The sequence below is a fragment of the Cibotium barometz genome, chromosome 3, assembly GCF_041138505.1.
Source record: "Cibotium barometz isolate CiBa-2024 chromosome 3, ASM4113850v1, whole genome shotgun sequence".
In the NCBI taxonomy this organism is placed as follows: domain Eukaryota; kingdom Viridiplantae; phylum Streptophyta; class Polypodiopsida; order Cyatheales; family Cibotiaceae; genus Cibotium; species Cibotium barometz.
The window spans coordinates 34,293,454-34,437,632 of NC_141048.1; the positions used below are offsets into that span (position 1 = coordinate 34,293,454).

At 43.2% G+C, this 144,179-nt stretch overlaps 3 protein-coding genes across 8 annotated transcripts; 1 reads left to right on the top strand and 2 right to left on the bottom strand.

The window, feature by feature from the left end:
* The first annotated feature begins 3,836 nt into the window (after positions 1-3,836).
* LOC147639987 (uncharacterized) lies at positions 3,837-16,902 on the top strand. Of its 4 annotated transcripts, XR_015262243.1 has the most exons (4): positions 3,842-4,215; positions 13,765-13,904; positions 14,125-14,473; positions 15,875-16,737. XR_015262243.1 is itself a non-coding variant. In XM_086775930.1 (3 exons), exons 1-3 carry the CDS (start codon positions 4,035-4,037, stop codon positions 16,885-16,887), a joined length of 372 nt encoding a protein of 123 aa, XP_086632056.1. In that variant the 5' UTR covers positions 3,837-4,034; the 3' UTR covers positions 16,888-16,902. The 4 variants fall into 4 exon arrangements, 3 of the variants coding, with proteins under 3 accessions (XP_086632056.1, XP_086632048.1, XP_086632041.1); XM_086775930.1 differs by lacking the exons at positions 14,125-14,473; positions 15,875-16,737 and adding an exon at positions 16,837-16,902 and having other exon boundaries at positions 3,837-4,215; XM_086775922.1 differs by lacking the exon at positions 14,125-14,473 and having other exon boundaries at positions 3,838-4,215.
* A 4,180-nt stretch (positions 16,903-21,082) lies between these two features.
* On the bottom strand, positions 21,083-72,924 carry LOC147639988 (nudix hydrolase 20, chloroplastic-like). Of its 3 annotated transcripts, XM_086775941.1 has the most exons (9): positions 72,650-72,923; positions 72,500-72,564; positions 66,348-66,564; positions 46,592-46,672; positions 37,940-38,068; positions 22,136-22,215; positions 21,943-22,058; positions 21,730-21,850; positions 21,083-21,274 (listed from the first exon to the last, which is right to left on the bottom strand). In XM_086775941.1, the coding sequence occupies exons 1-9, from the start codon at positions 72,806-72,808 to the stop codon at positions 21,205-21,207; spliced, it is 1,038 nt and encodes a 345-aa protein (XP_086632067.1). In that variant the 5' UTR covers positions 72,809-72,923; the 3' UTR covers positions 21,083-21,204. The 3 variants fall into 3 exon arrangements, with proteins under 3 accessions (XP_086632067.1, XP_086632073.1, XP_086632083.1); XM_086775947.1 differs by lacking the exon at positions 46,592-46,672 and having other exon boundaries at positions 72,650-72,924; XM_086775957.1 differs by lacking the exon at positions 37,940-38,068 and having other exon boundaries at positions 72,650-72,924.
* A 16,263-nt stretch (positions 72,925-89,187) lies between these two features.
* On the bottom strand, positions 89,188-118,921 carry LOC147639989 (26S proteasome regulatory subunit Rpn7). Its single transcript, XM_086775969.1, has 8 exons — positions 118,661-118,921; positions 118,365-118,479; positions 94,910-95,000; positions 94,566-94,711; positions 94,264-94,483; positions 94,047-94,155; positions 93,770-93,938; positions 89,188-89,619 (listed from the first exon to the last, which is right to left on the bottom strand). The coding sequence occupies exons 1-8, from the start codon at positions 118,794-118,796 to the stop codon at positions 89,445-89,447; spliced, it is 1,161 nt and encodes a 386-aa protein (XP_086632095.1). The 5' UTR covers positions 118,797-118,921; the 3' UTR covers positions 89,188-89,444.
* Positions 118,922-144,179: the final 25,258 nt, after the last annotated feature.

The following is a 144,179-nucleotide window of genomic DNA, read 5'->3' on the forward strand; positions in this document are numbered from 1 at the left end:
ATCTCCTCCCCACACATGGATTGATCCTATTGGTCCATAGGAACCTTAATTAGACCATAATCCAAAAATTTCTGAAAATCTAGACTCTTAGGCTAAGGTCCTTTATACCTAATTCCAATTAATTCCAATTGCACATTGGAAAGTTCTTTTTGAATTTTTGTTTCAGGGGAACCCATTTTAGACACTAGGAGGATTTTTATATAAAAAAAATATCTCAATTTTGGACTACCTCCCCCTAGACATTTTCTCTCTCTAGGTCAAAACAGGGTAAAACAGAATCTTTCTTTTATTTTAGAGAGAGGGGAATAATTATAAGATCAGAAAGGAAGGTTCTTACTCCTGTATACCTCAAAAGCTGGGGGGGAGGAATCTTACACCTAACATGCAAGGTACATTACATATATATATGCCTAAATAAAGTCTCGAAGAAAGCATAATGAAAAGTGTTAAAGAAAGCAGTGTGTTGGAGTTTTTCACCGAAAGAAGCTTAATGGGCCCACCCTTTGCTAATTGCACATGCACACTGCTCACAATATCTACATGGGCTCTGCATGTAATACACACATATGCATTGTTCTTTCACAAACCTGCATTGAGCCTCATCGCCCACAACTCTTTACGTACATTTATGGATAAGGGGACCATGATAGGCACAAGCGTGGCCCATGGTAAGACCCATCACCTAGAACTTTCTCAAAGCAACAAGACTTTCCGCGACCTCGTCCTCTTGAACCACACCACCCATTGCTCTACACTTCCTTTATCCCAAATTTTTGACAATGACAAATCCATCGAGCAACAAAGGCTGCCCAGGCCCATTATAGTTGGGGGGATTCACCACCGACTTGGGTGACAAGAGGGTGCAATCAACCATTAGGAAGGGTGGTATGTTAACCACTCCAAGGGTTAACATGGTCTCACTTGCTCGACCTACCGTAAGGTGCTTTGCCATCTCACCCACTCGAACATGCACTCATCTTTTGTAAGACGATGTTGGAATATATACATATAAAGCGGCCTTAGAAATAGGGAAATTCTATGGACTTTGTGTATATAGTTGCTTAAAACTAGTAATAGAGGCTATACCATTTTTTAGTTTGGCCAACCTAGTGTGAAAACTAGTTATTTGTATATAAGTCATTCTTTACAGCAGTAAGCTATATGCAATCATTCCCTTGTAATAGTTTACTGGTGGTGAGGTTTCATTTTCCCTCTTGTTGCTTGCTTGTATGCCATTGAATCTTGGTTTCTTGATGGTGGATGCATGCTAGACATAGGTTTTATTGTGGGTTGCCTTCTTACATTAACTTCCCCTTTATTCCCTGCCTTTTGTGAGAGAGAACCATCGTGAAGGACCACCTCTTGTTGCCTCCATCTAGGAAAAAAACTATCTCTTTACTCCTTTGGAAAAGGAGCATTCTAGTGTGCCAATGGAGTGAGGATGCGACACAGATGAGCTAGTGCACCCACATAGGGAAGTCCATTAAAACTACCTTTACGTTGTGAAAGAGACCTTTTCAACATGATTGGCCAAGATAAAGGCTAACGATTGGCTCCCACATAATTTTTCTCCCCTTTTCAGAGGCTACATGTTAGTACAAGGACATGGTATTATACATAGCCAATGAGGTGTGTTATAGTGACCCAATAGCTTTAAAGCATTCCGTCTTAGCCAACGAGTAATGTGATGCTCAGAGAGTAGGTGGACATAGTGTAGCTCTCAAATTTGAAGGTTTCAATAGCCTTAGGGGGGGGTTACCCTTAGATTGAGGGTGAATGACACCTATGAGAGGAAGGACCATTTTCCATTCTAGGCGTCCAAATTTGTATCCACATGATCTGTCACATGGGGAGCCTGTCTCGATGTCTAGGGTAGACGCTTAGCCTCATGGTGGGGCCATGCTAGGCATCCATGTGAACGGGTTGCATATGGAGGCCTCCTTGCTTTGCTAGCTTATGCTTGGTCTTCTCTTGGTGTTGCCCCACAATATGCAACAATCAACATGGCAAGGCTATGGTCTAGGTTTAAGCAGTGGGTGCGTCGCGAAGTTCACAAAGACTACTTAGATCATTCAAAGTTAGTACCTCCTTATACACTTAGCATTCCTCTAAGTGTGATCCAAGTTCGATCACACTTTGCATCCAGGTTTGATCACAATTTCAATAGTGCATTTCTCTAGCTAATAAAGGAATTGCCATTTGTCAAGAACCTCTTATTGTCATTGAATTGAATCCTCTTGTTTAAGCATGGGTTAAGAAACTTCTCAAGACCTCTTCTAATAGACTCCATTCCAAAAGTTATCAATATATACCGGGTTGAGAAACCTCTTGCTAAACCTCTTTTGATACACTCCCTTCTAAAATTCTCTCATCCATTAATTAATGCACTTGCTTAGATGGATGAAAGAGTCATAAAACTCACTAAAATAGATCTCATTAATGGACTTGCTTAGATGGATGAAAGTCATAAAGTCCTTATCCTATTTGGCCTTAACAATTCTTTCAAAAATCACCTTGCCCTTTAGATTTTGGTGTTGTGTCTATGGCTTAAGATCACCCCGATTCTCTATAGGCATACACTATCACTTAGAGGCATCAACAAATACCATCATGTGCATGAGTCACGTGAGGAAGAGAAGACCATCATCAGTTTGAGGAATGAGGAGCTATGTAAAATTGAGTGCACAATGGGTTGACAAAGAGTTTAATTATAGTCCACATCATTGAGGAAGCGATGAATTGTATGGTGAAAAAAGCTCCACCTCCTTCTCATCTCATCCATTTCTCATTGCAACCTTGGTCTAGCAAAGTGTGTCGTGTGGATTTGGGAGTGACACAGAATTTAGCCACTGTAAGCATTTGTGTTGATGCTTCAACATTTCTTTTAATGGGGGTTGAATAATTGTCATCCCTTGTGCGAAAATGTTGAAAAACCTAGCCACAATGACCTAGCTTAAATAAGGAGCGGGGTTTAAGATGGTTGCAAATCAGCCTAACATGGAGAAATGGAGGTAAGATCTTTGACATATTATGAAGAAGTTGTTTTGAGATCCAATAGTATGTACTCGTATAACATTGCTCAAGGCATTACTTGAAAATAGAGAGCCCACCTAAGTTACCTTTACGTTGTGAAAATAGAGAACCCACCTAAGTTACCTTTACATTGTGAACGAGACCTTTCATCAGGATTGGCCGAGATAAAGGCTAATGATTTGCTTCCACAAAACTTTTCTCCCCTTTTCAGAGGGCGCATGTTAGTATGAGGAGAAGGTAGAACACATTGGCGCATGCAAGCTTTTGAGGCTCCCTACTCATCGAATGGCTTCAAATGCATAGCCAATGAGGTGTGTTATAGTGACCCAACAGCTTTAAAGCGTTCCATCCTAGCCAATGAGCAACATGTAACTAGACTTATGTTTAGTATTGAAGCATCCCTCACCCAATGTGTGATGCTCCGAGAGTAGGTGGACGTAGTGTGGCTCTCAAATTTGAAGGTTGGAATAGCCTTAAAGGGGGGTTAATCTCACAAGAAGGGTGAATGAAACTCACACTTAGGCACCCAAATTTGTATTGCAACAAAGCTCTAAAAAAACAGCATTCTAATGTATTTGTGCTGGCCACAATTAAGAAAAACGGGCTGAGATATGAAGTAGCCCTTAATCTAAGGAATGATTTTTCATATATTTTAGTTATAAAACCCACATATATAGTAAAGATTTTGGAAACAAAAACAGGAGTTGTCCTTTTTTTGATTGGTGGGAAAATATGTTTTTTTTAATTGCAAATCCTCAGCTCAGCCTCGTGGTGGGGCCCGGTTCCATGTGAACGGGCTGCAGATGGAGGCCTCCTTGCTTGCCAGCTTGTGCTGTAGGGAAGACGGCTCAGCTCAGCCTGGTGGTGCGGGGTCCATGTGACCAGCCTGCAGATGGAGGCCTCCATGCTTGCCAGCTTGTGCTTGGCGTTCGTTCATCACGCAGTGTCGTCTTCTGCTGCTTCTTCTTCTCTTGGGGTCGCCACAGTTTGCAACCATCATCATGGCAGGGCTGTGGTTCAGGTTTAAGCGGTGGGTGCGGCTCCAAGTCCTCCGCCTGGTGTGGCGTATCGTCTCTTCCCGCCTCTACCGATCGCTCCGCTCTGTCGTCTCCGCTAGCCTGTTGCCTATCGCCAGCATCGGCGTAGGTGCCGCCGTGGGCGCCACCATCGCAGCCTGTGCAGGTACATACAGAAGAAACCACTATTTTTGGTTTTGTTCTTCGGTTAGTGCCAGGAGGTGGGGAGGGAAGCAGGATGTAATACCTGAGAGGAGTGAGTGAGCTTGGTGCAATTTGGACAAAAAGCTAGAGTGAATGACCTCCTTGCCTAGGACAGTCTTATCTTTTGGTACTGGGTTGTCGATTTGGAAGTAGATGCATGATCCTTCTTTGCGGCCTCCACCACAATTGGTTTGTACCTCTGAGAAAGAACCAAAGTTTTGTCAAACAAGGTCGGTTTAAGAATTCCATGTTGCATTTAGATTTTTGACAAAATTATGATGATGATTGGATCCAGATGGTTTTTTTCTGGTTACTGCAACTGAACTGCAAGCTTTTTTACATAGTGGGCAAACTCTTCCACCATCTTAATTCCCTTTTGATTAACCGGTGTGAACTTTGTCCTCAACCCCTTCAGATACATGGGCAGGAGGAAATGCTGCTTGTGCCTCTCCACAGATGTCTTCTAGGTGAAGTCCATTGCACCATGCACGTCTTTGTGCTTTGCTTCAAAGTGTTGTCACCATGTGACTGCATCCCCAGTCAAATAGATGGATGCCTGTAGGACCCTGGTCTTCTCTCAGTGTGCATTCCAACTTGTTCACTGATGTGTGCGGAATGTCACATTTCTGGGTGCCTCCAAATAAGATGGTTTGCCTGATGTGTTGGTGCCTTTAGTGGTTTTATTTTGGGTTTTGTGGGTCTTGCTGCTGGCTGACAGCCCCTAGTGTGGTCGACCAGCAGCCCCACTCACTATATATAGGAGAGCCTCATCATTCAGCATATTGTACCACTTCATAGACCATATCTGGTACCACACCTGCTGGTTGTTGCTGCTGCCGGAGCTTGCACTACATCTGCTGCATCATCATCGCCTCTCTGGCTCCGGCACGTCAGTGTTTTACATCAGTTCCTTGGGACAGTAGCCCTCTCTGCTACAGCAGAGCATACCATCGTTTTACATCAGCTCATGGGACAGCAGCCCTCTCTGTTACATACAGCACCTCAGCGTTTTTTATCCTCAGTTCATGGGACAGCAGCCCTCTCTGCTACACAGTACAGCACCTCAGCGTTTTATCTTCAGTACATATCTCGGGACAGCAGTCCACTCTCTGCTATAGTACTTTGTCGTTTTTCTTCTACAGTTTACCTTGGGACGGCAGCCCACCCTCTGCTACAGTTCATCAGTCCTTTTTCTTCTACCGTTCACCTGGGGGACAGCAGCCCTCTCTGCTCACCATCTCACATCATCGGGACGGCAACCCTCTCTGCTTATCTTCACCATTGACACCACTTGGGACTGCAGCCCTCTCTGCTCCTCTCCATCCCTCAGGTATTGTAGCACCCTTGTCACCAGAGCTTGCACCACTTCCACCACTCGGGACAGCAGCCCACTCTCTACTACAGTTCATTGGCGTTTTTTCTTCTACCGTTCACCTCGGGACAGTAGCCCTCTTTGCTCACCATCTCACATCATCGGGACGGCAGCCCTCTCTGCATATCTTCACCATCGACACCACTCCGGACTGCAGTCCTCTTTACTTCTCTCCATCCCTCAGGTATTGCAGCACCTTTGTCACTAGAGCTTGCACCACTTCCACCACTCGGGACAGCAGCCCTCTTCGCTCAGGTATTGCAGCACCCTCGTCACCAGAGCCTGCAACACTCGGTTCGGCAACCCTCTCTGCTCTTCATCACCCCCCTCAGGTACCGCAGCACCCTTGTCACCAGAGCCTGCACTACTTCACCTTCCGCTGCCCACTACCACCTCCGAGTGCCTCGGCATCCATTGACGTGAGCCTTTGACACCGACCACCTCTCGGAGTGCCTTTGCCTCACATCGACGTGAGCCTTCGTCTCATCGACCGTGCTTGAGCTCCGACATTGTTTTTGCTTTTGCACTAGTCTTCTAATAAGAGTATCCTCACATCAGAGGACCTCTTGTACATATTTTCACTCACCATCATATATACACTCACTCACCCTATGTAGGGGCTTTTGAGGATAGTTTCACTGGGAGGGACATCATCTTCTACTCTGAGACGCATCAGGCTACTGGACAGTCCATGCCACATTTTAGTGGATACCGATGGGAGACAGCTTGTAGACAGGAGACTCGTTCAGAGCATAGAGGACGGGGCTCAAGAGGAGTGGCAATATTGTTTAGAGAGGAGCTGTAGCCACTGATACATATAGTCCGCAGAGATGAGCAGGCTAGGTACACGTGGGTTAGACTGAGGGCAAAGACGGGCAGATATCTCTACATTGCTATATGCTATTTTGTTCCTAGTACATCAGTGTATGCATCACCTAGAGGGCAGTCCCCCTTTTCTATTTTGGATGATGACATTTGGGAGTTCTCCAGGGATGGTGACATCATTCTCCTGGGGGACTTCAATGCTAGGACCGCCCATAACCAGAGAGTATTTTATGATACCTCAGAGGAGATGTCGAGGGATATGGGCCTATCTAGATGGAGCCAGAGACAGTGTTACATTACATATGTCACTCTCCAGTATATTATGAGATACGAGGCCGTTTTCACTGCCTGTTCAGAGAGGGTTTCAGACACCTACAGAGGCAAATTACAGACTTCTTTCCAGAGTCATGAGATACCAGGATCAGAGATGCCTCGGATTATACTTGCTGGAGCTGCGTAGACATAGAGAGGGTCTCTTGACAGGAAGGGAATCAGAGAGGGAGAGACACCTACAGAGGCAGATTACAGACTTCTTTCGACCAGAGATTGAGCAGTCAGGCCAGCAGGCATTGCAGCTAGCCCCAGAATATAGCCGCACCAGAGGTACACTGATTGATTGGGCTATAGAGTTGGGGCGGTCTAGGCACCCCAAGATGAGAGGCCCATCTCGACACCGGCGGAGACTACAACAGAGGATCAGGACCATACTTGCACGGCATGGGAGACGTCCAGTCAGAGTACTCACCATGGAGGACATTGAGGATATCCGCCATCGACCGATGAGAGACATCTTTGGAGAGAGATGTATATGATGCTTACCTTTGTTGCTGGAGTTTTCCTTCCCAGATGTTATCCATTAGGAGCTCCTAGTGAAACCGGCCTGACGGGCGGTGAAACAAACACTCGCACATAAAACACTTCAACGACTTTGAGGACCTAGAAAAGGAAAACAAACAGGGGAAGCTAGAGTGCTCCTGCAAATAGTACACGGACACTGATTGGCCCCAAAACGCAGTGGCGCCCCTTGCGGTATTTCTCACTGATAAATTGTTCTATTATATGTCTTTTAACCTTGAACTTCTTTTCCTGCAACATTTCCTTTGCCAATGATGGCAGGGGCTCTTGTTAACCCTAGGAATGGGTTAACGTCCCCCCTTCTTGATGGCAATCACATCCTCGTGATCGTGTTGAAGATCTTTGTGTGGGGAGAATGGACAAGCTTTGTCGATGGCTTTGATATTGAGTGACCTTCAATGGTTTTAGTTCTTCTGAAAGGAATAAGAAAAGCTAGTTAGTGAATGAAAAGGTTAGTGGTTTGTGAGCATTTTTTTTGGGGTTTTTTACTCACTTTGTTTTTGGAAATAATAAGCAAGGTTACATGTGATTTGTGCTAGTGGGAAAACTAAGAGATGTTAATAATGGGAGAGAAGAGAGGGAAGAATCCGAAGGAACGTAGACATTATCATCATAACAAGATGGTGATTCTTAGTTCTTTATTTGATTCATTGAAGCGACATTCATCATTTGAAGAAATTAGCCTTCGATGATGTCTGGCTTCATATCCACTCGGCATCCACAAACAAGTCCAGCCATTGTTCACATCGAAAGACTCTCTCACATTGAGTTTGCATACAGAAGCTTTCTCCCATGATCAGGGCTTCCACAACCATCCATAGCCTCTCACACTATGAACAGCATCACACCCTGACACATCCAGTGCTTCTGCATCACAACACAGACTCCCAAACTATCTCTCAAAAGAGAACTCGTATCACAGCACAACATAACATACAGTCGACACACCTGTACCAACCCTCTCTACCTTTCAGGGGTACTATCCATCTCTGTCATGGATTCCCTGTCCCCTGCCCAATCAGTAGCAAGGCTGTACCAAACATGTATCCATTCCTGTACCTTCTGCCTGCATGTGACCTATCTCCTGGAGAATCCCAAATACATGTTTCCTCGAGAAACCTACGACCTGTTTCCACATGAAACCCTTAGGCCTGTTTCCCTTTGAAACATCTGTCCTGTTTCCATACAAAACAATTCATGGCACCATTCAACAACAGTGCCAACAACGGCATACATCTAGTTACCTGTTCCCTCATGAAACATCTGGAAACATAGAGATGCCCATAACTGTAGGTCCCTCTCTTCCTTTCTAGCAGGAAGAAAACAATCTGCTCCATGAGCACGCAGCCATGCGAGCTTGCATCACTCCCATGCCAAGAAACACTTTCAATTGACCTGTACTTGCAGCCGGAAACCCAAGTACATAGCTGAATTTGCTACCAAACAAAAACAGCCCATAAACAGTCCATAAACAGTCTCAAAACATTCCTGTTGTAAGGAGGATCAACACCTTGTGCACCTCTGTCCCAATAGCCACCTATGGGTGAGAGGAGCTGTACACTACAATGCCTTCAAAGAGCTGTGTGTACCTCTGTAGTCCTGGCCACCTGAGAGTCCAGGGAAACCAACCCCTCCTTTCTGCAAAAACACGCCGTCCTCCAAAAAGGCACACGCCTGGCCGCCTGTGAGATGCATTGCCGCCTATACGATGCGCTGCCTACACAGTACTCAACCTGCAGCCACCTGTACGATGCACCTGCACCACCTATCCGTACAGGTCAACACCTACAGCCAGCCGTACCAAATAGTGTGCAGCTGCCGCCTGTATCAGCTGTCGTACAACAGCTGCTGCATGTACCAGCTGTACGGGACTGCACCGTACTTGACTGTACCTGCTGTCCGTACAGGCCTGCAGTTATTGCCTGTACCAGCCGCCAGCCAACCTGCACATTAGGCGTCTGAACCTGCAGCACTTGCACCCTGGTCGTTAGCTCCGCTTGTACTACCAGCCGCCAGTAAACATGCAGCCGCCTGTTCCGTACAGCTTGCAGCCGCCTGTTCTGTACGACCTGCAGTTCTATACAGGTACTCTCCACGCAGGTGTGATTCCCTTCTCCTCCAAGCAGCACCACTCCTCCCCAAAAGCAAGCGAGAGAAAGAGGCGTGCCCCCTCCCAAAAGTAGAGTAGCCTCTATATTTTACTTAGGGGCCTCCCAAGGTTTTTAAACCTTTATAACATTAATTTTTGACCACCAAAGGTTATAAAACCTTTTTAAATCAAAATCTCTTTGTCCCCTTCACACTTGGGGTTGTCCACACATGGGTTTCTTTTTTAACTCCAATTTGATCCCATTCACACTGTCCACCATGTCCCTTCAATGGCACAATAAGGCATCTTATGAGCAAAGACTCCCCATATACGACAAAAGCAATGGCTCTCAAGTGCATCTGGGTGATGAAACAATCATCCTGCACAATAGGCCACACTGTCATGCCAAAGTGACAAACACCTCTTGCTTGTTCCTTCAGAACCTGCAGCAAAAGTCTAAAACCAAGTGGAAACACGTTAACTGTGTTAGCCAAAAACAAAACCATGCATCATTCTACATATGGCACACATATGCATGACACACATATATGCATTCGCAAACAATATGCTCCTCAAGTTGCTCTACCTACTCTAAAGTAACAGTCTAAGGGCTGCTCGCAAGCCTTACGTCCATGGACATCCCGCAGGACCCACGACTGATGGTACAACATGAGCATATGAAAGCACTCAATGCATCCAAACACTACATCCACTAAGTACTTCCCACATATGTCTCATGGCCATCCCGCAGGAGTCACACCCAGTGGTGCATCCATGACATAATAAAGCACTTGATGTATCATACCAACATACATGCATCACACCACACAGTCCAGAGTATTTCCCAATGTATTCTCAATGGTACCAGGATCCAATGGCACCAGAATACAAAAATACCTCTACCTCAAAAAGTGTATGCATACATGCACAAATAGAGTTCAATCCATATATGAACCAAACCAACTCTAGGACTGCTCGCAAGACTTATGTCCTCCATAGAGTTATCCATAGTTGCAGTTATAGTTCAAGGCACGGCCGACTATGAACCATACCCAACTTAAGCATCTCATGTGTCTAGAACACAAGATCATAGAAGTCCCATAAGCAGATGTATTGTCAGCTTCCAGTACCTTCGGGTGAATACAAAGATGTCACCAAGCGACTCCTAGATAACAACTGAGCCTGGCTGTAACAAGGGAGCGAGGTGCTACCCCCCTCTTGAGCATCGGGCAATGCTCCAGACCTATGCTCTGCTGAACCTGAATGAGCCGTAACAAGAGTCGACTCCAACTCAAAGGCATCAAGATAAAGCTGCAAATCCTGAGGTGAATCTGCTAAGTCACGCTCCTCCATCCACTTCGCATCCATCAGTGAACAGTTCTTGAGCTTCACAAGATAGCGACGGGAAGCTTTACTTGTACCTTTCTTTCCTTATGTGCCAGTATCTGCTCGGGAATAAGAAACTCGTGAAGTTCCTCCGCATCCGTCTGAGCCTTATCTGATACATCCTCAGGCACCCAAAACCTGCTTGCACTCCACCCAAGTGGTAAGCACAAGTCCTTGATGAAGCATAGTAGATCACCACTGCTAAACATAGAAAGAAACTGTCTTCCGAACCCATAAAGCCTCTATTAAGATACGACCGGTGACAAACTGTCGAATGTTTTGCACCATTCCTGGCCAACTACTTCTTGTCCTTGGTGTCTTTTCTCCTGAGCTTCATCTTCAGCTCTTGCTCTTCACCTCATATAGGCAAAGACACACAATCGTGCAGTGCCTCCTGCACTTCCCTTTCACTTTCCACATGTTGAAGCTTTTGATGTGACTCTCATGAGACAACCACGAGCTTGCCCCCTTAGGAAAGTTGGCGATTGTCCCGACCAAAGCAACCACGGACTCGCCACCTTGAGAAAGTCGACGATGTCTCGGCAAACGGAACCTTGAAACCGGCCTGACGGGCAGTGAAACAAACACTCGCACATAAAACACTTCAATGACTTTGAGGACCTAGAAAAGGAAAACAAACAGGGGGAGCTAGAGTGCTCCTGCAAACAGTACACGGACATCGATTGGCCCCAAAACGTAGTGGCGCCCCTTGCGGTATTTCTTTAATTGATTATAAGAGCTTTGATTACAATCAGGCTGGGAACTCAGCCGTCATAGTAGAACTCCTGAAGCCTGCAAATAGCCTGCATCATGGCTTCATATCCACTCGGCATCCACAAACAAGTCCAGCCATTGTTCACATTGAAAGACTCTCTCACATTGAGTCTGCATACAGAAGCTTTCTCCCATGATCATGGCTTCCACAACCATCCATAGCCTCTCACACTATGAACAGCATCACACCCTGACACATCCAATGCTTCTGCATCACAACACAGACTCCCAAACTATCTCTCAAAAGAGAACTCGTATCACAACACAACATAACATACAGTCGACACACCTGTACCAACCCTCTCTACCTTTCAAGGGTACTATCCATCTCTGTCATGGATTCCCTGTCCCCTGCCCAATCAGTAGCAAGGCTGTACCAAACATGTATCCATTCCTGTACCTTCTGCCTGCATGTGACCTATCTCTTGGAGAATCCCAAATACATGTTTCCTCGAGAAACCTACGACCTGTTTCCACATGAAACCCTTAGGCCTGTTTCCCTTTGAAACTTCTGTCCTGTTTCCATACAGAACCATTCATGGCACCATTCAACAACAGTGCCAACAACGGCATACATCTAGTTACCTGTTCCCTCATGAAACATCTGGAAACATAGAGATGCCCATAACTGTAGGTCCCTCTGTTCCTTTCTAGCAGGAAGAAAACAATCTGCTCCATGAGCACGCAGCCATGCGAGCTTGCATCACTCCCATGCCAAGAAACACTTTCAATTGACCTGTACTTGCAGCCGGAAACCCAAGTACATAGCTGAATTTGCTACCAAACAAAAACAGCCCATAAACAGTCCATAAACAGTCTCAAAACATTCCTGTTGCAAGGAGGATCAGCACCTTGTGCACCTCTGTCCCAATAGCCACCTATGGGTGAGAGGAGCTGTACACTACAATCCAAGTTTGCCTTCAAAGAGCTGTGTGTACCTCTGCAGTCCTGGCCACCTGAGAGTCCAGGGAAACCAGCCCCTCCTTTCTGCAAAAACACGCCGTCCTCCAAAAAGCACACGCTTGGCCGCCTGTGAGATGCACTGCCGCCTATACGATGCGCTGCCTGCACAGTACTCAACCTACAGCCACCTGTACAATGCACCTGCACCACCTATCCATACAGGTCAACAGCTACAGCCACCCGTACCAAATAGTGTGCAGCTGTTGCCTGTATCAGCTGTTGTACAGCAGCCGCTGCCTGTACCAGCTGTACGGGACTGCACCGTACTTGACTGTACCTGCTGTCCATACAGGCCTGCAATTACTGCGTGTACCAGCCGCCAGCCAACCTGCACATTAGGCGTCTGAACCTGCAGCACCTGTACCCTGGTCGTCAGCTCCGCCTGTACTACCAGCCGCCAGTAAACATGCAGCCGCCTGTTCCATACAGCTTGCAGCCGCCTGTTCTGTACGACCTGCAGTTCTATACAGGTACTCTCCACGCAGGTGTGATTCCCTTCTCCTCCACGCAGCACCACTCCTCCCCAAAAGCAAGCGAGAGAAAGAGGCGTGCCCCCTCCCAAAAGTAGAGTAGCCTCTATATTTTACTTAGGGGCCTCCCAAGGTTTTAAAACCTTTATAACATTAATTTTTGACCACCAAAGGTTATAAAACCTTTTTAAATCAAAATCTCTTTGCCCCCTTCACACTTGGGGTTGTCCACACATGGGTTTCCTTTTTAACTCCAATCTGATGCCATTCACACTATCCACCATGTCCCCGTGCACACCTGCATACTGTCCAGAGAAAAACACAGGGTCGTGACACCTAGTACCTTACTTTTCCTCATAGTTGTTGTTTCAGTTTCAGTTAGTTGTTTAGTTGTTTTAGCTTTTCTTACACAGACATTGTATTAGATCCACCAATTGTTGTAACCTTTTTGGTGTCATAGGTCATTTTGGCCTTTTGAAGACGCTAATATATCATCATTTCATTTCATTTCATTTCTCTTTTGCACTCTTATCTCCACTACATTGTGCTATCGTCAAGAACCAAGGTGCTGAATATTCATTATCAAAGTTACAAATATAATCTTGTTTGTAAGCTTCCGCATGTTACATAGGTATGATGCCAATACATTTTTAACCACTATAACACCACTGCCTTCTTCACTTCAGAATTTTTGGAGGGGATGGTTCAGCTTTTGATTTTTTGGCATTGCTGTTTTGTCATTTTGGCTAAATCGATTGTGTGCTGTTGACTGGCAAGCTTCCGCAATTGGTTATGGGGCCTTGATTGGAGCAGGGAGTGCAGTTGTTGCTTTGTTGGTGCTGAAGGTGGGGAAAAAAATTTCTGAGAAAATTGGAAGTTCAAACTCTGCACAGAGGCGGGTTACTTTTTGGAAGAAGGTAAATATGTTTTTTTCTGCATCATAAATCAGTACATGGGATCATAATTCCCTTGCGTTCAGTAAAATTAAATTTGATGGGTGTGTAGAATGGTGGTGAAGCGTTTAGCTAATAAGCATCTGTATCTTCAAAGAAAATGAAATAATGACCAGTTATGTTTTAAGACTTTTGGTATGAATATTTCAAACTTCCCCTCATTTTTAAAAGTGTTTCATTGCAGCAGGAGGAAATAACATATTTTGGTCAGTCATCACGAAGTAGACGCCATGCAAGATAACCCTACTAGTTCATTCATCTAGCGTCCATATCAGTGGACCAAACTTTTACAAAGAGCCCTGATATGTTTTTTGCGAGGACCCTGTGGCCATTGGTGGACATATGGGTAGATCTATCAACAAGCATGCATTAAAAACCATCACTAAGTTTTTGCCATAAAAGATTGTCTTCTCTCAGTTCAGTTTTTTCCTTTGTTTTTGTTAGCTGTGAAGATGCGTCGTCAAAGACAACAATGTCATGACCATTGAAAGTGGTTTAGACAAGAGCTCCAAAGCTCTTCCTTGGGAAAACAGGTAGTGATCTCCCCCTCAAGCCATCTCTTTACGAGGAGAAAGAAACCCATTGACTATCCTAACTTCCCCAAGAAACTAAAAGAGTATCCCAACCCATTGTCGGACAAGGACCGAGTGAAACAAGCCCACGAACTTGTAAGGAAAGTGCAAGCTGAACTAGAGCCTATCCTTGAGCAAGTGGACGAGTACGAACCATTGACCCCCCTGAGTAGAGGCTTCATCTTGGGGGGGATACTGCCAATGTAGAGGATAGGTCTTGATCATCAATGATAGTTGTTATAGAGGCTATACCCTTGGCAAAGCTGTGTGGGTCAGGCCATAACATCCCATTCTAGTTCCATGTGGCCATGTGAAGCACAGTTGTGGTCTCATCGACCCTGCTCTCTCATGCTTCATGCAGGTAATTATGACCTGACCGTCACAATACATGGCCCATTTGCCTGCCTTCCCTGCTTCCGTGACATGTAGCATTTCGATGTTCCTCTACTCCACCTGCAAGGGAGTGAGGCCACTCCTATGTAGATGTGTCCTGCTTTGGAGCCTCCCGCTTCCGTGTGAAATCCTCCGGAGCTCCCTACTCTGAGGTGAGATCCCTATAATACAAACATTCATGGACCTCCCCTGCAATACTTTAGCACCCTAGCTCGACACACACCATTCCCAGCCTATGCCCCAGCACCATATCCGTACCCATATCCTTATGCTTACCCACCTCAACCTGCATCTATCCTCACTCCACTGGCGGGAGGTTTATAAGGAGTAGGGTTCTTGCTTTCTTGTTTCTTATCTGAACTCAGTATCGTAATCTTTTGCAACAGTTTCTTCTTCCTCCATCATTAATCTTTTGCAACGTTTTCTTCTTCCACCCCTATTGCTACTTTTCTCCCATAGTTCCTTTCCACTTTTCCTAGCGCCCTGTCCAAGTCATGGCACCTGGTCATCCATCACTTTTCTTTCCACCAACCTTTCTTTCTAGTCTCTTTGCTTTACCGGGCTTTCTTCCCAGGATTCTCACATCTGGAGATCTTTGTTCTCATTCTTGCTTGAGCTTTTTATAGACCCATACTTGACCCTTTTATTAGTACGTGCTTTTACCAAGTAGCATAGCTTTCACTTATCAATGTTATGGTACCTTTGGTTTAGACTGCAACATCTCAGTCATTTTTGGCTAATTTTTTCTAAAATCTTGCAGATTGTTTGACTGTAATGATGTTGGAGTGGAGTCTTTGTCCTATTGAGTGTCTTATTTTAGTGTTATATTGAAGGCTCTCTGTACTGTATTGAATGACGGTGGAGGTGGCTATTTTTTTATGATTGTCAGATTTTCTTATTTTAGCTGTCAGATTTTCTTATTTTAGCTATAATGCTATTGTGAATTTATTGGACTGACTGTTGCAACAGAATAGTTCCGACTCCCAATGCCAGCAACGTAGCACGTGCCAGCTGAAATGAGTTAAGCATAGTTTAGATGCTCTGATTATTGCTGTGGTCTTTTACGAGGTGATTGTCAGGCGCTCTAGTCATTTTCACTTTCAAAGAGCTGGCCAATTCCTCCTCCTCCATCTTGTGCTTCTTTGTTGTCCTTATCTTCTTCCTCTTTCTTCTACAATTGGCAGTTACCATGCTACAAGCGTAGCCTCTATGAGCAATCTTCTATAGTTGAGAAGCTCAAAAGCAGCATGGCGGAGCTGCTAGTTATTATTCTCTCTGTTTTTTCTGGAGAGAGAGAGCTAAACAAATTTCAGTGGCCTCCTGCAAGGAAGGTGAGTCCACACTGTTGTATGGAGTAGGTGGGGCACAGTGTAGTGTTGTGTCACAGCTCCTATCCAATTTGCGGTACAAGACCTTCTGGATGAAGGCAAGCGGTGCTCTGAGAGACCTGGGGACCAGTGGCCACAATCCAGGGCCACCACCTCGCCGTACTGCAGATCATGGTGGTCGGTATCACAACTGCGGGCATGCTTTTTGTGCTTGCGATGACCGGGCTGCTGATGTGGGGAATTCAGCTCTCTCAAGGACTTTCGGTATTCCTTCGTGATGAAGAAGCCAAGATTAGGCTGTGGGGATGCTTTTTGTGCTTGGGATAAACCAGGCTGATGGTGTGGGGGATTCAGCTCTCTCAAGGGCTTTCGATATTCCTTCGGGATGAAGAAGCCGGATTTTGCAAAGGATAAGGCTGCAGGAGAGAGTGTTTAGGAGGATGAGGTCTTTAGGGTTTGAGAACTGCACAGGAAATTTTTAACTTGTTAACTTGTGTTTACTCATTTGACTAATTTGAGGGTTGTGTGCTAGTTAAACGTCCATATTCATTTTGCTTACTGATTCTTAACACCGTTCATAAACTAGGAGCATTGTGATTACAGAAAAGATGGGCGGTATTGATACTATTTCTGTGCCCTGGACTTAAGAGGTAGTGGAAAAAAATCAGCCACTTCTTCTTCATCCATTTTGCTTTAAACTGATCCACCTTTCAATTGCTTGGACATGCATTTTCGGGTCAATTCTCTTTTCTTTCGAGTAATATGGCTTATGATTTGTACTAAGACTTTTGGGCCTTCTACAACTAAATTGCTTATCCTGGTAGAAATCAGCTCCTTGGATACTTTTTCCTTTGTGCCTTCGGGAGGTGCTGGGTTGGCTAATGATTTTCAGCTCCGCTATTTTCTTTTTCTTGAGTTTGTCTAGGTAGTTCACTTGTTCGCCCTGCTGATGTTTCTCCCAGACCTCCTTATGATAAGTAAGTTTCTTTATCTGTACCCATCCCTCTTCTGCTCTAAGTTTCTTTATCTGTAGATCAGCTAGCTACGCGCTTAACAAGTAAGACACTACCTAGCATTACTGCCAACTCCAGTAAGTATACACTATAATCAAAGATAACAAAGTCATCAATACAAGTGTGTGCACGAATAGGAACCAAACATGAGATTCTTCCATTATAACATTAAACAATCATTGAAGCTTTAAATATTGTTAGCCTTCCATAACCTCTTGCAATTGATATATTTCATGAAGGTTTCAAGCTAAGAATCACTCATTATAACATAATAAGCAAGTGCCATCTCGGCCACAACGTATCGCTCTTGTTAAAGCCCACACAATATTAAAGTTTTAAATGCTGTCAAAGTTCTATAACGTCTTGCAATTGACACATAGCAAGCAGGAGCATTACAATTTTGACAGTTACGGTTCAAGAAGTTTTCAAGCTAAGAATCACTCTTCTAAATTCATTGAATTCTCTCCAAATCCTACAAAATGACAATCTCAATCCCACTTTTAGACTAATTTAGACACCTCACCAAAAGCTACATCCACATGCCCATAATCATTGGGACCTTATCACAATGAACTTGACACTTGACATGACTATATACTATAACGTCTGACATGCTTCTCTTTCTAGCACAACTTTATGGGTCTCAAGTGTGTAAATTTAATATTTTCTCAAATCTTCTCTACTATTCCCAACCTTCTAAGTTTTTTTCCTTAAAAGTAAGTTCAATCAATTAATATGACAAACATGGCTGTATGAATAAAAGTCCAATCAGTTAATATGACAAACATGGCTGTATGAATAATATACATGATATAACTTTTCTTACTAACCGCTTTCTCCTCATATTCTCTAACGAGATCTATGGATGGGATTTTAAATTTTTTTTTCATGGAGTCTTATTTCATTACGAGTCGCACATAGGAATTTCACCGGAGGACACATGCCATATTACTCACCACACATTCCCAAGTACCACAAAGAGGGTACCACCATTCCAAATATTGGCAACTTGTTGTTAAGCAATGAACAAGCCACAAGACAAACCCGACATTAGTCATTCGATTGATTGGAGTGAACATCTTGCACAGCTTTGGTAGAACTAGGCATCACAAGTTGAGTCAGGACGATCTTTGATGTCAAGGGCAACCAATCGGCCTTGATCTAGAGCATGAGCTTGAAAGGCAAGCGCATTGCATACTATTGTCACTACAAAATCGTCGAAGAAGAGGGTGGAAGCAAGCACCAAGATGATTGAACGATGACGGCCTAAAGTGTGCGGGTGGCAACCTATGTGCCTACTTGTAGGTGAGCACACAATTAGTATGAGGCGTCTCCAAGAGGATTTAAACCCAAGACCTCTTGTAGGATGTCCAAAGCCTTATCCACTAGGCTTTTGATTTGGGGACATGCATGGGCTTTTGATTTGGGGACATGCATGTGCTTTTCAATTTCCCTCCTATTTATATTGATAGACCATGATGATGTCTAGAATCTAGCTCGAAATGAGTATCTATAAATTTTGTAGCATATGCAAGCTTATGTCACTATCAATGTCACCATTAAGCAAAGCTAGTGTGTCGCCTATGTTTGTTCAAAGCAATTATGAGAATGAATAATCCACCAACTAGTGCACTTTATGCTTAGGCCTACATTATGTCCATATCGTTTCAATTAGTGTGTTCATTTTTGCATATAGCAATATAGACAATAAATGATTGACAAATCAAATGCTCCACATGGTTGGATTTGTGTAATGCCACAATTACACAATTCAACAAGGTGACTCGTCTCTTTAGAAGAGCTAGAGCAAAACAAAGAATTCTATCAATCAAGAAGGTTACTACTCAAACCTTCATCTTTGTCATGGTCAACCGTGAGCAAGTTTTACAATTAATGGGGTTTTGATTGTAATTTCATCTTTTGGATGCTTGGTATATACTCAAGATGCACTATTTTCATACAAAAACGTAGTCACTCAAACATCTCAAATTTCAGACCAATCAACGACACTCGCGTGATTTCCAAACATTATGTAATTAAACAACAAAGCCTTATATCTTTAATATGTTATTCAATCGACTACACTAGCCACATTATGCCTCATTGAACACGTTAACATACTCCCAAAACTCTACATCTCCCTTGTACTCTATATATGTCAAATGTACACAAGAAATCACACGCATAACTTTCCAAGCATTCTAGTTAGTACCATAGCTTATTCATAACCAATTTTGCAAGATGAAAGGCTAGGGTAACTTGTGGTTGTTACTTTTTTAGAATTATTAATGAATCAATACAAAGCTATGTAGGCCTATTTCCAATTATAAACATTGTATGTACATATGGAAACATGTATATTTAAAAAACTAACAAAATGAATTTGTTTATGGACATACAAATGGGAGTAGCTCGGAGACATTGAATAGAAGGTTAGACTTGCTATATTGAGGGTAGGAGCTTGAATTCACATTGTAGAGGCACTCCAATGACAAAAGCCTATATGCATCACAACACAAGTTTTCAAATAATGAAAGGTGCTCCTACCTTCAGTACCCTTGCTATCCACCCACTCCCCATGTTGCAAAACTCCCACTACTCCAAGAGCCTCTCTGCACACCTCACCATCACCCCCCATGGCTATGTATCTCAACTCATGGCTAGCTTACAACAATGTCTTCATCTTACTGTGGCTAAGAATTAACCACCTTTGGGTTAGATTGTTTACTAGAAGTTCATGAAGAGGGGTGTTGGGGAGGTTTGTCAATGAAAGCAACATGATGAAGAGCATCAACTCTTCACAATCGCGTGATCTTTTCAGATCAACCCAAGCCTTCACAAGCTGTGGTAATCCAACACAGTCCACAATAACATTACCAATAAGGACACCGATGGAGCCCCTCTTTGCGACGATGAAGAGAACATGTGCACTCAAGGGACATTGGATGGCAACCATGTCCTAAGTTAGGCACCAATATACTAGTGCTTTTTCGCGAAGAGTACCAGATCTACCTCAGGACAGTAATGATAATCCCATGCATGATCTACCATGAACATGACATTTTCTCTTTCAAAATGTTGTGCTTGTCATTTCATAAATATATGTAATGTTTTCATGCGTTGTGCATAGTGTTGTGAGGGGTTAAAATGGCCCAAGATTGTCAATAAAATAATTCCTCTTAGCTAGGCTTTTTGCAACTACTTTAATTAAAAAGTGCTTCACTTTCATCTTGTCGTGCCCTGTGTAGTCCTTTTCAGGCCAAATCCATGAGGGTTGAAATGGCCCAAGATTGAGTCAATAAAACCCTTGCTCTTGGCTAAGCTTTCATCTTTGGTTTTCTGTGTAGTTCTTCTTTTCAGGCCACATCTCGATGCATAGTGCTTCTCAAGGTGTCATCGAGGAGTTAATTATGGCAAATGATTAGTGACTTCATTAAGGATGTACTGAAGCTTCTTCGCCTAAGAGATATATAGGGCCAAACTCTAGAAGAAGATCAAGCCTACCCTGAAATGCTTTGTTCATTGCATGTGTCAAGCTGCTGCTTCAACAATAATGAGAAGCAAAAACACAATCTCACACGAGTGCAACAACATGGTTATCAAGATACCTTCCATGGTCTCTTTAACAAGGGTAACGAATGTCACATGGCCACCTACACAATATAATGTCATTAAGGCCAATGTGATTACATAGCAAAAATATTGTTGAATGTGACATTTTACTGAAAACAACTTGTTTCTTCAAAGAAACAATTCCTTCTATAAAACTTTGTTGAAAATACTTGAAAAAACATTAAAAGCTACCCCTCCATCAAAAAAGGTGTGACCGATGAGTGGTGCAGACAAGAATCATTTCACATATAAGATAAAATGATAATATAAAGCTACGTAGTAGACTTAGTGGAGTTTGATAAGGTCAAGTGTTCTCTTGCTTTGACTAGTTTATCCATGAGTTCTCCTAAAGGCATTCCCCTCTTTGAAGACTAAGCAAAAGATGAAGATAACCCTTCTGATCAGGGGTTATGTACCTGTAATAAAAAACACCACAAAGATGAGATACTTGTTCATCATACAATTCATGAATGCCAATCCACATGGCATGCCCATGATCTTTTTCTTGTAATGTGTGTGCCAGAGGGGGGGGGGGGGGGACACATGTGCGTGTGTATGTGTGCATACACGCGCACACACATACATACATGCATACATGATGTATGTATGTATGTGTGTATGCATACGTGCATGTATGTGTATGTGTATGTATATGTGCATGTATGTGTATGTGTGAATGTGTGTATATGTATGTACATAAGCACATCATGTCCATTGAGCCCTGGTTCCACGCCATGTAGCCGTCTCCTTTTGCCATTAGGCCATCCCTCCATGGGGATATGCACATACTCTATATCTTCAGATATGGGTACCTCTTCCACATTTTTAGGCTAGACAAGGATCACAAGCATGTTGACTCAAGCTACTATACCCGTGGCGGAAGAGAAAGTCGATGACTACAAGGGCACAATTGGGTTTATAAGCAGTGCTTGTTTGAAGGATCTTCTCCACTTCTTCAATAGGCAACAAAGTGAAGTCGTCTACTTCTCCATCTGCATTAGCTTTTATAAGTCAGAACTAGGCCTTCCATTCTATCAACAATTCATGAATTTCCTATAATGCCCAAAATATAAAGCCATCGGACCTTTGTTGTGAGGTTTGAAGTCTAGAGGGAGCTGCAAATCATAACAGAATAGAACATCCCTTTTGAGCCTATCACCCTCAATATCTTCGTAGCTAACAGCACTAACTGGCACTGCCCTGTAATAAAAGGAATAAAGAATGATTAAGACTTGATATTTTAATTTAAGTGCTTAACATCATATATGCATATCTACCTCTCTGCGATTGCCTGGGGAATGGCGGCTTCTTCATCACATTCCTTAATAACATTCTCCCTGCAACTCAGCCCCACTGGCTGTGTTCACACAAGGAATAAGCTTTAAAAACAAGCACTAGTGCAAAGTTACAAATACTTCAGTTTGGAATGATTGTTTGTGAAGCGAGCTGCAGTATAAGCATGAATAGTCTAGCAATAAAAATTAAACCAAGAATTTAATGATCGCAAACTTTACTAGAATTGCTTTACACAGCATTAATTAGCACACACATGAGAGTAGGATTGAGAAATTGTACACAGCACACCCTCATTGGAATTTGGGTCTCAATGGCCTGCCGCTGAGTGGCAATATCTCAACCCTTATTTAGACACATGTCCAATAGCATCCATGACCATCTTTAATGTCATTGATTTTCCAAAGGAGATTGTCAACTGACTATAGGATGAGATGTTGTTAGATAAGTAGTCAGTCTCAGTATGCACAATACATGACATACAAACAGGCTAACAAAAAAGGGAACAGTAGGATAATCAGGAACTGCCTTTGGCAGCTCTACCTCCATGCACATGGATACAACCAGATGCATTGCTCACTCTGGAAGAGCTTGTAAAGGAGGGGTTCACATCAAGGGCATCTAAGCACAAAGTTCTCGAAAGTTGCTTACAATTTTCTAAAAGGAAAAATTTAACAGCTACGCAATACCTCCAAATCTCACAATTTTCCAGGAAACAAGTCGCATGAGTGTGCATGCACCACAAAATTGAAGGGCATCAGCCTGTCATTAATAAAGACATGTCATACCTTAGGAATAATCTCACAACTCTTCAATCTATACTGTATATGCTACTTAATGTAAGATCTACAAGCAGTAAAAGTTCTACAACTTGAAGTACTGTTGCATGCATGGACCATGGAGACGGCAGGTACGGTAGGAGTAGGATGGCAAAGACCTAGCGATTTCAGTATTTCTTAATTCATCCTCAAGCGACCCACCATGCTAGGAGCTCACATTAGGAAAGCATTCCATAGGAAGATGATCAGCAGCCTAGCAGTTTGGCACTTTTGGTGGCCTACTATATGTAAGGCACCGAGGGGCGCCAATATCCTCCAAGCAGAGACATCAAGTGCTATACGATGTATCTTCTACACAGTTTCAAGCTGCCTGGAGTTTATTCAAGGTGATGCAATAGCTGTTCCATCCGTTTTCCATAGAGTGGCCTATGTGCCTTCAAAGTGCACTAGTTTTTTATGCCACGACTGTGGCAGTCCAACACAAATTGTCACCAACTGGACATAATCCCTGTGATTACTGGCTATGAGTGAACTCATCGAGAGTCTGACTCGATGGCACGTCGGGACTTGGTTCTCATGTCTGAGTTCACAAATTTCAAGTACAAGCTTTAGAAAATGGGAGCTTGTCCAAAACAACTTATGCATTGCATCTTTCTTGTTTGATTGATGCATGGAAATGAAAGTGTAAAATGTTTTTACTGCGTGCGATGTGTCCATTTCGGGTCCAAGGATACCTAGGATTGGTCAATAGACATGTGTGCATGGATTGCCCTGAATCTGACAAGCTTCTGTGCATGTGAACATGTGGTAAGCCTTGCTAGAAGCATTATTCAATGTTTGTCAGTTTTTGTACTTGCAGGTTCACACACGTGGGCAATTACATTATATATAGGGTGCCCTACTTGTTCACGAGTGTGGGCTGCCCATATCCATGAACACACAAGATTATGGGCAGCCATGCCAAGTGTAAGGTGCCACCCAACACTTGGCACATACCCACTTACAAGTGGAGGGTGGTTGCATGGACACACCACCTACTTAAAAAGGGCACCATAGCCATACCTTGGCCCCCTAGCTTGCTAGCTCTGCCCAAGTTTGCGAGGTGCTGCCCAGCCTCGTGCCGGCTGCTCCGCCAGGCTTCCCAGGTGGTGCCCACCTTTTGCCACCTTCTGCGGCATCCTATGAACCTCTCAGCGAGCCCATTACTGTTGAGCCCCGCCTGTGCACTGCCCTAGAGCCATCCGCCATCACATTTCCACCCTACACTTCCTAATGTGCCTGAATCCAAATATTGAAGTACAAGCTTTAGAGATTGGAAGATAGTGTGGGATGTCACCCAACACTGGTTGCATGGGGACACCACCTACTTAAAGGAAGGGCACATAGCTGCTTATTACCTAATGAAATGAATCATCAACAATAGTATACCCCTTTGTGTAGAAATTATAGTAGGGCTCCATAGACATAGCTTGGCCCCCATGGAGAAAGGCCTCATCACTCGTTGCTGCTGCCCATGTCCCAGCACGGCCTAGCAGCTCCACTCTGATCTGCCAGCTGCGCCCAAGTCTGTCAAGGGCCAATCTGCACAGTTCATTGAGCTTTCCTCCATGGTTTATGGCATCTGTTGCATGCGGAAGCCTTGCTACACTTGATCCAGCCCTGACCCTACTGATTGGTATTAGGATTTAACCACAAGTGGTTAACAAGAATGGTTAACACGAGAGCACAAGATGAGTTCAAAGACTACGCATACTCAATCATTATGATAATGGTCCTTTTATAGGAGAGACCCCCCTTTACAAGAAGCATACATATGCTGCAACCACATATGCCACATGTCAACAAACTATGATGCTGAGTGTCCCTAAGAGGTTTCACCTACATACATCATTGCTTACCTAAGATACTCTTAAGAGGTTGGTCCCACACACACTCACTACATTTTTTTTCCCGAGAAAAGGTCCTTTCATTAGTTATATAAAAAACGCCCGTTGGGCTACAAAAAACCCTCTCCTGCTCATAAGAAAGCAGAGCAGAGATCCAATCAAGGCAGCTAGGGAGGTGCAAAAAAGTACAAATATCAGTACAAAGAACTGAGAGGCTATATCATACAATAGGAGGGGGGAAAAGCCAAAAAGGTGGCCTGTAGTGCCAGCGGGGGGTACCCGCGTGTAGGGTATAGAAGGGGCCGCTGCGCCAAGTGGTGTGAAAGGCCTGGCGCCGCAAGATCACCTCATCCGAGTCGCCCCAGATGCGGTCATACTGTCCTCGCAGGGTGTGTAACAACTCCTGCCAAATCCCCCGAACAGTCTCTGCTGGTGGCTCCAGTCTCCCCTCAAAGGCCCTGAAACACCGGGCTCTCCAGGTGAACCAGATCGTGAGGCTGCTGAGGAGCTCCCATCATAGATCCCTCTCCTGTGTCCAGCCGGCGGACAAGAAATCCGGTGAAGGAACAAGGCAAGGCTGGCCCCTAATGAATCTGATGGCCTGGCTGTCCTGCTCCGTCTCATATCCCAGAGCAGGCCCTGACAAAGTCGACCAAGCAGCGGCACCCCACGTATACATGCCCTCTGGAGAGAGGGGGGCCAGAATGCGCAGCATCCGCAGCCAAATCTGCTGCGCCTGTGGACAGTCCCATAGGCAGTGTCTTTGTGTCTCCAAAGGGTGGCCGCATCGGACGCAGGCCGCCGGAAGACCACTGTAGACAAGCCAGGTGCCAATTGCAGAGCCCCTGTGGGCGACCAACCACCACTGGAAAGTCGAGATCCTGCGTGCCTGTCGACTAGCCCAGAGCCTGGTCCAAAAATCCTCCAGGAACTCCTGTGAGAGTCCCTGTAGCCGCCAATGCTCCGATGCAGCTAGAGAGACCATCCTCCTCGCAGTCAAAATATGTCTCCCCAACCGAACAGTGTACTGGAAAAAGGTGATCTCTGTGGCCTCGGAGGATGCATAAGGATCATGCCACTCGTACTCGCCAAGGTCCCACTAGAGCCCGACCAAGGGGCGCGCAGCATATGCCCATATGCGCCACTCAGAGTCCACATCTGCAGGGTTTGGATCAATATGCCACTTTTGGGAAGCGGCGGCCACTACCCGTATCCTCTGAAAGATGCACTCTGCAACCAAAGGCGACTCCGCCTCCACTCTCTGAAGTCTGCCCTCATCCTGGATCTCATAGTAGAGGCATCTACCATCCTCAGTGCAAGCTCTGACAGCAATCAGGATCTCCAACTGTGTAAAAGCTCCCATCCATCGTAGGGCCGCTGGCTCGAGAGGCGTGAACCACTCCTCTGTGAGTGCCTCCTGAATGTCATCCCTCATAATCAGCCCCCCTCTGCTGACTCAGCCTCTCCACCTGGATTTCCTCTGGGAGACTGCAGAAGGCCTACCAGTCTCTAAAACTACGTGCTGGGCCTGCCGCCAATGGTCCCCAGGCTGGACGAGGCCGAGAACCCAGCATATGACCCTGCTCTGTGCGTACCGCTGGGCTCCAGATGAGCGGCTGTCTGGCCCGCTCCTCATCACAAGTAGGAGGTCTCTGAGAAAGCCCCGGTCTCGGCAACTCCCAAGCTCGCAGGATGCTCAAGGCAAATCTGTCCTCCCATCCTCTACTGAGGCCTGTCCTTCTCATCTCTATGAAGATCCATCGTATCTCTGGTGCCCAAGTGCCCCCTGCTAGGGGAGCTCTAGCCTGCAGTCGCTGAAAAAGAAGCTCCTTCCAAGGCTCAGCGCCTGGAAGCAGCCCCCGAACAATAAGCTTCCCCAATAAGGCTCTACTCTGATCAACTGGATCTATAATGCCCAAGCCCCCCTGGGCCAGCGGAAGAGTAATAACTGCCCAAGCAACCTTAGCCCGGGCTGGCTGACCATCCCGCCCAGACCAAAGAAAGTTCCTGATCAGCCTCTGAACCTGGCTGATGCAAGAGCTCGAGACGATCCAGCAAGACGTGATGTATCACATGGTCGCTAAAAGCACCTGATTTGTCACCACCACCCTCCCAGCCAAGGATAGCCGAGCTGTACTCCAATACAAAAGCTTCTTCCGAATGCTCAAAAGAAGCGGGGCGATCTGCTGCTCAGGTGATAAATCTAGTCCAATCTGGCATCCCAAATACCGCGCTGCTGTGCCAGGAGGAATCCATCTAAAACCCGAGTCTGGGCTCCATGCCGGAGTGGGAGCACTACTGATCCAAAAGGCCACTGTCTTCCTTGCGCCAATTGATCAATGCTCCCGAAGCTGCACTAAAAACCTATAGCGATTGCTCTGCCCTCTGAAGATTGGCCTCCTGGCCATGCAAAAACAATCCCGTGTCATCAACAAACTCAGCATCGAGCAAGTCCTCACCCCGGACAGGGAGCTGGAGTCCTCTCAAACCAACCTCCTCTGCCGTCAGATACATGCTCATAGCCTCAACAAAGAAGAGAAAAAGAAACGGGGCGAGAGGACACCCCTGACGGACTGATCTGGTCAACTCAAAACTCGGCCCCCGTCCTCCTGCCATCAGCACCTGGCTACGAGCTGTGGAATATAGAGCCACCACTCCTCGAATCCAAACTGGCTCAAAGACCAGGTGAAGCATAGTGCCCTCTAAGAAACCCCAATCGACTCTATCGTATGCCTTCTCAAAATTGAGAAGCATCACGACCAGGTCCTCACTGAGAAATCTAGTCACCGAGAAATCTAGCTCGGGCCGTCGCCTCCCAGAAGGTGAAAATGTTGTCAAGGATACTGCGCTCCTTGACGAATCCTGTCTGGGTAGCATGAATCAACTCCCCAAGGAAGGGCTGGATCCTCAAACTCAAGGCCTTTGCTAAGACCTTGTAGATAGTATTGAGGATTGTAATAGGTCTCCAATGCCGAATATCATCTGACACTCCCTCCCCCTTGGGGATAAGAAAGATCAAGCCCTCTGAAAAGCTCTGTGGCATCACCCCAGTGTCCAAAACATACTGAAAGCCCCTGCGGAGGCCTGGCCCCAAAAGGTCCCAATAGCGCATAAAAAAGGCAAGCGTCAATCCGTCCTCCCCAGGGCAACTATGGCGCGGAAGGACCCTCAAAGCCTCAGCAAGCTCAACCTCTGAAAGAGGCTCACCCAGAACTGTTCAGTGACCCTCCTCTGCACATGGGCCCACACAGTCTGTCTGCAAGCATCCCATGCCTCTGTGGCTGGCTCCACTGAAAGCAGGTCTCTACAGAACTCAGTGGCAATGGCTCTGATCTCCCCGGGCTCAGTGGCTACCGATCCGTCCTGCCTCTTGAGCTGGCGTACTCCTGCTCGAGCACGGCGAGGTCCAGTAATCTCAAAGAACTCCCCAGTCACTCTATCACCAAGTTGCGTCCACTGAGAGGCCTGGCGATGATAGTAGAACTCATGTCTCTGCTCCTCTGCCTCTCTAACCTCCTGGCGTGCCTGGCTCAGCTGGGACGCCACCCACTCACATGTAGGCTGCTGCTCCTGAAGGCGTTGGAGCGAAGCAAGGCTACGTCTCAAACGACGCTCCCGCTCTCGTGTCTCTCCCAGCCGTGTCAAGGCTACAACATGCAAAAAAGAGCTGAGCTCGATGAGTCCCTGGGCACACTGGCCTGCTGCATCCTGGTCAGAGCTCTGGCTATCATGCCATATCCTCTCAATGTCCTCAGAAAGACTAGGATCTGTAAGTACCCTCTCTAGGATCCTCAACTGCCTTACCAAGGTTTAGAATCAGATGGCAACAAGGATGGGGGCCATGTCTTCACTCCCAATGTACCTAATCCCCACAAGGGACAGGGGACGGGGACGGGGACGGGGACGGGAACGGGACAGGGGACGACCGTATGTAGGGAATGGGGACGGGGGTAGCAACGGCACTTAAAAATCACTTTGTCGGCGCCACCCACTCGCCTACACGGGCAAAGCTTGCATTCCCAAGGCCGTGCACCGCCTCCATGAAAATTGAGGGAGAACTTGAGTGTGAGGGTGAGTGGGGGTGTGTGTGCACTCTCTGTGTGTGTGTGTGTGTGAAGCTTGAGAGAGTGTGTGAGTCTTGAGAGGCTAGAGCTTGCTTGTGCGAGAGCTTGAAACTTGAGACCTTGGCCCTTGAGGCTTGCTGCTTGAGGGAGAGAGAGAGTGTGTGTGTGTGAAGCTTAAGCTTGAAGTGTGAGAGGGAGTGTGTGTGTGTCTCTTCTTATAGGGAGGGAGGCAAGAGAGAGGCCAAGGCCCAAAGCCTCAAAGGCTCAAGGCCTATGGGCCAAGGCTAAAGGCCCACGAAAAGCCCTCCCCAAACAGCCCAAAAAAATGTGACTGTTGCCCAAACATCAACCTGGGGCGTTCCTATGCAGCCGTCCCTCACAACCGTCCCCTCTTGGATCCGTCCCCGGAATGCCGTCCCTTGTGAGGGACGCCCAGCTGGGGACGTCCGTCCATCCCCGTCCGTCCCCGTCCCAAAGTGTTCCCAGGACGGCGTCCCCCCGTTCCAAGGATCTTATGCTATATTTGCTTTTTCATTTGGTTGCTGCTTTTTGACGTCGTAGGTAGAAGTAGCAGAGTTTGCAGAGTCTTCATCAGCTTTCAACATTGCAAGTCATTTCCAACACTCTTCAATGGCTTGTGGCAGTAATGACACTTTCCTTTCTACTTCTTGGTGTCAATAGGTGATGAATGCACTTTACCTTTGTCCCTAAAGAAGAAGGCTTGGTTTTCTCTCCTTGCATTAACCCTCAGGTTGTCTAGCTCCCGCATCACGTATAGACTCGTGCTTCATTACGGGACTAGAACATGGTCTCGAGGACAACCCAAGCAGCCCTTTCCGAGTTGCAAGATTGGATGTGAGGAATAATGGATTGCTTGATTGAAAGAGCGATCATGGCCATTGCTTGGGAATCATAAACATCCCACTGTCTTTGATCTTTAGTGAGTGGAGGCAGTTGTGCTAGAGTACCTGTCACCACTTGAGCTATAGTTTGGGTCCCCCTTCCTATTGTGGTTGACGTTGCTGAAGAGATAGTGGTTCCTACTATTGTGGGACGAGGCTCTTACCCCGTAGCAATCTCCTAGAAACCCTTCGCTATCAAAAGACTCTAGTGAATAGTTGGAACTGTCAAGATGGTCTTCGGTTGTTGTCATGAATCCACTTAACCCAGAAAAGTTGGAAGCTCATGATACCAAGTGTCTCTAAGAGGTGTAAGCGTGAGCTGAGAGCCTCCCTACGGCCTGTGCCTGCCCGCCTTCGCCCTCCCCCTCCCCAGCCCGCCTTAGCCCTCCTTCCCCCTGTCGCCTCCCCTCTTCCCCTGCTTGCATTCACCCCTCCTCTCCCAGCTCGCTTCCGCCCCCTCCTCCCTGTTTCGCCCTCGCTCCCTCCTTCCTTGCCCGCCCTCCCATTGCACCTTCCCCCTTCGCCTTTGCCCCGTTATCTTCTTATCCGCCCGTCTGCACCCCTGTGTTCACTTTTTTTCTTTTTTCTTTTCCTCTTTTTTTTTTCTTTTTCCTTTTTTCTTTTCCCCCTCTTCATCTCTCTCTCTCTCTCTCTCTCTCTCTCTCTCTCTCTCTCTCTCTCTCTCTCTCTCTCTCTCTCTCTCTCTCTCTCTCTCTCTCTCTCTCTCTCTCTCTCTCTCTCTCTCTCTCTCTTTTCCCCTTCTTTTTTGTCTTTTTGCGCCCTTTGCCCCTTCCCTTTCTTCGCCACCTTCTCTAGCCCATCCTTGTTCCTCCGGCAACGCCCTCACGTTGTGGGCATTTCTTCATCATCTCAACAAGTTTCGGCCTTTTTTGGTCTTCGCCCACAAGAGGACTCCATGGCAGCCGCTCCGTCTCCCCTGATCGTGGCCGCCATTACCTGCCTTTCTTTTTCCGAAGCGGACCTGTAGCTTCTTGCTACAACTGTCGCATCCCTAGAGGCCTCCACTCTGGTATGCAAGATTGTCGGTGGCCACCCCGCACGTGGCCAACTCAGAGATCTTCTTCAGGCTAGCCTCCTAGGTGAGCCAGCGAAGATCGCAGATATTCATCCTTTGGGGCGTGGCTATTACCAGGTTGAGTTGTTCGACTCACCAGCGGCGTGTGATCTTGTCATGCAGCTAAGCCCCATTGCACTACGTACGGCCCAAGCTTTCTTTGCACGGTGGCAGCATGGCTTCGACCCGGCATTTGACCCATTAGCTAGAGTTTCAGGCTTTCCTGTGACAATTTGCTTTCCAGGCCTCAAGAAGGAATACCTTCCTCTTCTCCCGGTGATTGGTGGTGGAGCCAACATTACCTTCCACGGGCTGAAGACACCAACTTATATCCGCTGGACACACTTCACTGTCGTTCAGTTATTTTTATTTTGGTGGCGGCTTATGGCTGAGGGCCCATACCAGTTCAGCTATATCCAGGACACACCCTCTCTTGCACCTATGTCTTCTCCTGAGCCTGTACCTGCTGCTGCTCTATCATATTTCCATATCCAGATAGCCACACCCACATCCCGTCCTCGGGAATATGACGTGTGGATTTTCAAGGTGCATACCTCGCCACGAGACCTGCCACATTACAGTTTCCTCTTGAAGCAGCACCCTTATCTTGGCCTAACCATCCCAGAGGCATCTCTCATCTACCACGAGATCAGTACATACCTGGACCAGGGTTCTTTGGTTTACAATGTCCCACCTGCAACACTGACATATACTCCTCGCACTCCTTCACCACCGGCTGCTAGTCCCGGTCCCTTACTCTCTCCTCCTGGTCATCCCCACTACACCGGGTGGTCTATTCCTGCTCCCCCGTTGACCTCGCCTCGACCTTCCTCCATGGCACCCATTCGCTCTCTCGGCGATGGTTCTCACTAGGACACAACAGCACCAACAAGAGCTGCAACAAAGCAATCCAATTCCAACCCTTACCATGGCAGATGAGCCCATCATTGAAGACGAACCTGTTCTCACCCAATGGCAGCAAGAGATGCAGAACCAGATGGCAGCTATGCAAAGTCAATTCCAGAAGTCTTTGGAGATCCTCACATCGCAGATGCAGTCCCCATACTCTCAACCTGCAAGTTCAACGGCTTCAATCAACACACCAGTTCCAGACGTCGACATTTTACCCCCAGGGGTAGAAGCCGATGACTTAAAAGTTATTTATCGCTTATTACAAGCATCCAAAACTAAAAAATTGGACCTGAGTCCTTTTTTGCCCAACGCAATAAGCGTATATTTGACCAATGGCTGTACAAGCTCCGCTTGTACTTCGATTCTATGGACCTCACCGATGCAAGAAAGATTACCTTCGTCGCGTCTTTGCTAAAAGACAATGCATTCTTATGGTGGCAACAACGATTGTCTGATGGGAAGACCGTCAGCACGTGGGAAAAATTCGAGCGCGTCATTTGTAAGTAGTTCATACGTGCCAATGCAGATTTTCAAGCACGATCTCGCTTACGCCATTTGACCCAAACTGGATCATTGGCCTCTTATATCTCGCAATTTACAGTTGGTACTGGAGATTTCAACATTGTCCCCAGAAGACAAACTACATGCTTTTGTCGAGGAACTTACTCCCCCACATTGCGCACGGATCTTCACAAATATGACCCAGTCGACCTTGCAGCTGCTATTCGCTATGCTGAACGCATAGCCGATATTCCAATTACACAACGGGGATCTTTGTCACAAGGTCGCCCAGGCTCTTCTACTTTCGGCAACGGCAATAAATTTGTTCATGATGGTTCCAAATCTTTTAGCGGTTTTCAACCTTAACCCAATTCTTAGCAGCAGCAGTAGTCCTTCCAGAAGCCTCGACAACAAAGGGGTTCTTTTCTGACCAACCATGGCGCCAGCAGTCTTATCAACCACGAGGATCACACCGTGGTCGTGACTCCGGACGCGACCAATCCCGTAACCCGAAGTAGTTCCTTGCTACTGCAAGTCAACAGAAGACAGGTCTATGCACCATTTGTTCCGGAAACCACCGATGGTTCGAATGCCCTAAACGATCTAGTAATCGGCAGAACTCCAATGTAGAACCTTCCACCTCTAAAGACAAGTCTCAGGCTCAGCCTTCAGATAATTCTAAAGGCAAACGTGTTATGGTTACATCCCAGCACGCATAAGCTTGCGTAATTACTTCAATGGCAAAAACACAAGATGCCTCTAAAATTCCAGCCTCCGTCCACTCAGGTGTTGACACTGATTGGCTCAATTTTCAACTATTCTCATTGACAGCGGCTGTTCTTACAATTTTGGGGCTACAACGATGGTGCAACGACTGAAGATACGCACTATTCATAGTCCACACACTTACGAGATCGAGTTGGCAGACGGATCGGGTTTTAATTGCAATACTATGGCTCCTCGACTTTCCTTCCGCATTCACCAATATCGCGATAAGATGGATTTTGAGGTTATGCCTTTATCCCAATACAATATGATCTTAGGTCAGCAATGGTTACATCAGTATGATCCTCTCATCAGTTTTCACAGCCACACCTTATAGTTTGTCAAAGATGGTAGGGACATCAATCTCCAAGGTGTTCGCAATCAACCCTCCACACCAACCTTGTCCACACTACAAGCAAAGCGGTGGGTTCATAAGGCCAGTTGTTCTTCGACACCCTTAATGGTTTTCTCTGCAAAGGAGACGGAGCCTGACTAGAATTCCAAAGTGGCATATTTGGTTCAATCCTTCTTTGCCCATTATTAAGATCGCATTTGTGTGCCTCATAGCATAAGTATGTGTAAACTCTTGGTAAAGGAACATCATGAGGTTCCTTTTGCGGCTCATCCTGGTATCAACAAGACATATCGGCTGTTGGCAGCTTCTTATTATTGGCCTCAAATGAAGCAAGATGTTATAAAGGTTGTTACAGCATTTCTCTTGTCAACAAATGAAAGCAAATAGACAAGCTCCAACCGCTCTTCTTCAACCACTTCCAATACCAAATGAACGTTGGGAAAGTATCAGTATGGATTTCATTACATCTTTACCTCGTTCTTCAAAAGGTAATACACAGATAATGGTGGTGGTCGACAGATTATTCAAAATGGCACATTTTTTGGCACTATAACGTGAGCGGAGATATCTAACTCTATTAATATAGTCTCTAATGGTCTTGCCTTCCTTTTGCCTGACATTATGTAGCTACTCAACTGGGCTCCACTTGGTACCTTGGTGAGAATATCCTACCTTGAAAGCCTCTTTCAAGACTTTAAAAGTGGCCTTATCCTTAGTCTTCAAGGACCATAACCATTGGCCTACTTTGCCACCAAGGGTGAGGCCAAAGGCACTCACCTTAACTTGATATTCTACATAGCTAAAGGCATCACAAATTTGATTAAACATATCTAGATGTGGGATCAGATCTCTGGTCCCATCAAATTTTGTAATAAGTTTTGAGATTTTTGTAGGTTTATTCCGCTCTAACCTTGGTGCAAGTGCAGATTGTACTGGTGATGGAGGTGTGATACTTGCAACCACCCCCTCCCTATTTCCATGGCCAATCTCAGCATTTTTGACGTCAGCCCTGCCATGGCACAGCTGCTGTTTGAGGAAGGGTTGGTGGAGGAGTGGGGTCGAGAGGATAATATACCATAGGAGGCCCCTGTCTGATTGGTGGGTTTAGATGTACCCCTTGTGGTCCCATGTGGTACCCAGGGTAGACTCCTTGATGTGGGTACTGCTAATATACAGGTTGATCGGACTTATGTGAAGGGCCTGGGTAGACCCTTTCACCTTGATGCGACGTTCCTGGTCCCAGAGATGATGGATCTAGCCCTGGAGTTTGTGCCAGTCCTTGGGCCCTAAATTGATTTGTGAAAACTCGGATGAATCTTTTCTCATGACATTGGTAACTCCAACTTATAACTCAAAGGAGATTTCTTCTTAACAATCCGAAAAGGACCATAGTAACGTGGTCATAACTTTGAAAAAACTAATTTCATTGTTTTATATCAAGGAGAAGCCACGAACAAAAGAACCATATCACCTTCTTTGAATTCATCATGCCGAGGCGACGTCAGTTAGTTGCTTGTTGATATTGTTCCTGAACTCAAATCATCTGATCTCGAACTTGAAGAAGAACATCTTACATTTTCTTGAACTAATTGATCCACTAATGCCACCTTGTATTGAAGAATGAAGTTTGATGGCACAACTGGTGTATGACCATAAGCGGTTTGAAAAGGACTCATTCCAATTGCTGTGTGATGAGAATTGTTATTAAGCAAATTCCATCAATGGTAGATAATCTTCCCAAGATGCTAAGTGAGACTGATATAATGTCTGAGCATTTCTTCAAGAATTTGATTAACTCTTTCAGTTTGGCTATCTGTCTGTGGATGATACATTGAACTGAACAATAAATTTGTGCCAAGTGACTTGAAAAGTGAAGTCCAAAAATGTCTCGTAAACTTAGGATCTCAATCTGAAATAATGGGCTTTGGCAATCCATCTATCTTGAAAACATATTGAAGAAACATGTAAGTCTTCTTGCATGTACAAGGAGATTCTCCCAATCCAGACATTTCCGATTATGTTCCAAAGATTGAAGATGAGCATATAATCTTAATTCCAGAAAAGATTCTTAATGTACGACAGAAAGAAACTCGACAGAAGATTAGTACAGAATTCTTGGTACAATGGAAAGATTCGATGATTCACATTCAACTTGGCAAAGTAATGAAGATCTACAAACAGTACCCATAATTACTTCAAGAGCTCTTTCAACAACAACAATCGCTTATATAACCATGGATCTTATTTTAAGTGGGAGGGAATGTCACGATTGTGTCTTAATCTCTCTTAATTATCCCTAATTACTCTTAATCATTGAAGGGACACCAGTGAAAGGTCACACCCTGTCACATGGGTCATCATCAAAGGACACGTCTCTTCAAAAGGGACACATCTATTGATCAAAGGACACATCTCTACGTCCAAAGGACATAACTATTCATTCAAGAGTCACACCCTTTCATCAAGGATGTGCCTCTTCATTTGTACCTCTTGAGGCCCTATTTAACAAGGCCTCGTGTCTCAATGCAAAAACACTCAGCTTTCCGCTCTCTAATTATCTTTAGTTCTTGTATTCAATCTTAGTCATGTCTCTTAAAATATTAATAGACTAGGAAGTTCTCACAGGTTCACTAGCGGGCGTCCCCTTACCCTGAACTACACATTGGTTAAGCAAGTATGAAAACAACATGCAAATTCAATTTGCCGGCAAGCACATAAAGATGCTATGCGATGCAACATGGAAAATCCCCGTTTATAATACTATACCAAAATAGACATTCCAGGCAAGTACACGAGGTACTAGACCCAATGGAACAACAATCCTCTAGGCATTTCTGGGCGTGTACACGCAGTCACAACTCCCAACGGAAAGCCAAGTCCACAATATCACATGGGTGGTATCAATCCCTAGCATATGTAACTGGCATGGACGCCAATCCAATGTACATACATAATGAGAAAGCACGGGTGGATCAATTGGGTGGCCAAATGGTGACATTGATCCTACATTTATTGCCAAATCAAGAATTAGATAATGAGATTAGCCATGTCCACGTGTGTGCACGTAACATCCCCTCCTGCTAAACTTGAGAAGCCTGGCATCCTTCTACTCACCCTGTACTTCGATTGTTTGACTTCTAATACTTTGACTACTTGACTTTTGATACTTTGACTGTAAACCCTCTCACTGATTCCACTCTAAGTCTGGTTTGAGAACTATGCATTTGTTCCACCGTGTCCCCATGCATGCAATCTTTAAACAGCTATGGTCTCCTGCTGAGCATGATCATGCCTTATGCTCCACCTTTGGAATTGATACGAGAGCCAAAGGTATGCTCCTTTGAGCACACAACTCCCAGGGAATGCTTTCCTCTGGCTTACACCACCTCATTCTTCTATGGATATGTGCACCTTTCTTGGGACAGCTGAGTGCTTAGATGGTTGAGCCTGAATGCTATGATACCAATGTTGCATGTGGAAGCCTTGTACTTGATCCAGCCCTAAGCCTACTGATTAGGAACATTGATGATGCTTAACACAATGAATAGATAGAGAGAGAAGAGAGAGATGTACTCTGTTTTCAATGTATTGATATGATACAAAAAGATGTATATGGCTGTAAAACTTCCATGGCCTTTGGCCTTCCAAAAGGGATACCTAAGACCTCTATGGACTGACTATAATCTCCCCCAAGATTCAAGGATGGGGATCAGATGATTATAGACCAGACTAAGCCTTGCTATTTATAGTTCTTAGGCTGCCCCTGACTGCTGTCGGCCAGCAGAGGACAGCACAAATATCATTTGAATATCACTCAATGCTGCTCACTCCCCCGAATGGTTCTTATGATCTAGCTGGCTGGTGGGCTGACTTCTTTCCCTGTCAGAACCTGTTACATACCCTAAACTGATCCTACATTTACTGACAAATCAGGGATTAGCTATGAGATTAGCCATGTCCACATGTGTGCACGTGATAACATCCAAGCGGAGATAGTGGGGAGTCAGCCAACTCAGAGAGCAAAAACAGCCTCTCTGTGTGAACAGTGGTAAAGGAGCAGGAAAATGGAAGGAACACCTCATGAATTAGCTCATGCGGAAGATCTGGTAAATCAGCATGGCTTACTCTTGAGAGGTATTCATCAACAGAATCATTGTTGCACTTGTTTCACTTGAAAGGTGTCTTTAAAAATCTGGCAGCTCCACAAGGTCCCCTGAAAGGTTGTACATAAAATACTCCTTTGGATAATAAAGATTATCTCAAAGGGGGTCAACCTATTCTGTCCCAGCGCTTTGTCAGTTCTATTTCATGGTTATTGTGATCATGTGTTGTGGTTGTTTAGATCTAAATCATACTGATAGTTCAGAGGTTCTGAGATGTACTTTCTATGTTACACAAACTCCCCATCCCCTTGACCACCCTAGCCACCCCCGGTACATCAACCTGGCATAAAAATCACCACACATTTTATACCAATGTTTTAATGCATAAAAATGATGTCACTTATGTAAATGAAGATATTTAAAAAATTACAAAAATTCGCAAACACCTGTCCACCAGCAACCAAATGATCTAGCATGCCTGGATATGTTTGCTTGGTCATACTTCGCCTTGCAATCCAAAGGTGCTTTCTGCCATTAGAGTCTACTACAAAACCATTAACGTGTACCCCATATGCCTGCAAGAACAGTACAGAAAAAATGTTTTGTTTGTGTCGTTCTTTGGAGTTGGCATGTACAAATTTTCAAATTACTCCCCTGTAGCTTAAACTGCAAGGTGTATACACACACGCACACCATCACGAAGCATGAAGATTTGCCCTGAAGTCATGCAGCTCTTGTCTTGACACTCTTCTTTAATGGAAGCATAGAGGATGTAAAGCTTTTATAGCTTTATTAACATGATTAAGACTTAATTAATGAACATAAAACAAATGTTGCAGGAAAAGACTGAGTGACTGCATTGAGATGGGGGCCTTTCTTAAATAGAGGCCGAAAAGGTACAACTGAAGAGGCACATCCCTATGAAGGGGTGTGGCTCTTGAATCAATGGTTATGTCCTTAGGACTTAGGGGTGTGTCTTTAATGAATAGGCATGTCCTTTGATAGTGACCCATGTGCAAGGGTGTGACCCTTCACAGGTGTCTTTACAATTAATGAGAGATTAAGAAGAAATTAGGGAGAGATTAAGAGAGTTAGTCACAATCGTGCCATTCCCTCCCACTTAAAATAAGACTCCGGCTAAGAAGAGATGGTTTTCTTTGAAAGAATTCCTGAAGAAGTTCTGGATATTCCTGTAAGTCTTCATCACTTTGCCAAGTAGAGTCAGAATCATCAAGATCTCTACATTTAACCAAAAATTTTGTAGTGAGCTTATGTTGTGTTTCTTTCTGTCTGACATCAAGAATTGTCTCTGGAATTAAGAGTATGTGCTCATCTTTGATTTCTAGAACATAATCCAAAACATCTAAAACTGAAAAATCACCGTCCACAAACTTCTTAAGCAAGAAATATGGAAAGTTGGATGAATTCTACCCCAACAAGGCAGTAATTCCAACTTATAACTGAGAGATGAGTTCTTATTAATAATACGAAAGGGTCAATAATATCTTGGGCGAAGCTTTGGAAAGACTGATTTCACTGTCTTGTATCGATGAGGGGCAATATATAAAAATACCAAGTCTCCTTCTTGAAATTCAATGTGATGACGATGCTTATTAGCTGTGCGCTTATATTGCTCTTGTACGCTGACCATCTTATCGTTAATCTGTAATAACAAAATATCTTGCATTTCTTGAATGAGTTGGTCTGCTAAAGCCACTTTATGTTGGAGAACAAAGTTGGCAGGAACAAGGGGAGTATGGCCATAAGCTGCTTGAGAAGGTATCATTCCAATAGCTGAATGATAAGAATTATTATAAGCAAATTCCACCAAAGGTAAATATTCTTCCCATGAAGCTAATCGAGACTGAACATAATGACGCAGCATTTCTTCTAGAATCTGATTAACTCGTTCCGTTTGTCCATCTGTCTGTGGATGATAAGCAGAGCTAAAGAGTAAATTTGTACCAAGAGACCTGAATATCGAAGTCCAAAAATGTCCTGTAAATTTTGGATCTTGATCAGAAACTATAGATTTTGGCAACCCATGAAGTTTGAAGATATACTATATGAACAATATTGCAATATCCCAAGCCTGGGCTGCTTTCTTGCACAGAATGAAATGTGACATCTTAGAAAATCTGTCAACCACCACGAGAATCTGTGTATTGCCTTTAGAAGAACGTGGCAATGAAGTGATAAAATCCAGACTAATACTTTCCCAGCGTTCATTGGGAACTGGAAGTGGTTGAAGAAGACCAGCTAGAACTTGTCGCTAGCTTTCATACGTTGGTACGAAAGACATGCTGTGACAAACTTAATAACATCTTGCTTCATTTGAGGCCAATTGTATGTAACCATCAAAAGACGATATGTCTTGTTGATGCCTGGGTGTGCAGCGTAAGTGACCTTGTGATGTTCTTTCACCAAGACTCTTCGAACATAAGTATCATAAGGTACACAAATACGATCCTGATAATATAATAAACCATCCACTAATGTATATGCTCCATAAATCTTCAATTCGGAAGGAGTTGCATTCTGAGAATTAAGAATTCAAAATGCATTTTCAAAATCACGATCCTTTGAATAATAATCCTTGAAACTTTGAGGTATATCCATTTCAACTGTAGAAATAGCCAAGACCGAAGCTGGCAGCATACGACTGAGGCCATCCGCAACCACATTGGTAAGACCAGGAACATACTCAACTGTCATATGAAAATTGGCTAAGAATTCGACCCAACGCGCTTGCCTAGCATTCATAACTGGCTGCGTGAATATGTATTTCAAAGAATGATAATCTGTTTTCACCACTGAATTCACACCAAGGAAATAATGTTTCCATGCACGATAGGCATGAACAATAGCCAAAAATTCCTTGTCATATACTGGGTATCTGACTTGAATCGCAAAGTGCTTATGACTGTTAAATGCAATAGCACGTCCTTGTTACATCAAGACGGCACCAATGGCAATATCGAAAGCATCCGTATAAACATCAAAAGGGAGAGTAGGGTCAGGAATAGCCATGACAGGAGTTGTGGTCAAAGCTGTCTTTAATCTTTCAAAAGCTTGTGTTGTGGCTTCAGTCCACTGGAATGTAGGAGCGGACTTTAAAAGTTCTGTGAGAGAGGAGCAGCTATTTCTGAAAATCGATGAACCTTTGTGTGATAGAAGTTGGCAAGTCCTAAGAAAGAACGAACATCATGGATGTTTGTGGGAGTTAGCCAATTGACAATAACCTGTATTTTCTTCGGATCCACAGAAATACCGTCTGCTGAAACAACATGTCCGAGGTACTCCAAGGATGTTTTGAAGAATTCATTTTTGCCTAGATTAATATAAAGAGCATTGTCACGAAGCACCTGGAAGATGATCTTAAGATGTGCCTTGTGTTCTTCCATATTACGACTGAACACCAAGATGTCGTCAAGATAGATAATAACGAACTTGTCCAAAAAAAGGTCGAAAAAGATCATTCATCAAGCTCATAAATGTTGCATTGGTTAACCCGAATGGCATGACTAGGTACTCGTAATGACCATATTTTGTGCGAAAAGTTGTCTTATATTTATCACCTTCGCGAATGCGAATCAGATGATATCCAGACTTAAGATCAATTTTGGAGAAGACCTTTGCATGGAGCAATTGATCAAACAATTCATCAATGCACGGAAGAAGATACTTATTCTTGATAGTCAACTTATTAAGAGCATGATAGTCGATGTAAAGGTGCATAGACTTATCCTTCTTTTTCACCAAAAGTACTGGAGCTCCAAAAGGGCTTTTGCTTGGTCGAATATGTCCTTTCTCCAAAAGTTCAGTAAGTTGTCGCCATATCTCCGGAGATTCCGTAAAAGAAACTCAATATGGAGCACTACCACGAAGGAGATCAATAGCATAGTCGGCTAGTCGCCGAGGTGGGAGAACCGCAGGAAGCTCCTGAGGAAAAAGATCCAAGAAAGGTTGCTTGAGGTACATCATCTTCATATCCATGTCCTCGGGAGGATCATTGGCTGAATAAACCATTAAAAGTGCTGAGGAACAACCACTCTTGCGGACCCACCGTTTTTCTTGAAGAGCTGAAAGGGTTGGTCTCGGATGCCTTCGAGTGCCACAAGCGTATCAATGGTTCCGGAAGCTAATCAGGAGATCATATTGATACAACCATTCTTGACCAAGAATCATATCATAATGTGCCAAAGAAATGACTTGGAAATCCAATTTGTCACAATAGTGCTGAATTCGAAAGGAGAGGTGTTTGGCAACGGTGTTACACAAGGATGTGGAACCATCGGCAAACTCTACTTCATAAATAACAGCACTTTGAGAAGTCCGAATCTCACCCACTGTCAATGAGCACATGAATAGGGTGATTGGAAATAGAACCTTGAAGAACCAAAACCTGAGTAGACCGCTGGGGTAACAGTGAAGAGGCAGGTTGAGCTGTGGTAGTAGCGGTGATCACCAAAGCATGTGCAACAGTATGGTGATTAACCGCACGCTTTCCTTTGTCACTAACTGGGGGTTTCTCCTCGAAAGTGGAGGGTTCAACATTAGAATTATGTCGATGGGTTGGTCTTTTGGGACACTCAAACCAACGATGAGGTCCATTGCAAATTGTGCACAATCCTGTCTTTTGTTGATCCCGCCAAGAAGGGACAGTGGAAGGACAAGGATTGCAAGATTGGTCACGTCCTTAGTCCCGTCCACGATCCAAACTGCGTGGTTGGAAGGACTGAGGACGTCGTGACTGAAAAGAAGACGATCCTTCGGATCGGCGAGGGTGTTGAGAATTATTCCATTGGGGATTAGGCCGGGAGGTAGAAGTGCCAGAAGATTCTCTTCGACTATCTCAGTTCATACGAGACCCATTGGCTTTCTGAAAGGCATTAGCTCGACCGGAAGAGGCCAAATTTCGAGAATAAATGTCTGCAACACGCTCAGCATAATGTATGGCATCGGCAAGATCGACAGGATTATATTTATGAACATCGGCACGCAGTGTGGGGTTAAGACCTTCAATCAAGGCATGGAGTTTGTCCGCTGGGAACAAGGAGTCAATCTCCAGTATCAAGTTGGTGAACTGGGAGATATAAGAGGCCAAGGAACCATTTTGGTCCAAATAGTGTAAGCAAGTACGGGCTTGGAAATCCGCATTGGCAGGTATGAACTGCTTACGGCGAACCCGCTTGAATATTTCCCACGTTGTAACCGATTTTCTGGCGTGCTGTCGTCGTTGCCACCACAATAAAGCAGTGTCTTTGAGGAGAGATACCGCAAAAATCACCTTTTTGAAATCAAAAAGGGTCATGGTTTCAAAGTATAGCCGTAGTTTGTAGAGCCATTGGTCTAAGATGCGTTTATTGTGCTGACTACCATAAGATTCAGGGGGTTTAATTTCCAATTTCTTTGTTTTACTGGCTTGTAAAAGACAATACAGAGTTTTAAGGTCGTCGCCTTCTACCTCGGAAGGAATGATGTCTTCGTCTGCTAGTACTATTGCTAAAATATCTGCTGCTGGTACTGAACTCGTGTGGGAGTGGCGGTCCATGTGGAGCTGCTGGATCTGTGAAGCCAAGGATGCCATGAACTCCTAAAGTTGCTGTTGGAACTGCTGTTGAAGTTGTTGCAAAGCTTGCTACCATTCTGGAGGAGCCGGTGTGTCAATAGGTTCCGCCATGAGAGAAGATGCTGATGTAGAGGCTGCATGGTGACAAGGCTCTGGGGGTTTTTGCTGCTGATAACGCCGCTGGGCTCTAGTAAGAAACATCAGCTAGAGGGTGCGGCATCTGTAAATCCCCTGAGGAGAGGCTACGTACTGGTGAAGCGGCTATGGACCATCTAGTATAATGAGGGCGATCCTCTGGGAGGACTGGGCTCGCACGAGAGTCTGCTGCTAGAGAAGAAGTTACTAGAGTAGGGGCAACTGCTGGTGTCAAAGGTGTATAATGTTGTGTAGAAGGGCGCACAGTGAACGAAGATGGATAAACATTCTCAAAATAGGTGCAATATTCATGAAAAATGATGCTACACTCGAGAAGGATAGCGCCCAGATAAGGATGAAGTACGAACATAGATCACCCACACATCGAACTCTCTGAGGTGAGAAGCCGGTGTGGCTATCTCAACACGGTAATGAGTGGGTTGTAAAGAGGGGGCACACTCACTGGAACAGGGGCAGAGACCGGTGGGGAAACACGGGTAGGAGAGGGCACTATGGACTATGAGAGTGTATCTTGTAAATAACTGAATTCATAGATTTCCTCTGCCATAAGCCGTCGGAGAAGAGGGTAATGAGTGGGTTGTAAGATTTCCTCTGCCATAAGCCGTCGGAGAAGAGGGTAATGTGTGTCCACGTGATCTGGGAGGTACTCTTAAACCCGTAAAAAGTGATATTGGCCCCTGATGAGTGGAGAGCTGAAACCGGCCTCTGGTAGAAACCAAAGTGTGGTAGACTAGCAGTCACCTTTCCACTTGTAGTCCAAATATAAAAACAAATTTAATTGGAGCTAGAATGCCCCAACACTGAAATGAGAACGACACCTGTTGGCCCCAAAGCTTGGCGCCCCTTTTGGTATATTTCTTTATTCAAATTCGAAGTGATGTAAAACTGAGTACAACAAAACCAGCCAGGAGAATACACCTGTATGTCCAATATGGCAGCCTACAAGACCTCTCAGCACAAAGGATTCACAAACAGATCTGTGTCCCACAAAAGCAACACTCTATGTTTCCCTCTGATCAGCCAAGACCATTCAGCAGGGCAGCCTTGAGCACACATCTGGCATATCCCATGTACATGGTTCCACAATTCAGTTCACATATACATCCACTGTTCAATCTCTGTTTCCACTCTTTCAATCTGCTCACAAGGGGCCAGATAACACAACTCTCCAGCAGACATAAGCCAATGGAAAGAAAGAAAGATGAACCAGTTCAGAGCTTACCAATTCAGTGCGTGGTTCTGCACTCGTGAAGACAGTTCGTACCAGTCTGTACTTGACAAAGAATGTCTGTACTCTTCCCCCTGCAACCACCTGACTGTTGCACCAAATATACTCTGATAAAGCACCGCCTGCAGCTGGAAAAGCACCGCCCACTACTGTTCAAGTCTGAACAGAACTGAGAACAACTGTACTTGTCCGTACAAGTCAATAAAACCCTATTGTACCTGTCCGTACAGTCTCTGCAATCGCCTGTAAAGTACAGATCAATACCTGCACAGCAGCCGCCTGCTGTCTGTTCCTGTCAGCGCAGTCTGAATCAGTGTCGCCTGAACCTGTACCTGTCCGTACACTTGTACCTGCAGTCGTACAGCTGCCACGTGGACTGTACATGTAGCTGTACATGCCTACATGCCTGCGCCGCCTGAATCTGCAACTGCAACCGCTTGCACTCTGGTCGTTAGCGCCGCCTGCATCCACAGCCGTCACCAGCTCTATACGGCCTGCAGCCCTTGGTACTGTACGGCCTGTTTGATAGGGCACTTCTGTACGCAGCCAAACACCAGCAGCAAGCAACTATGCAGTCGACTTTGCTTCTCCTCTCTTCCACGCATGAAACTTGCACGTATTCCAAAAAGCAAGAGAGAGAGAGAGATGAGAGAGGCGTGTAACTCCAAAAGTGGAGTGGCCCCTCTCTCCAAAAATATCCTAGGTCCCCAACTTTAATATTTATTAAAGTTCCTAGGGACCACTTGGGCCTAGGAGCCACCCATGAATAAAACATTAAATTTCATTAATGTTCTGGTCCCCCTTCACACCTGAAGATGTCCACACATCATTCCCTTTGTCCGCGCACCCCAAATGTGAATCATTTAATATTTATTTTGATCTACAACCACCATACCCACACTTGTGCTGTTCCATTTTGACAGGGTCATGACATACCCCCCTCTTGAAAAATGGCAAGCGTCCTCGATTGCATTCTAGTGATACAACAAAATATCGAAAGTGAAATATACAATATGGCAAGATCAGCGTCCCAATCTCTCTAAGCCATGCATATGTAACAACATTCACTGCAAACCAATGGCGTAGTAGTAGTCCAAGTTGTATACCACTGTGAACCATACACAACCACAACATCCAATGTGACTAGTACACATATATCATAGAAGTCCCATAAACAGATGTATTGTCAGCCATCAGTACCTTCGGGTGAGACAAAAACTGCACCAAGCGACCTCTAGATGTCATCTGAGCCTGTCTGTATCAAGGGAGTGGAGGTGCTACCCCCCTCTTGAGCATCAGGCAATGCTCTAGACCCATGCTCTGCTGAACCTGAATGAGCCGTAACAAGAGTCGGCTCCAACTCAAAGGCATCGAGATAAAGCTGCAAAACCTGAGGTGAATCTGTTAAGTCACCTTCCTCCATCCACTTCGCATCCATCGGTGAATAGTTCTTGAACTTCACAAGATAGCGACGGGAAACTTTACCTCGTACCTTTCTTTCCTTATGTGCCAGTATCTGCTCTGGAATAAGAACCTCATCAAGTTCCTCAACTTCCGGCTGAGCCTCATCTGATACATCCTCAGGCACATCCCCACGGAAAGGTCTAAGGAGACTCACGTGTATATTTTCTTTTAGTCTTACTTTCAATACCATGATGATGTATTCCATGGACATGATGTAACATTTTGATCTCATAGGTCATTTTGGCCTTTTGAAGATGTTAATACAACTTTCTTTCTCTCATGATGGACAATGGACATTGGATATCATGGACGGGCCGCTCCCAATACCACTAGAGTGACTTATTCAGTTGATGTTCAGAGAGGCTCGTGGACATTGATAGATTGATGCTTTAGATCAGGATTGGATATACATCACTCCGTCTCTGCACATCATGGTGTACATTTTGTTGTTATTGTGTTTTTCTTTTTTTTCCATGATGATGAGATTCCATGAACATCATTGTACAATTTTGGTCCCACAGACGCTTTGGGTCCTTTGTAGACAGTTAATATAACTTTGTTTCTTTCTCTCTCTGTGCGTGTGCACGTCGTGCGTGCATGCGTGCGTGTGTGCGCACACGCATGCGTGTAGCCTTGGGTGGTTTGGTGGGGGGATTTAACCTTGACATTTGAATTTACCTTGGTTCCAAAATATGGAACAGCAGCCCTTTCCAAGGAAAAAAAAGATGGATTTCCAAAAGCATTGACGACTGGATACATCTGTCCATACAAATTTTTTGTCAGAGACATTGAATAATCTGCAAAATTTTAAAAGGTGTACTCGGCAAACAGGAAAAATATACATTGTAGCCTCTTTGAATACAAATTCCAAGCCAACTTCCCATCAGAGCATCTCTCAGTAGTTTCATGTGTGACAAAATTCCATTAATATAGGGTATGTATATTCAAACACCATGCTGCCTAAGCCCTGAAAAAAGGTGAATGGAAAGCTCTATGCAGTGACATATATGCACAAAGATGGAAAGATGTAGCCAGGTACAACTGGGTGGTGTGTTTAGTAGGCACGCATCCTAAAGCAGGGCATGGTTGCTTTAGGCACCTCATTGGCTGTCTATCATGGGCTTCAACCGAGCAGCTGATGCTAGATGGGCTAATCAGGTTGGCCAGCGCCTCAGAGAATTTATAGCCAGAGGCCAATGTCGGGTCTATCAGACTGGAGTATTACCTCCATCTGGTTTGATTTCATTGCTTGGTCCTGCATTCCTCTCATAGGCATGCAGTTCCTACAATCCAGCAAATCAAAGCTGCAAGCACAAAAAGGATGAAGATTTACACAAAAACACAAAGTTTACTTCGAGATCTAAAGGCAATAGCAACTAAGAATACACCAAACAATTCATCACAATTACTTTTTGCCTGGACTCTGGAGTCCTGGAAATAATCGTTGATGATCACTTGGTTTGGCACAATCTTCTGGTTTAACAACGCATCTTAAAAGGCTTTCTAATCTGTGCACTTCTGGCTGCAACACAATAGAGAATGGACATTCCCCATCTTGCAGAGCCTAAGGGTCTTCAAAGGAGTCTTCAAAGGATTGCCACACATGTTGGGAAGAGCTAGCACACAATCACTACCTCTCACTCATGGGTATATGTTGCAGCATGATGGAGTATTATTGCTAGTGTCATTGGTTTTCCCTGTCATACCAATGACAGGTTGCAGCGAATAGTATCTCAAATTCTTGGCATCAAGAATACTAGAATGAGGCATGCTAGGGATTTTAGGATGTGTATGGTGGTGGATCCACTTGACAACACTTGAGACATGAAGAGATAGGAGCAGGAAAGAAGAAAACAGACGCAAGAGGAGAGAAATGAAACGAGCACAACAAAGATGGGATTATACACTTGTACTTAGATTGTGGCCTGCAAATCCAACCTACGTTATTACACAGAACCTTAGAGGGGGAGCTAGCATGCTCATCACCCAGCCATGCATTACCACCCCCATGCTTGAGGCTGACCAACACCAAACTATGTTTAACACTGAAGCCCTGGAGTCCCATATCACCAGCTAGAGTAGGTGGAAAGATCTTGAAGACAACAGCTCAAATAAGGCCTTGGCACTCGTGACTCAAAGAAGAAGCTAAATAAGCCCTGGTGTACCATATCACCAGCTAGAGTGGGTGGAAAGATCTTGAAGACAACAGATCAAATAAGGCCTTGGCACTCAAAGAAGAAGCTAAATAAGCCCTAGTGTCCCATATCACCAGATAGAGTAGGTGGAAAGATCTTGAAGACAACAGAATAAATAAGGCCCTGGCACTCAACCGATGGGTGGCACGCATGCCTAACTCCAATCAAATGTCCCCAGATGGTCGTGGGGAATTATTGAATTCCTCACGTGCTTTCTCAAGCGTATAGTTCGTACAATCTGTCTAAAATGACTCTTCTGTAGAGAGTATGTCTTCCGGCTAGTTCAGGTGTGAACTGTTACATGCACTCTGCACTCAGTGCATGGTGACAAGATGGCTCAGCATCAGCAGTGCAACATTTGCACATTATTAGAACCCAATAGGATGATATTTGTCGTACGCCATGACCCCATTGTACATCCTCAATCCAGGATAAGTCAGGCACGAGCTACGTAGGTCATTCCTCGGCCTTAGTGGGTCAGTCAGTCTGTCAAGTCCCTTAACCCACTTGGAGAGAATCATTTATGCATATAGAGTCAGTAGAAGCCTTAGGGTTTGCATCAGAAAGCACTCTGCATTTTGCATAACATGCATTCATATGCTTGTGCATCATTTAGAACATCTGAGAAACCTTAGAAAATTTACTAGGATTTATCTGGTATTTTCCAATATTTTATGGTATTTATTTAGCATTTAATGTCATTTATAAACATTAAGTTTATTAAATTATGACCAGCCAACTTGACCAACCCCTAATTAGTATAAATAGGCTTGCATAGGGCTTATGAAACCGATCCCGTCAAGTGGGAATAGACTCCGTTGGACACCCACACGCGTAATAGCACAACTTAATATCACAATTTGAAATGGACAACTTAATAACAACTGAAATTTGAAATGAAATGAAATGAAATAGATGGACACGAGCACTGGGGTCGGAACGAGCCGACCCCCCCCCTCAATATATGATATATTATTGGGAGTATTTAACAAATACAATGCTCCATGGGTTCAAAGAACCAGATGATGTCCATGTATAAATGAATTCAGTACCAAACAAGAGGTTGCCGCCGACATTACCTATGCTGCCACCCATCGACTACCTGCAACGCCGCCCTCGCTGCCCAGCGCCGCCCATGGTGCCGCCCTCGCTGCCCAGCGCCGCCTGTCTATATCTGCGCCTCATATCTGCACCGCCCTGCCTCAAATCTGTGCCGACTTGCTCCGCCCCTGCGCTGCCCGTACTCCGCCACCTTGTGTACCTGCCCGTACTGCTGTACCCGCCGATTGTGCTATTGTACCTGCACGATTGAAGCTGCTCACAATTTGGGATATTTCTGTAATTTTTTCAAATACTCAGAAATTGCTAAATACACTGCATTATTTTTTGGGCTTTTCAACATTGAGATCAAAATTGCACATTTTTGACCTGAAATTGTACATTTTGTCTATTGAAATTTGGGGCTTCTCACCATTGAGCCTGCAATTGCAACATTGGCATACATCGGCATTGATTTCAGCCGATTTGGTGCATAATTACACTAGAAATTTGGGGATTTTGCAGAAATTGGCTCTATTTGCAGGCATTTTGGGTATTACATGCACATTGGCATTGGGGCATTTCCCCCAATTTTTTGGGCATTACAGACACATTTACTTGGCATTGGGGCATTTCTCCCAATTTTTGGGCAGTACAGCATTTGGTACAAGTGACTCAGATTCAAATTTGGTCTAATTGGCTACTTAAAAATTGGGGCTTTTCTACATTGAGCCCATCTTTGCAGCATTCGACCAATTTACCTTTGATTTTGCCAGGATTTGAGCACTTGCAGCTTTTATAGGTATCAGCTGATCGTGTTTTTCACGGCACATGTATACATTTGTGGTTTGCTGCAGTATATGTATGCCATTGTGGACACTTTGACAAATTTGCATCATCGTGCAGTACACTTGCAGATTTGGGACATGCATATGTATTTCTCGTGGTGAAGGAGTTCCCTTTCAATCCATTGATTATCTCCCGCATTCTTATGGTTTTGCTGGGCATTGCCTACTTGTGGTGACTTGTGACAGATTTGCTGTGTTATCATGGCTAACCGTAATAATGACCTCTTTGGAATGTTATCTCAAGAGAACAAGCGCAATGGAGATAACTACCCTATGTGGACTTATATGATGCGTCATGTATTGGTTGCCAAGAATGTATGGCTATATGTGGATGGCACTAAGGAGCATCCTCTTGCACCTGCTCCAGCGGAAGGTGAAGTGATTCCCGCTCACCCTCCTGCAAGTCCACCTCCTCGTCCTCCTACTCAGCAGTAGCCTACTTGGGATGCTAGGGATGCTAGGGATGCTGCGTTGATTGCTCTCTCGTGCCGCAGGCATATCATTCCGCACATTCGTTCCTGCACCACTGCAAAGGGTGCTTGGGATACCTTGGCGGCGTTGTATTCAGGTCGCAATGAGGCTCGTGTAGCTTACCTTCCGGGCAAGCTTGAGACTGACCGCATGCTTGAAGGTGACTCTATCGATCAGTATCTTACGCATGTGAAAGACCTACGAGAGCAGCTCATTAACATTGATGAGGTCTTGACAGATAGCTATCTTGTTCAAACAGTTTTGCGTAATTTTCCCGACTCTTATCAGACATTTGGCACCACTTTGCGGTTGTTGGCTGGCAATGCACCTAATGCGGTCACTTTTGACAACCTTGTGACTCTCTTGCTCAGTGAAGCGCAATCTCATTCCAACAGGAACAACATGATGTCTGCTGAGTCAGCAATGGCTGCTCCCTTTCGTGAGAATAGATCTGGGCCTAAACCTGGCCCATCGGATCCTCCCAAGGCAGAGGACAAGCCTGAAAAGAAAAAGCGTTGTAATTATTGCAGGAAAACAGGGCACACCATAGAGGAATGCAGGAAGCGTATTGAGAGTGAAAAAAAGAAGAAGCTGACATCTTCTTCCACAAGTGCAGATGAGGCCAATTTGGCTACACATGTATCAGCCTTGACCCTTACATCTTCATTATCTGCAGAGATGTCTTTTGATGCCGTTGCTTTTGATGACTATGCTCTATAGTCAGTACTCCTTGGTATGCATTGTCTGGCAGATGCATTTCAGGGGGGGGATTTTACTTGCCCACATGCAGTTGGTGATGCCTCATGGTCACTTATGCTTGTTGACCCTTATGCTTGTCTATGCTAGACGCTTTCTCTTATGGATGTCTACTGGAGATGCCTTTTATGCTGTTTTCCCTTGCAGCGGGATTGTTTCTACAGTGTTGACATTGTCACTTTCTCACATGTGATGTTTACTCGGAGCCCTTCTACACACTTGGCCAGTGTTGGCTTGCTCTCATGGTTTTGACATGTCACATGTATATTATTCATTGTGGGATTATGCATCTCTACACTTGCCATACATGCCACTGATCATGGCATCGCTGAGAGTTTACCCATCCTCTCATAGCAGTGGCTGATGCCCCTCCAACCCCCACTTTTTCTCTCGATTTTCAGCTTTTTCCATTGCTGAATTTTTACTTTTATCGGCCCTACCATTGCTGATTTTTCCTCATTGGATCCTCCATTGATGAGTTTCCCTCTTGCAGCTTACATTGCATGTCTCATAGGCATGACTTCTGGATCCTATTGCCTTTACACATGCGTATATCTGCTACCTCTTCTTATGCTTATCATCACTAGTGCAATTACACAGAGCTATGCTTTGCTCTCTTGTTGTCATTGATGTGGATAACATGCAGCTAAGCTTGGCATTTGGATGCTTGCCTTTAGGGGCGTATTATGCGATGCCTCTTGATTTCATGCAGTTGATGTCCACATGATCTTTGCCATGCATTTCACGTGATGCGTTTATGTACTACTGTGCTCTAGCATTGGCACTATGACATTGGGGCTTCTCTATTTCCCCGTCATATAGTGCTTGCTTTTCTCATTGGCATTGCAGTTCACTTTGCCATCGTGATCTCTCTTGATCACTCTTACTGTGGAGCATAGTGCAGGGTAACATTCACAGCTTTATCACCTTGCTTCCAATTCATATCGTTCACTTGAGGGGGGTTTGTTGGTCATGTCCACTCTCGGCTAGTTCAGGTGTGAACACAGCTTACTCACGGGCATTTTTTCCCTGTGACTAGACACAGGTTTTTTCCCGTGTGAACACACTTATGTGTGTTGGGCACTTCGCCCTAGGCTACTATATGTACTCACTTGTACTTTCATTTCATTTATTACTGAGTACATCTTTTCCAACACTCTCACATTTCAATGTGCTTGAGGTTGTGTGTATGTGTGTGTGCAGGCTAGCTGCCCTCCTACCCAACATATCTTGCTCTGAGTTTCATGCCTAAGAGTGTGTGAGAGAATCTAGGGTTTGCAGTTTGCAGAAGGCACCTTCTCCATTTGGTGCTTGTAACCTTTCAAGCTTTTCTTTCATTGGGAAACACAGCCAGCTACCCACTTTCGTATCATCTCTGTGGAGGTTCTGGGGAGGATCTTGGTGTCTGTTGCAAGCCTTGGGCTTGTACTTAATGCTTGCACAGGAGTTTGTGATTTTTGATCTTTAACAAGGAGCTTGCAGCTGTGTTCAAGAAGAACTGTTTGGGGTTTCTACATGGTGCCCTGCAGCCTGCTGCCATCTTCCAGAGGGCTGAAGCTAGATGTGCTGGGGGTTTGAGAAGTGAACCTTGTGTCTGTAGTAGCAGGACCAATACATGTACTTGAAGCCTGTGTGAGTTGCTCTGGGTTTGGAGTTCGGGGGGACAGGCTACAGTTGGGTTAAAAAGGGGGTTTCTGAGTGTTTTTGGCCTGTCTCAATCCTTCTTGGGGGCTGACTTCAGTTGTCTGCTGTGTGCACATATGGTGTTTTTTCTGGGAGGTGAAGACATATCTGCCCATAGAGGGTACCTGGGTCTTACATCATACCGTGATATGGAAGGTTTTGGATTTGAGGAGTTGGGCTGCCAGCTGGCTAGAAACAGGGGTTGCAGGCTATTTTCTACAGGCTATTTTCTACTGTTTGGGCTGTGTGCAACCTTGTCAGGAGCTGTTTTCTGGTAACTGTGCACAGCTGGGAAGGGCTTTTGGGGTGAAATTGGTACAGAGAAAAAGCCCCCACCTTGTACTTGCTCCCACCAGGAGGTTGGGTTATTTGGGTTTTGGGAAGGGTGCCAACAGCAAGACCCAAAACATGGGATTTCTTGCTGTTTTTTTGTGGATTCTGGGTAGAGAAGTGGTCTGGAGGTGGATCGTCTGGGGTTAGATCTTGGAGGCTAGGAGAGGTGAGTCTGGGTAGGGATTTTTGCTTGGTTGTGGTGCCCTCAGAGGAGTGAGTAACCATGGTGAGGACCAGTACAGGAGCTACAGAGGCAAGCTTCCTGGTCTCATCATTGTTTTGGTACCCCACTGAAGAGGGCTTTGAAAGCACCCTTCAGATTACTTGCAGGCTTGGAGGAATCCTCAGCAATTGAGATGGCTGCTATGATGACATATCCAGTGTTTCAGGGCCATGCTAGTGAAGACCCAGAAGAATTCTTGGCAGGGATGGAACTTACAGCCTTCACCATTGGTAAGGAGGGGAATGATGATAAGCTGACTTTTCTGACTATGTTGTTGAAAGGTGATGCTAAAAGATGGTTGCAGGCATGGAAAGCCCAACCAACCCAGGGGCAGACATATGAGGATATCAAGGTGGCTTTGGTGCAACACTATATGCAGAGTGAATCCCCTGATGCCTTATGGCAAGAGATTCAAAAGTTAAAGCATAACTTGTCCGATGTTTGACATGTTTGTAGATCACTTTGAAGATTTGTAGGGCAGGTGGGACAACTCCCTTGGAGTAGAGCATCCACCAGCTCTCCTAAAGGATATATTCATCCAGTCTCTCCATGCAGACCTGAGGGAGAAGGTGGAACTAAAGAGGCCAGGGACTTTTAAAGAAGCTTTGAGGATTGCCAAGGAGAGAGAATGAAAATTGTAGAGGATGGCTCAGAAGCAAAGGGAGGTCCAAGCTGAAGGAAGACGTTGCAACCATGCCCGAGGACAGAAGAGCAGAAGCATGGGAGAGTTGCTCCAATGGTTCCAATAGCCACAGACCAGCTCATGCAGGGAATCACCCATCTGACTTAACAGATGGAGAACCTAAATTTGAATCTTTTGCAAGGAATGCTCCCAAGGTAGGAGATAGGGATGGTCCAAAGGGCAAGGGAAGAGGAGGACCTAATATGAATGGACACTACTTCAACTGCATGGAGGGAGGACATATTTTTTATCCTAGGAGGATGGGAGGTGCCATCTACCCTTTGCCACCCAAGAGAGAAGACAAACAAGATGCCAGGAGGGAGGAGGAGATGCCAAACCAACAGGTACCACTGGCTCAACAACAGCCAGGGAATGGTCCCAGACAAGGAGAGATGAATCTGATTGGGATGGATGAAGAGGTGGATATCTTAGCCAATAAGAGGACCAGGGGGGAAAGAAGTTGAGGATGAGCCAGGACCTTCCAGGAAGAAGAAAGGGAAGAAGGCTGAAGATCAGCCCAAGGAGAGTAAGAGGAAGGCTAGATCTAGGAGACATATTGAGATGCCAAATTTCCCCTTAGATATCAATGAGGAGGCTTATGATCTGATGAAGGATCTTTAGCAGAAAGCACCCAGTATGACTTGGCCCCAGCTCTTACATCTGTTCCCCAAGCTTAGGAGGATGTGGAGTAAGTTGGTAAGTACTAGGGGTCCCAGAAAAGAGAAGAAGGAAGCCAGGTTAACGTGGTGAAAGTGAAAGGGGATAAAGATTATTTGTCAATCATGGCTGCCTGGGTGAATCACCACAGAGTTCCAAAAGTGTATATAGATGGTGGTGCACAGGCATGTGTGATGACACACCAGACAATGGAAGCCTTGAGGTTGAAGGTAGGTGCACCCTCTGAATTCAGAGTCAGAATGGCCAACAGTGCACAGGTTAGATGCCTAGGGATTGTGAAGGATCTACAGGTGAATGCACTAGGACAAGAGGCTGAATTGGATGTACATGTAATTCCAGCCAAGTCAGAGGCTTACCCGCTCATCCTTGGGAGGCCTTGGCCGATTGCTCTGAAGGCAGCACAGGACTGGTGGAGAGGGCACTTGGTCTTGGGGCTGGACCAGCCTGTAAGGAGGCATATAAGATATGATATGGCCAAGGGAAGGGAGTCGATTCAAGACAGCAGTACATTAGAGGAAGAGGATGAGGAAACAAGCTCTACAAAAGACTCAGAAACTGAGGAAATTAGTTCAGAAGATGGGAAAGAGGTCCAATTGTTGGAGCCAGATTTAGACCTTTTGTGCTTGTCTCTGCAGCCACGTCAGCTACAACTCCATCACTGGTCTGATCCTTTCTCTGTGCAGAATGATGCTTCATCTTCTGGTACTGCATCTACCTCTGCAGAGATAGATGCTGGTATGCTCTGGTCTAATATTGTGAAAGGTGGCATTCAGGCTTTGCAAGGTGATATAAATATGATGGTTACTTGACCATCTCTTTTCTCCTATTCACGTTGATCAATGCACCTAGTGTGTGGATGCGTGTGTGTGTTGTTGGGGGGGGGGGGGGGGGGGGGGTTGCTGGCGTGTGAGGGGTGGGTGTTGAGCTTGTGGTGCATGTGAAGGTCGAGATCTGTCATGTGCGTTTGTACATAAAGGAGAGAGATAATCTGTGTTTTTTTCTTCTGTGGCTGTGAGGTGGCGTGTAGCGTGTTAGCGTTCAGGTGGCTGCTGGAGGTGACAAGAGGCGGCACCGTGGGCAGCAGGCGGCGAGCAGAGCGGCACAGCAAAAGCGGCCCAATAAGCAGCGCGGGCCAAGCCGGCTGGGTGGTTTGAGCGAGCGGGTACAGCAGTGCCGGGGCTGAAGTGCAAGCGGAGCATCAATTAAGGTGGATGCTTCTCACGTGTGAAGACCCTTTGCTTTGCTCCTTGCATTTCTCGAAATTCTGCAGCAAATACGTTTTTCTTAAGTGACTGTACAGAGATCTAGCTTCAGCCCTCTGGAAGATGGCAGCAGGCTGCAGGGCACCATGTAGAAACCCCAAACAGTCCTTCTTCAACACAGCTGCAAGCTCCCTGTCAAAGATCAAAAATCACAAACTCCTGTGCAAGCATTAAGTACAAGCCCAGGCTTGCCACAGACACCAAGATCCTCCCCAGAACCTCCACAGAGACCTGAGAACGTGGGTAGCTGGCTGTGTTTCCCAATGAAAAAAAAGCTTGAAAGGTTACAAGCACCAGATGGAGAAGATGCCTTCTGCAAACTGCAAACCCTGGATTCTCTCACACACTCTTAGGCATGAAACTCAGAGCAAGATATAGAACCATAGACATGCATTAGGGATAGAACAATAGGGAGACAAGAGAACAAAAGACACACCAAAAACACTGTTTTCCTCTACCAAACCTCTTATTACAGTATGGACCTTAAGAATTCTCTCTCCCTTTGCATACTACCTCAGGCTCTCTTTGTTAGGTACAAGGCGGGTGAACCATGCAGAAAAACCCGGTGACATTTGGTGATTCAAGTAGTTCAGCCTGGCTGGTAGCCTCAGGCTTGTTACACTAAATTTGGCAAGTTGGTTATACTAAATTTGACAAGTTTTGATTACCTTAGATGGGGCCACTCAGGACCATTTATTGTATGTGGCTATAATCCTGGCTTATGGTTTCTTCTAATTGCTAAGTGTTGGGTAGGCACTTGTCCTGGGCATCAAGGCCTGGACACTAAAAAAACCCATCATCATTTGCCCAACTCCGCTTTGGTTAGAGCATTCATGCTCAACCACATCCTGTTGGCTCACCAAGATGGTCCTCAAGGAAAATAGATCCAATTCCCAGGAAGTGTCTTCAAGATCAGCTGGAACATTTGCATTCACCTCCTGGCTGGCATCCATCATTACTGAATCCTTTTGGATAGTCATGATCCTGCACCAGTATGGCTTGAGCCTATAGCCATTCACTCTCTTGGAATGCCACTCATCATCCAAATCAGCCAACTGATATGTACCATTCTCATATGCATGCACCACTTTCAATGGACCCTCCCATGTGATCTGAAACTTGGTCTGAAAGGTATTATCTAGCCTGTTGTTGTACCTGAGAACAAGATCTCCCTCCTTAATGCCTTTGTCTCTGACAATTTGATTGAAGTGTTCAGCCCTCTGATTGCTTAGCTGAATGTAATGATCCAGGGCTTCCTCTCTGGCCAACCGCAACTCTTGGAGATCCAACAACCTCTCTACATACTCATCCAGGCCACTTTCTTGATGCTTCAAAAGAAACTACAAACTAGGTATCTCTACCTCAATAGGCATCATGGCTTCTTTCCCAAATACAAGATGATAAGGTGAGAAATTAGTGGCTGATTTGATTGCTGTCCTATAAGCCCACAAAGCTGAAGATACATACAGATCCCATTGCTTGGGATGCTCCTCCAAACATTTGGTCAACATAGTGCACAGTTCTCCATTAAACCTCTCCACTAGTCCATTGCACTGAGGGTAGTATGGAGTGGAATACCTGTGGGTAATATGTAATCTTTTCATCAGCTCTTGTACTACCTTTCCTCTGAATCTTGGCCCCTGATCAGTCAACAGCTCCAAAGGCATGCCAAACCTGGCACATATGTCCTCAAACACAAATCTGGCTACCTCTTTAGCAGTTATGTTCCTCACACACCTAGCTTCAGCCCATCTTGTGAGATAATCCACACCAATCATATACCTAGATGAATCTAGGAACATGCCCAAATTCACCTTATAAGAAAGTGCAAATTATAACCTCACGGTAGTCATCCACAAGACAATAAACCATCAACTCCATCATGCATAGTATGGACTAGATACTATGACATTCCCACTAACGTCATCAGTGCCTAATAGTGAGTGTAGAACTTGGTATCAATATATGCTCCAACTTGGTATCAATATATGCTCCCACACACACCCCCCACGCGCACACACACACATAAGAGCATAAACTCATACAAAGATCTGTGTACTGAGTTTCTATCAAAGCTCCAGAGATACAGGGCAGACTCAGCCATAATGAAGCCTAGCACTAACCATCATAACAAATAGAAAGAATTATTACAACAAAAAGGTAGTTGATAGGGCATATGCACCACTAAAGATAGAAAGAATTAACACAATATCAACTGGCTACAACTTGGCGAAAACTTCACAATATGAAATTTGCATGTCCGCTAATACAGCATAAAGATATACCTAGATGAATCCAGGAACATGCCCAAATTCACCTTATAAGAAAGTGCAAATTATAACCTCATGGTAGTCATCCGCAACACAATAAACCATCAACTCGATCATGCATAGTATGAACTCGATACCACGACATCCCCACTAATGTCATCAATGCCCAATAGTGAGTGTAGAACTTGGTAATCAATCCACACCAGTCAATATATAAGTCTTACCTCTGGTAGTAGTGGGCAAAGGACCAATGGCATCCAGTCCCCACTTCTCAAAAGCTCCATAGGAGCCCATCTTGTGAGATAATAATCCACACCAGTCAGTATATAAGTCTTACCCTTGGCAATAGTGGACAAAGGACCAATGGCATCCAGTCTCCACTTCTCAAAAGCTCCATAGGACACAATGCTCTTCCTCAACTCATACTGCAAAACTCTTTTGCCTTGCTTCTGGGAGGGCTCACAACTCCTGCACCAATGATATACATCCCTCCTTAATCTAGGCCAAACATATCCAGCTGTCAAGATTTTCCTAAGTGTTAGCTTCACGGAAAAATATCCCCCACACACTCCTTCATGGAAGGACGCTAAAATGGCAAAGATCTCCTCCCTGCTAGGAACTCTCCTTAAAATCGAGTCTTTTCCCTTCATGTATAGCTGATCATTCATAATGACATACTGCAAGGCTTTCTGCCTCTTGGATATACCTGAAGGTGCATGGCTTATATGTAAGAAGTCTTCTATCTCCTGCAAATTTTCTCTTCCAACATAACTAGGATAGGCAACACTAATTGAAACCGGCCTCTGGTAGAAACCAAAGTGCCGTGGACTAGCAGTCACCTATCCAATTGTAGTCCCCCAGACAATTAAACAAATAAACCAGAGCTAGAGTGCTCCAAAACAAAAAGGAGAACGACACCTGTTGGCCCCAAAGCTTGGCGCCCCTTTCGGTATTTCTTTATTCAAGTTCAATGGAAAAGCTTAACTGAGTACAACAAAGCCACTCAAGGAAAAGAAACCTGCATGTCAAATCTGGCAGCCCTCAAGACCTCTTAGCATAGAGGATACACATACAGATCTGTGTCCCACAAAAGCAACACACTACTATTTCCTCTAATCAACCAAGACAATGCAACAAGGAAGCCTTGAGCACGCATCTGGCTGTTCCATGATCATAGCCTCAAACTCAGCCAAAGAACAAATCCACCATCTAACTCTGTTTCCACCCTTCAAACTGCCACACCCCTCCTCTCACAAAGGGCCAGAAGAAACAACTTTGAAGCAGTTGTAATCCAGTGGAAAGAGAGAGAAAGATATTCAGCTGGTACACTGCTGTCCCTCAGTCCAATCCTCCTCAAAAACACCAGCCCTGAGAGTATAGAGTATGTTGTCTTGAAATTGCAGGCACCCGCCTTTGCCCTCCAGAGCTCACATGAGGAGAAGAGTCAGCCATCAGTACCTTCGAGTGAGACAAAAGCTGCACCAAGTGACCTCTAGATGTCATCTGAGCCTGTCTGTATCAAGGGAGCGGAGGTGCTACCCCCCTCTTGAGCATCAGGCAATGCTCCAGACCCATGCTCTGCTGAACCTGAATGAGCCGTAACAAGAGTCGGCTCCAACTCAAAGGCATCGAGATAAAGCTACAAAACCTGAGGTGAATCTGCTAAGTCACCTTCCTCCATCCACTTCGCATCCATCACTGAATAGTTCTTGAACTTCACAAGATAGCGACGGGAAACTTTACCTCGTACCTTTCTTTCCTTATGTGCCAGTATCTACTCTGAAATAAGAACCTCATCAAGTTCCTCAACTTCCGGCTGAGCCTCATCTGATACATCCTCAAGCACATCCCCACGAAAAGGTCTAAGTAGACTCACATGAAATGCATTGTGAATCCTCCAGTGATCTCGTAGCTTCAAACGATAGGCCACCTCACCAATCTTTTCCAATACCTGAAAAGGTACATAATAGCGCATGCTCAACTTAGGGAATAAGCGCTCTCTACCCTTCATCGTTTTGAGCCTAGCTTTCTCAAATCGCAAAAGAACCCAATCACCCAATGTAAACTCTAATGCGCGTCTGTGACGGTCTGCTGCTTTCTTTTGCTTTTCTGAGTTTTCTGGAGTGCAAACTTAACTCTTCAATAAGCTTCATCCATGTTCTCCACATACTTGTCAGCCTCAAAGATCTTATCCTTTGTGTGCAAAATAGGTGGTACCTTCTTCCCTCCTTCCACAATCTCAAAAGACGCCCTTTTGCGTCGAGGTCTGGACGGTGTTGTTATAAGCAAACTCCACCAAAGGAAGATACTTTTCCCATTGTTGCTTGTGCTCTAACGCATAACACTTAAGAAGATCTAACACTATGGAATTAGCCTCTTCCGATTGACCGTCTGTTTGTGGTTGAAACGATGATGAAAACTTGAGAGTTGTACCCATGTTGTCAAACAACCCTCTGCAAAATAAACTCGTCATCCGTGGATCACCGTCACTAATGACAGCCCATCGAAACGGAGTTCCCTTCTTCGTTAAAGCATGAAGGGGCAAAGCAATCTCAGCAAAATACCGTATGTACCGCCTGTAATAGGAACACAATCCCAAAAGGTTGCGTACATCATGCACGGTCCTCAAATCTGGCCAATTGAGAATTGCTTCCACTTTCGAAGGATCCGTACGGACTCCATGTTTAGACACGATATGCCCCAAGAAGTGTATCTCTTCCAAGAAGAACTCACTCTTCTTGCCATTAATGACCAACCTATGCTTCCAGAGTTCTTCAAACACAATGGCCAAATGCTTCCTATGCTCCTCCTCTGTGCGTGAATGCACAATCATATCATCAAAGAATGTGCCCACAAACGCTCTCTGAGGCCGGAAAATCCTGTCCATCATCCTGTTAAATGTGACAGGAGCATTTGTCAAACCAAAGGGCATAACCAAGAACTCATATAGCCCAAAAGTGGTCCGAAATGCTATCTTATGTACATCCTCGAGTCTAATGCGTATATAATGATACCCGCTTTTCAAGTCTATCCAACTAAAGACTGTGGAGTCCTGTAAGCGGTCCAATATGTAATCGATCCTCAGAATAGGGAATCGATTCTTGATGGTGTTCTTGTTTAGCGCCCTGTAATCTATACACTTGCGCCAAGAACCATCTTTCTTTTGCACTAAGAGCACAGGTGAGCAAAAGGGTGATGAGCTAGGCTGGATCAACCTCTTTTTTAACAACTCCTCTACCTGGCTCATAATTTCCTCTTGTTGGGCTCCACTAACACGGTATGGTGGTCTATTTGGTGGGGTACTCCCCGGAATTAGATCAATAGCATGATCTTCTGGCCTTTCCGGAGGAAGTTCTCCTGGCAAGGAAAAACAATCCTGGAACTGACGTAAGAAATCAATCCTGTCTTTATCTAACATAGACAAATTAGATTTAGACTCATCATCTTTTGCATCCTTTACAAAAACCAAGTACGCGGAAAGATACTTTTTCATTACTGATGAAACGACCGAAGCTGATACAATAGGAACAGATTCCCCTTTAAGCTTTACATCCAAAATATGCTCTTTCCCTCTATGAGTCAAACTAATCTTCCTGTTGTACGTATCCACCACCGCATGTACTCTATGGCACCATGGCATACCCAACAAAACATCACACCCATCAAGTGGCATGATAAAGAACTCTTCACTGTCCACATAACCCTGCACATGAAGCCTCAGCTTCCCAATAATAGGGGTAACGGGTTCTGTATACCCAGGACAAGCCATATTAGCCTCATACAAAGGCCCCATCTCCTCTGCGCGGATCCCCAATCGGCTAGCCAAATCCGGTGGAATAAAGTTGGCTCTAGCACCTATGTCAAAGAAAATCAAGGCATTCTGATCTCTCACTTTGCCCCATGCCCTGCACAACTCAGTCTCTTCACCACCCGGCTGTTCCCCAACAAGATTAGGAACTAACCCTGCAGAAGGTTTTGGATTCTTAGACTTGGACTCCCCTTTAGTGTCAGAGTGCTTTTGGGACTTACGCTTGGGACAATTAAAAGACATATGTCCCTCCTCAGTACAGAAAAAGCACTTCCTAGCATCCATCAAAGCATGTCTGTCCTCAAGAGTTCTCTTGGACATTGGTAACTTCTTATACCGCTTCTTTGTAGACCCTTTTGCATCACGCGAAGTATGCCCTGACTTTTCAAATTTCTTGCTTGAGCTTTTACTTCCTTTAAATCCAGATGAGACTCCGGTGAGTAACGCATTTGCCATCATAGCATTCTCTATCATCTGCGACATATTTGTTACTCGAGTCTTTATGCAAGTCGCGCACTTCCTTGGGCAGCCCACAACAATACTTCTAAACCTACTCAGACAAAGGCACTGCACGATAAGAAGTAACTGGGAGTAAAGCTTCCCAAAACTTCTTATTATAATCCTCAAGATTTTCACACTTCGATGCATCCAACTTGTGCCATGCTGTCATTACATCCACCTCAAAAGTAGATGTGAGCCACACAGAAGAGAACAACTGTTTAAACTGTATCCAAGTAGATGGTGCTATGCCCTGCAAAAGAAGAGTGGACCACCACTGCAATGCATTGCCCTTGAGAAAAGTCGCAGCTTTTCTCACCTTAGAGGATTCCGTGTAATTTTTACCAAAAAAAGCAACATCAAACTGCTGTAAAAAGGTAAGTGCCTTTAGCTTGTCTTTGGTCCCGCTGAACGTGTCAAATTTCACTGCAGCTCCCCCTTCCTTATAATCCTTCGCCTTACCCATAGGCGTTAGATTATCGTAAGGAAGTCGCTTCACAAGATTGCTACCCCCAGCATTCATGCCCATAATAGGGTCAACATTGCCAGTTTCCACACCTGGCATACCATATATTCCTGCTGATCCCCCCATGTTTCCAAACATACCACTATGCATACCGGTCTGCATGCCCCCATACATGTTTCCTTGCATTCCGGGCTGCATACCACCATACATATTCCCTTGCATACCAAGCTGAAAATTAGCTCCAAAATTCCCTTGCATTCCCATGCCTCCTTGCTAAGGAGCCTCCAGTCGTAGCAAAGCTTTAACCTTTTCTAGATCAACCTCAATCCCATTCTCAGATACTACATGGCCAAGAAGAGAAACCTTGGCTTCGGCCAGGTCAAACTTGTCCGGATTCAATTGATCTCCCAAATCATCCGGTGACATTTGTCCGGATTCAATTGACCTCCCAAATCATCAACTCTTCTCAGAGCCAGTTCCAGCTTCTCACAATGTACCAACATGCCACTATAGATGCAAAATTCATCAATAAAAACCGTGATGAAAGATCCCAGATAAGGCTCAAACACCAGGTTCATGAATCTCTGAAAGGTTGTTGGAGCATCTGTCAGCCCAAAGGACATGACCCTGTAAGCAAAGCATCCCTATGGGGTGATGAAAGTAGTTTTTCTTTGGTCCTCTGGAGCATTGGAAATCTAAAAATACCATGAATACCCATCAAACACACTGTATCTCTCATGCCCAGCCACACTGTCCAAAATCTCATCCTGGAAAGGTAATGGATAGTGATCCCTTTTAGTCACAGCATTCAGGGGTTTGAAGTCTACACACCCTCCATTTGCCATTCTTTTTGGGAGTAATGACAATTGGGGAGGCCCACTCAAAGTTGTCCACAGGGAAAATAAACCCTGCCTTTAACAGATTATCTACCACTTCTTTCAGCACTTTTTGCTATATGATTCCCAACCTCCTCAGCCTCTAGACCACTGGCTTGGCTCCTAGTTTCAACTAGATATGATGTTGTACTGCAAATACTCCTCTAACCTGTGTAAGAAGAGATAAACAAATCTGGAAATTTCTGCAACATGCCCATATACTCTCCCTTCTCTGCCTTAGTCAAGTCCTTGGCTGCACTTCAGTTTCAGATTTTCGCCTCTTTCCCTCCTTTGCACATGGCTGTATAATCTTTCTGGCATTAGGGTTTTGCCAGCCGTCCTTATCAAAAGCAGGTCTGCGTAGTGCGCACATCTATAGCAGCTTTGCTCTTAGAAGGCATGTTTTTTTGCACTACTACCTGTTGTGCTTGTTGGGGCGCTAACTGTGGCTCCACGACACCTTTTTCTTTAGTCTGTATACCAATCATAGGTCCTGTTTGACCTATCTTAGATGGAGCCGCACTATCATTAACCAAAGCTGTTGGCGGCAAGGAATCAACAGGCGGGTGTAATTTGAGAGTAGGGCAGTCATCTGCAAAGTGTCCAAATTTATGACAACGAAAACATTCCTACAAATGCGCCCCATTTAAGCTCAAAACGTTTTTCATCCATATGCACATCATCTACTTCCATACTTATCACTTCAGTGGCTGGTTTATCCGTGTCCCACAAAACACAAAACTTACTACGATTACCCATAACATTGGGTGGGAAGATAACCATGCCAAGACTTTGTGCCAAGTACGGAAGAGCATCAGAGAAAATCATATGGAAGCCAACAACTTCCACCCAAAGTGGACAACGGTGCCGCACAAGCGCCCAATAGTCAGTAGTAGGGATGCAAGGTAGCACATGGACCATCTGTTGACCATAGAACAAAGAAGACCTTTGAAATAATTGCTCCTTGAAATCAAGCTGCTTGAGCACCACTTCATAAAACCCACGCACTGCACAGTAAACACCTTCTACATGTCATAAAACCCGCAAGCACTGTGTTCAACCACTGTCCAACATCCTCTTCAGAGGGCACCCAACCTGGAAAGAACAGAATTAGTGCCTATTCAGAGAACTTTTTTACTTTGGGGAGAGTTACATTCTTCGGGATAGAGCACTTTAGTGTAGGCCTCGGCCTCTCCCACTTTGCACCCTGAAAATCCTGATGCAGCACATCATAAAGAAACTATGCAGAGGGGTCCTCGTGTCTTGGTTTCTTGGAATCTATGACGTCAACAAATTTTTCATTTCTTTCATAGTGAATTACCTTTTCCTGTTGTCTCATGGTGTCAAGAGAAAAACCAGCCACATCCATAGCTGATGGAGAGCGCTTGGAGAAGATGATTGCATCAAAAAGAATGAAGCTGAAGATATGTGAACTAACAGTTCACAGAAAACAGGAACTATAAACACACACACACACACAAAAGGCAGCCAAGAGGCTGCAGAGAAAGCAAAGACAGAAACTATGAAACAAGAAGAGGCAGCGAGCAGCAAATAGATGGAGCAGAGCAGCAGGCGAGCAAGGTACACATGAAAAGAGAAACAGAACATGAGCAGGCGAGCCTCAGATAGACAGCAGAACAAGCAGACGAGACGCGAACAAAGTCAGAAAGGGGCGAGCAGGCGATCGTCTCAGTGCGCACACACACACATACAAGGGGACGAGCAGGCAAGGAGGTCGAAACAGATGATAAAGACGAGCAGGTCTGCAGGAGAGTAGGTCGAGCAGGTCCAAAGGCGAGCAGGTCAACACAAGTGTTCACACACACACACCATTTTTTTTTCAAGTGAAACCACTGCTTCATTAACCTCCACCACACAAAGACGGATTCATGAGGTTCTCTGCCGACATGTCACGCTGCCATCACAGAGGCCTGACATTCACTCCACCATCAGATCGGTTCTAGCCGAGGCGGGTATCGACATTAGCTGATCACAGCATATCTCACTCTGCACAGGATCATCTATTGATCACATGTACTGTCAGATGTTTTCATTTTACTTTTTCTTTCAGTTTTCCATGGCTCAGTATATCCATGGTACCATTGTATTACTTTTGGTCTCATAGGCCCTTGGGGTCTTCCGTAGACGTTAATATAACTTTCTTTCTCTCTCTCTCTCTCTAAAAGCACTCCGTAAACATAATAATACACTCACTTCCCACTTAAAAGAAAAGGAAATTTGTGCACCTCTGGCACCTACTGAGAAAGAGTACACTGAAAAGTGATTTTCAAAAATACTTTCATGTGCTGCAAATATTTATCAATGGACAGAATTTTGAAAAAACACACCTCATTTCGCCAGCCAGGTATGACACCATCTTCACTCAAGACTTTGAGACATCTGTTAATTGATTCTGTACGATCCTCTTGAGATTCAAGGTTATGATGTAGAGTAACAAAACTGTCCACAGACAGCCCTGTATTGCAAAACTTCCCCTTCTGGTAATCTGGCTCTGCTCTTGTGACAGCAAAGACCTTTGGAAAGGATATCAAATGCTGCAAAAAACTGTAAGCTTTAAATCAAAGGTCCTTTCCAGCTACCTCTGCTCTATCCATAAATATACTCTTTGTAATGAAAAAAATGCTCTCCCTCTCTCTCTCTCTCTCTCTCTCTCTCTCTCTCTTTGTATGATGATGGCTCGGATTTGACATTCTCAGCTCATAGCTCTAGTCTTTGTTTTCTTCTGTACCATGATGAGATTACATGGACACTAGTGTATCACTTTCGGTCTCATAGACCCACTGGGTATTTTGAAGACATTTAATACAACTTCCTTTCTTTCTTTCGGTCTCATAGACCCACTGGGTCTTTTGAAGACATTTAATACAACTTCCTTTCTTTCTTTCTCACAACCGTAGATCAGGATGACGATGATGATCCATACATACCTACATTTACCTAGGGATTAGTGTTAGTTCTTTTTGTTACGTTGTCTTTTTTTCCATGATGAGACACATTGTGCACCTTTTGTCTCATAGACCAGTTGGGTCTTGTGCAAGACGTTAATATATCTCCTCCTCCTCCTCCTCCTCCTCCTCCTCCTCCTCTCTCTCTCTCTCTCTCTCTCTCTCTCTCTCTCTCTCTCTCAACTGTAGAGCCAAGGATCACGAGGACCTCTGCACGGAACACTTTGTTGGGTATTTCAGAGCCTCTTGTCCTGTATGTCCACCACATACCTGTCAGTATGTGTACCTGTATGTGGGTGAACACCCTCTTATCTGGTGTGTGTGTGTGTGTGTGTGTGTGTGCGTGTGTGTGTGTGTGTGTGTGAGAAAGAGAGAGAGAGGGAGAGAGAGGTGTCACAGAGCAAGGGAGGACCTGGTGTGTGTGAGAGCTCGTGGTGTGTGTGTGTGTGAGAGAGGAGTTCGTCTGCCTGTCGAGACATTGAAGACTCGTTTCGAGCGACCTGTACAGCAACTGTGCAAGGGGCTTCTTTCAGTTTTGTGTAGCTTCGTGCATGCGTGGGTGCGTGCGTGCGTGCGTGCGTGTGTGTGTGTGTGTGTGTGTTATGTGTCTGTCTATACGCGCATAGGTTTCAGTTGTTGATCTTGCTGTTGAGAGGGCTGTCGCCTTTTTTGGCTGTGCTGTGTCGAATGAGATGGAAGTCTCCTATAACTGCTCTAGGGAGAGCGTTCGCCGACTGTTGCTGCTGGACATCGTCTATTCCTGCAGGTCGCAGTTTTTACCTATTGGCTGTGACCTTCACGTGTTTCTGCTAGTTCTTGCCTTCCAACTTGCTAGCTGCTCCTACTTCTTGTTCATAGCCTACCCTCTGCTTTCTGTTCCGGCTTAAGGCTTGTGTGTGTGTGTGAGTCGCAGTGTGTGTACAGAGATGGGTTCTTCTGATCAGATTCATAATGTATATTCCAGACACCACTCTGATCCCAAGGAAACAGAAGCGAAATGAGCCAAACTTGCAGAGAATCCAGAAATTCAATTTCTCCATGATGTACTGCACAAAGATTATGAATTGGCACAAAACAAGTGGAGCAAGGCAAAACCGTCCATGAAAGTGGTGGTGCAGAGAGAAACCATAATGCTTAAAGTGAGGAAATTTTCACAGCAAGCTGCAATATTGTTTTTCTCGGGACATCTGCCCTCAACGAAGATGAGGGATATTCGTCAGTGGGTCAACAAGAAGAATGTGTGGATGGAGTTTACAATGCAGCAAGAGGATCCTCCGAAATCGTGCTTAGCTTAGTGCATGCAAAGCAAAAGTTGTTTGAGATTGCACCTCTCTTTTACGCCACGCAAATCGTGCATGTGCTGCCATGGGTACCTACTGCTGACTATCAAGGGCTGCTAAAACATCAATGCTTGGTATGGGTTGCGGTGGTGGATTTCCCCACTTATTTATAGGATGCACTACCGCAGATAGCTCAGACATTGCGAAAAGTAGTGTGTGCACCCAGAATCATGGATAATAGAAACAAATTCTATGTGTTGTGGGATACAAATGTGCCAACACCTAAAAGCATTGAAATTGAGATTGATGTTCCCATGGGGGAAAAGCCATATGAATTAAGTTGGTCTCCTTTTGCTGGGTCGTGTTTTAAATGTCACAAGTTTGGGTATTTTGCATTGGAATGCCCGACACTGAAATTGCAACCCCCTGAGAACTCAATTACTCCCTCATTGGTGCGGAAGCAACCAAAATTGCCAGAACAAATACCGATGGTAAATGCGATGAATGCAAAACAAGTTTCAACAGCCTAGCGTGTCCCTAAGCTCCCCCCGTCTATGGCCTACTTGCGAACCTGCGCCCCAGCTCCTGCCACCCCCTCTGCCTCCTGTGCAGTTGCGCCACCCCCTCCCCTTCGTTGCGCCTTCCCCTCTCCTTCCTGCGCAGTTGCGCCTCCCCCCCCCCCCCCTCTTCGCTAGGCCTTCCCGGCCCATGTCTCTCCGCCTGCGCATGCCCCCGCCTCCCCCTGTTTAAGTATAGCCTGGATTCCCCCTACCTTGATCTTTCACGACAGGAGATCAACCAGATCATCCAGTTAGATCTACTCGGGCTACACACACACCAAACATGGGTGTCTCTGTCAGAGATTGGTAAGAAGTGTGAGTAATACAGAGATCACTTTTTGACTCTCCAAGGATGGATTCTTTGAGATGCCGAGATACATACAGATACACATGTCACATGCTATGCGTATCACGATCGGCCAGCTCAGGGTATCCTCCCACCGCCTCAGAATAGAGACTGGCAAAGCTGAGGATATCCCACATGAGGAGAGGACATGCACAGTATGCATCACAGGAGCAGTACAAGATGAGGCCCATTATATGTTCAGTTGCCTAGCTTACTATGAGATACGGGGGAGATTCCACTACCTCTTCCAAGAGGGATTCGGACCACTCACACGGGTGATACAGTTTTGAGGATCAGAGGTGCTTGGGCATGTACTTGATGGAGCTCAAACGACACAAGGATGTAGTGTTGAGGCAACATGCTAAGAGACAGCCCCGGCTCCAACAAGACGCCTCACAGAGAGCCATCACAGATTCTTTGTGGTACACACATCCACATCGGAATCCACTGCCCACAACAATTCCTTTACTACGACATTAGAGCCCACCACCCATACCCACGATGTAGCTCCACACCCCAAAGGAGTTACTAGTGAGAGAGCTCAATCTATTCTGCAAGCCAGACGTCCCCAACCCAAAGCATCAGGACCCTCCACCACACAGAGACAGATTCGTGAGGTTCTCCGCCGACATGACACGCTCCCATCACAAAGGCCGGACATTCACTCCACCATCAGATCGGTTCTAGCCGAGGCGGGTATCATCATTAGCTGATCACAACATATCTCACACTACACAGGATCATCTGTTGATCACATGTACTGTCAAATGTTTTCATTTTACTTTTTCTTTTAGTTTTCCATGGATCAGTATATCCATGGTACCATTGTATTACTTTTGGTCTCATAGGCTTGGGGTCTTCCGTAGACGTTAATATAACTTTCTTTCTTTCTCTCCTCTCGTTCCCACCTGTGCCCTTTGCCTCCCGTTTTCGTGTCTGCCGCCGCCGCCCTCTGTTCCCGTTCCCGCATGTGCCCTCTGCCTCCCGTTTCTGTGTCCATGGTCGCCACCCTCTGCTCCCAGTCCCACATGTGCCCTTTGCCTCCCGTTTCCGTGTCTACCGCCGCTGCCCTCTGCTCCCATTTCCGCCTGTACCCTCTGCCTTCCGCCCTTTACTCTGTCTACTACTGCGACCTTGGCACCCACCCACCCTTGCTTAGGCCCGCAATAATGTCGAATATCCGTACCCTGAGCCAATGGTTGAACCCTCAACTAGAAGCCACTCTTGCCCTTACCCCATCGCGCATCGGGCCGGTTACCGTCTTCTCCCGTGTCCTTGATCACAGCTTGAGCTGGGTGATTGTGTGGTGCTCCCTCTTGAAGACAAAGTGAACAAGATCGAAGAACACGCTTAGAAGGCCCTTTCAAACCAAAAGAAGCTGATAGATAGGACATTGAACCAGCATCAAAAGGAGATTCATGCTATCAGGACTGAGATCTAGGGCAGAGACAACCGCGTAGAAAATGTACAAACTACTGCAAGATGAGATGTGACAAGAGATGGAAGCCTGTAAGGACGCATGTATGGCTGCATGCATGAAGAAATGTATGTAATTATGCAAGGAAGAGATGCACAAGTATGGCAAAGAGGAAGGAGAGCTAGCTTTACAAGAAGCCCTTGCTCTAGAGATTTCCCAATTGCGAGATGCCAATGCCAAACTTGAGGCGGAACTACAGAAGGCTAAGAAGGTAATCACAGCAGAGATTCAAGAGGCCAAATCAAGATTCCAAGAGGAGCATACAGGCCTCCAAAAAGACATGGAAGCAACCAAAGAAGAGATTAGAGAAACCTCCAAATGGGTTGAGAATGTGAAAAAGTAAAAACCAGTCCACACCCCAAATGCCACATCCATCATGACGGCCACGCTTGAGGACGAGAAGCGTCGCCAATCTAGGGTTGTGCGAGTAACAAGCATGGCCTACTCGATGGCAGAAGAAACATCGGTTCTTTGCCTGGTACTGCTTTTGCTCCCCTAGCTGGAGATAACCTTCAGTAATTCCCTCCTTGGCCTTCTCTTTAGGCGTCTTTTTAAACTTCTCCTTAGGCGTCTTTTTAGGCTTGGCCCCTATGTTTTTCTTGCCACTCTAGTTGCTCTAAGACTTGTTGTCCATATTGTCTTTGTTATTCTGTGTTCCCTTACCAACATGGGATGATGACTGCCGCTACTGCTCGGGTTTGGGGCTTGACTATACCTGCTTGCGCTTACCTTTGTTCAGCATCATTTCCTGTTTCTAAGCCAAAGTTAGAGCTTGGTCATATGACTGAGGCTTGAAATTCCGTATAGGAAACCCAATGTTCTTATCCACCCCCTTAAGAAACTATTTCAACTTCTCTTCTTCCAACTTCCCCAACTGTTGTGCCATGGTTATGATCTTGTTGGAATGGATAATGACCTCTACATCAATGAGAAGAAGAGCGCATTTGGCCTCTTAGAGGTCCATTATCTAGGATACGTGATCAGTGCTTCTAGTATTCGCCTTGACCCTGAAAAGGTGCGGGCTATACTGGATTGGGATGTTCCCAAGGCTGCTCAAGAGATCACATCATTTAATTGCCGATGTCGTTCCTTCTCCACTGGGTTTGCTGTAGCAGTCTCTTGCCATGTGTCCTGGCTTTCCACAATTGTGGCAAGTGAAGGTCCTTCCTCCTACTCTGCCTCTTCCTCATCCTCGTCCTCCTCCTCGTCCTCGAGAGAATCCTCCTCGAGTGAAGGTATTGGGATATGTATGGGATTCAGCTTACAGAGAACAGACATGCACCATGGGAGTCACGAGGAGTGGCCAACCTGTCTCAGCCTCATATGCAAAAAGTACTAATAGTAGTTAGACAAGATGAGGACATGTGGATGGGTTTAGCCAAGATGTCACATTTCTTACTTGTGCTATAAAAGTGTCAAGTACTCGCCATGACAAAGGCGGGGGATATGTTAACCACCTTTGGTTAACACTACTTTCGTAATATACTTTATCTCTTATTTTTTTAAATACTTGCTTCATGAATCTATATTAATAGAATGCCGATCTTAGAAAGCTTATGTGATGATAGCCCACAAATATCATGTAATGTTCATAGCCTAAAAGTAGTAACAGTTTTGGAATAAGGCACCCCAGACATCTCGTGGGTGGCTAAAGGTAAACATGGAGGCTTGACATCCTTTCCAAGTCTCAAAAGGCTTTTGTTCCAACCCCACCATCCGTGGAGTATTCTTTGGAACTCCCGAAGGAGTCCAAAGGCTTTTGAGGTCACTACTTAGAACAGGCTAGCTTCGTATTTCGGTTCCATGGATCATTATTGGCCCCACAAAAGGGTTTAGCGAAGTCTCAACATAGCCAAATAGAAGACTCTTACCTTGGGTGGATGAATCCCACTGTAGCATTGTCAAGAAGGAACGGTATAAACTTTGATCGTTCCTCCTACAAAAAGGAAGAAGAGCTATGTAAGTTGCAAAATGCAGCAGCAGAGTCAACGTTATATGTAATGTAATGATGGGTAACGCACACTCCCTCGATTGCAGCGCTTTACGTGCTCCATGTAGGGAGCAAGCTCTGTTGTTAAAGAGCTCATTGCCACGGTCATGAAAGACCGAGATCTTTTCTTTGCTTTTGTAGGAAGGCAGCTGGGCAGGCGCAGATGGAAGGTGGAGAAGGACAGCATCATGGCAACAGTCGCTCGCTCACAATTATGATGTGGGTCAATTTGGTCCGTCGTTCTCTCTCACAGGGGGGTTCATTTTGGCAAGGGAACTGCAATTTTTGGCAAGGGAACCCCCAATTTTTTTAAAAAAGGGCAATATAACAAGAACCCTTCTTAAAGAAGGTGCTTTTTTTTCAATGCCTTTCTAAGGCCTTGTTAGTCTCATCGACCAAGTGAGCCTCCACTCAATTAGTGGAGATGTGTTGATCAACCACTTGGCCGAAACTCTCTTTTATAGCTTCCTCGTCTTCGACAATCATAGCACTGTAGCGACACGATTATTATCGGGCGTTGTAAGAGCAAACCTCGCTGGAACTTGTAATGCAGATGTATTGGTCATGTCACTTGATGTGGCAACTTGCGACATGCCCACATCCTAAGATACTGCAATCTCGTCTGGATTTTCGGTGAAACCCTTAGATTGTAAAGGAGCTCGAGGAGGCATATTGCTACTTTCTTGTTATGCCAAAGAGGGTTTGAGAGGGTGAGATCGAACAGAGAGCGAGTGGGAAGAGTATGTGTTAGAAGGGGGAAGGAGAGAATTTGAGAGGACGAGATCGAAGAGAGAGAGTGGGAATAGTATGCGCTAGAAGGGAGAGACAGGTTCGAGAGAGTGAGATTGAAGAGATACATAGAGAGTAAGGCTAGGCGATTATAACACTAGAGGGGAGCTAGGCGATTATGCAAGAGAGAGAGAGAGAGAGAGAGAGAGAGAGAGAGAGAGCTTTGAGGGAGAGCCGTTTTAATGGGTGCCTACCATGTTGGCAGGCATCACGTGTATTACCCGCACTCCAGCAATACACATGCCACGTATATAACGTGGCAATACACATAGCAATGCCACATGTATTGCCACGTATATAACGTGGCAATACACATAGCAATGCCACATGTAATGCCCAACTGTTAGCATTACACGTGACGTACGTCAAGTGGAGCCACGTGTAATATATATATATATATACATACATATACATAAAATCTATAATAGATGCATATATTAATCTATATATATACATATTAATGTATATATATATACATGTTTATATATATGGTCTAAATATATATAATCCACATATATATATATTTATTTATTTATATTTATGTTTATATACGTGTTAATATAAATATATTGATATATATCGATATATATATTAATATATATACACACAAATACATTATTACATATACATACATATATTAATATATATATACACATATATATTTTAATTTATATAAACACACACACACATATATATATGGTCTAAATATATATATATGTGCATATATTAATACATATAGACACATATATATTAATATATATATATATATACATGTGTGTGTGTATACATATATATTAATGTATATATATATGTACATATATATATATATATGTATACATTAATATATATATGTATACATATATATTAATGTGTGTGTGTGTGTATATATATATATATACATACACATATATATATGTGTGTATGTATGTATGTATGTATGTATGTGCATGTATATGTATGTATGTGCGTGCATGTTAATATATATATGTATTTGGACTATGTTTGTGTATTTATATATATAGTCCAAATACACACACATATATATATATATGCATGTAAATGTACGTGTTGTTTATATATATGTACGTGTATATGTGTGTAAATATATATGTGTGCATAATATACACACACACACACACACACACACACACACACACACACACATATATATATATATATATATATATATAATTTTTAAAATTTAATATTTTGAGAAAAAAATAAATTATATTAAAACGGCTACATTCATTTTGTGTGTACTTTATACGTGTTGTGACATTCTTTCTTATTGTCGTGTACTTTTTTGTACGCCTTTTTACAATGAGTTGCACAAGCTCCTTTCCATTTTCTAAGAAGAATCTATGTGTTACCAATGGTCAAGTTCTCATGAGTACAAAGTTCTTACAAAAACAAGTATGTCATTCTTTAGATTAAATATTGGGTCCCAAGAGTTGTGTGTCCCACTAAAGCTTACCTCAAGAAAAAGGAGTTATATATACTTGAAGACTCTTCAAACAATTACTCCACAATAGTTGATGCTTCATTAATCTCAAGCCCACAACCAATAGCCATCTTAGATAGCCTACCCACCATAGGACTTAACTCAATCAAACGTGATAGATTTATACAGTCCCCTATAAGATAAAAACAAAGCTGGTGTATCAACCTCATCCACCGTTGTTGTTGCAAGAGAAAAGGGTAAGAGCATCTTGGAATATCTTTGGAGCATGAAGAAGGGAAACACATTAATAAGAGATGTTGTTAAATGTTAAAGAGGTTATCAAGGTCATGGAGATTCCTAAGCAATATAACGGTGATATTGCATTTGAGTTCCCAACAACCATGAGATCACATGTAAGAATGGACTCCATGGAACATAAGTATGATCCCCAGTGGTGGTAAAAGCCGTAAACCTCCAACATTACCTTCCCTGGAGTGTGTCTCGGAGAAGCCATTACCTAGGTAATTTGAAGTGTGTGAATGATCTTTGCCCGTGAGACTAAAGAACCATAGGGTCTCAAACACATCACATTTTAGTGGAAGGATGCTAAAGCCACTAAACCAGTGGAGAGGAGTGCAACAATGCATCTGGAAAGCTCCTTTGCCATTATTGTTCAATGCCTACAATGTGCATTGTTTCATGCAATTGCTACATCTATTATGTGATCCCATCTCTACTGATGAAACGATGAGCCGATAAATTATACACATTGGTATCCATGAACATAATGTACATGCAAGCACATCCAAGGGACTAACTAATAGGACAAAGCAAATGATTCCAAGGTGCTAGGAGTAGATCGCAGTGGCGGGGCAAGAAAGGTATAAATGTGTGTGGCAAAGAAATCGTGATGGCAATGCTAGTGTAAGAAGGTAGTTCCTCACATTTCATTGGGGAACAAGAGTTCATCAATATTATAGAGGAGATAGGACCGTTGGTGGAAGACAGCCGGTAAATTAATTTAGTTGTGGACAGTTATGTTTTTGTAAATGAGTTTTAAATATGTAAATAGGTAAAGTGTGAAACCTACACTATTTCATAATTAGGTTCTGAAGGTTAGTAACTACAGCCCAAAATGGGCCTTCTAAGGAGAGCTTTGGGTGGATGCATTATTGAAGTTGAAACTAGAGTGCACTTACGACTTTTTCCATGGAAGCAGGTTCCCAAGACAAGGATTTGCAGATGAGAAGTGCTTTGTTTTCAAGATGTCCACCATTGGATCCGCTTGTGGATTAGATTTGGTGAATCGAATGCGGAGGACCAACTCTGGGGACCTTAAACATGCATGGATACAATTCAACCACACCCGACGAACATTAGATTGGGTAACCCCATGGCTTGTCATGTGTACAACCCAAGGTAGCATATTACAAATGCGACGAAATGCAAAGGACTGGCTCTGGGACCTTAGACATGCATAGATATAATTCGACCACACTCGACGAGCATCAGATTGGGTGACCATGGCTTGTCATGTGTACGACCCAAGGTAGTATATGATAAATGTTATAATAAATATGGTCAAAGGATTTCAGATGTGTTACATTGCAAATGACTTGAGTTTTTATATAGCATGCATGATCTTCTAACAATTGCGACATGTGAAAAAAAAAGGAGGACATGGAGTCGCAATGTTTGTTTTGGGAGTGCATCGATGAGGTGATGGAAAACCATGGTTGTGAAAGGGAGGATTTCTTTGATTTCGTAGAGCAAACAAGGCATAGGCTGACTAGAATGTAGTTTGACATGTATTCAATGGTGATAAAAATAATGTCTTGATAGATACGGAGAGATCCTACCTATTTCATTGGGAGGAGAGCATGGTTGCCCACATAATAAAGTATGTGTGCACCACATCTCAAGGTGAGCACAAAGCAATGTGTGAGAAGTGGCGCATGACTCCTACTAGTGAAGTTGCATCAGTAGAGGCTCGATTAATACAACAATGGTGATGCAATGGTTATGTCATGGATATGAATGTTTTGGCAATGGACTCTTGGTTGAGCTAGTGGGAGGTGCACATAGCACATTGGGGTAGTGTCATGACAATAGTAGAGAGAAGTAATGATGATCCAAATATCCCAAGAACAAACCTAGCAGAGAGCAAGCATGAGAGTTGGCTTGGAGGGGAAGGATATAGATGTAAGATTTCTCTTTATTACGCATGCAATACAGATATGGAAATTGCAATTTTGCAAAGCACTAAGGCTGTCTCTTACTCTCAAGGCAAGCACTTTGGAAGAGGACCAAGCTTGGAGAAACTAATAGAATGGATGTTTGCAAGCCCAATCCAAGTGGTCTGAATAGTCAATCAGGCAACTAAAGGAATGGATGTTTGCAAGCCTAGTCCAAGTGGTCTGAATAGTCAATCAGGCAACTAAAGGAACACCCATGTATAACGCGCCTACCCCCTCACCGATAACAAAGAAACCGCACGTCACAAGAGACCAGCCACTATTGTCATTGATATTGATGATGAGATAACGCATTGTATGGAGTATAATACTCATGTACGAGACCGCAAATATGTAGGGAGGCCATAGAAGATCAATTTTAAGGAGCATGATACAACCACTACTCCTTAAAGAATAGAAGAAGCCATAAAGTTTAGTGTGATTGATTGTAAGGTGAATGAAGCAATGTGGGCAATTCGAAGGACATACATTGACAACAAGGACACATGTAGCGGAACTCCTCGTGGTGGTAAGAGGTGTGGGCAACAGATAACCATATCTACAAAGGGTGTGCATGCACCATCATTCAAAGGGTATCGTAAGCACCCTAATGATCTCATCAGATGGTGGATGTGGTTTTGCCTAGATCACATTCTTCATTGCTATATTGTGAATGCCAACATAGACCCAAAGCCCAATCCGCCACCCAAGATATGGCTAGTTGTTGTGGAAACTAACTTCACAAAAGAGGAGATGTATTCATTATGGAAAGATGAATACTAGGTGGAGAGCAAGAATGCAGAAGCTGTCATGCCCACCCCTCCTACTAGCAGTGGGGGACTATAAGGTCCTTTCTAACAGCAAGTAATAAAGAACCACCATATAGGTCCACTATACAGGCAGCACAGAGGCAGGTGGCTCGCATGCAAAATGGCATAAGAGCTAGGTATTCCACAACATCGATATCAGAGGACAGGACAAAAAAAATAAACATTGCTTTTAAAATAAAAGCTAGGGTGGTAGAAGATGTACAAAGGTTGGAGCACAAGCATGAAGTTTTCAAGATTGAATTGCATGGGGATGTGATGCTTTGGAAAATATGATGTGCATGTAAAAGACAAACTATGTTGTACGTGTCTAAGATTTTGCAGCTAGAGAATCCAAGAAAAAGTATTATCTTGCATGCAAGCACTTGTTCTTCATAAATTTGAGTGTTCTTGGCTTGAGCCAGAACGAGAATATGTTCATCCACCAACCTATCCTTTAAGACTTGGAGCTCTACAAAGCCTTGTCTTTGTAGAAGAACCTACCTAATTTAGACCATTAAATGCATGACATTTTAATGGTTTAAATTTGGCATTTCACATGCCAAATTTTCTCATTTTATGTCCTATAGTATTTTGGGACTTCTGTAACCTTATTGGAAGCAACCTCATTGTAGAGGGTTCGACTCTACAATATCTTGTTTTGTGTTACCTTTGTGGTAGGCAATTGAGAATGTGTGTGTGTGTGTGTGTGTGTGTGTGTGTGTGTGTGTGTGTGAGAGAGAGAGAGAGAGAGAGAGAGAGAGAGAGAGAGAGAGAGAGAGAGAGTTGGAGGGAGGGAATCTTTTTAGAATCTTCTCGCTTGATTCGAAAAAAGCGCACCCTGAAATAGCTTGCCATAAATAATCCCCCTATATGAAGGATGTGATCATGTGTGGTTATGTCTGGGAACATGTGTTCCCAAACAACATTGATAAATGTGAACATGCATGGGTAGGATATGAGTGAACATGCTTATGTGTAACATGTGCTTATATGCATGTGAACACTTGCATATGGATAAGAATATGCATGGGTATGTATGAGAATATGTGTTCTCAGTGCATGGCTAGACCCCCATATATCAATGTGTGAACACTTACTTCCATCCAAATTTGTGTATTCTTTTACAAAAACAAACCTTAGTGCCTTTACAATAAATATATTAATCTCCTACACATCTACAATGTGCTAACCATGGAATATGAATTTCCATTATAAATATAAACGCTCCACCAAGCCAAAATATAATATTAATTAAATACAAAAATTGGCATACTATTCCCAAGGAGAGTCTTAAGTACCATTGCCCAAGGAGAGTCTCAATTGCTTATTTACATAAATTGTGGACCTAAAAATACTATTCCCTTATGTGTATGAGTCTAGCACTTCCACTTGTTTCTCTCTCTTGCCCTCATGCTATGGAAGATAATCACTTTGATTTATTGATATTTACATCTAAACTTTTTTGTTTACTAAATTCCTTGAGTTGATTCACACTAATTTGGAGATAACTAATCAACTAAATTAATGGGGAAAAATGATTAAAAGTAGGACGACAACTAGCCCCACTTACTTTAGTGAGCTTCCACGTAAAAAATACATAAAAGTAGGAATACAACTATCCCCACCTACCTTGGCGAGCTTCTACAATAAAATCTAGCTGCCGTTGAATCAAGTTAGTGTCTTCTACAAAGGTTTCTCTTATCATAAAATTTTTTACCTTAATTATCAGGAGATTAGTGTGATTCTTCTACTTTTAGCTTCGGCAAGTTGAAAATTAGTCATCATGATAATTTTTGCAATAAACATTTCCATAGTTACATATTACATTGCATTATTTGAGTTGACATTTTTTTAATAAATAATTCCTCATCATTTTCCTATTTAATACTGCATTTAAAAAAACATACGTTTTTTATACAAGAAAATTTTATGTACGAAGGGCATTTCGTTTAAAAAACTTATGTATATTTTTTGTATGAGATTTTTTAAAATAAAAAATTGTAACTAAAAAATAAATTTTTTTGATTTAATTTAATTTTCAATGAAGATTTTCAAATAAGTAAAACATTAAATTTCGATTGTCTTAAGTTTAGTGATATTTTCCTAAGCTAAGCAAGTTTTTAGATTAATTATAATTAGTGTAAAGATTTATTTTTGGAAGGAGAATCACTTATATTGGGAAAACTATGATAAAGCAAATCAACTCTTGGTTGTAATAGAAAAGCAATGTCATGTGCACTAATAATATATAAAATATTATTCATGTGCTAAGTTTTGTGATAGAGTCACTAACAAACACAAATCAAGATCAAGATTGTGTCAAATGCTAACAAAAACTTCACTAACAAAATTGACAAATGCATAGCAAAATCAAGCACATGTTAACTCCTTAGCAAAGTCAAGCGGTAAATGCAAACTCCTTCTTCCCAAAGGAGCTAATGCATGTTTTTGGTTTCTTTTTCTTTTTTTAGCACAAAATAGAAACTTCACTAAAGAACTTGGCAAATGCAAAGCAAGCTCAAGTACATGTCAACTTATGAGTCCTTGAAAATGTAAAACATAAGAAGAAGTAACCACTAACTTATTCTTTCCAAGGCACTAATTTCTATTTTGTTAGTTTTATCAAAGAAGCCAAGGCCAAGGATCACTATGAAAAGTGGCAATGGTAGCCATTATATGAAAAGAGTTTCTTGGAAAAAACTATATTAGGGTGTTTGAAGTCCATGCATATAAGGTTTTTTTTTTAAGGCAACCCTTAGTTTCGTGAGCCCTGTTTAATCTCATTAAACTAAGGTACTAACCTTAGTTTATTCGAGTTAATCCATTGAGTAGGAGGTGATTGTTACCTTGGAGCTTACACCGGTCGTCTGTGCAGCCACTACAGTTACAAAGGGGTTGCCAAATGTAATTCTATGAGTTCATTGCATTTGGCTGTGGCATACACTAAGCTTGCTGCTGCTTCCCTTACCTCCAATGGGCACTCCTTGCTGCGGACAAATTAATCAGAAAACATGGAACATTATTAAGTCTTGTTTGATGATATTGTTTGATGATATTATACAATAAAGTTCAAACAACACACATATCATGTAAGAAGCCAAGTCATATGGGTTAAAACGAGATTAGTTTATAGTAATAGGACCTGAGAGACAAACATTATGAAATGATTAACTTGCAAGTGTTTGCACATCAACATGGTAAGTAATTATGGTAGTATTTCTAGATAAAGAAGGTTAAGCATGCAGCATGTTAAAATGTGGATACACAATGAGGGCAAAGGCATTGGACGAGAATTAATCAACAGTTCAAGGAAGATAATTGTAGTTGTAACCAACATAACTACATCGGTTTTAAAAGCCTAGCCGTTATTGGTTCGTATCCCTAATGCGAGGAAAACTTTCAGCGTGGCTATTTGAAGTTCTATTGATATCGTGGCACAAGAAGTCGAGGTGTGGATCCATATGCTAAGCCAAGTTCCCAAGCAGTTGTAGGTTGACGGAGCCGTGAACAGTGAGGATTAATCACACGTTTTTGTTTGGATTTGACAAGGTTGTTATCTTTTCTTTACCTCTCCACCCCTCTCGAATCTCAGACTTCAAACATATGGATTCTTCATAATTTTTTATTTTTCTATTTTGGTCATGTTTATTCCCACATTTAAGGTTAATTGCAAGGTTTTGGGGTTTAGAATTCCTGCAAGGGCTAGATGGTGCATCCAAAGGGACCAAAATGGGATAATGTACAAACATTCAAAGACCTTGGGAGAGGAATGCACACATGTAAACACAAGTATTGTCCACATACATGAGGTGGAGGTCCCTTACATGTCAAGGCGCACATACTAGGTCTTAAGGGCCATGGTGTTGCATCATGCGCGGGTGCTTCCAATGCAAGTAAGGACATTTGCAGGAGATTGCAACGTGCATAGTCAAGGTGCACATGTGGATGCTTTGGATGAGGTTTGGAGCATACACTTAGGGTTAACAAAGATAAGTTTGTAGACAAGTGTATATGTAAATTTGAGTGGCGAGCCTTTCTCAAAGAAGAGAAAGGTATCAAATGCAAAGGGAGGATTGGCTCATACATGGCAGTTGCAAGTCACGAGACAGTCACGAGACAAGAGGCAAGCATTGCCGTATGTCACTTCTTTTATGTAGAGGATATTTCTCATTAAAAAGTGAGAAGCCCATTCTTCTTGAATATGGCAAGGCAATTGGGCAAGCGGGCCCTAGCTTCAGCCAACCATTATACAATCAACTATGCACAAAGGAGTTGATTAATAAGATCAAATGCATTGATAATGATATGCTTGCCATATAAGATAAATGGAAGAAATACGGATGTACGATTGTGTGAGATGGTTGGTCTGATACTAGACGCATAGCTATTATCAACTTTATGGCATATTCTATTCATGGTACTGTATTCTTGAAATCCGTAGATACTTCTGGAGAATACAAGTCCGGGGAGTATATTTTTGAGCAGCTTAAGTAAGCTACACTAGATGTTGGGCTTGCAAACATGGTCCAAGTGTGCATGGATAATGCTTCTAATTGTATTCGTGGTGGAGAATTGGTTGAGTAGGAGTGGCTCAATATATTTTTTGCCAAGTGTATATGTCATTGCATAGATCTCCTATTTGAGGATATTGGCAACCTTCCATCAGTTACTCCCATTTTGGAGAATACAACAAACATTATCTCCTTTGTAACATAGAGCAAACAGTCCTTCCTTTATTTTGAGAGCATAGTAAAAAGAACTTGGTTAGGCCTACGCTTACACGATTTGCATACATGTTTATTATGTTGGTCAATTTGCTTGATGAGAGATGTTAGAAGGGATTATGAAAGTTAATGCTTTGTGATAAGTTTGGAAGACTCAAGGTTTCACGCACTCAAAAAGTAGAGGAAGTGGCATCCATTGTGTATGGAGCAACATTTTGGCAAGAAGCTCGATTGATTATGAGCATATGTGCATCTATTTTGAAAATTCTTCATGTGGCTAATAGGGAAGAAGCCACCATGGGCCTTGTTTATGACCTCATGCATCGCATGGTGGAGAAGATAGAGAACCTTCAAGGGGTTGATTCCACCAAGTTGAAACAGGTCAAAGATATTTGTATCGAGCGTTGGTATAAGTTTCATACACCCTTGCATTCTGTAGGCTATGTTTTACATCCTATTTAGAAAGTAAAAGACCAAGATAGTGATCCAGAGGTGCATGAGAATTGAATGACTGTGCTTGAGGCTTACACAAAAGGTGGTGTGGAATTGCAAGGTAAGATTCTTGATAAGTGTGATAAGTACAAGTTAGAAGGAGGTTCATTTTCTCATACAATTGCAAAAGAAGCAAAAAGAATACAAGAGGGTGTGAAATGGTGGGAGACATTTGGGGGCATGCACACCTAATTTGCAGCAGTTAGCAATCCGAGTGCTCTCTCAAGACACTTGTGCTTCACCATGTGAAAGAAATTGGAGCACATTTTCTCTCATTCACACCAAAGGAAGAAATAGGCTCAAACCTTCACATACTGAAAAGATTGTTTTTGTACACACAAACCTTCGTCTCATATGTAAAATCAAGGAGTAGGGTTATGAGGAGATGGAGGTTACATTGGACATGCTCAACAAAGAGGAGATGGAGGTTACATTGGACATGCTCAACAAAGAGAAGGATGGTGATCAATCAATTGCTCTACAAGAGTTACAAAAGGCTATTGATGAGGAGGAGGAGGCTCAGGAAGCTAATCGTGGGTGAGGCCGTCATGATCGTATGCTAATGAGGCCCTTGACTTTGATGATGATGATGATATGATGATGTGACGATGGTCTTATTGTTGAGCTCTTTGCAAAGGGGGACGATAAAGATATGACTCATCACAAGGATCTTGTTGAATAGCTTTGCTACTACTTCATTCATGTTCTTCTAGCTTTCTTCATCTAAGCATGTTAATGTTTTTGTTGTTGGCTTCACCTTTGCATGTTGAATCATGAGACTTTGGATTTTGATGTTTGAATGATTGAAATTTGATTTATGATCTTTACAGTTCCATACTATAAGGTTTACTTATTCTCCATCATGTTTAATGACTCTATTTTTATGTGTTTTTTGAAGAAAATACTCAAAAAGGTAGTGTCTGTATATGTTTCAAGTTAGAGATTTTTACCATACTTCCATACTCGTATGCATATGCCGTACGATTGTCGTATGGAGAAAATGTGTGCTAAGTGGATATCATTGAATAATATAGGATTCTCTCATGCCCTCATTCTCATAATCTTATTCACCTAATCAACCTTTAAATAGATTTTTTTTTTTGAGTCTCAAATCATCTTGAGTTGAGTTAGAGCAACTTGTAAGTTTAAGCCTTTATGCTAGCTTGCTACAGTAACTTGGCAATCTACGGTTTAACATTTGGCGCTTGTTCTAGTGGTTATTGGGGGTGGTTTGTAACTTGGAGGTACCATGTTCAATCTCTGGCTAGACACCCAATAGTTACCTTGCCCTCACATTGTAGAGGATATGAGGGGTCTTCACGGAGTATATGAGGATATGAGGGGTCTTCACGGAGTATACATGAGTATATGAGGATATGAGGGGTCTTCACGGAGTATGTTGCTCCTTTCTAGTAATCGCCAACTTTTTTTAAAAAAGGCTTCTACGGTTCTACTTTTGCCGTCCCAAAATTATAATTAAAGAAAAAGCCGTTGATTTTGTTAATCTAGCATCATTCTTAAAAAGATTGCCAGGATCTGTCTAGCATCATTCTCAAAAAGATGGCCAAGATTTGTCTCATGTTTTTTTATTGGAGGTAGTTATGTGTGCCACTTGTGTGCTTCAACAGATGTCCCTGCGCATCATCTTCTCCAAATCCATACCACGTGATCAAGTTATCAAAAGGCTTGTTATGGGGGGGTGAAAAGGTCACTAAGTAGTACAAGGTAAGGATATTCATTGTACAATTCTATTTGCATATGCTAACAGAGAGTTGAACTTTTTGAGTTTATAATTATAGGAAGATCAAGTGGATTTGACCTCTATTGGTAGTGCAGTTGATGTTACCATCAATAAACTAAAGCGCTCTTTCCTAAGGGACACTTTTGCTCAAGATAAAACATATCTTTCACCATTCTTGAAATGTGCCACATTTGGATATTTAGAAATAAAAGACAAGAATGGTAATGTACATCATCATGACCTATGCTTCAAAGAGATTCCCAAATTGAATAAAAATGAAGATGCAACAGCATGCCATAGTGATGAATCCAAAAATGCAAGGCCATTTATTGATGGATCCAGTGACAATTGCATTGCATTGTCCAAAGAGTTTATTCATGCAGTTGTGGATGCTCGTTTTTCCTGTTTTTCTTGTAATAACTCTTGCAAACAAGCAAGGAGAACTCATTGGTAATTGATGTTGGTAATTGATGAAAAGGCATGCAAACAAGAATTGTATGCATTTATTGACAATTTGTATTTGAATTGTGAGGGATTTACTAAATGCATGGAAAAACCTTTGCTAGATGCAAGATTGGCAGGAAAACTTTTCTAACGTGTTGAAACTATGGCAAGCAATTCTTGTCATACCGACTAGCACTATGGCATATGAGAGGGGTTTTTCAAAGCAAAATATGATAAAGGATGTGATGCAAACCAGGCTAACAATCAAGACTCTCGGTGATCTAATGAGAGTATCATTGACAGGTCCAGTGTTGTGAACAAAGTTGACTGGGATCAAGTCTTTGAAATTTGGAAGGATGCAAGCAACGTAGGATCCATGATGTTTAATTTCTGTAGAATGACATTAGAAAATCATCTTTGAGTTTTTTCATTGTTATGTATTTTCCAACTTCTAACATAATTTTAATTATGTGTCAAATGAAGTATAAAGTCCATGACACATTTTATTGAATTCATGGCCCCAATTTTTTGTAGTATCTCAAAGATTATCGGATTTTGTTTATATACATACAAGATCTATAAAAAAAAAATTGTACACTGATCTTTTCAAAGTATACAATTTTGTTGAAGATATGGAATGTTTTGTACAAGTATATGTAATAAATTGTAATACATTTTGTTTTTTATGGGCAATTTTGTTTTGTAAGCTACTGTGGTCTTTTGTACGTTGTTCCCATGCAGATGGCTCTACTTGACTTGAGCGTGGCAACAATTGATGGCAATACTATTGAACACATTGCCACCAGATACACACAAGGTCTCAGCAATGCACTTGTTGGTAAGACTAGTCACTTGAATGCTGCACTATTGTATTGAACACAAGCCCTCGAATATTGTGTTGATGCTGCCTCGTAGAATAACCACAGTGGGGGGGTAGGTTTGCTCTTCTCTCTGTTACTAAAACACCCAGTTCAATTGCTAGAAATGAGCACCATGAAGCCTTGCTATTGATAATTCTCTTCCACCCTCTGCTTCATGTCTTAGTACAGGGAACTCCAATTAAATGAAGAATAAGTTGGAAAAAGGAAGAGAGTTGCCTTCATCTTGACCTAACTCACTCTGATACCTGAAAACAACTTGGATCTAAGGGGTCAAACCAAAGAAATGGCATCATGACTAATTATTGGAAAAAAAATCACACTCTAATCGTAATTAAATTGCTATGATCTCATTGCGAAATTCCCTCAAGAAATGATCTCTAAGTACATGCTTTTATGGGTTCAAGATAAAGAGCATCTAGATCCTCAATTTCCTCCTTCATCACTCCCTTATTCCGCTCAATTATCCTGTGTGACAACCACCCGTGTGCCACCGTTTACCACATCAACCTTTCACCTTTACAAGGTTTATTTTTTCAACCATTCTAACACCTTACGATTTGGCAGTGCCATTTAACTCCAAATTCTAACACCACTCCTAAATGACAAATTGGGAATTATCAAACTAAAACTTGATGTCCCATAGGGTGCTCAACGCAACATGGAGTCCTCTTATAAGATGGAGCAACCCGTCACCTGCACACTGCTCATGGCATGAATGGAGTATTGATTTCCAACACGTTTATCATCCTCGAACAATAAGCGCACTCAACCAACAAAGTTCTCGGTACACCACCATCCCATTGGAAGACATGGGATGTAGTATCGTGCACCCCAATGCTCACATAACCCGGTTTGTAGAGTAATTTTTCTTTTGAAATTCAACAACCCTGGGTTGAATTCAACATTGCTTTTAATTTTTAAGGGATGAAATTTGTACACTTTTATCAATCATTGTCATTGCTCCACATTGATAGACTTTCACTATGGTTTATAGAAGACATGCATCAATTAATTTTTGTAGACAACTGGTGGTTGAATATAAAGAGAACCATATTATCTACGTGCATAACAAAAGCGTATAATGTCATGGTATCATTCCAATGCTACCTTTTGATTGTGCAAAGGCCATCTGGCTCATACAAACCAAGAGAGAGTGAACAACATGTCATACTAAATAAGAGTTGTCCATTCCTTCTCATTAAGGCTGGTGGAGGTTGTTTTGTGACTTCATGGTAGCTCCGTGAAAGTATAAATGATCCAATTGCCCTCTTCTAGTATTCATTTATAATTTGTTTAACTAGTTTGCTTTGTTTGTTTTCACAATGGTACTAGATCAATGTTGTTTGATACGTGAGCTGATTTTTATCCTCTTCAAAAATGTATTGTGCACTTACCTTGCCAATCAGTCATCTACCATTAATGTTGTTTCTTATATTGCAAGTTTTCGCCTTATTACTTGAGTATCTTAATAAGGTGTCTTTCTCTTTTCATTAGCAAGCCTCTTGAGACCTTCAAAGCAACGACAACCCACCATCTACTAACCCAAGCTCTCACTCGGAGATGTATTCAATCTCTTCATGGATTTAGAGACATTAACATAATCCAACATATCGGTGGCTATAAAATTCTCTCTTTTGCCTCAAGTTCCCACCACCAAGATCTTGTAAGATGTGACTGCTCTTGCACCAGGTTACATTGTCATTGCTTACTGCAATGATAAAACTCATTTATCAGGGCCTATCGACATGTTTTTAATGCCTTTCTAGTAATTTTGCACTCATGCTAACCACATTGCATGGGACAGAGGCACTAATTGCAAGATCTCCTCTGTTATAACACCCACGTATGTTATATTGACTCTTCCATGTATACATTCCGAAAAAGATAATAACCCTTCATGGGTGCTTATGTTTTACAAGCAACGTAAGCACACTATAGCAATTACTTGTAATGTGATGAGGGTTAACAGTGAACAACAAAATCCATGATAAAAACAAACATAATAAGAGCATTGCAAACAACATATGTTCTATGCTCTATTTGCTTATAGCTTTGAGACCTCCATTGACCACATCTCCCTAACCACCAACTCACGATGTATCTGCAGAGATTATGCAAGTGGAGAACACACTAAAATTAGATCCACAGTGCAAGATGCAACACCTGGCTACTCTTTTTTTTTTTTTTTAAAGTTTGGCATTAGAGAAGAGACGGGCTTAGTACCCATGGGACCCCCCTTATCCCACAAATCAGGGGCAAGGCACATCAATCGGGGTAGCCAGCAGGGTTCGAACCCAAGATGCAACACCTGGCTACTCTTATCACCTCTAAAGATGCATACCCATATAGTAGGCATAAAGTTTTGCATGCCATGGACAACCATGGCTATTCCATAAAAACAATCATATCTATGTATTAGCCCCACCCCTTCATGCCATGGACAACCATGACTACTCAATAAAGTCAATCTCATCAATCCTATAGACTGCACTTACTATTTCGTACTGAAATAAGTGTTGATACATCCCATTCCGCAGGGGGGGATCAGCTAACGTATGCATGGCAACATCAATCACATGTCTAGATCTATTCTGAGGGCTAGATATCCCCAATCGCAGGCATCATGATGACCTACCTGTCAGCTGCAAATCCAAGACATTCTTTGATGACATGGGGAGCTCCCATCTAAAGCCAGTGATGTTATTATAGCCATCTAGCTCTCACAGCACTGTTAGCTAGTTTCCTTTTTCACATAACATGGTACTCTCATGGATTCGTTGTCTACTGCTTTTTGGTGGCATAGGCCCTTCCCTTGGGGCCTTTAGAAGACATTAATATAGCTTTAATAAAGCTTTCTTTCTTCCCTCTCTCAAAAGTGCGCGTAATATGACAAGACACAACTAGCAGCATACAAGCTATGGCAATGTCATCATCACCTTTGGTGGCGAGCTTTACTTTGAGTTGGCATGCAATCCAACAGACAACACTAGTCATAGAACCACTTACGACTGCACATGTAACCAAAATTGAAAGCTATAAATTGTTCCTCTTTGACACAAACCTGACATCTGAAAAAATAACCATCTCACTTGTGGAGACTTCAAGGAGGAGCATTTTAAGTCCTACATAGACTGTGCACGCACAAGCCAGTGGACCACATATAATCCGCATATGACAGCACCAAAGTGCAGGGAATGGGACTATAACCCACGAGCTCTCTTGACCTATTGAGAGGTTCATGTTCCAAAACTAGCGTATCAAATTGAAGCAATTACAAATCAACAACTCTGGAAAGATTTTGAATTCTATTAAGCAGGAAGTCCCCTTGTTTTATTGTAGCTTGGTACAAAGCATTCTTCGCATCTGGACGATTTGTCTCCAGCACACCTGCTACCTTGTCAATCTTACAATGCAGCCTACCGGAAGCAATAAAACGAGACAGTTCCCTGAAACATGGAACAAAGCATCTCAGTAGTCAAGCAAAACACAAAAACGTGAATGATACTAAAAATGCTAAACTAGAGAATAAACTGAATTTTTTATCCAGCACCCGAATTTTCAAATAAGATGCTCACAAAGTCCACTGCATCAGATAACAAAGTGTTACCAAACCTTATGCAACACACTTATTGCAAAAGACCAGTGACTAGAGGAAGGGGGCTGACACATCAGGCAAGTGTAGTCAGCCCACATCTGCAAGAGTGCTCCTCCCTCTTATGTCAATGGCAGCAGCCAGACGTGCTCACTGCTGCACAATTTTCACACACAAGGAGCCAAGTACTAATCTCCAAAAGCCTCCCTCCGCAGTTCCTCAAGGAGATCTTCCTGACCAGTTGTTTACCGTGTTGAAAACCTTGGCAACGGCTCCTTGTCAAGCTACCAAAAGCCATACCTTTTTGGTTCCTCAGGTGGGGTAGTCAAAGATAGAACTTCCTTCAGTCTGTCACTCATATTTGACTTGGCCTAAATATTCTTAGCAATGACTTAAGCGATCAGGAACTCAGCACAACTAATACTAAGTACAGACTCCAGATAGAGTTCAATATATGGACAGAAACAGAGCTCATTGCATGGACGTATGGATAAAACTATTCAGACTTTTAAATGACAAACATTACTGAAGAAGGTATGTCCATCTCTTGTAGCAAGTGTCTCATCATCTACTTAAACCACCCATCCATAAAAGACAACCCAAGATACTATGAAGGCCCAATGTGGCTTTATGCATTAGCAAGTTACTGTTCAGCACCTAGCAGGGTAGACAGTGGCAGACAAGGATCACCTGTGATGAAACCAAAGCTGTCACATGTGTACCGAAAACAAAATGACTCCGAATTTGGATCAAAGAGAGTTTCATATATATCCTCGATCGAGGCCTAAGTCAAGGATGTACGCACGGAGTAGTCTCAAGGCCTCAAGTCCAAGTATGAGGAGCGCTCTCTCAAACTAACTCAGTCACTTATCTAGACCTATAAACCAAGAGCCAAATTTAGCACGTCTCGTTAAAGCTACTAAACCCCACTTAAGATGCCTAACCCCTAGGCTATGGTTAACTAAACTTGAAGGTCTTAACCCTGGTTAGACTTGGGACGTAGCACTCTCCATTTATGAGAGAGACGTGTCCTTTGCAGAGGTGGCCCAATATGGTGCTCTCTCTCTCTCTCTCTCTCTCTCACACACACACACACACACACACACACGCAGAAAAATTGGTGCATTTTAGAGAAGGAAGAAAAGGACAACAATTTTCAGTAAAAACCAATCCATACACATGCTCTTGGACTCTTGTCTCTCCTACTTGTGGTATGGCCAACACATTGTGTTGCATGCGCGGAAGCCTTGCTGTATTGATCCACAACCCTAAGCTTGATTAAGAACATTGATGTTAATTAATGAGATAATTAACACAAATAAGAGAGAAGAAGAGAGAGATCGGGTATCAAGGTTTTCTTTATTCATATGGTACAAAAAGATTGCATGAATGCTTGTACATGGGTTAGGCCTTGGTCAACCCCAACGGGTTGACCTTCTGGACCCTTTCTACATACTTCTACTAATATTTAATGATGAATGAGAGAATGAACACTTGATGCTTTGTTGGATTGTGAGTTTTGCTTATATACTTTTCTGAGAACCAAGTCGGCCAACTCATGTGGCTGTCGACCAAGTCTGGACATGAATAATATTGATTTTAATGCCTTCAATGCTATGCTTGCCTTGTCCATACCAAGCGGTCTTCACCAAGATGTTGTCACCAAGATGTTGTCGCCTGCATGCTAGGACCCCTATGCTGGGGGCCGCCAACTGGTGTTGTGTTGGCTGCCGACAAGGTTCCATGCCCTCAAATGATGATGATGATGATGATGATGATGATGTTGCTGTAGATGATGTGATTGTTGATCCTAATGCTTATGCTACTGATGGTGCTTAATTGCTGACTAATAAAGGATTAAGAATTAGTCATGGCGACGTGACATTCCCTTCTACTAAACTTGATGACTGGGTGCACGCTGTGTCAACATTCCTCCTTGGACTTCTACTCAATTTGACTAACTGCTATTGACTTCGACTTTGATATTTTTGTTTTAAACACCTTCATTCCTGATCTCCACTTCCAAGTCTTTGCTGAAGACCTACGCACCTATTCAACTTTATCCCCATGCCTACTTTCTCTTACCCTTTAACACAGCATTGGGTCACCTGCCACCAGAACTAATCATGCATGTTGCTGACGTTTGGACTGATCTAAGCACTTAATGATGTACTGGTTATGCATACATACCCTCAAGCAATGCTTCCTCTAGCTTCCCCTGTTGCAAACCACTCCATCTACTTGCTGCATTCCTGCTGGAAACTGTGCACCGTCCTTGGAACATTGCTTAGTGGATTTAGCCTGAATGCTTTGATACCAATGTTGCATGCGAAGAAGCCTTGTACTGATCCATGGCCCTAAGCTTGATTAAGAACACTGATACTAATTAATGAGATAAATAAGACACAGGAGAGAAGAAGAGAGAGACTGGATGTCAAGGTTTTCTTTATTCATATGATACAAAAACGTTGCATGAATGCTTGTACATGGGTTAGGCCTTGGTCAAAGCCCCAAGGGGTTGACCTTCTAGCCCCTTTCTACTTACTTCTACTGATATCTAATGATGAATGAAAGAATGAACACTTGATGCTTTGCTGAATTGTGACTTCTGCTTATATAGTATATACTTTCTGAGGATCAAGTCAGCCAGCTGATGTGGCTGTCGACCAGGTCTGGACATGAACAATACTGATTTTAATGCCTTCAATGCTGCGCTTATTGTACTGCCTTGTCCATACCAAGTGGCCTTCACCAAGATGTCGTCGTCTCCATGCTAGGACCCCATTAAGGTCTCCTACACCTCAGCCCGACACACATGCTTGTGTATGGATGCCAGTGGAGCACAACTGCTTGTGGCAAGACATTGGGGATTGGGGATTGAGGTTATTTGCAACAAAAGCTTCGGAATGGACTCCAGCTTCAACAAATCATGTTTTCTTCACTGCATGAATGTGATTCGAATTCTAGCATGTGATGCCCTCGAAGCTTATATCTTGAGGAATCCATGATAATACAATCATATTACAAGGGGGTCCGTCCATTTCCGGCCTTATTGCTTGTGTCATCTAAATTTCAGCATTGCTATCTTATTTGGTGTTGTGCCATTTCATCTTGTTAATCACTATTAATAGTTTAAGTGTGTGACAAGATTGTGCTCAACCCCGTCCATTTCATCTTGTTTATCACTATTAATAGTTTTAAGTGTGTGACAAGATTGTGCTCAGCCCCGTCCGGGGTTATTTCATTAGCACAAGGAGCTTTCGTGCTAGCAGTTCATGCATTAGGTCCAACTCTTTTATCCATGCCATGCTAGGCCGCGCGGGGGGGGGGGGGGGGGGGGGGGGGGGGGGGGGGGGGGGGGGGGTGGGACAACATAGAAGACAAAAGGTTATTACAGTAAAGATAATCAACTTTCATTTTTGGCCATTGGCTTTTTGAATCGAACTGCATGCTGAAAAAAATGAGAGTTTTTTGCCACGTGAGTTTTGCGTTCTTCAGTTTGAGGTCCCCAAGGAAAAAAATTCAGAGGGCTAATTCATGGACACTACTTTTTGCTCATTAAATGGCGCTTCCTAACAAGTGTGGGATCTCCCACGTCTTTAAATGGTGGGGGATCAGAATGTAAATGTGCATTCCTATCAAAGGCTGTCATAGCAGCAGGCACCCCTAAGAGGGGGATGCACCACCTCCAACCCACTTGCAAACAAGCTTGGGGCAGCCAAGGCATTAAGGTAGCACCACACAAAGCAGAAAAAGCTACAGAAAGCAGTAGCAGCCACAGGCCAGCCCTACTCTGTTTGCAGGCAGCAATCTGCAGCACGTTGCCCTCACATTCCCCACCCCCACAGCAGCTTTCCCACCCTGTTGTGCGCAGTTCTTGGCAGAACTACTGAGCCTTGCAGCTTACAGCACCCCCCAGCTCTATTGACAGTAATAGCAGCAAACCCATTCAATTCAAATGCCCAATCTCAAATGCAATAAGGAAACAATGAAAACAAACTCACATGTCAATGAAGTCCACGCTCACACCGAATGCTCTCGCCATAGCTTCCATTGTAACACTCTTATAGGACTCTAGAAACTGAGAATAAGCTACAGTCCGCACTTCCCTCATGTAATACCGAAAATGGGGGAAGAGATAGCGATCAAGCCGAATCTGATCAATCAACCCATCTACACGGTGAAACAGAAATCATTAGTTACTTGTCCATCACTTAGTGAGCTCTTATAGCTACTTCAATCTGCAATGGATTACAAACACATGATAGAAAGGTGCAGTACCAAATGCTATGAAAAAGGCCTTATACTGGCACCCATAAAGGGCATTTAGAAATTCTGATAAATGAGGTATCTTGCCAATAACTGTCAAAATCTCAGGGGCATCAACAACCTGCATGTGCAGCCATACCACACAGCTAGTGATACTCCATAGCCTATCAAAACCACGTTTTTTATTGACCCAAAAGGTTCAAACACCAAAGACTAGCCTTTCTCTTACCTTCTGTTTCAAAGAAACTCTATCCAAAGAGATGATGCTAGTCAATACTGTGTAAAATATGAAGGTATCATAAGCAAAAAGTTCATAGGTTGTAAACGTAGATATAGAGTCCAAGAAAAGCTCTGCTGCTTTCTTAAAGTTTCTGGTTGCCATGCAGTACAACCCTTCGTAAACTTTGAGACGATTTTTCCTCTCCCAATCGCCCCCCTCTTCAAACAGGCTGGACAAGAAACAAACCCACTTCAGTACAAGAGGCGCACTTATTACCAGGCCATGATTGAAAGAGCAGATAAAAACCATACCTTTTGGCCTTATCTATACTTGTAGCTATCAGCTTGTAATCCATGGAAAAGAAGCCAATCCTCAAAGTATGGAACACAAGATCCATCCTTTGCCCAACTGCAACAGTTTTTCCCTCCGTAACTTTGAGCTGTTCAAGGGCTTTCTCCTGCAAATCAGACCAGAGGTTATTTCAGGAAACCTAATTGCAAAACAAAAGCCTGTGTTGGCCCAATAGTAACATCCTCAGCAAAGCTCTAAGACGAGAGTCATTGAAACCCATGATCGAGGGCGGGCTGGTTGGCCAGTACATCAAAAGATCCTCTTAGAAATTATTTACAGCTTGTGAGTAATAGATGACCATTACCTTGTCACCAATCTGTATGTAGTACAGAGCTTTGGCTAGATATGCCTCTCGGACCTCACTCTCTCCCAAATTTTCTTCGGCGTCGATAATCCTGTTAAAAAACACAATAGAATGATTGGAAAACTAGTTGCGGAAGCTCTGAGAGTCTTCTTTCAGCCCTAAACACTCTTGGAAACCATCTGATGCAAAACGCAGATATAGAGAGAGAGTAGAGAGAGAGAGAGATGTGCTAGAAATTCAGCATATTTCATATAGTACAAAAGGGTACTCTTACACAGCCCTAGGCTGTCTTCCTAAAAAGGTGATAAACACCAAAATTCTGGTCCTAAACCTGGACCCTAAGGATCCAATCCCTACTGGACGAATGAATACAATGATGGGGGCCTCCTAGCCTATTTATAGGCCCTTTTATTCATTGGAGAATTGGCCGACCAGCAATCGGCCAACAGTCTTGGCATTAAATCCATAAAACGCAGCCACTTGATGATGGGATTCCAACCTGTTTGTCACGTGCATCCCGCACTTGGATGCCACGTAGACATTTCTGTACAGAAGGTGCAGGACCTGGGATGGTGAACTGGTCCCATGTGAGCCCAATCCGGGACGAGTCAGCCAGGGATCCATCTCAGTCGTCCGAGGTCAGGTGTGCATCGTCCTGCACATGAGTCCAAGGTCAGGTGTGCATTGTCCTGCACATGAAGCAGTGCCAATCCGCGCTGTGAGTCTCCCTCTGGAATGATGTCAGATGTGCTGTGTATCTGGTTTGCAACTGGATGCCAGGCCTCTGTAGGCATGTAGGTTTGCATGTAGAGATGGGGCCAGCCATAGGGCTACCCCAGTGTGAGGATTTGCACTTGCACTTGTAGAATGGGCATGGGGGAGGTGTAGAACCACCCCCAAGGGGCCAGGAGGGCCCACATTGTGCCCACCAGCCATGGCTTGGGCTGGAAGGGCAGTGGGCCAGCCCTAGGGCTGCTGGACAGGCAGCCGACAGGGTTAGAAACCCTGCCCAGCCAGTCGGCCAGGTGTGGGGGGCAGTCCCACACCCATGCGCATGGTGCCCAGCAGTCAGGAGGCTGTCCCAGAACTCATGCGCAGGCTGGACAGTTTTGGCATAGTGTGAAAGCATTAATTATAAGTGTGCAAGCACTTTATATTCAAGACACAGTCGTGGAGCTCCCTAAAGCCAGCCGACTGCATATAATAGAGGGTATAAATACCCAAGACATAAATCATTGCACTCATCTCACAATTCACCAAGAGCTCCAAGCAACCAAGGGCCAGGACAGCCAAGAACATTGCTAAAGCTAAGGGGTGAAGGACTGAAGGTCAAGGGCAGGTTTTCCAGCCAAGAAAAGGTCAAGTACTTTGTATTTGTTCAGATTTACATCATTCTAATAAAGCAAATACACCATCCGTGGTGGGGGCCCTACAGAGGGTAATTGGGACCCAATACTGTGTCCTTCTCCATCTCCCCCTTCTCTCTCTATTTTTCTGCACATCGTCTTTCAGTTTGTGCGTTAATTCCGTCGCGAAAAGAGTGCTGATTTCTGAGTTTTGAAGTATCGATCCTTCTCCGAAGCTTCCGCATATTACAGTGGTATCAGAGCTCACTTCAAGGACAAAGATTCAGCAAAGAAGACCAGAAAATTTTTTCGCTCGTGTGGTTGGTTTTTAGACGCCGGTGGACTACCCCTTTCGGAGTGACTCCTGTCCCTCGAAGGACGGTTGGTTTTTAGCCTCCGGAAGCCTCCGGAAGTCTCCCACAGAGATAGTGGATGGTCAGATTGCGTTCCGGAAAGGAACTGCATTTTCCCGCTATGGCGAACTTCGGCGACGAGAGAGAACCAGAACCATGGGACCAAAGTGCACCAGGCAGCCCAGCTAGGGCACCCGGCTTGAGTGTACAAGACATGTTCCAGCAGATGATGCGAGCAATCGCAGACCAGACAACCAAGTTGGATGAACAGAAGGCGCGGATTTTGGCTCTGGAGGAGCGTTCTCGCTCTCCAGCGTCGCGTTTTCCATCTCCTCCTCTCTCTCCTTCCGTATCCCAGATACCAAATCCTCGTCACAGGGACCCTCTCGCAGGGTCACAGCCGCAGCCAAGCTCCTTGCTTGAGATGCAGATGCGTGCATTGGAGATTCGACAACGAGAAGACGAAGCCATTCGACGAGTGGAACACGAGCGTTACCTCCGAGCTTTGGACGCCAGATTGACACCGGCGGCGCCCTCGAATCATTTTCCCGAGAAAATGAATTTCAGTAAGTATAATGGTAAACTCGATCCCACTACTCTGTATTCATGGTTACATCAATTTGAAGCTTACTTTGCCGCAGTTAGGAAATCAGATATTGACAAAGTGATCTTAGCCAGTTGGTACTTGGAAGGTGAGGCCATTCCTTGGTGGACTCAGTGGGCTCATGACCACACCAGATCAGGTATGGCAGCTTATGGGTGGGACGAGTTCGTCCGTGACCTTAAGCAGCGGTTTTTACCGCCCCACTACCTTGAGCGACTCGAAGACGAGTTCAGGGGAGCGCGTCAGAACGCGCAACCAGTCCTTCAGTTTGCCAATAGAATTTCGACCTTGTGTCTACAATTAGGCTTATCTGATGCGGACAAGAAAGGGCAGTTTTTGTATGGCCTGGACACGCACATCCAATGGGAGGTGCGTATGTTTAGACCAACCACCTTTGAGGACGCACTCTCGCTTGCGCAGAGTGCAGAAATGAAACACAATGGTGGCAAGCCCAAGACTTCCCAGCCGGCTTCTCCTAAGGCTAACGCCTCGGGGGGCAAAAGCCAGAACCAGACGGGGTCTTCCCCAGGACAGAGCCCGGGAGCCTCTGGCTCCAAGAACTCGAACAATGCGTCTAAGCTTACTCCAGACCAAAAAGCAGAGGCAGGCAAGACAGGTGGCAAGTTGAGTGCTAAGGAGCTTTCTCAGTACAGGAAGGAGGGTATTTGTTACTTTTGTCACACAAAAGGACATACTTCTCGGGATTGTCCGAAGAAGCCTCCAAAGGCCGCCGCCGCCTCCACAGCTTCCGTGGTGAGCACAGCTCCCCCACAGATCCCAGCGGCTACCCCTACTTCTTCAACCCCCGGTGCTTCAGTTGGAGCAATTATTAGCCGGGAGCTCGAAGATAAGCAGAAGGGCGCCCATGACCAGGAGTATGAGCGCAACGAATTGCTCAAGTCCTTTGGCTACATAGGTGGCCAGAGAGTCGTTGTCTTGTTTGACAGCGGCAGCACGGAGGAAGTGATCACGGAAGAGGCCGCTAGGCGTGCCCGTTTCGAGCTGACTCCGGTGGACAAACAGGTTGAGGGTTTTAGCACAGGTATGACAACGAGCGTCAAGTATGAAGCTCTAGGTGCTAAGTTAGTCATTCAGGGCATAGAGTTTGTGCGTGACTTTATGGTTGCCCCTCTTGTAGGAGCAGACATAATTTTGGGTATCCAGTGGTTTCACAAGTTTCTTCCTGATGTCAAGTGGGACAAGCACACGTTCCAGATTAATCGGAATGTGTCAAACACCCCCATGACCATTAAGTGTGAGCCAGGTATTCCAAACTTTCCGCTCATAAGCCACTTGCAGGCTAAGCGAGCAGTCAGGAAAGGCGCACAGTGTGCGATGATTTACATCCAGCTCAGACGGTGGCCAGTGCTTCCGAGAAGTACTCGGTTCTCCATGAAAAGTTCCAAAAGATTTTTCTTCGGGACAGTCTCCCTCCCCAGCCCCCCCCGTCCAGACCGGAGTGACCTCCTCCCACGCTCGAAACCCCCGAGCAAGTTCCCGTATCGCCTTTCTAAGGCAATGGAATCGGAGTTGGACCGCCAACTCCAAGAATTGTTGCAAGCTGGCTTCATCCGCCCCAGAGTGTCGCCATTTGCAGCACCGATCTTATTTGTCAAGAAGAAAGATGGGTCTTCTCGGTTGTGTGTCGATTATCGTGCACTCAACAAGCTGACTATCAAGAGCAGATTCCCGATGCCTCGAATTGACTATATTCTCGAGAGGCTGAATGGAGCTAAGGTGTTCTCTAAATTGGATTTAAAGACTGGGTACCACCAGGTTCGGATTGTTGAGGGGGACATCCCCAAGACAGCTTTCCGTACAGAACGGGCCCACTATGAATTTGTGGTTATGCCATTTGAATTGACGAACGCCCCAGCTACATTTAACCGCATGATGATGCGTATTTCCCGGGAGTTGATAGGAGTGTGTGTGTTCATATTTTTGGACGACATACTCATATTTTCAGCTACAGTTGAGCAGCATGACATTGATGTGGAGAAAGTCCTTAAGTTGCTGGAAAGCAACGAGCTCTACGTCAATGAAAAGAAGTCAAAATTTTATCTGTTCCAAGTACATTACTTGGGATATATAATCAGTGCTGAAGGCATTCGACTTGATCCGGCTAAAGTGGCCGAGATTGTTAACTAGGAAGTACCTCAGACTGCTTATGACATTAGATCATTTGTGGGTATATGCCAGGCATATTCCACCCACATTGACAAGTTTTCTGATCTCTCGACAGACCTCACCGATCTGCTAAAGGGAGTGAAAACAAGGAGGCAAAAGATTCGAATGACTCCACGAGCGTTGGAGGCATTCCAGAACCTCAAGGTGGCTTTGTCAGAAGCGCCTTGTTTAGCCCTTGCCTCGTGGGACGAACCATTTCAAGTGATCACCGATGCGAGTAACATCGCAATTGGAGGTGTATTGCAACAGAATGGTCATCCAGTAGCTTACATGTCTCGTAAGTTACTGCCCGCCGAAAAGAACTACTCAGTCTATGATCGTGAACTCCTAGCAGTCATACAGGCCTTGAAACATTGGAAACATTTCCTGTATGGCCGTGACTTCGAGGTTCGCACTGACCATCAGGCATTGCGCTGGATTCAGACGATGCCAAGTGCACAGTGGAGTGATCGACAACACCGCTGGAGTCAGATATTCCAGCAGTTCGGTGGCATGATTGAGTACCTTCCAGGAAAGGCCAATCCAGTGGCCGATGCTTTGAGCAGGAAGGGACAAGTATCTACGATTCAGACCACTAGACTAGACCTTGTTGGTACAGGACTAGAAGACATGAAGCACACGTACGCGGATTCCGAGGAATTCGGTACACAGTGGGAACAGGCATTGGATGCCACAGGACCATGCCATTTTCTGATACGCGATGGTTGGCTTTACTACAAAGGCCGACTGTGTGTCATGAAATCATTCCGGGCAGCTCTTCTCCATGATGCCCATGACGCCATTACAGGTGGGGCATGAATTCGACTCTGGAGAAATTAGAACGGCAATACTATTGGCCAAAGATGAGGCGTGATGTGTTTACATATGTACAACGCTGTGACATTTGTCAAAAGGTGAAAGCTCCTCGTGGAAAGAAGATAGGGTTGTTACAGCCTTTGCCAATTCCTAAGGGTCCTTTCCAAGACATTTCGATGGACTTTGTCACAAATCTGCCTCCCAGTCCGAGTAAGCGTAATACACAGTGTTTGACTATTGTTGACAGGTTCAGCAAATTTGTGATGCTTATTCCTTGCAGGGCCAATGTGACCGCCGAGGATGTTGCCCAGCTATTCATTCGGCATTGGTACCCGATTGGTGGGATTCCTAGGACCATAGTGTCAGACCGAGATGCCAAGTTTACCAGTCATTTTTGGAGGGCATTGTTTGATAATTTTGGTACTAAGTTGAATTTTTCCAATGCATTCCACCCACAGACAGATGGCCAGACAAAGATATACAACCAGTTGGCCTTTGATGTGCTGAAGTGTTATGTCCACGATCAGCAAGGTAAGTGGGAATCGTTTTTTCAAGCTGTTTTGAATGACTCTTTTTCTTCAGCTATTGGCAGGACTCCATATGAGGCAGCGTTTGGAAGGCCTTTCCAGTCGTTGTTAACCAGGACTTCGTCTTCAGTACCTGAGGCGAACAGAGTGACGGAGTCTTACCAGGAGATCCTAGAGTCCGTTAAAGACAGATTGGCTAAAGCGCAAGAGGCCTACACTCGACAGGCCAATAAAGACCGAAGGGACATGAAGTTTTCGGAAGGAGATTGGGTATATCTTCGGATTATGAAGCAAAGATTGAAGCAGGTGGGCAAGCGATGCCCAAAGTTGTCTTTCAGGAGCTTCGGACCATTCCCCATCCGGAAAAAGATTAATGAGGTGTCTATGCAGTTAAAGCTACCTCCGAGTTGGACTATGCACGATGTATTTCATGTCAGTTGGTTAAAGCCATATGCAGGTCCACCCCCTTCAAAGGTCAAAGACGAAGCGGAACCAGACATCATTGATGAAGCAGAAGTAATGGTTCCAGAACAGATCCTTCTGCACCGTTTCAAGCATGGCTCAGGCCGAAGACTACGACAGTTCCTCACGAAGTTTCAGGACCGAGGAACTCATGAAGCGGTATGGCTCGACAAAGAATTTTTCGAAGACTATCCGGCATTATTGACGGATTATTTGGAGGCTATGCAGCTTCCGTCAAGTTAAGCAGAAGGGGATGTCACGTGCATCCCGCACTTGGATGCCACGTAGACATTTCTGTACAGAAGGTGAAGGACCTGGGATGGTGAACTGGTCCCATGTGAGCCCAGTCCGAGACGAGTCAGCCAGGGATCCATCTTAGTCGTCCGAGGTCAGGTGTGCATCGTCCTGCACATGAGTCCAAGGTCAGGTGTGCATTGTCTTGCACATGAAGCAGTGCCAGTCCGCGCTGTGAGTCTCCCTCTGGAATGATGTCAGATGTGTTGTGTATCTGGTTTGCAACTGGATGCCAGGCCTCTGTAGGCATGTAGGTTTGCATGTAGAGATGGGGCCAGCCATAGGGCTACCCCAGTGTGAGGATTTGCACTTGCACTTGTAGAATGGGCATGGGGGAGGTGTAGAACCACCCCCAAGGGGCCAGGAGGGCCCACATTGTGTCCACCAGCCATGGCTTGGGCTGGAAGGGCAGTGGGCCAGCCCTAGGGCTGCTGGACAGGCAGCCGACAGGGTTAGAAACCCTGCCCAGCCAGTCGGCCAGGTGTGGGGGGCAGTCCCACACCCATGCGCATGGTGCCCAGCAGTCAGGAGGCTGTCCCAGAACTCATGCGCAGGCTGGACAGTTTTGGCATAGTGTGAAAGCATTAATTATAAGTGTGCAAGCACTTTATATTCAAGACACAGTCGTGGAGCTCCCTGAAGCCAGCCGACTGCATATAATAGAGGGTATAAATACCCAAGACATAAATCATTGCACTCATCTCACAATTCACCAAGAGCTCCAAGCAACCAAGGGCCAGGACAGCCAAGAACATTGCTAAAGCTAAGGGGTGAAGGACTGAAGGTCAAGGGCAGGTTTTCCAGCCAAGAAAAGGTCAAGTACTTTGTATTTGTTCAGATTTACATCATTCTAATAAAGCAAATACACCATCCGTGGTGGGGGCCCTACAGAGGGTAATTGGGACCCAATACTGTGTCCTTCTCCATCTCCCCCTTCTCTCTCTATTTTTCTGCACATCGTCTTTCAGTTTGTGCGTTAATTCCGTCGCGAAAAGAGTGCTGATTTCTGAGTTTTGAAGTACCGATCCTTCTCCGAAGCTTCCGCATATTACACTGTTCTTGGATGACTGTCATCATCCCAATCTTTTCCCGAAGTCCCTCTGTCATCCATCCATCCCTGGCAACCCTTTTCTCTGAAAGCCCGGCCGTTCTCCAAACCACTCTGTCTCAGACTAAGATCTATGCATCTGTTCCATCTAATCCACAATCCATTCCTGCCCTGACTCTGAACACTGTCTTGGTCTTCATTCCTGAGAAATGAGTCTGGCACTCACTTCACCCTTGGAGGATAAACCTCCCTTGGGACCGTTGCCCGAGAACCTATCTGGCTCACAAGACTGCCATCCCCTTTGGCTTTGTGGAACACCACCAACAAACCTCCTGGGAGCTCTTCTCGATTCTGTGTTCCTTGCCTTGGGCTTCGTATCCGTGTACTTTCCTGAACCTTGGACCTATACACCATCATATGGGACTGATTCAATGTTTAGCTTTGCTAAGCCTGATGCTCTCATACCAATGTAACATGCGGAAGCTCTGAGAGTCTTCTTTCAGCCCTAAACACTCCTGGAAACCATCTGATGCAAAACACAGAGAGAGAGAGAGAGAAAGAAAGAAAGAAAGAAAGATTTTATTAACGTCTTCCAAAAGACCGAACTCGGCCTATGAGACAAATCGGAGTACAGAGAGAGAGAGAGAGAGAGAGAGAGAGAGAGATGTGCTGGAAATTCAGCATATTTCATATAGTACAAAAAGGTACTCTTACACAGCCCTAGGCTGTCTTCCTAAAAAGGTGATAAACACCAAAATGCTGGAAATTCAGTATATTATTATAGTACAAAAAGGTACCCTTACACAGCCCTAGGCTGTCTTCCTAAAAAGGTGATAAACACCAAAATTCTGGTCCTAAACCTCGACCCTAAGGATCCAATCCCTACTCGACTGAATGAATACAATGATGGGCCTCCTAGCCTATTTATAGGCCCTTTTATTCATTGGAGAACTGGCCGACCAGCAATCGACCAGCAGTCTTGGCATTAAATCCATAAAACGCAGCGTCGCCTCTCATCTTCTTGATGCGCTTCAGCCCCCCTTGCTCTCTGGTACAGCCGACAGCTCCTAGAATCAGCCGACAGTACCCTCCTTCATGCAGCCGACAGCATCCTCCTTCATGACCTCCATGCCTTGGTCCCAGTCTACACTGCAAAAAGTGCTATGTGCTCCATCATCCTGGTTCATGCTCTTTATCTGGCTGTCTCTTCTGGACCAACAACGGTGAATGTCCATGGCATCTTTCATGCACAAGACATTCATGCCCATGCTTGATGATGTGATGCCAAACACAATTGTGTAGGATTGCAGAAGTCTACATCAAAAAATATGTCGAGCGTCTAGTGTAATATATGTGACGTCATAATAGCATAAGCTTGACAATGTAAGTGCAAAGCTAAAGAAATTCCATGTGGTTTGGTTTCAAAAATGCCGGCTTGGAACTCATTTGAGTGCAAGATGTTTTGAAGTATCTATACAATTGTAACCAACTCTGACATAAGCTCCATGATTATTGGCTTGAATGGACACCAAGAACATAATGTACAAGCTATTGAGAATGGGGGATTATCTAGGACAAAGAGCAACGCACCACTTGGTTCTATGATCAGTAAACATCTCCAATGTGGCCATTGGGAGCATCCAATGACGTGGGAAATGGGTATTTCAAAGTTAATTAGAACTGGTATTTCGGAGTTAATTGGTGTGAACACCCTCTTTGGATGTAAAGAGCCACTTGGGTAGCTCAATTAACATTGAGCATCATTTGGGTTGTGCATTCTTTTCTCTCTTGTTTGCAATCACATATCTCTCCCCCCTCTTAATCTCTCTATCCCTCTTATCTCTCTCCACCAACTTGTCGGGTTGAACCTCCATCTCTCTTTGCACATGCCCCATCCTGGCACCATGAATGCTAACATAGTATCATAGCCAGGTTACTGCAGTAGCTGTGTGTTTCTCATAAGTGCAGTCATCCTCATCATTCTTGCACATCCAGGGTTGATACCACTAATTGCAATCGGGTGAGCGGAGCACGTGGTACGGAGCAAGATAATGGAAAGCAATGTGCAGGAGAGATGGCGACCAAGCTTGCAAGGAGAGGAGTCGTCATGCATGGGATTTTTAGTGCCCACACCTACCCTTTGGGGTCTCCTATTTTTTTAGGGTTTACACAAGCCTGCTAAGCTGCAGCTAAGGCAGATGGAAGATATCCATTGCGGGTGTGTGTGTGTAGAGAGAGAGAGAGAGAGAGAGAGAGAGAAGAGAGATGTGACAAAGCTCAAGAGAGAGAGTATTGCACAACCCGATGATTGATATGACAAAAGTTAACTTCACTCACTAAGTACAATGCTTTTGTAGACTTGCAGCCTTATCTTTTGACCCATACAAATATCACACTCTAATAAGTGTATGTCACATGGGACACTTAACTTATTCACTAGAACAATAGTCGTTTAAAGTTTTAGAAACTGTTCAGTGTTCACCCACACATAAGGACAAACAAGGGTTCACACGCAAGGGGACACACCACACACGAGACTCCGAATCCCAACAAACCCCCCTTCCAAGCGATGCTTGAGCTAGTCATACTGAGTCAGCCTCCAGATCGTACCACATGCTTCACTATAGCAAGAAGAGGGCATGTTCTCTGCTTCAGATTGAAAGGCTGGAGTATAGCGTGGCTCCGAGGCTCAACATATGAGCGCGGCTCGAAGGCTCACATTTGAGCATGGCTCACGAGCTCTCATGGGCTCACCCCAAAGCATGGTTTTTGTGAAAGAATTAGAGACCAAGGTTTGCTATCAAGGAGAGAATGGCACCAACACCCATACTCTCATGTTGGGCCTAATATAGGAACTTAACCAACAAATGATAGCCTACAACTCAACAAGACACCCCCTCCCTACCCCCTTGCTCTATGCAGAGTATGACACGGAATCATGGAGCCTCTTGAATCTTATATAAAAAATTTCACACTCAGACAACATTTATTACAATCAACTTTGGTGGACCACTCGGACCAAGAAACCATGACCCACACATAATAGAAATTAGATAGCTTTTCGAAGTTTTAAAAACTTCCGAGTGATGTGCAGCTGTGCCAATGAGGATTTTGTTCTTTTGTGTTGGCGTTGTTAAGCAGTTGACACTTGGGCCATCATTTTAGGCTCAAGGACCAAGGCAAAGGACCTAGAATTGCACAAATTGAGAGTTGTAGAGGAAAAAAAACCCCAATTTCGTCTTCAATTTAATGCACAAGACTTCATTTTGAAAAAAGCCCAAAATTTTGTGACTGCAAGAGCTTCATTTTGATGATTTTCATCATATAAGCCCCGAACTTTTTATCCTACAAGAGCTCCAATTGATGCAAAGGGCTGAATTTATGGATGTGCATGTGTGAGTAGAATCAAGATATCTTGGGACAAAGAGTTGCTTCCTCTAGTTTTGTTTAAGTTGCATATCGGATCTATTTGAGGTCATTGCTCCGATCCAGATTTGATACATTAAATGAGTCTGATAAAGGTTTACACCGTGCCAAGATTCCTCATATTACAGCACAGCGAAGATTTATACCTATGCCAAGATGCACAATGAGGGTTTATACCCATGCCACGAATCTTGATATGTTAAATAAATTGACACTGAGAAGAACCAGTTGTTTTCTAGCATCAACATTGCCTACTTTTATTACATTCACGATTCCTTGGTTGATCGAAAGGACTTAAAACCGGTCCAAAAATTTGTAACGCCTCAATCGATGCCCCGCTCCAAGACATTGCGCTGTAAGCAAAATCCACAAGTGAACCTCCAACTGTCCACATCACCAACCCAAATATGTGTCACACATGACCACACAAAGTGGCCCCCTCTGGCATCTTGCAAACCTCTCAAACCCCCTCTGAATCAATCGGGGGCCCCATTGAAACCGGCCTCTGGTAGAAACCAAAGTGCGGTAAACTAGCAGTCACCCTTCCACTTGTAGTCCACATATAAAAACAAATGTGATTGGAGCTAGAGTGCCCCAAATCTGAAAAGAGAACGACACCTGTTGGCCCCAAAGCTTGGCGCCCCTTTCGGTATTTCTTTATTCAATTTCAAAAAGATGTAAAGCTGAGTACAACAAAACCAGCCAAGAGAATACACCTGTATGTCCAATCTGGCAATCCACAATACCTCTTAGCACAGAGGATTCACACACAGATCTGTCTCTCACAAAAGCAACACTCTCTGCTTCCCTCTGATCAGCCAAGACCATTCAGCAGGACAGCCTTGAGCATACATCTGGCATATCTCATGTACATGATTCCACAACTCAGCACAAACATACATTCACTGCCCAATCTCTGTTTCCACCCTTTCAATCTGCCATACCCCTCCTCTCACAAGGGGCCAGATAGTACGACTCTGCAACAGACATAAGCCAATGGAAAGAAAGATAGAAGGATAGAAGGACAAGTTCAGAGCTTACCAAATCAGCTCGTGGTTCTGCACTTGCGAAGCCAATCGTACCAATCTGTACTTGCCTTCTTGCATCCACTTGTCTGATGTACCGGATAACTCTGGGAAAGCTTAGCCTACAGCTGGAGATGCACTGTTCCCTACTGTTCAGGTCTAAACAGATCTGCAACCAGCTGTACCTGCCCGTACAGATTAGTAGAACACTACTGTACCTGTCCGTACAGTTTACACGGGTGCCTGTACTGTATTGGTCAGTACCCAACAGCAGCCGCCTGCTCACTGTATCTGTCAACGCAGTCTGCACCTGTCCTGTCCAGCGTCGCCTGCTCCTGTCCTGTCCCTACGACTGTACCAATAGTCCACGTGGCAGCTGTACCTGCCTGCGCTGCCTAAAACTGCAACTGCAATCGCCTGCAACAGCCGCCGCCAGTACCTGCTGTACGGATTCCTGTCAGCACCACCTGTACCTGCAATCGTACAGCTCTATACGGCCTGTTTTCTTCACACACACAGCAACAACCAGACCTCAGACCTCTATGCAGCAGTCGACTTGCTTCCCCTCTTCTCCACGCTTGTTTCTTGCACGTAGGTTACAAGCCTCCCAAAAAGCTAGAGAGAGAGATGAGAGAGGCATGCAACTCCAAAAGTGGAGTGGCCTCTCTCCAAAAATGTCCTAGGGCCCCAACTTTAATAAACATTAAAGTTCCCTAGGGACCACTAAGGCCTAGGGGCAACCATAAATAAAACATTAAAATATTAATGTTCTAGTTCCCCCCTTCACACCTGGAGATGTCCATACATCATTCTCTCTGTCTGGGGCCCGGGCACCCCAAATGTGAATCATTTAATATTTTTGCTCAACAACCACCATGCCCACACTTGTGCTGTTCCATTTTCACAGGGCCATGACACCCATGCAATTTCTATGGTCCTCGGTCCAAAGGCCCGTCAAACTAAGCACCAACGACTGCAAACCTCTGGTCTCAACATAAACCCTGGTACTCGAACCTTCTGCTCCCGAGCCACACCCCTTCTCTTGAGTCTGGTCTTCCTGAGCACCATCCGAAGCCTCTGATCGTCTATTGATCCTTGCTCGGGATCACATGGACATCTAGTTCTGCCGCAGAAAATGCCACCTCCTCTGAAAAGAAAGCCTCATGTCAAGCTCTTGTAGGTGTACTAACCAAACCGTCCACCTCTTCAGCTGACAACCTGCACCCTGCCATCTCTGCAAAACCTGTATCCAAAGTCTGCCCTTACGGTGATGGAACTACTGCTCACACACCCCATGAGTCACCCAACCACCTGGCATCAATGAAAGCTCTTTGGTGTTAACAAAAACACACCCCCAGCTCACAAGCTGTCACTATTTGGGCATTCTCTGCGCTTCAGGCCTATGGACGAGTTCTGTAGGATGGACTGGCATCTTATGGTTGGGGACTTATGTCTACACCGAGAGCCAGTAGGCTGGATATATGGGTTGGGATTGTGTATCTGCGCCCAAATCCAGAGTGTGGTACCACGGACTACAAGCTAAATGAATAGGGAGACTGTTCAATGCATCCTTGCATAACATGTTTGCAAGTTAAAAATCCTGTCTTTGCATGAACTATTTGATTGCATGCAAGATTTGTTTGTGTAGTTCACATGTAGGGGACGCCCTCTTGTGAACCGTGCGAGTGAAACTGTATTCTGACCTCGTTTGTGGGCTGTAGACAGGTGGTAAGTACACCACTTTACTCTTTTATGAGTTAAAGCAATGTATTCTTTGTTTTGCAGGTCCACACTTTAATAAGTGTGTCCGCCCAAGTTATAAGTGAGATTGGGCGTCCACACTTCATTAAAGCTCGGGCGGACAAACTATAAGTAAGAATAGACTAGAATTCCCTTCCGGTCGGCTAGGCGAGTGTCCAGGCACCCTTCCCACTAAATTTGTGTGGAAAAGGGATGGTTATGGACTGGGTGGCAGTATGAGGACCTGCCACCATGCTATTACTCATTTTGAAAATTACCTCTCTCTACACTCTCTCTCTAGAAATAGGCGCCCCCCTTCAAGAGAGCCTATTTTTGTTATTCTCTCTAACTTTTTGCTTGGTGAGAGTGCTGATTTTCATTCCCTCTTGCTCCCAGCTCCAATGGAAAGCTTGAAGATTCTTCCTTTCACAGTTAAGCCTCCAGTTGCTCACCTTTTCACTCTATCTCTCTCTTCTAAATGAATATGGAGTCTCCTAACCATTCTACCGCCCCCAAATTCTGCTGAAACCCTAATTTTCAGAAACCCTAATTCTGCAGAAACCCTAATTTCAGAAACCCTAATTTTGGAGGAAACCATACCAAGCTGTGCCCCTTACTCATAGGCATCTAAAGAGCCCAAAATGCCCAATTTTGGACTCATATAACCTGCTTAAAACCCTAAAAATCAGAAACCCTAATTTCAGCCGGAAGTGGAAAACGGTCACATTCAAGCTGTAGTTCGTCCGCACGGAGGTGGAGCTCGACATTGATCGTCCAATACTTGGTAAGAGCATTTTGCAAGCAATTTTCAATTTGAGATTCGAATGCTTTGTCAATATGGTCTCCTATGTCTCGGTCCTGGCACACACATGTGTATGTGTATGGATGCCAGTGGAGCATAGCTGCGTTTGACAAGCTTCAAGGAATCAAGGAACGAAGCTACTCTCAAGTGAAGCTATGGATTCCATCGTCTACGACAAATTTGTTTGCAATGCTGTTTTCATGATCATGGATGCACTTGAACAGTTTGGCATGTGAATGCCCGTGAGGCTTGTAACAGTTTTCCTTGATAATAAAATCTATTACAAGGGGGGTCGGCCCTTTCCGGCCCTAGTGCAGTGTGCAAAAATAAAATTCAGCTCCTTACTCTATTGTGTTGCGCCATTTAAAATTGTTTAATTATGTTAATAGCTTAAGTGTTTGCCAAGATTGTGCTCAACCCCGACCGGGGGAATCTCATTGGTATCAGAGCCTAGGATCTTCCTCCTTTCTGTGTGGAAGACGGTCCTAATCTAGCTTACACTAGCTATTAGCATTCTTAAGCATTATGGCGAGCCAAACAGGTACTTCACGGGATGTAAATCCAAGGAAGAGTACATATGTGAAGCCAAGAGGAGACAATGTGCATGATGATACTCAAATGCATGAACAATACACTGCTGAAAATGTTTTTCTTGGGTCACATGATGGTATTGCACATGCCGGACAGCCATCTTATGTTAGAAGGGAAGGAAATGCAACTCATGTATATATGGGACAGCCATCCCGAGGTAAGGAGAAGGCTATACAGAGTGATGCACATGATGCTATTCAGGCTGAAATTGCAGACCTCAAAAGGCAATTATGTATGATGCAAAAACAACTCAAGGATATGCATGAAGACTCACAGTCAAGGCATGTATCTCGTGTGTCAAAGCATTCTCCTTTTGTGAATGATGCATTGGAAAATGTTGCCATGGAATTGGGGGTTCAACCAAGAGATATGGCTGTCTCTTACCTCATGGGACAAGGTGATGTAGTTACTCGAAAGGAAGGAGGGCTTAGGTTTAAAAAGCCTCCTCTTATGAATCAACATGCAGCTGAAACATCAAAGCTTAAATCTATTGTGCGACAGGAAAGAGAAGAGGCGTCTGCTACCTCTCATCATGCCTCTACCGCACATGTTTCTCCTCCCCACAGGTCATCTATTAAAGCTCATGAAAGTCTTCTCAAGGAACCGACTCATAAATCAGCCCCTCCTCATGATGGAATTGAGCGATATGTTCCTACTAATGAAGCAAATAAGCAACCAATCGAGAGAGATGAAAAGGAAACGCATCAACATAAGAAGAAGAAGACTAAAGAATTTACTGCAGGTGACAAAACAGTTAAGTTTGAGTATTTTCATGGAGAATATGATTCTACCAAAGCTCTATCTTTTATCTCCCAATTTGAAATTGCTTTTCATGAGGGAGAATTTTCAGAATCATCAAAACTCAGACATGTGGGCATGTACATGAAAGGCACTGCTGCTCATTGGTGGTTGGCCGAGAAGCTTTCCGGCAACACCATTTCTACATGGGCTGAATTCAAACAAAAGTTTTATGATCAATTTTTGCCTCCAAATTTTACTCAGGATATATGCAGGAAGTGGGACAGGTTGGAGCAAAAAGAAGGGCAATCCATTACCTCTTACGTCTCCAAATTTTGGGAGGTATTAATGGAAGTGTTACCCTTCATGACCGTTACTGAAGAAGAAAAGAAGAGGAAATTTGAGTCAGGATTGCAACCCATCTTCCAAAGAGGACTACAAATCTATCCAAACCAAACTCTTCGTCAACTCATAAACTCGGTCTTGGCTTCCGAAGAGCTTAATGTCAAATGGGTGCAATCTAGAATTGACCAAAGCTTGGGCAAGGGTAAGGAGAAAGCTGGTTTTAATGTGCAAAAGGGTGGACAGCCCTTTAGAAGAGATTTCAAAGCCATGCACAAAGCTGAAAATTCAGATTTGAAGGATGTAAAGCCCCCTCAAAGAGCTGAAAATGCAAAAGAAAAGAAACCGTGGCAGAAAAAGGGTGTTTATGGCTTGACTCCTCAACAAAGGGTACAATACATTCGTGAAGGCAAATGCTTTAGATGTGGTAGTAAAGATCACATCTCTCCACAATGCCCTAACAAGAATAAGAAGCCAGAAGAGCCTAGAGTGCATGTCAACATGGTATATGATGTACAGGGCAACACGGGACATGCAAACATGCATAGAATGGTATGCAAAGCATGGGGACAACTAAAAGACCAGCCAGCTTTATTCATGTTTGATGACTGCTCCACTGACAACTTCATCTCCACTGATATGGCTGCTGCCTTGGGGATTGAAGTAGGTGACATGGGACCCGAAATTCATGCATGTTCAGCTTTTCTGGAAAAAGATGTGAAGGTTACACCCCTTATTGGAAAGCTGCGAATGCATATCCAAGGATACCTCGACCACGAGAACTTTCTCGTTGCCCCTCTTAGTGGATGTGATGTATTACTGGGAAAACCTTGGCATGCACGCCTTGAGCCTACCAAGAATTACAAGACCAACAAAATCACTTTTATGTATAAAGGTAGAGAGCATCATTTAGATGCAGGTGTGTCGGGTGATACTATCCCCGTTGTATCTCATATACAAATCAATAAAGCAATGAAAAAGAGTGTTTCTTCGTACTTGGTTTTTGTACGTGATAATGTGGAACACAGTAATGTACATGTGGACACTCTTACTAAAGAGAGGCTGAAATTTTTAAGCGAATTCGGGGATTGTTTTGCTGACTCTTTACCTAATGTAATGCCTCCTTCACGGCCAGAAGATCACCGCATTGAATTAGTTCCAGGGAATTCACCTCCAAATAGGCCAGCATCTCGTGTTAGTGCTTGCCAACAAGAAGAGATTATGAAACAAGTGGGTGAACTACTTGAGAAAGGCTTGGTGCGGCCTAGTTCTTCGCCATTTTGTTCACCCGTTCTTCTTGTACAAAAGAAAGACGGTTCATTCCGTATGTGTGTGGATTACAGGGCATTAAATAAGATTACCATCAAGAATCGGTTTCCCATACCGAGGATTGATGATATCTTGGACAAGCTGGATGGATCATCTTGTTTTAGTCGCATTGATCTTAAAAGCGGCTATCATCAAGTGCGAGTGATGCCACAGGATGTACATAAGACAGCATTTCGCACTTCTTTTGGTCTCTATGAGTATTTGGTCATGCCATTCGGTCTTACAAATGCCCCGGCTACTTTCAATCGCATGATGGACCGAATTTTCAGAAATCATAGAACTTTTACAGGTGTGTTCTTTGATGACATTCTTGTATTCTCCAAGAATGAGGAGGATCACAAAAAGCACTTAAGAGTGGTCTTTGAAGAACTAAGGCAGCATAAGCTTATGATCAACGCCAAAAAGAGTGAATTTTTCCTTTCAGAGATTCACTACTTGGGACACATAGTATCAAAGGATGGTGTACGAATGGATCCTGCAAAGATCCAAACCATCAAAGATTGGCCAGAACTTAAATCTATTCATGAAGTCCGAAGCTTTCTTGGTCTATGTTCATATTACAGGAGATTTATCTTTCACTTTGCAATGATTGCTTCGCCATTGCATGAACTCACCAAGAAACGTCCTATGTTTAAATGGACAGAGGTTGAGATTAATGCTTTCAATAAGCTCAAGAATGCCATTATCACAAGGCCAGTCTTAATCATTCCAGACTTGCAAAAGCCATTTGTGGTAGAATGTGATGCTTGTGGCAATTGCATTGGAGCCGTCTTAAATCAAGAAGGACATGCCATTGCATTTGAAAGCAGGAGATTGCAAAATGCTGAACTTACTCTTGATGTTTATCAGAAGGAATTATTGGCCGTCATTCATGCTCTCACAGTATGGAAACATTACTTATTGGGAGCTGAATTTGTTGTCAAAACTGATCACCAAAGTTTGCGGTACTTTCTTACGCAAACTAAACTCTCTGAGAAACAAATGAGAATGGCCAATTTTCTCTCAATGTTTCATTTTCAGATTTTGCATACTCCTGGCAAGAAAAATGTGGTAGCAGATGCATTGTCCAGAAAACCATATGTGGCTGCAATTTCGGTTGCTTCTCATCAAGACTTGTCTACTATGCGAGAAATGTACCATTTGGATGCTGATTTTTCAGATTTATGGGCTGATTTAATGACTGGTCATACACATGCTTCTTATGTGGTCAAAGATGGTTATATCATGAAGGATAACTGCTTATGTGTGGTTTCAAACATGAGACAAAAAGTTTTGGATGAATGTCATGCACCACCTTATGCAGGGCATAGAGGGATACTCCCTACTACTCAAATGATTGAGAGATACTTCTTTTGGCCAGGTATGAGGAAAGATATAGAAGCCTATGTACGTGCATGTGTCACCTGCCAAAAGGTAAAATTTGATAGGCAAAAGACTCCTGGTTTGCTTCAGCCTTTGCCTATTCCGGACCAGCCATGGGAAAGCATTGCAATGGATTTTATTATGGATTTGCCCCGCACCCCAAATGGCAATGATGCAATATGGACAATTGTGGACAGGTTTAGTAAACAAGCACATTTTCTACCTGTCAAAAAGACCATAAAACCAGAACATATGGTCAAAATTTTTGTGTCACAGGTATTTAAACACCATGGTATGCCCAAATCAATTGTGGGAGACAGGGATCCCCGAACAACAAGCCTCTTTTGGAGAGCTCTTTTTGATAACATGGGCACAAAGCTGAATTTTTCTTCAGCTTATCATCCTCAAACGGATGGACAAAGTGAAGCTGCAAATTCAGCTGTGTTGGATTTGCTTAAATGCTATGTGACAGATCAGAAATCTTCTTGGGAAAAGTATCTACCGCTTGTAGAATTTGCATACAATAATACGGTACATGCTTCTACAGGCAAGGCCCCATTTGAGATCATTTATGGCAAAGTGGTATTACCACCTATCTTACGCACAAAAGATGAGATATTTGCTGCTGATGACTTTGTCAGGGACCTTGATATTGCCTTTTCACAAGTTCGGACAGCCATTGCACGCTCTCAAGCAAAGCATAAGAAAGCTGCCGACAAGCATAGAAGGCAATTGGACATTAAAGAGAATGACTTGGTATTGCTAAAATTTGAGAAAGCTAGACTCAGGAAGAGGTCTGGCAAGGAGAGAGCATGCCCAAAACTCTCTACCAGGTATTATGGACCCTTCAAGGTGATCAAGAAGATCAATGATGTGGCTTTTCGACTTGCTTTACCGGATCATTGGAAGATTCATAATGCATTCCATGTGAGCCTCTTGCGCAAATATGTGGGACCGGAACCTTTGGAACCGGTTATGGAAGATCCACCAGAGGTGGAAGAGCTGGAAGAGGTATTGCAGCCAGAGCAAATTGTCTTTCATAAGGAGCGAAAGTTTGCAGGTGGCAAACTCCAGAGGCGCTACCTTGTGAAATTCAAGAACTATTCTCCTATGGATGCAAAATGGATGGATGAAACATACTTCCAGGAGTATCCGCAGCTCCTCCAAGCATATTTGGAAGCATTTCAGTTGCGGTCAACTGTTTAGAAGCAGGGGAGGATGTCACTATTTGGGCATTCTCTGCGCTTCAGGCCTATGGACGAGTTCTGTAGGATGGACTGGCATCTTATGGTTGGGGACTTATGTCTACACCGAGAGCCAGTAGGCTGGATATATGGGTTGGGATTGTGTATCTGCGCCCAAATCCAGAGTGTGGTACCACGGACTACAAGCTAAATGAATAGGGAGACTGTTCAATGCATCCTTGCATAACATGTTTGCAAGTTAAAAATCCTGTCTTTGCATGAACTATTTGATTGCATGCAAGATTTGTTTGTGTAGTTCACATGTAGGGGACGCCCTCTTGTGAACCGTGCGAGTGAAACTGTATTCTGACCTCGTTTGTGGGCTGTAGACAGGTGGTAAGTACACCACTTTACTCTTTTATGAGTTAAAGCAATGTATTCTTTGTTTTGCAGGTCCACACTTTAATAAGTGTGTCCGCCCAAGTTATAAGTGAGATTGGGCGTCCACACTTCATTAAAGCTCGGGCGGACAAACTATAAGTAAGAATAGACTAGAATTCCCTTCCGGTCGGCTAGGCGAGTGTCCAGGCACCCTTCCCACTAAATTTGTGTGGAAAAGGGATGGTTATGGACTGGGTGGCAGTATGAGGACCTGCCACCATGCTATTACTCATTTTGAAAATTACCTCTCTCTACACTCTCTCTCTAGAAATAGGCGCTCCCCTTCAAGAGAGCCTATTTTTGTTATTCTCTCTAACTTTTTGCTTGGTGAGAGTGCTGATTTTCATTCCCTCTTGCTCCCAGCTCCAATGGAAAGCTTGAAGATTCTTCCTTTCACAGTTAAGCCTCCAGTTGCTCACCTTTTCACTCTATCTCTCTCTTCTAAATGAATATGGAGTCTCCTAACCATTCTACCGCCCCCAAATTCTGCTGAAACCCTAATTTTCAGAAACCCTAATTCTGCAGAAACCCTAATTTCAGAAACCCTAATTTTGGAGGAAACCATACCAAGCTGTGCCCCTTACTCATAGGCATCTAAAGAGCCCAAAATGCCCAATTTTGGACTCATATAACCTGCTTAAAACCCTAAAAATCAAAAACCCTAATTTCAGCCGAAAGTGGAAAACGGTCACATTCAAGCTGTAGTTCGTCCGCACGGAGGTGGAGCTCGACATTGATCGTCCAATACTTGGTAAGAGCATTTTGCAAGCAATTTTCAATTTGAGATTCGAATGCTTTGTCAATATGGTCTCCTATGTCTCGGTCCTGGCACACACGTGTATGTGTATGGATGCCAGTGGAGCATAGCTGCGTTTGACAAGCTTCAAGGAATCAAGGAACGAAGCTACTCTCAAGTGAAGCTATGGATTCCATCGTCTACGACAAATTTGTTTGCAATGCTGTTTTCATGATCATGGATGCACTTGAACAGTTTGGCATGTGAATGCCCGTGAGGCTTGTAACAGTTTTCCTTGATAATAAAATCTATTACAAGGGGGGTCGGCCCTTTCCGGCCCTAGTGCAGTGTGCAAAAATAAAATTCAGCTTCTTACTCTATTGTGTTGCGCCATTTAAAATTGTTTAATTATGTTAATAGCTTAAGTGTTTGCCAAGATTGTGCTCAACCCCGACCGGGGGAATCTCACAAGCTCCCAACCAACCAGTCACCGTGTCGAAGAAATCAACCATCACAACACCCGATGCACCAACTGCAGTGAAAAACTGCTCCAACATCCCGAGAAATCTAAGAGGCATCTACCTGCATCCTCTACGTGAGAAAACTCCGAGGCCATGCATCACATCTCCAAACTGTTGCTACAACCTGTCATTTTTGGAACCTGAAAACTTGAACCTACATGTGGAAACTGTGCAAGTACCTGTTTGCCATGGAATGACATTACCATCAATCTCTGATTCTCTAGTAAACCTATACTCTCAAGAAACTGTTCAAGACCCTAAGGGATGGGCTGCCTTTGTGGCATGAAGTAGGGTGGGTGGTGGGACATCTGCCACGAGAGGTACCTGCCTGTACCCTCACCAGAGCATCCCCATAGGACCCCACCTCCTCCATCCCCGTGTAGGACAATAGCCGCCTCTGAGTGCACCCTCCAAATACGTTGCAAGGCTGAGCGGCCTTGCCGAATCAGGTCCAAAACTCCAACAAAAAACGCATCCTCAGCAACCACCCTTCTGCACGCGAAGGGTAGCACCAAAAATGCAGATCTTCTCCTTCTCCATCCTCCACCAAAAAACGCCAATATCAGCTCCAGAAAAACGCCAGAACTTGGAGCTCTGATACCATGTCAAAGTGCGCAACAAAAAGCAAGGAACGAGACGACACAGAGAGAAGAGAGAAAAACAATCTACATACAATGAAGATGAAGGTACATGTCTGCCCCTAGCGTGGGGTGGTCCCCGTAAGTGAGGGCGTGATACTCTCCCGTGAGGGAGGACTCGGCCCATGAGGGCTCTCGTAAGTGAACGAGGGGAGAGAATCACCGAGCCATAAATAGCAGCCTACATACATGGCCGACCCCCTCAAGACAAACCGACCAGCATAAAATGGGAAAATAAGGGAGATCAAATGGGTGGCCAACCCACAACCAAGGGCCGAAGCATAAGGGAAAAATAGGTGCTGCCCGGGAACAAACTGGGCGTCCCTGACACAACACAATGGGCATACACCCAGGAGATGAATAATGCTAACAAGAGACGCCACGTTTACATTGAATGGCAATGTTAGACAACAAGATTGATTCCTTACATGCTTATCACCTCCTAACTCATGAGTAATGTGAGAATGCCAATTCAGCCACATAAAGCTTGCTAAAATCACATATTTTGGAGAAGAAATGAGCATGAAAGAAATATCTTCCTGTGCATATTACAGCACTATACATTCCTCTACATGTGTTAGGGAGCAACATTGGCATAACCACCGAAACACACAAGCTTTGCAGGAAAGAGCTAAGCCTGCGCCACTAGCTGTGTCATGGCTTGAATCAAATAAACAAATGTGTGGCTAAGAACAGTTTGGGCCAGGTCATCATAACACGTGAGATTTGAAGGCTTAGTAAGATATGAAGGACATACAACATATCAAAAACATACAAACCACTTTTATGCCACTGTTAAAATATGCAGTATGTATCACCTAAACAAGTTTCTACAGGGTTGTAAAAGGACACCCTCAGAGCGAGGGTTGCAAAGGGCCACTAGAGCAAATTAAGAACACAAACTACATACACCACATTACAACATAAAGCTTCAGAAAGACAACAACAGCAAAAGAAAGCTCACTTTTCATCGAGGGTTTTGATCTTCTCTTCGAAGTTCGCATGCATGCTATCCAGCAACGCTTGGTCCAGATCCCACCCCAGCTCATGACACAGAATTTGGTAAAGCCCCGCCATGCCTGAGACGCGCATACACACATCAAATCAGCTTAATCAAAACAGCCTTGATTCACAAAACCCTTCACATTGCTTTCAAAAACCCTAACAAAGAGTCCTGAAGAAGCCCTAACACGGAGTTCGCAAACCCAAATGAAAAAAACCCTAACACACGTTTCCTGTAGAAACGGGTATCAGGCATACCGTCCTCCCGAATGAGTTCGATGGCATCCTCTTTGAGCTGCACTTTCTGGATGTCGGGGTAATGGGGAGACCGGATCAGATACAGCTTCTGCGCTAGCGTGAGCTTCACATCCTGGCTGGCGTCCTGCTCCTCCATCTTTGTTGCCTCGCTGAAGTTTGAAGCAACACTTCCTCCGAAAATCTTTTTGTATCCCTTTGTTTAATAAAGCTTAGGAGGTTTCACATATTCTGCTACATGGCCGCCCGGGACATCAGGGTGTTTGACCTTGTGTGAACAAGAGAATGACCCGAGAGAGAGAGAGGGAGAAGGTGAAAGAAGGGGTAAAGAGAATAAAAGTTCTAAATCGATATTTTATGCATGACACCTGAGATGTGATGTTGTGTATGCGCATGTGCGTGTGAGAGAGAGAGAGAGAGAGAGAGAGAGAGAGAAAATGAAATCATATTAACGTAAATGACTTATATGAGATAGTACATATCATAAATCCTTGAACTAAATCCAAAGGCTGACAAATGGAAAAAATAGAACATGCTAATTAAACTAATATATACTGACAAAAGTAAAAAATAGAACCCACTAATTAAACTAGTCGATCTTCGATGTTGCCAAGCATTTTTAAAAAAAATCATTTGGGTGGGATTTTTATGCCTTTTTGGGTGTGGGTTTTGGTTTAGACTTATGAAAGTTCTCAATGAGAGCTCTTCCCTAAGAGTGCTCACTCCTTTAAGTATTTTAGAACATCAATCTTATCAACCTTGGTACAATAAGTGTAACTTTGACACATACTAGCTCCCAATCTATAATTTGCACTACTTTACATGTACCGTACTAGCTCCCACTCTATAATTTGCACTACTTTGCATAGTTGGCTAGAATCCCTCCTCATCCATCCATGTACCATCCTTCGGATAAACCACCAACCTAAATCTAGCAAGACTTTGACTGCCTCAATTTGTTTTCTTCTTTTCGATAATGAGTTTTGATTTGATGTGTCAAAGACATGAGCACAATCCTCGCATTGATTATAATTCTCATGACTTATCTTTTATATTCAATGGTGAGAATGTATGTTTGAAAGGATTATGGGAATTTAGTGGTTGTGCACTCCTTAGACATACCAAGAGAGCCATAAGGAAAAAGGAAAAGACTTATCTAGTCATGGTTAATGAGCTTACCGCTTCTAAACCAAATTCCAAGGACACATTGCATGAGCCATTCATTTGCCTCCTAGATTGTCTAATTATAGATCGGAAGACCATAGGATAGACATTATTCCTGGTAGCATTCGTTCTTGTAGAGCTCCTAATAGAGTAAATTCTCTAGAGCAAAAAGAGGTCCATAATCAAATTGAGCATCAAATTTATTAGACCTAGTAGTTCACCATATGGAGCTGTAGCCATATTTGGTAGTGATGTGTGTGAACACACTAGGACTAGCCGGGGCACTTTTTTCCTCTTTAGGAGGTTGTTTTTCCCATGCATGTTACTGTTGCTACCTACCACCCTTCACCCTCAGTCACCTGTCTTTTTGAATCGGATCAAGGAGCCCTTCTAGATAAAAAAGAGAACCTTGAAGGGTGCATTACTTTGTACTGCCATTTTACGACCAAATTTTCGTTTCGGGCACATTTGGGAGGGAGGGGGAGGGACATTCGCGCAGTTTTTAGGCTTTTTGTAGACATCTTCAGAGACTAGATTTACACTATTCTTCATTAGATTCTAGAGTAGTATTGTCAAATCTACTACAGACGGGTGTACAAATACACACGAAAACATCATCAGACACTCACCACACCGGCGGATCTTGTCTACAAGCTACACTTCGCCGACATCAATCTCTAGAGTAGTATTGTCAAATCTACTACAGACGGGTGTACAAATATACACGAAAACATCATCAGACACTCACCACACCGGATCTTGTCTACAAGCTACACTTCGCCGACATCAATCTCTACATCTTACGAGTAAAATTTATACTCACTTTACTTTGCATTTCTTTAATACACCTTGCAGGTCTCCATTGTGAGTGGCCTTATTAGCAGCCATCTTGGTTACATCAAAGGGTCACTCGACACTTGCAAATTACGTGATTAATTGCTTGATTAGTATAAAAAATGATAAACATTGATGTATTTTGGATGTTATCTGTTGTGGATAAGCTTAATGAGACCAATTACCCATTATGGTCCTATATGATGCGGCATGTATTGGTAGCCAAAGGGCTATGTAATATTGTGGTTGGTACTGAGAAACGTCCTAATTCCTCTGTGATGAACATACTACTACATAAGGCACATCTACAGATACGAACTCAGTTTCACATGGTACGTTACCATAGGATAGCATACCTCGTACATAGGAACAAACAAAGTGGGATGGAAGAGATGTGCAAGCACATGTGTTGCTTGCTTTGCCAGTCAAAAGAGGAGTATCATTCTTTGCATTCGATCATGCAGAACTGTTAAATATGCTTGGTATGCACTACTCAATGAAGCACGTATTGCTTATCTACGCAAGCAATTAGAGTCAGAGCGTATGAATGAGGGAGACTATATGAACAGTTTTCTTACAAAAATCAAGGATTTTAAGGAGAAATTGGCTAGTATTGATGAAGTATATCTTGGTAGTTCATTGATACCTATTGTATTAAGTGTGTTTCCATACTCATATTAAAGTTTTGCTTCTACCATCAAACTCATTATGAAAGGTAATCCAAATGTCTTGAAGTTTAAGGAGTTGGATTATGTGCTCTTGTAAGAAGAGAAGTCTAGGCAAAATAGATATGTGATGCATACAGGAGATAAGGCTTTTGCTACTAGTTAACAAAGAGGCAAAGGTAAATCCTTTCTTCATGGTAGTTACAAGCGAAATTCATGGTCATTGGGCAAGCTTGCAAGTAAGGAAGGCGACAAACCAAAGAAAAAGAGCAAATGCAACTATTGCAAGAAACCTGGTCACTACATTAATGAGTGTAGGAAGCAACCACAGAAGGAGAAAAAGAAAGACTCAGGTATGACTAGAGCTGATTTGTCAGCATCTAATGTAAAAAACAATGAACCTACAAACTATGTACATGATGATTGGGCTTTCATTGTGCGATACAATTTTGACCCTCCGCATAAAGATGTATGCATGGTTGTTATGATGTCCATGTCTAGTATTTTGGCAGTGGTGCTAGTAATAAGCACATAACTTCTCATCACCATTTCTTGAATCTGCTCCATAGGAAAATACTATTACATGTGTAAATAACTCCTCATCATGTAAAAGGAGTTGGTAAAATTATTCTCATTGTTGCAAATGGTGGAACAATCATGCTCTCAAATGTATTATATGTACCAGGGATCAAGAAGAACTTGTTATTTAATGTTTACCATTACTAAGGTTGGCTTAGTGGCTCGGTTTGTGGATGACATGTGTTGTTCATGATCACAAATTTTTAAATACAATTATTGCTTCTCGTGACCTTTATAGGCTAGATGTATATGAAAGACAAAAGTATGATGTATATATAGTTTCTAGCACAAAGGCAATGGGTGATGCTAAGCTATGATATGCATGCTTTAGTCACTTGAACTTTGGCAGTTTGCTGCATTTACATAAGCATGACATGGTGTACAACTGTCATATCTTGAAGCCCTCTCTCAAACATGTTTGTGAGGCCTGTGTTCTTAAAAAAATGCACCATGCATCATTTCCCAATCATGGTTCAACCAAAGATGTGCAAAAATTATAGCTTATACACAATGATGTATGTGGTCCTATGAGGACACAATCTATTGGGGGCTACGTCTATTTTTTCACATTCATTGATGATTATTCCAAACATGCTTGGGTATATCCATTGAAATAGAAATCAAAGGTTTTTATATGCTTTAAGCACTTTGTTATTGCTATGGTTGAAAATGTTTCTATATGTAAGATTGGTACCTTGCATACTAATCGATGGGGGAGGAGTATATGTCTAAGGAGTTTCATATGTACATAGTTGATCATGGGATAAAACACCAATGTATTATTGTTCCCCACCTCAGTAAAATGGTGTAGCTAAATGCAAAAAGAGGTCTCTCATGGAGATGGCACATTGTATGGTTAAAAGTTAGGAGTTATCTCATGGTTTTTGGCTAGAAGCAGTAATGGTTTTTGGCTAGAAGTGATAATGGTTTCTGGCTAGAAGCAGTTATATGTGCAACATATGTTTTGAATAGGTGTTCTACAAAATCTTTGTATACAATTATGCCTTTTGAATCTTGGAATGGTAGAAAACCCTCTGCGGCTCACACATGTATTTTTTGTTATAGTGCTTATGTTCTTGTTCATGAGCAAATTTGTAGCAAGCTTGAGGATAAGGTTGTTAAATGTACTTTTGTAGAGTATATCTTGGAAAGTAAAGGCTACCGTCTCTATCATCTTGCTACCAAGCGAATTCTTGTGAGAGTAGAGATGTTATATTTGTGGAAGATACAATTCAGCCCTTGCTTTTATGTAAAAAACAGTAAAATGTATGTGAATGACATATTCGACACTCTCCTTTCAATGTTCAATGCAGGACACATTGATATAAAGCATTTGGGTACTCCAAGAAATGCTGAAAATCAGCCCACATAGGTTAAAAATCAGCATGTTTTTCATCCCTTTGATCAGCCTATTAATGAGGCAAATGTGGATGATGCAATGATAAGGAAAGAAGGGAAATTGAGGAGTCAAAAAGTATGCCAAAATGGCTAGTGCAAACACTATGTAATAGCAAATTGGCCACTCCTTTGCCTAGCAGAACACATGCAGGTTCTCATCATGCATCTCATGTCGACACATGTCGTGCTCTTATTGCCAGCTTACGTAATGGAAGAGGAATCTGTCTCCTTTAATGAAGCAAATAAATCAGAACAATGGATGAGTGCTATGTAATCTGAATATGATGCTTTACTCAAAAATGATACTTGGGAGTTGTTTGATTTACCTCATGGCAAGAAGGCCATTGGCACAAAATGGGTTTACAAGCTTAAATGTAAGGCTAACGGTAGTGTCGCTTTGCGATACAAAGCAAGGCTTGTTGCAAAGTGTTATGCACAAGAAAAAAGGCATTGATGTGGTGAGACCTTTGCACCCACATGTCGTATGACTACCATGTAGAGTATCATTACATTAACATCACATAAAGGTTAGAATGTACGACGTCAATTAGACATCAAAACTACTTTTTTAAATGGAGATTTATACGAGGAGTTCTATGTATCTCAACCTCATGGTTTATTCAGAAACGTCAGGAATCAAAAGTATGTAGATTGAAAAAAAGCTTTGGATGGAACATGTATACTTGGTTGTGGAAGGTTTTTGCAAATATTACTGCTGACAATACCCTTTACATTGAGAGGACTAAAGATGAATTTTTGGTCATCATGCTATTTATCGAAATGCTGCTCATAGGCCCTGATGATGATCATGTTTTAGCTTTTATAGTTAATTTACAGTGGTCTTTTGAAACGTCAAATCTTGTCCCATTGCACTATTGTTTGAGCATAGTTTTGGCAATGTAATAATGGCATTGTTATGTTGCAGACACAATACATATAGGTATTGTTGAAGATATTCAATCTTGGAGTCTGTAAACCTGTGCTACACATATGGACCTTAGTTTGTGACTTAGTCTTAGATGCAAGTGACTCTTTTGATGCTAGCTTGTATTAAGAAGTTGTTGGCTGCCTTATCTTCTTATGTAATACCAAGCTTAGCATTCAGTATGGGGTCTCAAGATTGAGTATATACCATGGCTCAACAGAAGCAACCCACTATGGCCACTTCTAGTTGTGAAGTTAAGTACAAGGCAGCGTTTACAGCTACAGTTGAGTGTGTTTGGCTCAAATGCATTATGTTGATTTGGATAGTAGCAAGTCCTTAGCCACTACTATCTTTGTTGATAGTTAGAGTGCTATGGCAATTACGAGGAATCCAATTTTTCATGCTTGCACAAAGCACGTTAAGGTGCATTATCATTATGTCAAGGAGAGATGCTCCACAACGGAAATCAATGTGGCTTATATTTTAACATACAACAACATGGCAAATTTATTCACTAAGGCTCTCTCATGAGAGAAGTTTAAATTCACAAAGCTTTGAACTTACTTTCATTTGGAGATTAGTATGGGCTCTCTCTCGTAGTCCAAAGAGCCTTTGCACATCTTTGTACTTTTAGTGTTAGCTCACCCCTTATTCACATCATTACTCTCGGGGGAGATGTGTGACCATATTTGGTGAACCTAGTGGGAGATTTGTAGCCATATTTGGTAGTCCTAGCATACACTAGGACGAACCGAGACACCCATCTTGGGGTATACTTATCATCTTTATATAGCACACATTCGTTATCTATCTATCATCTCATTATGCGATCCCTTGAGCTTCTCCACTATGTGTGTGTGTGTGCGCACATTCCTATAACCCTGTTTAACAAGATCACATGTTCTTCTCGTCAAAAAGAAGAGTGGAATGTTTTGCATGTGCATAGACTACCAAGCTTTATTAAGAATACTATCAATAATAGATATCATATCCCACGTGTGGATGATCTCTTATATAAGTTAAGTGGAGCAAAGGTGTTTTTCAAAACTGACCTTAAATCAAGCTATCATCAGGTTAGAATGGCCAAAGAAGATGTCTAAAGACTACCTTTCGCATGCAAATGGGTCATTATGAGTTTTTAGTAATGCCTTTTGGACTTACTAATACTTTGACTACATTTAGTCGCATGATGAACCATATATTCCTGAAGCACAAAAATTTTATGGTTGTTTTATTTGATGACATCTTGATATTTAACAAAGATGAAAATGAGCACGAAAAACGCTTAGAGATAGTATTCAATCTTTTGAAGGAGAATCAACTTTATGCCAATCCGAACAAGAGTGATTTCTTTTTTAAAAAGAAATTGAATACCTCGGGCATATTATGTCTGCTGATGAAATTCATATAGATCCTAAAAAGATAGAGACCATTAGATCATGGCCTAGACAAAAGGACATTCATGAGTACAGATTTTTTCTTGGTCTATGTTTTTATTATAGAAGATTTGTGGGAATTTTTGCGAACAAAGTGCTTTACTTGACTAAACTATTAAAAAGGACTAAAGTTTTTCATTGGATTAACACATAAGAAAAGTCTTTCAATGCTCTTAAGTATGCACTAACCTATGCACCTGTTTTAACATTACCTGATTTCCTTAGACCATTATTTGTAGTAGTGATTGATGCTAGTGGACATGGTATTGTAGCAGTGCTTATGCAAGGTAATCATCCAATTACTTTTGAGAGTAGAAAATTGAAACCATGCGAGCTTAAGTATAGTACTCATGATAAAGAATTTATTGTTGTTGTTTATGTATTAAAAATTTAGAATCATTATCTTATGGGTTCTAAATTTATCATTAAAGCTGATCAGCAAAGTATTAAACATTTGCTTTCTCAACCTTTAGTATCGGATAGACATATTAAGTGGGCATCTTTTATTTAAAGTTTTCAGCCAGCTAATCAATATACACGTGGTCATGAGAATATTATTGCTGATGCTTTGAGTAGAAGACCTAGCATTAATAATATATCTGTTATTGACGGGATTTTTTTTATAACATGAAAGGAACCTATGAAAGTGATTCTACTTTTTCCCATGCATACAACAAGATGAATGACAATGATTGGTTACCTTATTTTATTATTATGACAATGGTTTTCTTTTCTTTCAAAAGAAGCTATGCATCACTAGACTATTTAGACAAGCTATTATCGAAGAGTCATCAACTATCTTTTATTGGCCGTCTTACCTATATTACAAATTGTTGCTGGAGATTTCTATTGGCCTAATATGTGTCGAGATGTTGCAAAATTTGTGTCTAAATGTGTTACTTATCAAAAGATTAAGAGTCATAATGAAAATAAATTTGGTTTGCTTATGCCATTACCTATTCTTAATGATAATGGTTTTCTTCTCTTTTTTAAAAGAAGTTGTGCACTACTAGATCATTTAGACAAGCTATTATCGAAGAATCTCATCAACATTCTTTTGTTGGTCATAGAGGATATTCATCTACATTACAAATTGTTGCTAGAGATTTCTATTGGCCTAATATGCATCGAGATGTTACAAAATTTATGTCTAAATGTGTTACTTGTCAAAAGATTAAGAGTCATAAAGGAAAGAAAATCGGTTTGCTTATGCCATTACCTATTCCTAATGAACCATGGGAACAAATAAGTATGGATTTCATTACTAGTTTTTATTTGACTACTAGCAAGAATGGGAACAAATAAGTATGGATTTCATTACTAGTTTTTATTTGACTGCTAGCAAAAATGATATGATTTGTCCTATTGTAGATAAATTTAGCAAACATGCTTATTTAATTGCTTATAAAAAGACATCGACTGCTTATTAAGCTACACATGTTTTCATAAAATAAGTAGTTGTGTATCATGGATTACCAATGATCATTGTTTCTAATAGAGATGGAAAGTTTTATAGTGATTTTTGGACTACTTTGTTTGATAATCTTGGAGCAAAACTTAGTTTTTCTACTACTTTTCATTCTGAATCAAATGGAAAAACTGAAGTAACAAATAGTGCAATTCTTGATTTGCTTAGATCTTATGTTTCATCTCAACCTAAGCAGTGGGATAAATATTTACACATTTTGCAAGTTGTGTATAATACTTGTCCTCACACTGCTACTAAGAAAGCACCATTTGAGATAGTTTATGGTGGTAAGGCTTTGCCGACTCTTACAACTTGTCTTTCACATTCTATTGAGGCTGCAATTTCTTTTGTTAGAGACTTTGACTAAATTCATGATTGAGTGATATTGAACATTCAAAAAACTCAAGAAAAGTACATGAAGTATGAAAATCATAAACATAAACATGTCACTTCGCATTGAGAAAAGAAGACTTGAGTTTGTAGAGATAAACCTTTGGTAAAGTTCGCTCCTAGATTTTATGAACCTTTCAAGATTATTACAAAGATAAATGATAATCAATTTAAGTTGGAGCTACTCTCCAATTGGCATATTCATAATTCTTTTTACGTTAGGCTTTTGAGACCTTTTAGAAGACATCTACGTTCTCATCCAATATTAAAGGAACTTCCTAAGTTAGTAGATAAAGAAGAACATCTTGTGCTTGAGTCTATCATTGACCATGAGACCACCACTATAAGCATAGATAACATATCTTGTGACTTTCAAGAATCGTCCTATTGAAGATGCTAAATGGATATGCTATAAAGGTTTTTTCGTTTTTACCAAAATCTCATCCACTTATACCATCCACATAATTAAGGTCAATTGTAACCTAACCCCAATAGTCAAGTGGGGATGCTCATGCGATCATTACTTCCACGTGAGAATGTGGATGATGCCATTATTTAATTCCATATGTGTGACTTATGTTTATCGAGGATATTTTATGTGTGGGATGTACCTTTCATTTATATCATTTTTAAGGATTAATGTGTTTAATCAGCTATGTGTGCTGGTACGATATAGCTAGTATTAATGTGTTTAATCGACTTTGTACGCATTGACTAATATTATTTTAATGTAGGCAATGATTGAGTGACGGACTATTTGTTAGTTGCGGGTGGAATATATGCTGAACCATAATGAGATACTTTGAAATACATGTAAACACCTATTATGGTTACATATTTTGGCATTTTATATTTTTGGAAGGCTATATATTTTTGGACAACAGGCTAAGACGTGTATATTTTTTGAAAGCTAAGGTCTCAAACCTTTGTACATACCGATTAGTATTATTGTTTTTGGTAAGCTCAAGACTTGGTATTTTTAACTTGCTATATTTTTGGAAGAGCGTGTACGTTCAAGAACTCAAAAAGCTCTTTAGCTCTATTTTTAGAATAGTCTTTTTTTGAAAAGCAAGCAATTATATATTAAATACAGATGGGTGGTATGATGACCATACTCATCCAATGGATATTGAACCCAATCTTGTGTCGACCATGACCTCTCTCTTATTTTCAAGATTTTATGTTTATTTACTTTGATAGAAATTTGTTTACGTAAGGTTTACGCTTTTAATTTGTTTAAGGTTCATGCTTTTAATTTGTTTCAAGGGTGTGGTTTGCTCTAATTTTGTGTTTGAGAAAAATAGCTCTTTTTTAAGTGTCATAAAGGTTCAAACAATAATAATATTAAATCATTCCAAGAAGTAGTTGAATAAATGGTACCAGTATCTTTAGGCACTATGTGTACTTCTTTCCCCCTTTCTTCACTCCTCTTCTTCTCAATGTCTTAGTAGTTTCTCCACTTTGGATAGTAGTTCCCACTTTTTTTAACCTACAATCTCATAAGATCCTACAATGGTGTATAAAATTTTCCTTTTTGAACATAAAGAACATCGATTATAGTTATGAGGGTCTATGAAACTCACAACGATTGCTCTTATTAAGTAGTCTTTCTACCCCATAGTCATGTTGCAAGTTGGAGCTATCAGGACTACTGCTATTTGTGAGTTCATAACATTCTTCATAGGTTATTTCTTAACTCTATATAGTTATTAGTTGTTAGAGAAGGTCTATGTGCTATTGATGTGACATCTTTGCCTTGGGTCTAAACCCAGGGCTTATAAATCCATAATCAGATTTCTTTGATGATCTCGATAATAGCTTAGCAAAGATCCAAACAATAGTTGTGTGGTTCTTGAAAATGGTAGCACTATAGAGGAGGTCTATGTAATATTGATTTGATACCAGTGCCTTGGGCTTGAACCCCTGCTTGGAAAATCAAAATTAGAATTCCTTAATAATCCCAATAATATCTTAGCAAAGAATCTTTGATTTTATCTACATATAGTGTATTTGGTTCTTATTGAGCCTCATATCCTAAATTTTCTACATTTTCATCAATCATAAGACTTGATTGAATTGAGTAGTTCCTTGTATGGGAGGTTACGGTGGTAGTACATGTGGAGGTAAGGGAACGTCGGATACCCTAGTGTATACACCCTTTGATTATTCACTGCACTCACTACTGATGTTTGGGCTTGATTTACACCCATGGTCAGTATGGTGATGGTAAAGTGAGTCACATGCATTGTTTAGGCAAAGGGCATTTCACTCTTGGGCAATGACATAAATTGGTATCATTGCTAACCCATCACATACAATGTGCACAATACAATGCTAGACTTTGCCTCAGTTGGGAAAATTTTGTACTCGTATGTTTTAGTAGTAGAATACACACCACACTAAATCTCAGTAAGGGTAAAAAAAGAGCATATCCCATATTGTCTCCAGTATCTCCAATTTTAAGTTTTGGTCCTAATTTTTCACTAATGCTACACTCGGCTCGTCAATTGACATCCAAACTGTAGGTTGCTCTTTGGCAATTAAAAAGGTTGATTTTGTTGCTTGATAAATAGCTTATGAAGTTTTCATTTCAAATTCCTTCTAGATTTATTTTTCATGTTATCATCTGGTTAAATGGCTAGATGCCAAAAAGGTGATAGCTTAAGTGGTAAAATTGCTTGTATAGGACTAGGAGGTCATGAATCCAAAACCCCACAAGGTGCTTCCTCAGTGGCATCGCTTGCGTGCAGGCGAGCACCTAGGGGTGTAAAACAATAAATATGGGAGGATTTTGGTCCCAAGGCTAGCTGGAAAAGAAGAAAAGAAAGAATGGCTAAACAACATAATACATCCCATGTTTGAAATCCATTAGTGATCACATAAGCATGAAGATCAAGATCATGTAATCCAATAAGAAATTACCCCAAAAATTGGTCAATACTCATTCTCTCCCTTTATTCACATCTCTAATTTAGATTTCATGTAAGCAATGAAAGAGATTTATTTTTCTCTATAATTGTATGGCTATCTGAAAGAGATTTTTCTTCCTCTCAAGGATTCCTAATTCTATCTATAGTCATGTGTTCTCTAAGGCATGCACTTCCCAAGCATCTCCTCATGTGGTAGTTTGACTCCTACCAACAAGTCGCATTTGATGACCTCAAGCCCTTTCTTGAGAGTGTGTCAGAAACTAGCTTTGCCCCTCACAAGCCGCTTGCCATTTCGAATTCCGTCAGCCTCGGGAGCATCAATATTAGTGATGCAGACCTTGCGGATCATAATGATGCCACTGAGGTAGTACACCTAATTTCTTCCCTCTTAATTTGTAATTTTTTGAAGTCAACTCATTCTTCTATCTAATTTGTAGACCGCAAGAGAAATGGACTAGTTCGCAAGCCGAAAGGGTGGAGCACGAAAGGAGGTGGAGGGGAAAGATGCTGCGCTATGGCACTACATCCCGAGCTTCAATGCCGAGATGCTTCGCGTGATTCACAACGACTTTTCAAATGACGCGCAAGCCGAATTTTTGAAGTGCAGAGCCCTAAGCACCATCCTGTCTAAAGCCCCTATAGCCCAAAATGCCCATAAATGTATTATTGTAAATAGGGAAGTAGCTATCTATAGCTTTGGTGATAAAAGTGCGGGGTCTTTCCTAGGATTTTGTGGCCTTAGCCTTGGACAAGGCATCACTGATGCCAAAGAGATAGCCGAACGCATTGGTGACAAACCATCGGTAAAGACTCTCAACCACGAGGCTTTCACCAAGCTCATCAAGCGAGTTGGCTAGATCCAATGTACTCATTTGCCTTTTGTGGAAATCAAACAATTAATGACATCGAGATGTTTGTCGAGCTGATTTTAAGTTTTAATTATCTTTTTGATGTGTTTATATGTTGTTGTCGTGTAGTGTCATGATGTTTCAATCAATTTTTGTGATCGCTCGTCCGCCACCACCCGACTCGACGGGCCGATTTCTCCTGCATATGGCCCCAAAAGGGTAGATCTGATGTGCGGGGTGCGCCAGGGCCGACCGGGGGGGGGGCCGGTGGTTGCGCCGTGGACCCTGTGCGCCATAGAGTGACTTTTGCCTGTTTGACCTGTCGGGGCCGACAGGGGGGGGCCGGTGGTCGCGCCGTGGACCATGTGCGCCACGGAGCGACTTTTGCCTGTTTGACCTCGACCACCGTGGACCCTGTGCGCCACGGAGTGACTTTTTGCCTGTTTGACCTGGTAGCGACTTTTGCCTGTTTGACCTGGTAGCGACTTTTACCTGTTTGACCACCAGGTCAAACAGGCAAAAGTCGCTCCGTGGCGCACAGGATCCACGGCGTGACCACCGGCCCCCCCATCAGCCCCGGCGCACCCCGCACATCAGATCTACCCTTTTGGGGCCATACGCAGGAGAAATCGCCCGTCAAGTCAAGCCAAAGTCAAACGGGTGGTGGTAGACGAGCGTTCACATGAGGTCGAATATACGTAGCGACAATCATTACATGCAAAAGACTACAATTACCTTCACAAGATGACAATCACTTGCAATAGAAAACATAACTTTTTTGAAAATAGACATGGTTTTTCATTAATCAAATTGAGATTATAAAACACGGATTTGTTGCATTACAAAGGCTTCTCCTATCTAGTGAAAGAGAACGTCGTCTCCACGGATACGCCTAGCTAGACGAAGATCAGATGGCTTGATAGTGACACGTTTTACATGCACCATGCACAAAACCGCGTCTTGGAAAAGCGAAACCAAAATATCCTCGGCACCTTGTTGCAGAGCGCCTAGTGCCGCCGCTTGCACACGATTGACATCCCGGCGCGCTGGTCGAGGATAATCTCTTTGACAAGACGCGCAAAAGGTGCCTTTGGAATAATTGGTGTGGAGCTCTTTTGATATTTGTGAATTTCTCTAAGGGCAACGGTCCCTGGTCTCCACCTTCGCTTCTTCTGCGTTGTTGGGTGCGGTGGTGCTTGCGTGCGGCGAGTCCAAGATGGCGTGTCATTTTTGAACTTTTGTCGCCGCTCTTGGAAGTTATTGGAAGGGGGTTCTATGCGTTTAGGAATGGTTTTCCCCTTCTTAGCCTTTGCAGGCGTTGGAGTTTTCTTTGCCTTTGCAGATGGTGGAGTCTTCTGAGCTGCTCTCTGCTCTGCCTCCTTCCTTACTCGCTCCTCTTCATCTTTCCTTTCTTTTTCCTCATGAAGCCTCCGTGCGTTTGCTACCCTGGCTTCTCGTTCAAGCTTCTGTCTCTTATTTTCTACTTCCTGAGCTGAGAGTTTTCTCTTTCCTTTACCAAGTGCACGAGCCAAGACTATGTCTAACATTGCATTGAGAATCCTACTACTCAGCAGGTGCTCCCTTTCTACTGTGTCTTCATTTCTCCTCTTTGTATATTCTGCTCGAAGACCTTGTGTAGCCGCTTCCAAAATCGTGTCATCTTCGTATCCGGCCTTTCGCAGGTCAGCAACAATTTCGCGAGCTTGTCTGTTAAGCCAATCATCCTCCGCAGCGAAGAATGCAAATCTTCTCTCGTCGCTTGCGACGGCGTGAGCTTCTTTTGCAGCCTTCTTATCTGCCTCCGCCTTCCTAACTGCCTTGTCTTCTTCCGCCTTCTTGGCAGCCTCATCCTCCTGTGCTTTCTTCGCTGCCTCATCCTCCTGTGCTTTCTTTGCTGCCTCATCCTCCTCCTGTTTTTTGACGGTCTCTTTGGCTTCTTTTCTTGCTCTCTCAGCTACCTCCATGTCCTCTGCTTCTTTGTGTAATCTCTCCACTTCTTGGCGTTCTTGGGCTTCTTGGGCCTCTCGCTCAAGCCTCACACGCTCAGCTTCCATATCCATTTGGGCTTGTGGGTAAATGTTTGGGATTTCAGTTCTATGTGCGGTGGGTAAGGGCCCAAGGTCTTTGAAAATGTCATCCTGCGTATTGGAGGGAGGATCATTTGGGGGCTCCATGTGCGTGAGATATTAGTGCACGAGCGAGAGAAAGAGAGAGAGAGAGAGAGAGAGAGAGAGAGAGTGCAAGAGGGAGAGTCAAGGGGAGAGGAAGAGAGAGAGAGAGAGCTCACAAGTCAAGACTTTTAAAAATGACAATAAAACTCACTTTGATATTTATAGGGGGCCAAAATTACAAAAAAGTCAATTTACAATGAACGTGCCAAAAAGTGGCGAACAAGAATTATTGGGTGGGTAACCACACGCGACCATTTCTTTGTCGACCACTGTGCCATTGTCTCGCTCTTTCACGTGCCATTGACGCATTGCACCCTTCTCTTTCGCCTTGCACCTACCACCTTCATGATTTTGTGCCTCAAAGACAAATTTTCGGCTTGCTTTTGGGCCTTTCTCCCAGTAAGTGCACGGTAAAACCAATTGAGCATTTCGTGAAACGCATTGCTGTGAACCTTGCCACCGCCATGACCCGTGTTCTTAAAATAGGCCGCCTTGGCTTGGTAATGTGATCGTTCCATGCCTTGGTTGCTCTAGAGTGCAAGAGACCCATATTCATCTAGAAAGAAGGAACTGTGTGCATAGAGAATATGCATGTAGTGTGTTATATGAGTTTCCCCCCAAGCATCGATCATTTCTTCTGTGAATCTGTTAATCGAAGTCTTGAATGTAGCTATCTCTGCTTCATCAAGATACGGGCACTCAAGAAGCCTCATCATCTCATCACAAGCTTCCCACACATGTGCACGCTTCAATCCTAATGTCGCCTCATTGCCTCGATAGGTTGTTACATCACAAATCTGCTTCCATAATTCAAAATGTGTATGGCTTTGAGCCTCACCATAGTTTGAGAGCAGGTGTCTTGCTTTTGCACCACCCATACATATCTTATTAGGGTTATCTTGGGTACTTGATGGGTTTTTGCGATCCTTAGAGAGGGTGACAGCACCTACGTGAAGCCCCACGGATGATAAAACAACTTTAAGCTCTTGGATGCACTATTCTCGCTGTGACTCTGGCTCCATGTTCCAAGCATAATTGATGTGGAGCATCAACAATTTGTCTAGAATTCTAAGTCTTGCGTGCAAGGTACACACATGTACTCGCGACAGTGGAATTGAAAGAATAGGGTTCCAAGTAGCATCCTCCTCTGCGCGAGATGGTGCCTTGCTTTGATTGCAGCTCATAATTCCATTGAGCCAGACGTGCATACCCTTCCCTTTTTGTAATAGATTTGAGCCCTTTGCACTTGCCTGCTTACGACCTTTTACCTTGGTTGCTTGTTTGGCCTTCCCCACCCACTGCGACACTTGGCATCCTTGGATGACAACAAAAGATGCATGGAAACAAAGTGTTAGCACCGCTTTTAGTTCCCAACATGCATTTGAGGGTCTTGAGATCACCACCACCAAGGTGCCACTCTATTTCAAAGTCACCAGTGCCAGGCACATGCAAGACTTCACCATTTGATTGCCTATGTATCACTCCTTGAATACCTCTACGGGTGAAGTACCACCTCAGACTGTCATGGTCCTCGTGCGGAAGGGTCCATGCCGCCTGCCACCATATGTTCTTCTCAGACTGCACTCCAAAGTAATCTTGCTTGTGTCGCTTTGTGTGCAAGTTATTCTCCGCATCACCTGTTTCATCTTCGCTGTCTAAGCTCTTTCGCTTCAATGCCCTGCTCATGAGCGTCAGACTTGTACGTTCCACCCTTTGGCCCTTTACAACCTGACATTCATCCAATTTGAGGACAAATATAGCCTTTCCATCCGTCTCCTCTAATGTCATATCATAAAACTGAATCATAGCTTGTTGAAGCGCCTCCACCTCGACGTAAACATTGTTAAACTTGTTGTAAGCAAAATCTTTTGAATTTGTCAGTGGCATGCTACCATCCACCCATCTATAGCCGCCTAGCAAGTCGGCAATATTGTTGTTTGCTGACTTCCTTGCCATAACTATACTATATGGTGTTGGAAGTATAGATTGTGTCATTCCTTTGCCTCGTAGACGTGCTGTGATGCAAGTATACAAAGCCCTGTATCCCTCACTGATACCTGCTGTGTCGCACACAGTGAGCATGTCAACGGGACTAACAATCTGCTCGAATTCCTTGAGAAAATACTTTTGAATCCTGTCATGCAACGCACCATTTGCTGGATTGGTTATCATATTGATTACTTTCTACTCTGGAATAATGTGCTCAAGGATAGACTCCTTAGTATTGGAACAACCTAATATTGCTTTAGCACATTCCCTAGACATCACATAGTACAGAGTCAATGACATAACTATATGAAAAAAGAATGTAATGTTAGTTTTAAAGCTATGACTACCTTGTTCAATGCACACGTCGCTTGTGAGCCCCCCCATCTTTGGAAAGAAGACTCAGAGGCTTGCGCTTTCACCGCCTTGCAATATATCCCATGGGGAGGTGAGTGAAATGATCGACACATCGGTTCCGAGTTGAGTTTCGAAGATGGAGATAGTTCTCTATAACTCGATCCCTGCTTTCCACACCTTCATCAAGCTTCATCTTCTACTTTGCATCCTCCTTCTCTAGATCCTTGACTTGAGCTAGCATATGTTCCTTTGTGGCCATGAAAGTTGATGCACATTCTTCCTTTTCCGCCTTGCATAATTCTAGAAGCTTCCTGAGGTGATTTTGATTTGAGAGTTCCTGCAAGTACAAAGAATAGAGCCTCTGACAGTATCCTAAGAAACCATTATAACCGTCACCCAAGAAGCATACGACCTGCGTGATATTACAAAAAGGGGGAGGTGCACCAGTCTGTGGATCAAGGGGATAAATGCTTCCATCGGTTAAAAGATCAATGGCTTTTGCACCTTGAAGTCGTAGCACCTCAGCAGGAATACATCCCTTTGTTCGATTACTTCGCATTGTGGCATACTCCTCGTCTAAGTCCACGTGCAAGCGAAACTTTGATTGAATGTTGGTGATGTCCCGTAGAGCCATTGTACCTAGCAAATGGAGATGGAGGAGATGTAGATGGATACAGAGATGGAAATGTGGATGGTGATGGAGATGGAGGAGATGAAGATGGAGATGGAGGTGGAGATGGTGATGGAGATGGAGATGGAGGTGGAGGAGATGCAGATGGATACAGAGATGGAAATGGAGGCCTTGAGGAGATAGATATGGAGAGCTTGCTAGTGATGGAGATGGAGAGCTTCAGCTTGCAAGGATGTGTAGATCTGTACCTTCACAGGAGGGGATGGTGAGCTCTTCCATGAGAGCTGGTGGAGAGGATGATGGAGTAGGAGGTCCAGATCTGCAGGCCATGGCTCCTAGAGAGAGAAAAAGAAGCCCTTACCCAAGTAAAACACCCTAAACTCGTTTTAGAGAGAGAGTGTAGAGAGAGAGTGAGATCTGCAGCACCTCCAAAAAGGGAGGGAACAAAGTGACGAAAATTTTCATGTGAAAGGTACTTCACTACAAGACAAAAAGGCAGTTAGGTCCATATTCCTTCCCAAGGATAGAAGATCTAATGATTAGATCACCTTTTGGCCTATTTTCTTTTTTGTAGAAAAGGAAAAATGCATTTTCAGGCCTAGGCCACTAGCTTGGTCAAAGCTTGATTAGCATTTTAAGCATTTCACTAAGTGTCCAAATAAAAGGGCCCAAGAAGACCCCAAACAAGTCCTAATGTTACGTAGCCTTCCTAAAACATGTGTCATTTTTGGAGCTTTGCCTTAGAGCTGCAATTATGGGTTTGCTAGCTTGTCATTCAAATCTTCAATCTATTATCACGCTAGAGAGCTCCATTGCCATGTGTTAAGGAGGAAGAGCTTGAATTGCCTAAATGAAAGTAAGAAGAATATTTCCTACACTATGGATCAATCTCACAAGAGGTTAAAGAAGAGGGGAAGATCATACAAGAGGGATCCTATAGCTAAACCTATCAAAGCAAGCAACCATCTAGCTATGTGAGGATTCAAAAGAATACATGCAAGGATTCAAAACAATTCATGGAAGGATTTAATAGAATACATGTGCAAAGATTTAAAAGAAAACATGCAAGAGAGTTGAGAACACATGAAACACAGTTGAGAAAAGGTAAGAGAGCTCACAAGTGTTCTATTGTAATGGAAATGATTATCCTTGTATTACTTACATGTCAAAATATTTTATATACAAGTTCCTAATGTTCACTTAGACTAATCATTCATCGATTCTTTATGTTTAGATCAATCATTCATCGAGTCTTTCTCTTTAGACCAACCATTCATCGATTCCTTCTCTTTGGGTCTGGATCTTATGTGGAGATACTTGGTTCTAGAAATGTAGTCCCAAATGGATTCTCCTTTCTCATGCTTGAGGGGGTAAGAATTTCACTATGAATGTATGTCTCAAGATCTCGTGCATGCCCTTTCCTACTCGGTTTAGGGATCTAAACTAGTGGAATGCAAGAAAAATACTAAATCCATAGATCTTGATGGAATCATCTAGCCTCCCTTGTGAACTCCACAAATTTTCTCTAAGACTCTCAAGTAATGGGATCTTTACTTCCATTAAATTTTCCATATGCATGGAAATGCCCCTTCTTACATCCTATGCTAACTTATATTTTATATATGTGCGTGGTGGTGGAATGTTAGGGGAGGGTTGCACATAGCCCTCTAATTTTGGGCTTGAAGTTTCAAGCCTCATAGGGTTGGGATATGTGGTTTCCAATGGCACTATTCTTGCTTATAACCCTCTATTTTTGGGCTTCCAATTTCAAGCCTTATGGGGTTGTGATGTGCAATATTGGGTGAAAACCAATATAGCCTGATAGAGTGGATTCGAAGCCAAGTCCCTACATTACTCTTAATATGCCTAATTAGAAGCTTACCTAGCCTTCCTAAAACATGTGTCATTTTGGGAGCTTCGCCTTAGAGCTGTAATTATGGGTTTGCTAGCTTGTCATTCAAATCTTCAATCTATTGTCACGCTAGAGAGCTCCATTTCCATGTGTTAAGGAGGAGGAAGAGCTTGAATTGCCTAAATGAAAGTAAGAGAAATATTTCCTACACTATGGATCAATCTCACAAGAGGTTAAAGAAGAGGGGAAGATCATACAAGAGGGATCCTATAGCAAAACCTATGAAAGCAAGCAACCATCTAGCTATGTAAGGATTCAAAAGAATACATGCAAGGATTCAAAACAATCCATGGAAGGATTTAAAAGAATACATGTGCAAAGATTTAAAAGAAAACATGCAAGAGAGTTGAGAACACATGAAACAGAGTTGAAAGAAGGTAAGAGAGCTCACGAGTGTTCTATTGTAATGGGAATGATTATCCTTGTATTACTTACATGTCAAAATATCTTATATACAAGTGTTCTATTGTAATGGGAATGATTATCCTTGTATTACTTACATGTCAAAATATCTTATATACAAGTGCCTAATGTTCACTTAGACTAATGATCGTTGATTCTTTATGTTTAGACCAATCATTCATCGAGTCTTTCTCTTTAGACCAACCATTCATCGATTCCTTCTCTTTGGGTCTGGATCTTATGTGGAGATACTTGGTTGTAGCAATTTAGTCCCAAATGGATTCTCCTTTCTCATGCTTGAGGGTAAGAATTTGACTATGAATGTATGTCTCAAGATCTTGTGCATGCCCTTTCCTACTCGGTTTAGGGATCTAAACTAGTGGCATGCCAGAAAAATACTAAATGCATAGATCTTGATGGAATCATCTAGGCTCCCTTGTGAACTCCACAAATTTTCTCTAAGACTCTCAAGTAATGGGATCTTTACTTCCATTAAATTTTCCATATGCATGGAAATGCCCCTTCCTACATCCTATGGTAACTTATATTTTATATATGTGCGTGGTGGTGAAATGTTAGGGGATGGTTGCACATAGCCCTCTAATTTTGGGCTTGAAGTTTCAAGCCTCATAGGGTTGGGATATGTGGTTTCTAATGGCACTAGTCTTGCTTATAACCCTCTATTTTTGGGCTTCCAATTTCAAGCCTTATGGGGTTGTGATGTGTGGCTTCCATGGCACACTAGTCTTGCACATAATGGAGTTTCAAGCCTCGTGGGAGGTTGGTATGTAAGGTTCCCAATGACACTAGTCTATGTATAGCTCTTTGTGAAAGCAAGTACATGATCCTTGAGGACTCATTAGTTTGTTGCCCTTGTGGAAGACTAATATTAGTGTATGTGGGTGAAATGTTATACGGTGCCTAAAAGTGATCATTTGAGGTGTGATTATATTATAAAAATGGTTGTTACAATGGGCTCTTTTATAGTACCCAACGATCAATGGTGGACCAATGAGCTACGCTTTTAATTTTTTGAGATTTTTTATGTCAATTAGCCTAAACTTAGCACACCATAGGTGTTTTAAGCAAAACCTAGCTAAAATCAAGATCTATAGACATTGTTACACATGCATATACAATCAAATCAAGATCTATAGACATTGTTACACATGCATATACAATCAAATCAAGCACATACACAAGATTAAAGCCTAAAATTAGAGATTTCTCTCCATGATGAAGCCAAAACTTCTTCTTAAATGCTCTAAATCACGAAAAATTACTACTTTAAATCAACTCCAAACACAAAACAAAGCACCAAACTTGAAAAAACAAGAATGAAATCACATTCAAGGCTCCAACACCAAAGTGTGACCTCCTATGTCAACGCCGTGCACAATATTGGGTGAAACCAATATAGCCTAATCGAGTGGATTCGAAGCTAAGTCCCTCCATTACTCTTAATATATAGCATTGACATATATGCCTAATTATAAGCTTACCTAGCCTTCCTAAAACATGTGTCATTTTTGGAGCTTTGCCTTAGAGCTGCAACTATGGGTTTGCTATCTTGTCATTCAAATCTTCAATATATTGTCACACTAGAGAGCTCCATTGCCATGTGTTAAGGATGAAGAGCTTGAATTCCCTAAATGAAAGTAAGAAGAATATTTCCTTTAGTATGGATCAATCTCACAAGAGGTTAAAGAAAAGAGGGGAAGATCATACAAGAGGGATCCTATAGCTAAACCTATCGAAGCAAGCAACCATCTAGCTATGTGAGGATTCAAAAGAATACATGCAAGGATTCAAAACAATCCATGGAAGGATTTAAAAGAATACATGTGCAAAGATTTAAAAGAATACATGCAAAAGAGCTGAGAACACATGAAACAGAGTTGAGAGAAGGGAAGAGAGCTCACAAGTGTTCTATTGTAAAGGGAATGATTATCCTTGTATTACTTACATGTCAAAATATCTTATATACAAGTGCCTAATGTTCACTTAGACTAATCATTCATTGATTCTTTATGTTTAGACCAATCATTCATCGAGTCTTTCTCTTTAGACCAACCATTCATCGATTCCTTCTCTTTGGGTTTGGATCTTATGTGGAGATACTTGGTTGTTCACTTAGACCAACCATTCATCGATTCCTTCTCTTTGGGTCTGGATCTTATGTGAAGATACTTGGTTGTAGCAATGCAGTCCCAAATGGATTCTCCTTTCTCATGCTTGAGGGTAAGAATTTGACTATGAATGTATGTCTCAAGATCTTATGCATGCCCTTTCCTACTCGGTTTAGGGATCTAAACTAGTGGCTTGCCAGAAAAATACTAAATGCATAGATGTTGATGGAATCATCTAGGCTCCCTTGTGAACTCCACAAATTTTCTCTAAGACTCTCAAGTAATGGGATCTTTACTTCCATTAAATTTTCCATATGCATGGAAATGCCCCTTCCTACATCCTATGCTAACTTATATTTTATATATGTGTGTGGTGGTGGAATGTTAGGGGATGGTTGCACATAGCCCTCTAATTCTGGGCTTGAAGATTCAAGCCTCATAGGGTTTGGATATGTGCTTTCCAATGGCACTAGTCTTGCTTATAACCCTCTATTTTTGGGCTTCCAATTTCAAGCCTTATGGGGTTGTGATGTGTGGCTTCCATGGCACACTAGTCTTGCACATAATGGAGTTTCAAGCCTCATGGGGGGTTGGTATGTAAGGTTTCCAAGGACACTAGTCTATGTATAGCTCTTTGTGAAAGCAAGTACATGATCCTTGAGGACTCATTAGTTTGTTGCCCTTGTGAAAGAGTAATATTAGTGTATGTGGGTGAAATGTTCTACGGTGCCTATAAAAGTGATCATTTGAGGTGTGATTATATTATAAAAATGGTTGTTACCCACTTCAATGGGCTCTCTTATAGTACCCAATGATCAATGGTGGACCAATGAGCTACGCTTTTTACTTTTCGAGATTTTTTATGTTAATTAAAACTTAGCACACCATAGATGTTTTAAGCAAAACCTAGCTAAAATCAAGATCTATAGACATTGTTACACATGCATATACAATCAAATCAAGCACATACACAAGATTAAAGCCTAAAATTAGAGATTTCTCTCCATGATGAAGCCAAAACCTCTTCTTAAATGCTCTAAATCATGAAAAATTACTACTCTAAATCAACTCCAAACACAAAACAAAGCACCAAACTTGAAAAAGCAAGAATGAAATCACATTCAAGGGTCCAACACCAAAGTGTGACCTCCTAAGTCAACGCTGTGTGCAATATTGGGTGAAACCAATATAGCCTGATAGAGTGGATTCGAAGCTAAGTCCCTACATTACTCTTAACATATAGAAATGACATATATGCTTAATTAGAAGCTTACCTAGCCTTCCTAGAACATGTGTCATTTTGGGAGCTTCGCCTTAGAGCTACAGTTATGGGTTTGCTAGCTTGTCATTCAAATCTTCAATCTATTATCACACTAGAGAGCTCCATTGCCATGTGTTAAGGAGGAGGAAGAGCTTGAATTGCCTAAATAAAAGTAAGAAGAATATTTCCTACACTATGGATCAATCTCACAAGAGGTTAAAGAAGAGGGGAAGATCATACAAGAGGGATCCTATAGCTTTAGACCAACCATTCATTGATTCCTTCTCTTTGGGTCTGGATCTTATGTGGAGATACTTGGTTGTAGCAATGTAGTCCCAAATGGATTCTCCTTTCTCATGCTTAAGGGTAAGAATTTGACTATGAATGTATGTCTCAAGATCTCGTGCATGCCCTTTCCTACTCGGTTTAGGGATCTAAACTAGTGGCATGCAAGAAAAATACTAAATGCATAGATCTTGATGGAATCATCTAGGCTCCGTTGTGAACTCCACAAATTTTCTCTAAGACTCTCAAGTAATGGGACTTTACTTCCATTAAATTTTCCATACGCATGGAAATGCCCCTTCCTACATCCTATGGTAACTTATATTTTATATATGTGCGTGGTGGTGGAATGTTAGGGGATGGTTGCACATAGCCCTCTAATTTTGGGCTTGAAGTTTCAAGCCTCATAGGGTTGGGATATGTGGTTTCCAATGGCACTAGTCTTGCTTATAACCCTCTATTTTTGGGCTTCCAATTTCAAGCCGTATGGGGTTGTGATGTGTGGCTTCCATGGCACACTAGTCTTACACATAATGGAGTTTCAAGCCTCGTGGGGGGTTGGCATGTAAGGTTTCCAATGACACTAGTCTATGTATAGCTCTTTGTGAAAGCAAGTACATGATCCTTGAGGACTCATTAGTTTGTTGCCCTTGTGGAAGACTAATATTAGTGTATGTGGGTGAAATGTTCTACGGTGCCTAAAAGTGATCATTTGAGGTGTGATTATATTATAAAAATCGTTGTTACCCACTCCAATGGGCTCTTTTATAGTAGCCAACAATGAATGGTGGACCAATGAGCTACGCTTTTTATTTTTTGAGATTTTTTATGTTAGTTAGTCTAAACTTAGCACACCATAGGTGTTTTAAGCAAAACCTAGCTAAAATCAAGATCTATAGACATTGTTACACATGCATATACAATCAAATCAAGATCTATAGACATTGTTACACATGCATATACAATCAAATCAAGCACATACACAAGATTAAAGCCTAAAATTAGAGATTTCTCTCCATGATGAAGCCAAAACCTCTTCTCAAATGCTCTAAATCATGAAAAATTACTACTCTAAATCAACTCCAAACACAAAACAAAGCACCAAACTTGAAAAAACAAGAATGAAATCACATTCAAGGCTCCAACACTAAAGTGTGACCTCCTAAGTCAATGCTGTGTGCAATATTGGGTGAAACCAATATAGCCTGATAGAGTGGATTCGAAGCTAAGTCCCTACATTACTCTTAACATATAGAAATGACATATATGCTTAATTAGAAGCTTACCTAGCCTTCCTAGAACATGTGTCATTTTGGGAGCTTCGCCTTAGAGCTACAGTTATGGGTTTGCTAGCTTGTCATTCAAATCTTCAATCTATTATCACACTAGAGAGCTCCATTGCCATGTGTTAAGGAGGAGGAAGAGCTTGAATTGCCTAAATGAAAGTAAGAAGAATATTTCCTACACTATCGATCAATCTCACAAGAGGTTAAAGAAGAGGGGAAGATCATACAAGAGGGATCCGATAGCTAAACCTATCAAAGCAAGCAACCATCTAGCTTTGTGAGGATTTAAAAGAATACATGCAAGGATGCAAAACAATCCATGGAAGGATTTAAAAGAATACATGTGCAAAGATTTAAAAAGAAAACATGCAAGAGAGTTGAGAACACATGAAACAGAGTTGAGAGAAGGTAAGAGAGCTCACAAGTGTTATATTGTAATGGGAATGATTATCCTTGTATTACTTA

Excerpts from the sequence above, each read along its gene's own strand:
- LOC147639987 (XM_086775915.1), top strand. The coding sequence starts at position 4,035 with ATGGCAGGGCTGTGGTTCAGGTTTAAGCGGTGGGTGCGGCTCCAAGTC. Across the intron at positions 4,216-13,764 it reads CACCATCGCAGCCTGTGCAG|CTTCCGCAATTGGTTATGGG; the intron begins GTACATACAGAA and ends TTGACTGGCAAG. Across the intron at positions 13,905-14,127 it reads GGGTTACTTTTTGGAAGAAG|GAGGAAATAACATATTTTGG; the intron begins GTAAATATGTTT and ends TCATTGCAGCAG.
- LOC147639988 (XM_086775941.1), bottom strand. The coding sequence starts at position 72,808 with ATGATGCTGTCCTTCTCCACCTTCCATCTGCGCCTGCCCAGCTGCCTT. Across the intron at positions 22,216-37,939 it reads ATTTGGTTGCTGGTGGACAG|CCAGTGGGGCTGAGTTGCAG; the intron begins GTGTTTGCGAAT and ends GTGTGAACACAG. Across the intron at positions 21,275-21,729 it reads GACTTTCTCTTCCGCCACGG|GTACATAACCCCTGATCAGA; the intron begins GTATAGTAGCTT and ends TTTTTATTACAG.
- LOC147639989 (XM_086775969.1), bottom strand. The coding sequence starts at position 118,796 with ATGGAGGAGCAGGACGCCAGCCAGGATGTGAAGCTCACGCTAGCGCAG. Across the intron at positions 95,001-118,364 it reads ATCAAAACCCTCGATGAAAA|GATTATCGACGCCGAAGAAA; the intron begins GTGAGCTTTCTT and ends GTTTTTTAACAG. Across the intron at positions 94,156-94,263 it reads GAGTTTCTTTGAAACAGAAG|GTTGTTGATGCCCCTGAGAT; the intron begins GTAAGAGAAAGG and ends CTGCACATGCAG.